At 63.2% G+C, this 140,303-nt stretch overlaps 1 protein-coding gene across 8 annotated transcripts; it reads right to left on the bottom strand.

Moving 5' to 3' along the window:
• Positions 1 to 31,726: 31,726 nt before the first annotated feature.
• On the bottom strand, positions 31,727 to 121,879 carry TSNARE1 (t-SNARE domain containing 1). Of its 8 annotated transcripts, none has more exons than XM_080803057.1 (15): positions 121,656 to 121,879; positions 91,981 to 94,195; positions 91,203 to 91,328; positions 84,946 to 85,095; positions 83,424 to 83,918; positions 73,992 to 74,069; positions 73,201 to 73,270; positions 62,719 to 62,809; positions 60,426 to 60,500; positions 59,932 to 59,991; positions 51,463 to 51,618; positions 40,823 to 40,895; positions 39,068 to 39,526; positions 35,468 to 35,550; positions 31,727 to 32,875 (listed from the first exon to the last, which is right to left on the bottom strand). In XM_080803057.1, exons 3-15 carry the CDS (start codon positions 91,288 to 91,290, stop codon positions 32,540 to 32,542), a joined length of 2,214 nt encoding a protein of 737 aa, XP_080659183.1. In that variant the 5' UTR covers positions 91,291 to 91,328; positions 91,981 to 94,195; positions 121,656 to 121,879; the 3' UTR covers positions 31,727 to 32,539. The 8 variants fall into 8 exon arrangements, with proteins under 8 accessions (XP_080659183.1, XP_080659176.1, XP_080659177.1 ...); XM_080803050.1 differs by lacking the exon at positions 35,468 to 35,550 and having other exon boundaries at positions 91,981 to 93,865; positions 94,095 to 94,195; XM_080803051.1 differs by lacking the exon at positions 35,468 to 35,550 and having other exon boundaries at positions 91,981 to 92,208; positions 94,095 to 94,195.
• Positions 121,880 to 140,303: the final 18,424 nt, after the last annotated feature.

Below are 140,303 nucleotides of genomic sequence, written 5' to 3'. Positions count from 1 at the left end.
AGCCTGCCTCTCTCTACCCCGGCAGCAAGCCGCCCCTGGGCCTCTCCACGGACGTCAAGAGGAAGAGACAGGTGGGCTGACAGGCAGGGCCCAGGAGCCAGCAGACGCACAGGCTAGGACATACGGTGGAGGCGGAGGCAGTCTTTGATGGGGAGCTCTGCGGACCCAGCCTGTGGCTCCCCTCCTGGCCCAAGGCATAGCCCCACCCCTACCACCCCTGCTCCAGCCGCCCAGCACCTGCTGCCTCCCCAGCACTGAGGGAGCCAATGCAGAGATACAGGCTCCTGCCGGTGGCCGGGGGCCGGCTGTCCAGGAGCAGCAGACCTCACTCAGTTCAGCATCCAGAGGGTAGGTCCAGAGTCACCTGAGGGGCTGGCTCTCGGCTCCCCAGGGACCTTCTGGTAAAGCCCAGACAGACTTCCTTAAGGAGAGGAGATGGTTCTCCCACTGGGCATCACTCCCTCTGAGAAGGGAGGGGGCTGCCAAGGCCACACAAGTTGCAAAGAGCAATGGAATGGGGCGATCTGGAAAGGCAGGAGGGCCCAGGACCCAGGCGGGGCTGGCAGGTGGGTAGATGGTTGGGGCCTCAAGAGCAGCCCCCCACGAGCCCCCCACGGCCTATGCAGGGGAGGCGCCCTTGTCCACATCAAGCCCTCATGACCCACACGGTGATCACCGCCCTGTTCCAGTGGTCAGAGGGCAAGTGCCGATGGGGAGGCCACAGCATTGACCTGGGAAACGCGGTGGCATGGGCTGAATTGTGTCCCCTAAATTCACACGCTGAGGTCCTAGCCCCCAGGACCCCGGGATGGAGCCTTCGCGGAGGAGATGGTGTTGGTGAGCTCGCACGGGTGAGCGCGAAACCACCATGACTGGCATCCTCGGAAGACGGGAAGTGTGGACGCAGATATGCAGGGAGAATGCCGTGCGGACGTGGGGACGGCTGTCTGTCCACTAGCCAAGGAGAGGAGCAGGTGCCCCCTCACGGCCCTCAGAGTGAGCCAGCGGGGCCCGCACCTTGACCTCGGGCTTCCGGCCTCCAGACGGTGGAACAGTAAACAGTGGGCGTTGTGGCCGCCCCGTCTGTGGTGGTCAACAGAGCCTGGGCCGGGCCCATCTCCTCGCTGACCCCGGAGCGTGGCCTCCTGAGGGAGAGCTCAGCGGCTGAGCAGAGCTGTCCCTTCCTCCTCTCCCCAGCCTGCCCTGCAGCCCTCACTGTCCTGGAAACCCGCGGGCCCCACCCCTGCTCTCCTGGGCCTCCCAAGGCTCCCAGGACCGGAGGGGCTGAGGTCCTGCAGCACAGGGCCACAGGGCGGTCTCTGGAAGCGAGGCTGGAGTCCCCCAGCCCTCTACCCAGGTCCCGTTCCCAAGACACAGAGTCGCTCCATCCCGATGGCTGCCCCCCTCGGTCCTGCCGGGGCCGGTGCTGGGCACTAGGCACCGACCGTGACCCTCAGGACAGCCCGCGTCGGAGAGCAAATCCCGAGGCCGGGCAATCCCAGCCGCTCTACCAGACCCAGTGTGGCGCTGGGACAAAGCGGCCTGGGGACCAGGCAGGAAGGAAAGGGCAGGGACCCCAGCCCCACCTCCCCCCGAGGTGTGGTCTCCGGCCAGCCTCCACCGGCTCCCCCACGCTCTGGGTGCTCTGGGCACCTCCGCCCCTCCAGACAGCCGCTGGGATTAATCACTCTTAAATGACAGCCGCGCACTGAAGGAGCTGCCCGGGCTGGCGGCGGGGGGCCAATTAACCCGAATTACGCTCTTGACTGGGGCCCAATTACTGTGGGCTGTACGGGTCAGCAGCATCCCGGGCTGTAATTGTGGAATTAATTCATGGGCCGGGGAGGAGCTCCACCTTCCCGTCCCCCCGCCGGGCTCACTTCCCGCCACGTCGCAGCGGCCCCTCCCAGGCTGCTCCTGGGTCCAGTGCAGGAGGGGCGGCTGCGGAGCCAAGTCTGAGTCACAGTCACCGTCTGGGAAGGGGACTTGCTGCCAACGTGCCCTTCCGTTAGAGAACGCCCGCTCGCTCTCCAGAGCCGGGCTCCGGCACTGCCACCGCCTCCGGGAGGCCCTCCCCAGCCCATGCTTCCTTCCGCACAGAGCCTGGGCCGCTGCTCCCAGTGGGACCCTGGAGGGGGTGTGGCCAACTGCTGCCCGAACGAGGCGAGGCTTCGTGGAAACGAGAGGACCAAGGGCTTGGAAACCGCTGTGTCCGCGTTGGGTCCTGCGACCCTCAGGCCTCCACAGGTCCCGTGTCCACCGTGAAAAAGGACGGGTGCTGGGCCATCGGTCCAGTGGGCACGCACCCAGGTGCCACCCTCTGCCGGCTCCTCCTTCCACTAAAACGAGGGTAATGGGTGGACGGTCAGCACAGCCTGCAGGTGGATCAGTGGCCTGGCTGAGCAGAGCGGGGGATCCCCCCAGCCCGGCCGTACAGGTGGTGCTCAGGTGAGAAGTGAGGCCCCAGCTCCTCCCAGCCTGGGCGGGGGGACGGCAGGAGGGAGGGCGCTTTAGGCTCCCACCCCCACCCCTGTAGTTCTCTGGGACTGGAGGGCAGCTGAAGCTGGGGTCAGAGCAGGGGCGGGGTGGCCAGGAATAGGGTGCCCCACGGCAGGCCCGGAACCTGGGAGGGCTCTCTTCAAAGACAGGCCGGCCCCGGGGGGGACACTGTGCCCCCCCCCCGCTGCGTGCCCCAGTGGTTCACACCTGGGGATGCCCCCAACACGCGCCCACATCCTTCCAGACAGCATTTTGGTGCCGCAGCGTCAGATGCAGCGCGACACGGGGACCCCACACAGTCGGGTGCGCCTTCCCCACAACAGACAGAAACCAAAGCAAACCAACAGAACCAGAGCCAGTGCGGGAGAAGAAGGAAACTCACGACTAACGCCGTCCTCGGAGAGCAGAGATGCCGCCCCCGGGGACCGTCTGTAGGGGCAAGGCCTGGGCAGCAGAGGGCAGCCAGGGGTGGTGACCCCCAGAGCCCTCCGGGCCCCGCCCCAGCCCTCCAGCCCCGCCCTGAGCCCTCTGGGCCCCGCCCTTTGCACCTGCCTGCAGCTCACAAGGTGGGTGCTGGCCCCGCGGAGCAGGCAGGGCTGCTGCCGGCAGGATCTTGTCCCTGAGCCCCACCTGAGCGCGCCCCCGGCTCAGGCCCAGCCCGGTGGGAGTGTGGGGTGCCCAGAGCAGCTTGGGCAGGAAGGCCGGGGTGGGCCTGGTGCTTTGCCCACTTCCCAGCAGCCTGACCACACCAGGGGCCGGGCCTGGGGGCCAGAACGGTCACAGGTCCAGCAGGCAGGGGCGGGCAGTGAGCCAGTGACAGTGAGGCCCCGCAGGGCATGCTGCACACCCTCGCCTGGACGCCCACCGAGGGACGGAGGGGCTTGCCCACGGAGCTGCGCACTAAGTGTGGTATTAGGCCTCGAGCCCGAGGCCAGGGCTTCCGGCCTCCCTCCTGGGCCTGTGCACGGGGCGGGCACCTTGTCTCCCTCCAAGGGACGGGGCCTGGGTGGAGCCCCAGGTCGCTGGCTCTTCTGTCCCCGCCTGCGGCTGAAAGCTGTCTGGGGCAGCCACTCCCCACCTCCTGAGCCTCAGCACCCTCCTGCGACAGTTGGGGGTGTCCCCGCCCCGCACGGCTTCTCTGAAGGGGGTGCCCGCCCTGACCCAGAGGGCACGCTTATCCCCTCGGCCTCGGGCTGCGGGGGACCTGGTGTCCCAGGCCAGCAGCGCCTGCAGACAGTGGTGCTCCCTGAAGCCAGAGCCTTCTCAGGGGGCCTGGGCAGCTGGAGGCCTCTGTGGGCCCCCACCCCTGGGCCCCCTCTGTGCGCCCCCACCCCTGGGCCCCCTCTGTGCGCCCCCACCCCTGGGCCCCCTCTGTGCGCCCCCACCCCTGGGCTCTGCTGTCCCGTGGTGCAGGGGTCCGGAGGAGCGGGGGGGGGGGGGGCGTGTCCTGGCTCCTGCAGCCAGAGACTCATCAGGGAAACTGTAGCAAAGGGAAGGGAGGGAGGGAAAAGGGAGGGAGGGTCGGCAGGGGCGAAGGGGTGACGGGCATTTGGGCATCAAGGGCTAGCTTTGGACTCAGTGGGCCAAGGGCACCCCCCCTCGTCTGCAGGGATCTGTCCCGGTGCGGTCCCGGTGGTCTTGGAGAGGACGCCCAGGTGTTCCTGGCCAGGGGGCTGGGCCGGCACCTGCACGCGGGACTCCTGGGCCGGCCTCCATGCCCACGGCTACGCAGCTCTGTGCCCGCTCTCAGCCCGGTGCTCAGTCCCTCTGCCCCCTGGGCCCCTTCCCTCTGACCCACCGGCCCCCTCATTCTGTACCCCCACCCCCGAGGCTGCCCAGCCCCCACCCCTCTCCTCAGAAGCCGCTTCCCATGCAAATGTGTTCAGAATACATGACATTTCAGAAACATCTATTTGTATATATTTAGACTCCATTTCAAAAGAATTATTCAAAATCGGAGCCATTTGGATAGATGGGTGTGGAACGGATTGTTTCTTAAGTGTTCACGTTAAAAATACCATGTTTTCTAAGTGGATCACAAATGCTGTAATTATTGAAATGGGCACATTCTGCTGGGGGAAAATTACCGAATCATGACTTGATTTATGGATTCTGTGTCCCGAGGACACGGCACGGGGGGCACCCGCCCCAGGCAGCGCTCCGGGGCTGGGGACAGTGCCCCGGGGGCAACCACGCTAAAGGGGCGTGGGGAGCCACTGAGAGCCCGTGGCTTTGCCAGCGGCTCCACTGAGACCTCGAGCACCTGCTCCGAGCTGGGGCCTGCCCTGGGGGACGGAGAAGTCCAGGTGTGAGGAGACAGGTGGAGGCCAGTGTCTGAGGCCAAAGTGGGAGCTGGAGGTTCTGAGGTTGGGCAAGGGCCTCACTCACCAGGGGCCTGGGACTTGGAGGGGCTGGAGTTGGGGTGACCTGGGCTCCAGCCCGGCCCTAACACGCGTGTGCTTCCTCACCTGCAGACTGGCCGCAGTGAACCCACTCTCACAAGGAAGGAGTGGGGAAGGGTCTGGAACGGCACCTGGAATGCCCCGTGATTGCTGTGAGGCTCAGCTGCAGGGGGGCGGGCCTCGGCCAGGCCTCATCCTCGCTCTCCTGGCCCCCTCACCCCAACCCCTCCCACCCCCACAAAAAGCTCCGCCCGCACGCCTGCTTCTCCCAGCCTCATGCAAGGCCTCACCAGACTGCGTCCTCTTCCCTAAATAGGGAGCACAGCCCTGGCCCCAGGGCCTTTGCATAGGCTACTCCAGAGGTCTGAACCACCCCAGCCCCCTCTCCGTCTGGGCATGTCCCGCACTTTGGGGGATGGCCCCCCACCCCCTGCTGTTGCCCTCTGGGGTCAGGACAGGTGGGGCTAGTCTTGGCTCCCCTCTGAGCCCCCGACTTCTGGTGGGTAGGGCTCAGTCATGCCAGGCAGTGTCACTGGTGGGGACAGACGCGGACCAGGGAGCCAGACTCCACATACTGCAGACCTCACTCAACTGGCTGCAGAAAGCCGGCTGGGGGCCACCCTCCGTGCGTGCATACAGGAGTGAGGCCAGCGTCCCTCTGAGGGGTGCCCGAGGCTGCCGGCGGGCAGAGTGTGTGCCACATGCCATACCCAAAGCAGGTGCCCTATCAGGGCCGGTCCCTCCAGCGGAAGGTCTTGCTGGTGAACGAAACCCAGCCCGTGTTCTCACGCCACCCACTGGCTTTGTCTGGACCCGGCATGTCGGGGGGAGGGTCTACTGGTGGGACCTCCTCTGGCCTCAGGGGAGCGGGGGTAGAAGGCTCCAAACAGACTCCCCCCGGCCCCGCACCACTTGGGGGTCACTCTGGGGACAGACACGCCCAGCCTGTCCCCAAGGCCCCTCCAGGCTTCCGAAGGCCACCGACTGGGTGCCATGAGTAGGTAAGGACGTGCAGGCCCGGTCACACAGGGAGCCTCCTGTGGCATCAGAAGGGCCCGGCTGAGGGCGCCGCGGGGAGACACGCGAGTGGGAAGGTGACCGCAAGACGGGCCCCCGGGAAGCCGGCCGGGCCACACCCGCAGGATGATCGTTGCCTGGAGACACAACACCATTTTGCCGTTATCAGCACCGTGTCTCTCCAGGGGTGGGATTATGGGGAGCTCACATTTTGTTTGATTTTTGTTTTTGTGTTTTGGCTACAAGGAGCTTCTGTAATGAAGACAAAAGTCTGGGCAGGGGAGGCTTTCGGGACTCACTGCTGCTCTTCCCAGCTGCCCCGGGAGAGCGGGGCAGGGAGTGTCCAGGGCTGGGACCCGTGCCCGCCAGGAGGTCATGGAGGGGACCAGCCCCCAGGCCCCGCCCTGACCCCATTCCCTCACGTCTGCCCTGAGTCTCCTGGGGCAGCCTTCTGCCTGCACTAGGCAACCTCTGAGTGTGTCAGACATGGAGACCCACCGATTAGCCCCCTGCCCCTGCCCTATCCCTGTGACTCAGTCCCCAGGCCCCCTCCTGCTGGAGGCTCCAGGACAGCCTTGGGAACAAATGAAGATCCCCACAGACATCCAGCTCCCTAGCCCCCAGCCTCCACACCGGTGTCCCCTGTGTCCCCAGATGAACCACCACCCCTCCCCAGAGAGCTCCAGACGACCCCCCACTCTGGGCAGAGTCGCACCGACACCAGATTGCCCCAAGCTCCTCCCTCATTTCCAGAGTTAGTAACAAATACACACTGCCCGAGTGCCAGACGGTCAGTGCGGAAGCCACAGCCCTAGTAGACGGACCCAGGTGAAAAGTGGACTCTCAGGGAAAATCCACAGGGTACCGCGCTGTGATGGAGACTAGGAGAGGAGGCAGTGGTCAGGGTTGGTCAGCAAAGGCATCACTATGAAGGTGACTTTTCCGTCCAGACCAGAAGACAGGGTTGGTCAGCAAAGGCATCACTATGAAGGTGACTTTTCCGTCCAGACCAGAAGACAGGGTTGGTCAGCAAAAGCATCACTATGAAGGTGACTTTTCCGTCCAGACCAGAAGACAGAAGGGGAGGGAGCCAGCAGATTTGTGAGAACAGTCCAAGCAGGAGGGCAGCACGTGCAAAGGTCCTGAGGCACAGGGCACCTGGGCATCCCTGAAATGAGGGGGCAGCACTGGCATGGTCTGAGCAATGGAGAGCAGGGGGGAGGCCTCGGGGCCTCAGGACCTTTGCATGTACTGTCCACACCACCTGGGGCGCTCGTCCCCAGATACCAGCCCAGCCCACCCTCACCTCCCATAGGTCTTCACTCACTTGGCAGCGAGGGTCTTGCTGCCCGTCCTCGGGGGGCGCGTCCCTTTTCATGCCCACTGGCCATGCCCTCCCTACCTCATCCCTCTCCGCTCGGTCATCTGTGTGCAGTGCTAGTGTCTCGGGCACTCCTGCTCACGTGCAGCTCCCCCGACTGGACCGTCCACTCTGCGAGGGCGGGACAGTGGCTCAGAGAGGGGCTTGTGTTTTGGGTGGTTGCCCGGGTAACCGTCACCCTGTCAGGGGTCCACAGCCTTCCACGACCTACTCCAGCTAAAGGGCCCATAGGAAGGCGGCTCCCACGGCACGTGCAGGTCTCCCAGCTCTGCCCTGCCGCTCGAGCCGGTACCTGACCCCCGGATTCTCGGTGTCCTTATCTACAAAACACGGTAATGCCGGGTCTCACGGACTCGAGGGAGGTGGCACATGTGGTCCCTGGTGACTTCAGGCCATAGACATGCACACTCTCCTCCTTGCTAAGAACCTCCTGGACGCGGATCCTTCGGCATCCTGGGGAGCCCCCCGTGTGACCCCAAGTAGCAGCGGGAGGAGACGCCGCCTCTTGGCCGAGCGTTGGCCTCTCCCCCGGCAGCGTGTGCGCAATGATACCCACGGGGGCAGCCGGCGGTGCTCACCGCGTCTTCCCGGGCAAGGGTCAGAATCGGGGTACAGGCGGGTCTGAGACGATCAGCTGTTGCTCGTCCTTGCCTCCCATCTTGCGCCGCGGGCCTGGGTCTGTGCATCCTCACTCGGGGCGGCGGCCAGCCCGACCCATCAGAGGGAGCGAAGCCACTTTATCCAAAGAGGGGGTTCTAGATCCACCTTGCTCACTGCGTGAGGACCCCTGCCCCCCACCAGCCTCTTCTCCGGGAGGAGGGCCCCAGAACCTGTGCCTCCATTACCCCGGCCCCTTCCAGGCTTCACGGGAAGTGCTCAGCTCCCCTAGACCCTGCGCCCCCCATTACCACCAGCGGCTCCGCTCCCTCTGCTGCCCTCCTCCCTTCCGCTCCACTGGCTGAGCTCGGCCCTGAGGCGCGTCCAGCTGGGCTACGGAGGACAGAGAGAGGGTCCCACCTGCTGCTCAGCCCACCGGCCGCCGGCACTCCCCAGAAGCCCGCTCTCCAGCAGAGGCCTGTGTGGGACACAGCCCTCCCCAGCCCCCCAGGGCCGCCCCCCACTCCTCCCGCCTCCTGCAGACCCCACCCAAGCTGGAGCATGAAGACACAGATTCACCAGGCACTAGCAGGGCCTGGGGACTGGAGGAGAGGTGCGGGTCAGGGCAAGGCTCCCAGGGGAGGTCCTGGGGGTGAGGGCAGGTGGAAAGAGAGAAGATCCACACTCAGAGGTCAAGGTCAGGCTGAGTGCCCTTGCCAGCCCAGCCATAGCTCTCAGCAGCCACTCACCTGCCACATCCCCCTGCCAGCCCCGAGCCTTTAAGGACAGGGGCTCCTGGGGGCACCGGGAGCCCCTGCCTGAACACTAGAGGCCACACCGGCTGCCCAGGAGCCGACGGGGGGCAGGGGTCAGACGAGGACAGTCAACACAGTACACAGTTCCACCAGACGGAAAACAGGCGAAACCACCATGGGGGGCAGACCACGAGCCATGGGGCAGGGGCGAGGCGTGGGCAAGCAGGGAAGTCAAAGACCTCAGGGTGGGGCTCACCAGGGGTACTTGAGTCGAGCGGGGCTGCAGAGGAGTGCATCTGGGCAGAGGGGACAGCCAGAGCAAAGGCCCCGAGGCAGGAACGAGCCGGCGTGGGTGAGGAACTGCGTGGCTCGTCCCAGTCCACGCCCACACCACGCGCCCAGTTCTCAGAGACCCGGCAGCCCGGGCCTCGGGACCCCTGCCCACGGCAGAACCCAAAAACATAAGCAGGAGAGACGCTTGGGGAAGCCACGTGGGGTGGGTAGTGAGCTTGCTGCCCCTAGTGCCTCCTCCAGGGTGACCCCCTGGGATTCCCCTCTCCTGTGCAGGGACAGGTCTGCTGGTGGGGACACCCCCGACTTACGCCCCGACCTTACCCCTGACTGGCTCTCACAAGCCATTAACGTGTCGGCGCCTCGGGGTCCTCTTCTAGAACGGCCGAGCCCACCTTCCTGGGCTGGAGGGGGAGGGGCAAGGTCACCCGTGGCGCGTGCGGAGCTTGGAGCGTAAGACAGGGCCCCTGAGCAGGAATGACAAGTGTCCGGCTGTCGCAGAGGCTGCGACCACATCATCATCGCCCCAGACGAGAGGCCAGAGAGGAGGGGAGGAGCAGCGGCCTGGAGGGGGTCACCTGTCCTGTCAGCCCTGGGCCCTCCCCGCCGTCCCCCACGTAAGGCAGTGCTGGGAGGAGGCTCCCAACCCCAGAGACTGCCGTCCCCACCCCAAGCCTGCGTCTCAGAATTAGAAGGACACCGTTTGACATTGTTTCCTTTGGTTTCAGGTGAAAAGACCCAGACCCCATTTGAACAGCCAGAGTGTACGGGGAAGACGTGACACGCCTAACATTCCCAAACACAGTGTCACTCCTGGTGCCCCGCTCTGGGGAGGGGTGCCTACAGGCCACGCCAGCACACCTGTCCCGTGCAGGCAGACCCTGCCAAAGGGCTCCAGCTCCGCGGCCGACCCCATGATCCGGAGAATCCTGCCGCCCCGAGACCCCACAAGGAGAGCTCTCCGGGGTGTGGCTAGTCCCGTTCGAGGTGGGCATGGTCCCGGGGACACCCCTGCCTCAGAGGGCAATCCCGGAGAGCTGGCCGGGGACTCTGGGGAGCAGGCTGGGCTGGAGCCGGCCGGAGGGCAGCCTGCTGGGCAGGGGGGACGCCAGAGTCACAGCCAGCTGGACGGTGACTGCCACCTCCCGCAGGGGCTGGGAAGCCAGACCCCAAGGCCATGGCCCCGGAGGCTGGGAGAGCAGAATTCAACGCTCTCCGGAAGAGAGAGTCCCGATTCCAGCGGAAGCCGAGCCACGGACTTGTCGTCCAAGGTCATCAAGCAAAGTGGGAGAGCAGCCCAGAGAGAACAGGGCAGACGACCAAGGAGTGCGAACACGAGCAAGATGGGCCGGTGTCCGGAGAACAAAGGATGCGGCGTCGGAAGGCAGCAAGAGGCCGCTAAGAATGAACAGACATATCTAAAAAAGAAATTAGCTTTTAGAAATGAAAACCACAATTTTTGAAGACTCAGCTGACAGGTGAGGCCGATTTCGCCCGCTGTAAAGGGAAGACGGACCCAAGTGGGTTCGCTGGGACTCCACAGGCCCGACAGGCTGGAAGCCACAGAGCCAAGGTCAAGGTCATGCGTTGGCGGGGGGCGGGGGGTTGGAGGGAGGGTCTGACAGGGGTGCGGTCAGCGCCTGCAGAGGGACCACGGGAACCACGGGCGGAGACGGCGTGTGAGGAAGGACAGCCGGTGCTGGTGGAACCAACGAGGCCGGGAGTGCACCGGCCTGAAAAGCACAAACGCAGAAGTTCGGAAAATCCACACCCGGGAGCCTGGGGGCTCAGTCAGTTGAGCGTCCCACTCTTGACCTCAGGTCTTGATCTCGGGGTTGTGAGATCGAGCTCCGCGTTGGGCTCCACACCCCGTGCGGAGTCTGCTTAAAAAAAAAAAAAAATCCTGACCCGGAAACATTATGGAAACATCGCAGAACCTAAATGCGGAGACAAGATGTTAAATTAGCCAAAGGAAGACAGATCCCGAAGCAATCAAGGCGGACAGACTGCAGGCCCCACGGCGATGGGGCCCGGCAGGCCCTGGGTTAAATCACGCTCCAACTAGAAGTGCTCCCTGAGCCACACTCTGTGGCCTCACAGACACCAGCCGTCAGAGGGGTCAGCAGGGAACCGCGCGCTGGAGACACCAGGATGGAGGAGAAGATCCCCGAAGACTTGAGATAAAGGAGCATCCCGCGAGCGTCCACGCGACTCCCAGCTGTGCAAGCCCTGAGGGGCGCCGGCCACGCGAGCACCAGGGCCCGGGACACGGGGGCAGGAAGTCAGCAGGACCGAGGGAGGCAGAGGCGCTCGTTCGCTTGGCTGGAGGGAGGCCCCCGGGCCCGCGGCCCCCCAGGCGCAAGCCTTGCTCAGGAAGGGGCCACGGCCTAACCTGAGACTCGGTCGCAGTGGGGACACCTGGCAAAAGTTCAAGGAAAACAAAGAACAACTGAAACATGAAGTAGACACGGAACACTTTTTAAATAAAAGAAAAAAATGAACTTTTTTGAAAATGCAGCTGATTATAGACACGTGACAACAACGTAAGATTGGGTGAGATTAGGGGTTCGATCCTGGACTTCTGGACACGGTGCTGGGACCCCCCACCCCCACCCCCGCAGGGTCCGTGCTCCGCCGGGAGCTCCATAAGCGCGGGTTTGCGGCGGCCGCTGACGACGGAGGGTCCAGCACCGAGCACCGCGCCCCGAGGGTGACAGTGTAACAGGCGTCGAGGAATGGATCCGCGGGCGGCCAAGGGGCAGCGACAGCCGGGAGTGTGGCCGGAAGCCTGCAGTCCCTCCGCATTCTTTCCCAAAACGTTTATGTACATCTGCACTGGTTTTCAAAATAACAGTTAAAAGCTCCAATTCTAAGAAAGGAGCGTCGGCAAAGACAAACACAATCCAACCAAGCGGGAGAAACTCGAGCTGATGCGCCAAGAACGGATCGAACCCACCGGCGGAGAGACAGGGTCACGGCCCAGTTCTTAACTCCAGCCAGAACAGACGTGTCCGAGGCCTCGAGGCTCGGAAACCCTGACGCCGAGAGGACAGAAAACCGTGAAGACCCGAATCCCGAGAAAGCTGCCACGGACGCCACGTGGGACAGAAAGGCCGCATCGTAGGTGGAAAGCTCCCCTGGGCCAAGACGAGACAGCAGTCCCTCCTCGTACGGAGCCTGACACTTCCTGCCGCGACACACGGAACCCCGGCCTTCACAGAGCCACGGCGCGATGGCCCCGATCCCACACCCTGCACAAGCGTTCAGCTGGTCATGGATCGGGTGGACCACGGAGGCCACGGACACGGAGATCTCAATTAGCAAGTGACGAGCTCCCCGCGCCCTCTTCTCACATACACGTGGGGCTCGCGCGAGTGGATTCTCTAAGCCGTAAAGCAAGCTCACGAATCTCGAGGAACCAGCATTGCAAAGGAGACATCCCCCAAACAAGATGCAACGCTTGGAAGGTCACGTAGGAGGAGCGCATTTCAAACGCCCCTGCATCCCCACGTTTCACAATTCGCTTCCTACTAACCCACGGGGCACGGCAAACGCCCTGCAGACAGCGCGCGTTAAGCTGAGCCAAGAGGACTGTCCGGGGCGTCCCATGTGGGGCGCAGGGAGTGCAGCCCACAGTCGGGGGGATAGAAGGAGCGGGGTGGGAGCGTCGGGCCGTGGCAACAAGAAAGAGGGGTGCAGGACACACCCGAGGGGGGGGGAGGGGAGCGGCGACAGAGAAAGTGCAGCCCACAAGCCGGAATCAGCACAGAACACAGAGGCCGCTGACACGAGTGACGGAGACCAGCTCCAGGGAGGCTGATGAGGGCGAGACGATTGTGGATGAACCAGGCCGGCAGAGCAGGTGCAGGGTAGGCACAGGGCTGAGGGTGCACAGGGACAGCAGGGACACTCGGAGGCCAGTGTAGGGGCACAAATCCTAAAGGAAGCACAGGCACGTGACAGCCTTCCATGACACCGTGACAGTGGATTATTGTCATGGCTACTTGCTGCGGCCACTTTGGAGATGCCCCAGAGATGCAGGAGGGTTCGGTCCAGACATCTGCTTCCGCCACCCCGGCCAGGCTCACCCAGCGGCGGAGGAGGCTGAGGACCCATCTCACAGGACACGAGCATGTTAGACGCCGTGAAGCACCCATCGCCCCTCCAGGACTTGAAGCCAGCGACCACCCCACACCCTCCTCCAGCCCTTCGTGAACGTCCTCGGTCTGACGACGAACGTGCCCCATTCCCGACAGGGCGGTGCCGGGTATGTCCCTGTCCCAGCCGGCCCAGACACCACCAGGGCTGCCCGCCCCCAGCACCTGCGGGGAAGCCGGTGTCGGAGGGACACCCGGGAGGGACACCCAGGAGGCAAAGCCGAAGGCTGAGCGGAGTCAGCGGACCCCGGCGCTCGGCAGACACGCGTCCGCTCACGGGATTGCACGCGTGTGCATGCCAGCAACAGTCTGGCCCGTGCACCATTCCCACGAGCAGACAAAAACACGTGTTTAGGAACAAACCTCTGAAAAGATAAAGCTACACGCAGAGGAAATCATGGTTTTAATGTATCGGCAGCATCGACGTCGGCAGAAACACGGAGAGCGACACGGCGTTCGCAGACGGGAGGACCCGGCGTCTTGAAGACCAGCTCTTCCCAAACGATCTCGAGCCCGTCCATCTGCCAGCAGGGCCCTGACGGAACCTGGAGACGGGATTGTGGGACGCATGGGAGAGCCGGGAAGGAGCCGTGTGGCGAGGCCAGCAGGTGTCCCTGAGCAGAGCTGCAGGCCGCACTTGGGGAGGCAGGGAAGGGACTCGGGGAGGCGGACAGAGAGCGCGGTCGCGGAGCCCGGCACGCCCCGGGCGGTGGGGCAGGTGGCCCGCACCGTGGGGCGACTGCGTGCGGCGAGGAGGAGTGAGTGTGAGCTGCAAATGACCGGCAGCATCTTTCAGACGAGTGTGCACGGCGCCCGGGAGTCACCGAGAGGCCCCACGGGGACGGGCAGGAAAAGCCGCAGCCTGGCGGGGTGTCTGGTGCGGACCCGCAGAGCACCAGCGTCTATGCGGGAAACACGCACCCATATGTGTGTGTATACATTCCAGAAACCATTAGGAAGGGAAAAAACAAACAATCCAATTTTTAAAATGGGCAAAAGGCATGAACAGACTTTTCGCAGCACTGGAAACACAAACATAAACATATGAAAAATTCCAGCCTCGTTAGTAATCAGGGAAATGCAAATGAAGACCACAATTAGATACTATTTTACACCCACCACATTGGCAAAAATCAAAGAATCTGACACTGTCAAATAGCGGGTAGGCAGTGCTCTCCCACGGCCACGGAGAACGTGGCGGCTGGCAGCGCGTGGCAAAGCGGGACCGGCCCCGCGCTCCCCCACGAGGCCGACGCGGTGTCGGAGCGGGGCTGTGCCTGCGACCCGAGAGCTGGAAGCACGCGATGTCCCGCTGGGAGGAGAGGAGGGAACGGCGTCGCGGTCTCGCCACTCTAGGTGGCTCTGCGCCCCCGTGAGACCCTCACGGCCCAGCCCCACACAGGCCCGTGGACGAGTGTTGGGAACGAAGCTGAACGAAACGGGCAAAGCCCTGGGAGGACGCAAACGGCCTCATCGTTACGCAGCTAAAACTAAGCAAAACTAGCGAAGCCATGGTCTGGCCGTCAACACCTTTTACCAACACCGTCTGTTTAAGATAACATGAAACTGAGGTAGGTAAGGGCCGGGGGGTCACAAACAGGAACTTTAGAGCTTCTGGGGGCCAAGCGGAGGGCAGGGGCCGAGCCCGCGGACGCGCAGGTGTGATGTGGGGCGTGGGACCGCAGGTGCCGCCCGCAGGCTCCCACGGTTACCCTGTGATGTGCGCGACGTCGTGGATCAAGCCGCGGACTCGGAAAAGACCACGAACGACGACAGGGACGGCTGCATGACCGTCGACCGCACAGCAACCCTCCCTGTCTGGGAACACGGGTCAGGGTCCCCGGCCCCACGATCCTGACATGCCAGGTTCATGATCCTCGCCGTCCGGTGGTGCCGCCCGCGAGCCCGGCGTCAGGATCCTGACATCCCAGCATGAGACTCCCCGACTCTCACGTCCTAAAGACCCACCCCATAAAGGTCCCGGAAGGCATGTCACTTGCCAAGGCCACGTGGGGCCGCGCTCGCTGGCCGGGCCTCCCTCCCCCACAGCCCCCACCCCACACTCCCCGCCAAAGCGGCCCCCAAGACAGCGGGCCCTGGTCCCCACGAGAGGCCCTCCCCGCGCAGATCGCTCAGGGTCCCTTTCTCTCGGACCGAGCCCAAGACTCCCCAGCTGCCGGGTCCCCCTGCCCAGCCCCAGCCCACCCCCAGAGCAGGGGCCAAGAGCCGGTTTCCAAACCCCTGCCCAGTCCCTGGCCCGCAGGCCACTTCCTGCCCTCTACCTCCCCCCGACGCCCTGGGCATGGCCCCGGCTTCTGCCAGAGGAGGGAGGCAGGCGGACCAGGCCCTCAGCCTGGAGTCTGGCAGACAGATTCCAAGCACGTGCGATTTGGGGGAGGCCCTGAGCCTGCTTAGGATTGGCCCTGTCCCCACCCAGACTGGGACATCTTGGGGCGCCCCGAGCACCCAGTGGGAAGTGTCCGCACGAGGCAGAAGCTGGTCGGTGGTGAACCCTCCCCCGCTACCCGCCGGCACAGCCTGGGCTCTGCACACAGGGCGAGCCAGGAGGGCACAGGCCGCTGCCCAAGGCGGCCGCACCGCACCCTCTTCCCTCCGCCCATGGAGCCCGCGGGATCTCCACAGTCGCACACCTGTGTGTGCAGATGCTAGCGGCAGCCAAACGGCACGTTGCCCCTGCGGCTCTCTGCGCCTCAGCCAGCAGGGACATCAGTCCTGGCCCCGGTGCATCCACGGAGCCCGGAGCCTGGGCGCCCAAGGGGCCGGAGGGAGGGACAGGCAGGAGGTGAGGGCTCGTCCGGGGGCCTGAGGATGCGGGGATGGCGTTGACACCTTCCCAGGGGTGGGGGACAGAGTACAAGGAGGGCACAGGAGAAGTCCTGGGAAAGAAGATCCTGGAGACCTAGGACTGGGGGCAGTGGGCCGAGCCCCGTCGGGGCGGACTGAGCTGCCAGGGAGAGCTGGGACGGCAGGCCCCGCAGGGGTGTCTGAACCTGAAGGGTCACCGAGGCTGGCAGGGGGCAGGGCGGGACTGCGGCCCCTCCCCGGATCGGGAAAGGCCTTCTCCCCCCAACAGCACCGAGTCCAGGGAACGGCGGCACGGCCTGGCGACTTCTCAGACCCCCCAAGACGGGCAGGGCCCGGAAGAGGCCAGGAGACGAGGGGAAGATGAGAGCCGGGGTGGGCGGTCACGGTGGACGCAGGGGAGCGGCCGTGGGGGTGTGGGTGTTACACACTGTGCAAGACGCCCGCTGCCCTCCTGCTCCCGCCCCCTGGAGCGGGTCTGGCTTCTGGATCGCCTCATCCCGACAGGAGAGCGGGAGTGTCTCAGCACTTCCACCCAGACCCTGGCAAAGCTCGCGTGAGTGTCGTCGGCCTCCCACTCCCCCTGCCCGGAGCCCGGCGGTGTCTGGGGTGCTGCCCGGCCGGTCTGCGCCCCGGAGTCGGAGCACAGGGGCAAAGCCACTACTATCCCGCCATGGACACAAACACAGACCCAGCCTTGAGCCGGCGGGCTGGGGGGTGGTTCTGTCCCTACAGCCACACAGCCTGACAGACAGACGCAGGGAGGCACGGGACGAGCTCCGATTCACAGAACGGAGGCCAGCAAGTCCGGCCACCGACCCGCTGTATGGGGTTCTCGGGATCCCGGCTCCCTCGTTCAGAGCGGACAAGCAAGGCTCTGGTCCGTGGGGACCACGGGGGCTGAGGATGGGGGGGACGGGGGGGGCAGGGGCCCGTCACAGATGCAGGTGGCCCTGGGCTCCCAGAAGCCATGGCTCCACTCTCACTCACAGCCCAGCGCCTCCCTCGGAGTTTCACATCTGTCCTCGCCGCACTGTGGAAAGCGCATTCGGAAGGGAGGTGCACGCTGGGGGCTCACTGGGGCTCCTCCCCAGGCCAGCAACGGGGGCTGTGGCACCTCTACTCCCTGCAGAGCAGAAGCCAGGCAAGCCCCAGCTGGTGGGTGCCACGTGGCAATCCCGGCCGACGCCAGATCCCAGGCCCCTCCCGGAGCGGGCAGCCGGCGGGCTGGGCCAGAGCAAAGGGGCGCAGCCGTCCGTCCCCGCCTGGTCGGCCAGCCCGCAGCGCCGCTCCCCCGGCAAAGGCCTGTGGGCTGCTCCAGCTGTCCTGGGAACACAGGCATCCCTGGGCTTTGGTTTTCCCTTGAGAACCTTTCCGCCTGTCCTGCTGACAGCATCATTAATGAGCCCTCGTTGGCGTCCCGGAGGCAGCTAAGAACCAGGTGGAGAACACAGTCGATGTCGTGCAGGAACACACAGACGTGAGCTGGGCAGAGCCGGACGGGACGGCCACCTGGCGCTCCCGACTTCCCCACGGGAACGGGGTCACTCGGGAAAGGGCAGGCCCCACACAGACAGCCTCACGGACTGTCCTTCCCGCCTGTGCCCCTCGCAGAGGGCGAGGGTGAACCGCTGCTCCCCCAGGCCCGGGGTCTGCACCCGGCCAAAGAGGTCACAGGGACCCTGGAGGGTGACTCGGTGCCTCTGGAGGGAAGGCGGGCTGTCCGGAAACCCCTTCCCTGGACCAGAGCGCATTTCCGGGATGGGAATACTGAGCCCCGCGAACACACAGAAGACGAGGACTGGGGGGAGGAGCCCGCGTCAGGGTCATCAGAGTCAGGCCCCCCAAACCCCGCCTTTGGGCAGGTCTGAGCCCCTTGTTCTCAGGGACCTCATCCCACGGCACCTGCTCTGGGGGCTTCTCTCTCTGTGGTTCCAGCACCTGGGGCTGAAGGGGGGCACCGGACCCCCAAAAGGCCACCATCACAAATCGAGAGCTCATCCTCCCTGACTGAGGGATCAGGAGTCAGCACACTATGGGCTCTCCCGCCCACGTCCCTGCCCTGTCCACGTCCCCACGCGCCCCACGACGGGGCCCACGAGCAGCTTCAGCACCCACGGTTCGTTCACTTAGGGCGCACCACACTCCTGCCCGTCCCATGGCGACGCCGCAGCCCTGCTCTCCAGGGAGTCAGGCAGGCCCGGGAGCGCTCCCGCCCTGGAGACGTGCCCCTGGCTCGTTCGGGGAGCAGGTCACATCCCCCGCGGTCCGCACACGCCTTCTGTCTGCAGAGAACGCGCTGGGAGAGACGGCTTGTTTGACGTCTGGGCCGCGTGCTTGGCTCAAGTCTGTTGTTCTCCGTTCCTGCTGTCGAGAGGTAAACAGACACCGCTCCGGCTTCCCAAGGAGGCCAGATTAATGACACATCAGAACAGGTGGGAGGAAGGGCCGGGCTGTGCCTCCAACCAGCTGTGTGACCCAGGCCAAGTGGCTGTGCCTCTCTGGGCCTCTGCTCCTCGGGTGTCTTTGGGGCTGCGATCCTGCCCCACCCGGAACCCGAGGAGGTGCTGGCGGCAGCTGTGTTCGGGGCAAGAGAGGGCACCCCCGTGCGCTCGGCCCCCGACTGGCTGCTGCCTGCCGGTGTCACCTCACGGCCGGAACCCGGGAGGGAGGTGTTTCCAGATGGGGCAGGACGGCTCAGAGACGGGACTTAGTTTCATCAAAGTCTGGGAGCGGGCAAGCAGCAGAGCCAGGACGCAGGCCAGGCCATTTCCAAGCTTTGCTCCTTCTCTGGCCGCGAGCTCGCGGGGACACTGCGGCGCGCTGGCTTCCCGATGGTCGTCACTGCCCTCGTCACTCCTGTATGCAGTGGTTTGGAGGCAGGCCTGGGGGTCCACGGCAGCGAGTGCCCACCCTGGCTCCTCCTTGCACCGGGCGGGTCTCCTGCCCTCCCTGCCCCTTGGCTGCTTTATCTGCAGGATGGACGCGTCACTTCTGCCCTGCGTCCCTCCCAGGACAGGTGTGAGGCTCGGCTGAGCCACACAGGGACAGGCTTGCTCTCAGTCAGGTCCTGCCCTGGTACGAGGACCACGAGGACGTGCAGAATTGCACACCAGGCCCCCTCCTCCCTGGCCCACGCCCTTCCCACCCGAAGCACGGCACTCCGTGGCTCACGCCGACCGGCCTCAGACCTGGCGCAGCTCCCCCCAGTGCGGGTGGCGTATTAGGGAGCTGGACTGGGCCGGCGTGGCTGGTCAGAAGAAGCAGCCTCCGTCGCGGGGGGGGGGCGCTCTGGAGCCGCACACCCGGGCAGCCTCCCAGCCAGGGCTGGGTGTCACCTTGCACGGGGACGCAGTGGGGACGCAGCAGGCACACTCACAGCGGGGCGGGTGGGAGGCCGGGACGTGGCCTGCTCCTCCTTCCTGCCGCCTCCAGCCCCTTTAGACCCAGGGCTGCCCTGGGAAGAGCCCAGCCTTTTCCAGAAGACAGGAATGATTTCACGCCGATGTTCCTGGCTTTTTGCTGAGCGAGCAACACAGTTCTGTGTCTCCTTTCCCTTGGCAGAAAGAACAGCAGAGCCGTGGGCCCTGGTCCCGTAGGCCTGGCAGCGCTGAGGTGTTTCAATGAAACCCAACCTGCGTCTGTCTGCAGACGGCAGGGCTCAGCCAGCTGGACCGAGAGGCTCCCCACCCCAAGGCGCTGGCTTCCCCTTCTCTTCCGTCCCACCCCTTGGCCTAGCTGACCAGCCAAGCCCCGTCGGCCCCAGAGCAAGCTGCCACGCCCCGCCGGGCCCACCGCCCCTCTCCAGCCTGCCTCTACCAGCTTGAGGCGGCAAGCAGCCCGAATGCTCCCCGGGCTTCCGGAAAGCTCCAAATCCCCATCTGTGCACAGTGGGTGGGAGTGGGGCTGCCCCGCGGGGCTGTCTGCACCACTGCTCCCTGGCCGTCTTCTCTGGCTCTTCCCAGCTGCTTGTGGCACGCCCGCCGATTCCTGACCATCTGGCTCCCTGGGAAATTCAGAGAGCTCGGGGGGGGGGGGGGGGGGGGCTTGGCCTTCAGAGACCTGGGCTCAGAGTCTGCTCCACCACTAGCCAGGCCCGTGATTTCAGGCAAACGCAAGGCTTTCCCGAGTCTGAGTCCCACATCTACAAACGGGTAGACAGCAACACATCGTGAGGGGCACGTTGGCCCAAGAGTGTGGTAAGGGACTGGGCCACACTCCCGGAGCTCCTGGTGCCGTGCTCGGTGCCCCGTGCCCTCCATCGCCGGGCACTGCCCCATGGGAAGCTCTGAGGAGGCCGCGCAGGGCCCTCTGGCGGGTCCCCCACCCTCCCTCTGTGCTCAGCCCTCACCGACCCCCAGAATGGCCGGGAGGAGCAGGACTGCGTCTTCCCTCAGGGAGCTGGAGGCCAGCGGGGAGGGGTGGGGCTCTGACGCCCAGAGGAAGCCACTGGACATCATCCAAGGGGAGAACAGGACAGGGTGTGGTTCTGCATGCGAGGCCACGTGGCCAAGAAGGGTGGCACTTTCAGAGTCAGGACCGCATCTCAGCCTCCCCTGTGTTGCCCACCTGCCTGGGGTGGCCTTCTTGGCCAGGCAGGAGCTCTGGAAAAGGCAGCCACTGACCCACTGACAGGAGAGCTGACCGTGGAGGGAGGCTGAACAATGGAGCCCTTCCAACCAAGCCCTCTAGCGCTTGCAGGGGAGGGACACGGGTTGGGACAATGGCCTCACACTGAGGGGGCCTCTGAATAAGGTGTGAACATCTCAGCATGGAGATTTTTTTCCCATTTTTCCAGTGCTTTTCACCATGCCTGGTATAGAAGCCTCATCGTCACCACCATCATCGCCACCATCATGACCACCATCACCACCATCACCGTCACCGTCACCATCACCAACATCACCATCACCATCATCACCACCGTCACCACCATCATCACCACCTCCGTCACCACCATCACCACCATCACCACCTCCGTCACCATCACCACCATCACCATCACCATCATCACCATCAGCGCCATCATTACCATCACCATCACCACCATCACCACCATCATCACCATCATCATCACCACCATCCTCACCATCCCCATCACCACCACCATCACCATCATCGTCACCATCACCATCACCACCACCATCACCACCACCTCCATTAGAATGAGTCATGGTGCCATGTGCTTCGCATGCAACCCTGTGAGCCGTTACTGATACATATTTTACAGAAAAGGAGAATGAGACGCAGAGAGCTTATGCGATGTGCTCAAGGTCACACACAAGGAGTCATTCACAGAATTGGGATTGGAACTGTCTGTCTGACCCAAGGGACCGTCTTCATTTGCTTAATAAGTAGCAGCAGATGCCCCTACTCAGCACAGCTCCTGGAGAAGGGGGTACTTGCTGTGAAGGAGACAAGATGCCGGGCCGACTCTGGGCCTCTAGAACATGGTTGCTCTGGGCCACAGGTACTGGAAGGAAAATTGGCTCATTTGCATGTAATTTGCATACAGCTGCTGAAAATAAGCCCAGATTCCCCATCACTTAAAAACTGCATTGTTTCTGTCTTGAATGGGACCTTCCCACGCGCACACCACCCCCAGTCACCCTGCTGTGGGGTTATGTCCCCTTGTCACCCCTCCGGAGGAGGCAATTCCCCACTCGGGGGTGACCGTAGACAGGGAACCTCCTCTCTCTCTCGGAGCTAAGTCTTCCCACGGCCCTCCCGGCTGAAGCATGCAAAGTTGGACTGGGGCAGGGTGGGAGGCTGCGTTCTCCTGCAGGGGAGAGGCTGAGGGGGACCACCTTGGGACGGGGCCCCTGGAGGCTGCCCCCCGGGGTGAGATTCCAGGAACGCTTGTGAACAGGATCTGGGTCTCTCTGGAGATCCACCTGGGACCAGGGTCTGTCTGGGAGATTGGGAAGTGCGGCCACGCCCCTCCCTTTATGGCGCCCGGGTGGGGACAGCTCAGAGGCTGCAGGTCGGGCCCTGGGCATACTGCTCTTCTGTCCCCGTGCCCAGCTCCCTCCATCCCTCCCAGCCCTCATCTGCTCATGGCAGAGCCAGCCACCTCCCGGAGCGGCCCTTCTGGCCACTTGGCTGGTGCCACGCCCAGAAAATGGACCAGTTCCACCTCCGTGCTCCCCACGCTGCCCCAGGAGGCAGGCAGGTGCTCAGGGGCACACACAGGCACGCACACACCATGCACCCACACAGGACACGTGCACCGTGCCTGGACGTGCACACCCGCCCCCGCACAGACAGGCATGGGCACCCCCCCCCGGCACAGACAGGCGTGCACACCCACCCCCCCGCACAGACAGGCGTGCAAAGGCTCACTGACACCCCCAGGGCGTGCCCATGCCTCCAGGCTGGGCACAGGTGCTCCTGGTACCTTGGGCAAGTCTCTCCCTCACTGTGCAGGGGTCGCAGGCGTCTCAGCTCCCGGGGCTGCTCTAAGGACCCCACAGGGAGGCTCCCCCACCCTAGGGGGCAGACCTTTCCTGCTCTAAGATCCCTCCTTGGGGAGGCTTTTCCAAATCAATCTAAGCCGTGCTGATTTATCCGCTGTCCTTGTCTGGCTCACGTGGCATTTAATTAGCCACTCTCTCTGGCCGCTTCTTCCGGGCCTCAAGGGCACCCCCTGACCCTGGCCCATGGGACAGGAACACAGTGGCCAGGCCAGCTGGCCGCCCCAAGCCGCCCCTCCCAAAGCCCGGTTGCCAGCACCCTGCTGGCCCTCCCAGAGCCCAAGGTGGGCGCCGTTTGCTGGAAGAGCACAGCAAGTCCACGGGGAGGGGCAGCACCCGGGGCTCGCGAGGTCCAGTCCTTCTGAGCAGAACTTCTTCGTGGATCAAGAAAGGGTGACGCAGCCTGAGCCTGGGGGGGCCGGAGGGCCACACACCTATCGCTGCCTCCCTCCATCAGCCTTGGGGGCACCCCCTGCGGGAGCTCACTCCCACCTGGAGCGGCCCGAAGCCTGGCCCCAAGGCCCGCACACGCCTTCCTGCAGGCTCCCCAGGTCCCGACCTGAGGACGCTCGCACTGCCGGCCCAGAGACCAGGCGTGTCACCCCAGGTCCCTGACATCCTGGACGCAGCACGGCAGACTCAGAGCACCGGGCCACCCCGAAATGGTGATGAGCCCAGGCCTCAGGCGGTTCCGAGTAGCCAAGGACACTGTGGGGTAGGTAGGCAGGGGGTTGCGTGGGGCGCGGGGGCTGGGCCGCATCCCCCCTCCTTCGCCGGGAGGACGCCGGTGGCTCTGGCCCGAAGATGCTGTGTGCAGGGTGTTATTAAACACTAAACGGATAGATTTTAATCTCCGCCTAGGGTTATTTTTCTGCCCGGCGCTCTTTGGGAGCAGGGCTGGGGGGGGGGGCGGTAATGTTGCGGACGGGAAAGGGCAAGGCTCTGGGGCCTGAGGCCCACGTGCACGCGGGGTCACCCCTCCCCACCCCCACGTCCCGCCAGCTGTCCCCCACGGCGCCCAGAACACAGCTCACATCTACATCGCTCCGCAGACGGAGGAGAGAATCTGTAACAATCTGATCACGAGAATGAGATTGTCCCGTGTTCTCTGCGCCCGGGGACATCACACACTCTCAGGCCTCCGCGAAATCCAATTGCTGCTTATTTAACCTGCTCAGCCTCCAAATGAAAAGGCAGCCTCCCCTCCCGGCCCCCTGCCCCCAACTCTCCCCTCCCCCCGCAGCAGGCTTCAAGGGGCCCACTGGGCTGCCGTGGTTCACCCCGTCCCCGCGAATGCCAGGAAGAGGACCCCCACAGCCTCCCCTGGGGCACCGTGGAGCTGAGTCACGGGGATGGCAGAGGCAGCCCGGCCTTCGGGGACAGGGAGAACGACTCCAAGCCGGCCAGACCCCGCGGGCCTTGGAAGGCCGGCTGACTCTCCCTCCTCCCTGCACCAGGGCCCGGGGATGGCTCCTGGGCCCTGACAGCCGGCAGGTACCCAGCAAACGTATCTGCGATTGTAACCAGATCCAAACCCCGAATTTTACCGAGAAAATGGGGAAGGTCAAGGCATGGTCCTGGGAAAACCAGCCCAGAGCCTGAGCCCCTGGGAAGCACAACGGACTTCCGAAGGGAGGGGAGGGGAGGAGAGGGGAGGGAGGAGGGGAGGGAGGAGGGGAGGGGAGGGAGGGAAAAATTAAGGGGCAGCTGAGCAAGCAGGAGCCAGCGGGGGCTGGGCGGCCCTCCCTGGACGGGGTCCCCGCCCCTCCCTGGAGGCGCACGAGCAGGGGCTGGGCCAGGGTGGCCCGAGGGGTCCTGGGCCAGGCCTGCCCTTTGCTGGCTGTGGATGAGCTCGGGAACCCCGGGTCGGGTCCGCAGGCTGTGTTAGTTATGCGGCTCCTGACGTCACCTGGCGCCTCCCAAAGCCTGCAAACTCCCGCCCTCCCCACTGTCGGGACAAAGTACGGGAGCACTTTTCTTGAGCACCGACTGCATGCTGAGCTCTGTCCCAGGCGCCAGGCGGGGACACAGCCAGAACCCTGCTCCGTGGAGCCTGCGTCCTACTTGGGAGAGACCGCGCCCCTGGAGACAAGTCCCCAAGGGGGCGTCAGCCGCAGGGGGCACGCATCAGGGCATCCTCTCTGTAAAGGGCAGCGGGGGCAGGACAAGGGCTGGGCGGGAGGGGAAGGCGGCCGCACTGACAGAGGGCCCCATGCTGGGCTCGTGGGGAGGGGCCGGGCAAGGGGCCGCCGCCGAGTTCGTGTTCCATGACACGGTTCCTGTTATCAGTCGGGTCCTCGTGGCAAACACGAGGCTCCGGAAAGGCAGGTCCCCTGGCGCATCATGGCTAAGGCTCTACCCGGGATTACTGCCTCTGCGGTCCTGGGACAGGTGCTCGGTCCCCGGACAGGCGCGTCCCTCGTGCCTCTTTGCCACGGGGCCATCTCTGAGGATCAGGAATCTGGGGACTCCCCTCTTTTTCTGGTCTCTAGAAGAGTCCGTAGAGGCCGGACCTCTTCCTTGAAGGTCGGGGAATGGGGGGCACCTGAGAGTGTGCATGGGCTGCCCGTGCCCCGCGACCCGCATGCCTCTCCAGGAATCTGTGTGTTTTCTACGTTTCAGCTGTGTTGGCATCAAATCAATCATAGAATTCTCGTATTTCGGAATTTCGGCTCTTCCTTCTTGGGTCCGTCCTATGAGTGGCTTGTCTACGGCCCCGGTCTTCCCAAAGAACCAGCTTCTGGCTTCAAGGAGACTCTGCCGTCACTCCCTCGACGTGCCCTCGTCGCCCGCGTCCTCCCCTCCGGCTCTCCGGGTTTGCGCGTCCTCCTTCCTCCAGCACTAACCTCTGCCTCCTGTCTTCATGCAGTCGTCCTCCGCCTGCCTGGTTTGTGGCAGAAGCATCTAAGGCCACAGATTTCTTCCGAAGGTCCCCAGAGGTCACCGCGCTGTGTGGCACCATCACTCACTCGCGTCTTTCTCACACGCGCAGTGACGGCGCGCCATTAACGAGCCCTTCTTCGACCTCTGAGTTACGTAGAAGACTTTTTAAACTTCCCAACATACAAAAAAACGTATTTTTCTTTGACTGCTTACACCGTCAGTTGTAACTCTAACTGCGTGTTCTAAGCCTTGCCGTGTGTTTTGTTCTTTACTGACGCCCGACACCTGGCATCAGACGGTGAGCAGGTCCCGGGCAGACTGGGTGAGGGGGAGCGAGCTGCTCCGTGGCCGTCCGGGCTCTGTGGGTCAGGGGAGCCCCGTGCCGGCTCACGCACCCCGCTGTCCCGGAGCCCCCTGCAGAGCCTCCCCCACGACGCGGGGCTCCCCCTGGCGGAGGGAGAATCCGGAACTTTCTTACCAGAGGCTCAGAACCGCAGGCAGAGCTGTCTTTCCGGGCGTGATTCCCCCCTCCCGTTTGCCGTCTGCTTTTCCCCCCACGTTTCTCTTTTTTATTTAATCTTTTCCTCTTTTGCTCAGTAAGAACTTGCGCTGGCTCCCTTGTGGTCTCATCCCATCTTCTCTGGTGTGGAAGCCCAACCCCCGATACTCCCGGTTCCGAGGGGACCCCCTGCCTCAGATCTCACTGTGCTTTTCACTGATCCCGTGATCTCGCCACGCACACTCCAGCCAGCGCCGCCAAGACCCGCGCACCACGGCCCCGTGGTCCCCCTGCAGCTGCGTCCCGGCCGCTAGGGCGCTCATCCTGCCACCATCGCCACAGGGCCGCTGCTCTGACCACGTTCCACGTGGGGACTCACACGGCAGGGACCCCGAGCCCGGCCGGTCTGCCCAGAGCCCTCTCGCCGCACCACACCGCGGGGAGACACTGTGCTTCCACGGCTAACCGCGAAGGACATCCGGCGCTTGTCGGGGACTCCTACAAACACAGATGCTGCGGACGTCCGAGTGCAGGTTTTTGGTGAACGGGACTCTTTCCTTCCCTCGCATAAATGCCCAGGAGTGCGGTGGCTGGGCGGTGTATTTAAGAAACTACCGAACCGGCTTTCAGAGTGGCCTCCCCGCAGGCAGTGCACGGACAGCCCAGGCTCCCCGTGTCCCCACGTCTCGCCTCTGCCTCTGGGACAGGCGCGCAGCAGGACCCCATTACAGTTTTACGTCACGTTTCTCTAACAGCTAGTGGAGCTGGACGTCTTCTCGGGTGCTCATGGGGCCATCAAAAATCTTCTTTGGTAAATATCTGCTCAAATCCTTTGCCATTTTCTCACTGAATTGTTTGTTTTCTTACTGTTGAATTTAGAGAACTCTTTACATATACAGGATACGAGCCCTCTGCTTCTCTCCCTGAATAGCTTGTCTTCCCAGCATCTTCACGGAGCGTAAATTTTTCATTTTGATGAAGGAGTTTTTACCATGTGTAATTATTAACAGAAGCCAAAATTAATCCGTATTTAACTTCCCTACAAACAATATGAGATGAGAATACTTCAGCAGCCCTTCCCAGCTGTTACTCTACCTGTCTGGGTGTCGGTCTGAGCTCTCCAAAGATGTCACCCCACGAATTAGACACCACTATGATCATCATTACTACTTCATTACCAAGTAACTTCATTATTTCACAGTCGTTTGTTGGCTCTGCCTACACATTTACCAACTTCTCGGCCCCCTTCCTTGTGTCACAGGTGGTCCTTCCAGGGTCGCCTCCGTCCTTCGGATGTCCCGCTGGGGAGCGCCGCCTCCTGGTGAGCCCGCCGGGCTTTCACCTGCGCGGACGCTCCTGCATTCATCTTCGTCCTCGACGGGCATTGTTGCGGTGACAGGAGTAACGCTCACGGTTATTTTCGGAACACTTCACAGACACGGCCGTGCCACGCTCCGGTTTCCCCGGTTGTGGCCGTGATGTGGGCGGCAAGTACACTTGTCGCTCTCCTCCTTTCCACCCGGAGGGGATCCCCTGCTGTGGTGCTCCGCGCCTTCTCCCCACGCGGCTGGGAGAGCAGTTGCCACATTTCTGCAGTGGGGTGTCCTGTGCCCACACTGCTCCTGCCTGGCCCGCGCCTGACTCCGGCCTTTTGGGCCCCAGTGACCACACTCTGCCGGGCTCCACGCTCTGCAACATGCCAGCCGCTCCAGGTGTCCCTCTGGTCGCCGTTTGTCACTTCCTCTGCCAGCAGATGCCCAGGCTCGTGGCCGTCCATGGAGCTCTTCATTCTAGAAGTTGGAGGTGATCTTTTTCAGACACACATGGTCACTTTTGATAATCTCTTATTGCCCATTGTTGTAATTTCATCTTATTTTAAAGTATTTCGTAGCAACTACCCGCAGCACATCTAGCTAATTCCCGCAGCTGCACTGCTCAGCGTCGGCCGGCGCGGCACCCCAGCGAACACAGGCCGGGCACCCGGGACAGCGGGAACAGCTCTCCTCCCGGCTCCGGCGGCTGCAAGTCTGAGCCCGGGACCCAGGCACGGGCGGGGCTGGTGCCCGAGGCCCCTCTGCCGGCGTGTGGACGGCGTCCCCTCCCCGTGTCCTCACATGTTCATCCCCTGGTGCATGTCTGTGTCCTGCTCTCCCCTCGTAAGGACACTGGTCAGTGTGGATAAGGGCCATCACCCTCTGAGGGCCCAGGGTGAGGACTCAGCACATGCATTTGGGGACAGAGCTGGACCCATAATGGGGCCTGTTTTGTTATCTCTGCAACTGGTCCTGCCTGCCCGGCTTTCCGCTCCATTGCCCCGTCACATACAGTGTGGCCTCCAGCCGTGGGGTCACATGGGCCCCTCATTCTGTGGGCCTCCCACAGGCCTCACTGGCCGCTTCTGCCCATGAAGGGCTTTGCAGCTCTGGGGTCTCAGATCAGCCCTGAACTTGCTTCCCACACAGCGCTTCCCATTAGGGCTGCAGGGGAGGTGATGGGGGGGGTGGATTTCCAGGTTAGACTGTTCTAGAGCAGGAGGGCCGCTGGGATGGTTAGCCCCGTCGTCCGAGGGCAGATCTGCCCAGCTGCCCGCACGCCCCGCAGCAGCTCCATGAGTGAGACGCCGAGGCTCCCTCACCTGGGAAGGCCGCACGGCGAGGGGACAGGGTGAGAGCCTGCGGTCCTGAGACGGGCTCCAGGCGTCACCCCTGTACCCCGGACTCCTGTACGAGGGGTGCACAGAGGTGACCTGCAGCGTCTTCCAGATCCCGGCCTATCCGGCCTCTGTGCAGCCAAGCCACAGACCGTCTCCTGTCACGGCCACTGACACCTTCTAGATGCCCCACATTGGGACCGTTCCTTCTCTGCCCCACCGGCCCTTCTGGATCCCTCCCCTGGCATCTGTCACGGCAGCCTTCCCGCTCTCCTCCTCCGCGGGACTGCTCCTGCCTTCTCTCGCTGCCCTGTCCCCCTCCTCCCACACAGGGTCCTCAGAGCCCTGTCCCCTCTATGTCCCTTCCCTCCTCAGGCCCCACAGCGCCAGTGACCCCTGTACTGGGACAGCCCGCTCATGCACCTGCTCCCGAGCACCCACTGCTGGGCCCAGGGGCACCTGGGACGGGACCCCAACCCTGGCTTCACCCCCAATCTGCTCACTTCCATCCTGAGTCTGTGCTGCGAGGGAGTGTGTGAGCAGGACAGGCTCGAGGCCGGTGGTCGAGCTGAGCCTGCCGCAGTCCCGCCTGGGGGGGTGGCCGTCCTGTCACTGCCTCCTTCCCACGCTCCCCAAAATTTCTCTTCCCAGGACACTCTGACGGCTCCTAACCCGAGACCACAGCTTTTTCCGAGAGGCCCCTCAGGTTCCCCTGATGCATCCCTGAGAGGAGGTTCCAGAGCCCCAGGGATGAGGGCGGCACCCCAGAGCCACCTGGACTCCCCTCCATGCACGGCCAGCCGGGGCTCTATTCTCCCCAGGGCATGGTCTGGCCTCCTGTGTGCCCCGACCCGTGGCCTGCTGACAGGCCCCCGCTGTCCCCGTCGTGCTCCTCCCCAGGCTGTCTGCAGCACGGGGGTCTGGCCACAGAGGCTGAGGGGGCCCCGGGGCCTCAGAGGCAGACGGACCCGGGGGCATAAGCTCTCAGGCCACGACTCCGGAGCCCACAGCAGGGGTGGAGGCTGCTTTTCCCCAAGTTCAGCCCTGACTCTGCCAGCCCCTCCCCTCCCACCTGCTCTCCGGGGCTCACTGACATCTACCTTCACCAGGAAGGCCACCCACTGCCTTCGGGGGCACGAGGTCCTACGGCGGACCCCCGGGCCAGGGCGGCCAGCTGCCCATTTTAACTGCCAGCTGACGGATGGGACGCGAGCAGAGACGTCCTTCAAGGAGTGGACGTGCTTTCTTAATCCTTCCTCTTCCTCCTGCCGCCTGGAACCTGTGTGCGGGGGGCGGGGGGGCGGGGGGGGTGTCCTGCAGCCAGCCTGGGCCACGGGCACACGACGGAGCAGCGCCCGCAGGCCGCGTGAGCCCGAGGACCGCAGAGCCGCCTGCTGCGTCGGCTCACCAAGCACGGACTGCTTCTAAGTAAAAGTCATCCCGCCCGTCTTCTCCAAAACATGCCATCTGGGCTTTCTGTCAGATACAGCCAAATCTAGTTCTAACTTAAACACAGGAAACACTTACCCAGTATGTATTTACCTCTTAGTATTGTTTTCTACAGCCGACCATGAGCTCTGCGAGGACAGGCTTCCGGTCTGCCTTGGTCACTCGTGCATCTTCAGCACGTAGTACGGGGCCAGGGCCAGAGGAGGGGCTCGTGGTAGGTATTACAGAAGTAATAGGGTCAGGGCTCAGGGTAACCCAGGTTAGGGCCCAGAATATAACCAGGATGAAGGCTCAGAGTAGGACTAGAGTCAGGGCCCAGAGTGTGACCAGGGTCACGGCTCAGAGTGTGACCAGGATCAGGGCCCAGAGTATGACCAGGGTCAGAGCTCAGAGTGTGACCGGGATCAGGACTCAGAGTGGGACCAGGATCAGTGTGTGACCAGGGTCAGAGCTCAGAGTGGGACCAGGGTCAGGGCTCAGAGTGTGACCAGGATCAGGGCTCAGTGTGTGACCAGGGTCAGAGCTCAGAGTGGGACCAGGGTCAGGACTCAGAATAAGACCAGGATCAGGGCTCAGTGTGTGACCGGGATCAGGGCCCAGAGTATGACCAGGGTCAGAGCTCAGAGTGTGACCGGGATCAGGACTCAGAGTGGGACCAGGATCAGTGTGTGACCAGGGTCACGGCTCAGAGTGTGACCAGGATCAGGGCCCAGAGTATGACCAGGGTCAGAGCTCAGAGTGTGACTGGGATCAGGACTCAGAGTGGGACCAGGATCAGTGTGTGACCAGGGTCAAGGCTCAGAGTGTGACCGGGATCAGGGCTCAGAGTGGGACCAGGATCAGTGTGTGACCAGGGTCAAGGCTCAGTGTGACCGGGATCAGGGCTCAGAGTGGGACCAGGGTCAGGGCTCAGAGTGTGACCGGGACCAGGGCTCAGAGTGGGACCAGGGTCAGGATCCAGAGGGTGACCAGGCATAGGGCTCAGCGAGTGACCAGGATCAGAGCTCAGTCTGAGACTGGAGGTGTCAGCCTGCATCGCAGAGAAGCAGTGCTCGCAGCCAGTAGGGAGGTGAAGGACAACCCAGGGCATCTTTTAGTGGACAGGAACCATCCATCCCCTCCGCCCAGAACGAAGATTAACAAGGCTTAAGAGCCGGCGTGAAGACGGGCCTGAGGTTTTAGTGGAAAGAAGGCTTCCCGGGGAGGGGCCGTCAGAGTGAGGCTGCCATGGGCAGCAAATGGCATCCTATGCCCCCGCAGGAGGAGGGGAGGCCGGGATGGCAGCCGGGCCACGTCGCAGGGAGCAGCTGGACGACTGGCTGAAGAGCTCAGGCTCTCTTCCACAGACGAAGTTACTGGCACGCTGCTGGGCCACGGCGAACACAGAAAACCAGAGGAGGGTCTCGCCCGACGTGCCGGTGACACTAGTCTTGGCCCTCCTCGCTGCTGGGGCCCGGGAACCAGCACACCGTCCCGCCCACGCCAACACTTGAGGCTCCCACTTCTGGAGAAGGCTTTTATCCACAGCGGTGAGGAGAAGGAAGCCGAGGGGAGACGGACAAAGGGCACGCGGCCCAGGACCAGCGAGGACCTGGGGTTCAGGGAGCCCTGCCCTCTCCTGCTGGCCCCTGCGGAGCTGTGTGGCTGCAGCTGCGTGACAGGGCCAGGGGTGGACACCGGCTCCGAGGGACCGCGGGTATGGAGCGGTCTGAACACCCAGCCAGTGCTCGGGGCTCCCTGCCGGGGCTGAGCACAGCAGCCCGTCCGCGAGGACAGCACTGGGTTCCGTCTCATGTGTTGGCGGGCATCATCATTACGGTTACTGCCTTTTTTTTTTTTTTGTTATTTTATGCTTATATAAGAAAAATAACTTCTTTGCGAGAAAATCAGTAGGTACAAAACAGCATCCCACCCCATACAGTACCAAGTCACACATACGTGTCCGTGTGTCTATCACACCACAGATCTAAAACCGGGAGAAATGACAGCAGGCCCGCAAGACGTGGTTCCCTTGGCAGGATTGTGGAAAGTGTCGGAGCCCAGCCCACAGAGCCCGCACAACCAGGAGGCGGCGGCTTGCAGGGGGGCTATCCAGGTCTGGGGACGCTGTACCCCCTGCGGCTGTCCTCCAAGGCACGCAGCCCAGCCGGTGAGAACGCGGGATGGGAGTGGGGGCTGGGCTCGGCCCGGGCCCTCTGCCTCCTCCAGCCATAAGGTCCCTGAGGAGACGTCTGCCCCGGACCCACGGGCCGGCCCGAGCCTTTCCCTGCACGTCGCTGAGCCCCGCAGACAAGGCCCACGAAGGTGTCCTTCGTCCTCGCTGGCTCCGTGGAGGCCCAGCTGCCCCCGACCCCACCTCCCAGAAAGGCTGGAGTCCCTGCTGTGTGCCGCCCTCAGCGGTCAGACCCCCTCCTCCACCTTCAGGATCATCCCCGAGAAGACCTCCAGGCCCGGGTGGGGGCGCTGGGGGCTGCCCCGGGAGCCTCTGCTGGGCCCGCGGGCCGCTCCGCCGGCAGGGGTGCCATCCACGACGGGGGGCGAGGCTCCCGGCACCGGGCAGGCCTCCACCAGCTTCTCGAGGGTGCGGTTGAGGGCCTCCATGCCGTCGGCCAGCCGCTGGCTCTGCTCCGCCAGCCTCTGCAGCAGCCGGTTCTGCTGGGCCATCAGCACGCTCTGCTGCTGGGACCAGTGGGACAGCAGGGCCCCCTGTCGCCGCTGCGAGTCCAGCAGCCGCTGCTCAAACTCGGAGGCCTCCCCCGCGGGCCTGCCGGGGGGTGGGGGTGGCGCGGTGGGGGGTGGGGAGGGCCCGAGGGCCCCTGGGAACGCAGCCGCGGGGGGCACAGAGGCTGGGGAGGCCGGAGAGGCCGGCGGGGAGGGCGAGGATGTAGGCGCGGGGATAGTCCCTCGTAGGTCCGAGGGCTCAGGTTCCGGCAGGCACGGCCCCTCCAGGGTCCGCAGGGGTAGCCATAGGCTGCTGGGGGCGTCATCGTCCTCGTCCGCTGGTGGAGGGAGACAGGAGACGTCAGCTGCCAGCAGCCATGATGGGGCGACACATCGGAGGAGCAGAGAAGTGACCAAAGGGGCCCTCTGCACACACAGCTACTTGGGTCTCCCAGTGCCCTTCTGTGGTGGGCAGCAGCACCCACGCGAGGAGACCAGGAGGACTCACGGGTGAGTCTTCACCCAGTAACACTGAGGTCCTAACCTCAGCCTGGAAGTGCAAAGCCTCGGTGCTGTGCTACTTGACCTACTTGACCATACGTCCAGCCAGCTGGCCGCTGTCTGTCCAGCACCCCGTCTGTCCATCTGTTCCACCACAATACCACCCACTCGTCCACCTGCCCGTCCATCTCTTCATCCAACATCCATCCTTCTTCTTCCTTTCTTCACTCCTCCTTCCTCATACTTACCTGTCCGCCTGCCCGCCCATTAGCCATCCGCCGCCCACCCACCCATCCTCCGCCCACCCATCACCCACCCATCACCCACCCATCACCCACACAACCCTCCATCCTTCCACCCATCCAGGCCCCCACCCATCCATCTCCAGGTCCTCCAACGAGCGGGCGTGCCGGGAGGAGGGGAGGGTGCACCAGGACTTCCCCAGGGCAGCAGGACCAGTCCCGGACAGGAAGTCCAAGAGCCCCGGCTGCACAACGGCTCTGCCTCTCGACAGCCGCGCCGCTGTAGGAAGCCCTGCTCCTCCCTGGACCGCCAACCCCCAACGCCTGGATGTAGGGACGTCACCCTCTCTCTCGTCGGGGTGTGGCGGGGGTGGGGACACGTTCCCGTGCGGCAGCCGTGTGGCCGCGCCTCCCGTCTGGGCCTGCCTCGCCTCACCTGTGGCACAGGCGTCACTGCTCTGCAGCGGAAATGGGGTAGGGATCGGGTCACCAGAGGGCAGGGTCCAGTGAGCTCCCCGGGAACGGGACGGGGGTGGGGCTCTGGGCCCGATGAGGAGGCCCCCCGCGCCGCCTCCACATCCTCCTGCCGCTCCTCCTCCTCACGCCCCGTCTTCGCGTGTGGTCCTGGCACCCGCCGATCCCGCTGATGGGCCGGCCCCGGCGGTTCCCAGAGGCAGCCACCGGCCGGCTCAGTGCTTCCCTCTCAAGCCGCCACGGTAGGGAGGGCGCCCGCAGGCCCTGCCGTCGGAAGAGCTCCCATCCGAGGGACGCTGGGCCCTGAGCTTCGGGCAAGTCCGCCCTGCACGTCATTTGCGACCTGTACCTTCCACTCCGGGAGGGCCCCGGAAGGACCAGGCCTGGCGGAGAGGCCCCAGCTGGAGGGCCTGGCTGCCCTCCGTGTGCTGCAAGCTGCGGGGGCCGTGGGCCAGGCATGAGCCCCGAGCCGACGTCAGCCTCCACTCCCACCCTCGGACGAGACTTTGGCCCAGCCTGGTTCTTCGCCCGCTCTCCCGGGCCGCTGACTGTCCGTCAGCCCGACTTCTCATTCCGAGGGCCGCCGGTGCAGGAGACAGGAAGGCAACACCAGCTGTGACTTCCCGGAGACCCCAGGGAATGAGGGCATCATCGGCCTCGCTCTCCCCAAAGTGTGGTGCCCTGCTCCCACCCACCGCGGCCCCCGCACGGGGCTCACACTCCAGCCCCCGGGTCCTGAGCCGGCCTGGGTGTCTCCCCCTTCCGCCTCTGAGCGCGCCGTCCCCTCCACCAGGACAACCGCTACTTGGCCTTCAAGATGGAGCGCGCGCCCTCCAGGAAAGTCTGCCTGCCCCAGCGGCCCAGGGCCCTCCTCTCACTGGACTGGACCGTCCACCCCACCCTCCCTCCGGGATGCCTCCTCGCGGAGAGGCAGGATCTAGTGTCCATCCCTGAGTGTCAGAACCCAGCGCGGAGCAAAGAGCCAGTGAGTGAGTGAGGAGGGAGTGGGGGACGGCCGCCCGGCCCTCCTCCCATCTGCATCAAGGCCGAAGCCTGCCAGGCCCCATCAGGCGCTCACACGGCAGCGGCGGGTCACACAGAGGCCCGGCCGTCAGTCCCCGGGGCTGCTCGAAGCCCCAACGCTAGATGAAGGCCTGGTGTTTGCTCTCACTCCCTCTGAGCAGCCAACCTGCCCCAAGCCAGGCTCTGATGGCTCCTAGAAGGGGCAGCCCATCCCAGCCTCCAGACCAGAGCCTGGCCAGAGGCAGCCCCGAGCTGCACAGGGGCCTGGGCAGCTGGTGCACGCAGGAGGATCAGAGGAGGGTCAGAGGAAGGGGACAGACCCCACCGACCCAGCTGGCCCAACTGGGCACAAGAGACGCCACGGAGCTTTCTGGAGAGGCAGCCTGGCGATCACACTCCTGGGCACCCACAGCAGTGAGATCCCCGGCACGGGCCCTGTTCACACTCACGACCGGTTCCCTGCCCTCCACCTTCCACTATGCCAGCTGGGCTAAGGCCGGGCCCCCCTGCCTCGGCAGGGGTGCAGACCCCGCAGCCCTACCTTTCCCCTCCGCTGCACCAGTCCCCCTTGGCTCTGAGAAGATCCTGTGGGCGCGCCCTCCCAAGTACAGGGCGGGGCCTGGGCCTCCCGGGGAGACGGGACGGAGGGAGCCACGGGCCAGCCGGGCCCGTCCCTTCATACTGACTTACTTGGTGCCGGCTGGCTCCAGCCAGGAGCTCGCTGGCCGCCTCTGTGTGCGAGGACACAGCCTCAAGGCTGGCTTCAATACTATCTGCAAATCAAGACAACAGAAGGAATTACAGACTGTGACCCTGAGGACACCCCAAGGGCAAGCCCCGGGGAGCCCAGGCCCAGAGACGGGGGTAGGGTGGAGGGCTGCTGCCCCACCCTGGGCTCACGGAGGCCCCATGCTGGCGTTACTGGAGGCCAGGCGAGGAGGCCAGCCTCCAGAAAGGCAGAGGCCACAGGGATGGAGAGCCAGGCCACCTGGCTGGCGTAGGCACTGGCCACCAGAGCCATCAGGAGGCGCCCCTCGGGGCAGGGGCAGCTCACTCGGGAGAGGACGGAGGCCAGCCCAGACAGCGGCCTGGCCCTGTTACTCCTTTGTGCCCTGGGCCAGTCCTCCTGCTCCTGACCACGGCCCCTTCCTTGAAGAAAGGAGCAGGGGACCTGTCTCTGCGGGTCCCGTGGAGCCACGGGGAGGACCCCCTGCCTGGGCTGGGAGCGAAGGCGCAAGGGGCCGGCAGCACTGCGCCGGCCCAAGGTCTCCAGACCGCGGCCGACTGGCTCGGTCTTCAGTGTGGGGCCTCAGGCACGCGTGGATAGGGGTGTTGACGCGGCGCTGAGCAGTCCCACCGGCGGCACAGTCGAGCCACCCCCACGCACCCCAGAGCAGCCCCAGGAGACCGGAGCACTCCATGCCACGATGCCAGTGGTGAAAACATGCACCAAATTCATAACTGGGCCCGCTCGGAGCTCAAGGCCAGGCCACGGAGACACGCAGAGCAATGGTGAGTGAAGACGGTGACATCCGTCCACAGCAGGAGCTGGGGGTGAATCCCGATGAAGGACAGGTCTACACCGTGCCCTCCTCTACCCCCAGGGATCCCGGTAGTGCGAGACGGAGCAAGAAGGTGGCCGCAGCACAAGGCACTCTCCTCGCAGACCAGCGGCCGTGACGCCGGCTGCCGCGAACACGCAGCTCCTTCTCCAAGGAGAAGGAGACAGGACTCCAAGCTCAAAGGACTTCGGGGGCAGAAACAGCTCGATTGCTCTCTTCTATCTCCCCTGGAACGTGACACGCCCGGCCCGGAGCGGAGCTCGGTGGCAGGGAGGCCCAGGTGAATGCAGGCACCGGCAGCACACAGCATGCCCTCTGCCCAGCGATGGCTCTGAGGAGCCGGCTGTCTCCTCCTCGGTTCCCTCCCCCAACCCCTCCAGGCTGAGCCCACTGGGAGAAGAGGAAGGAGGGCTTTACCCCTTCCCGTGCTGGGGCACCCCTGCTTCTCCCCCACCTGCAGCACTGAATGCCCAGTGGCCACCCAGGCCCCTGGTCCTGCCTCAGCCCCGCTGAGGTGCCAAGGAGCCACCTTGCACCCCGAGGCCTTGGGCAGAGGCAGCCCTGCCCTTCTCCTGCGGAGGTTAGAGACGGACACCCAAGACAGGAGTGACTACCTCCACGCACAGACAGACGGCAGCGTCAGGGACAGAGCCTGGGCTGCCCTGCACCCTGCTCTCAGGCTCCAAGAAAGCCTGAGTCTGGTCGGCCTTCAGCACAGGCCCTGGGGACACTGGGAACCAGCTCTGATGGCAAGGGACGGCCTGGAGACATGAGCAAGCCCACGGCCAAGCCCACCTCAGACCAAGAACGAACGTGCCCAGTCCACAGAGCGCTCCCCAGATCGGACCCGGCTCTGCCCTGGGCTGCCGTACAAGCAGATCCGTGCCCCACGGCCGGCTCCCTCCCTGAGGGGCTACTGGGCAGCCCCCCACCACCTGGCCTGCTCGCTCTGATGCTTCACCTACCCTGAACCACTTCTGCTCCGTCCTGAAGACCCCGGGTTGGTCAGGGCAGATCTACAGGCGCCCCCTGCTCACCCCCACTCCCGCGCAGGGGCTCTGCTCTGGAGACCACAGGGCGCCCAGACTCTGGGCCAGGCCTGCGGGGGAGAGGACCCCCTGCCAGAACCACTCCCCAAACATTCAGAGATAGCAAGGGTGCACCCCAAGGCACAGAGAGCTGCCCGCTCAGCCCCCCACGGAGGCCCCCAACTCTGCCAACGGGCTATCCACAGCCCCTGTGGCTGCGAGGGGCCCCCGCAGGCCTCCCCCGGCCCAGGCACCAGGCCACCGCTGACCCAGATAGAAGAACTGGTGTGACACGCCGCAGTCGTCTCTGCCATTGCCTCCCACCCCAAATCAGGGTCTGCAACCACCTCCCCGACCCACACTCAGCCCTGCCAGGGAGGTCCGGCCCCAGGCCACTCCCTCGCCCTCGGTCACTCGGCAACAGTTAGCCCAGGACGCACAACCCCAGGATGGGCTCCCAGCACTAAGGGACCAGTCAGCCGCCCCTGTGACGCAGGCGAGCCCGGGGCCTGCAGGGTCTAGGGAAGGGGGCTCCCGGCCCAGCCGCGCAGGCAGGGATGTCTGTGCTGGACTGGACCCCACCATGAGCCAGCTTGCTGAGCCAGCACCAGCGACCTTCAGGAGCAACACGGTCACTAAGTTCCTGCCGGGCTGCAGGGCGGGGGACTCGTGGGGTGGGCCCAGGCACCCGGGTGCACCCCAAAACCGGGTCTGGCTCTGTCTCTAGCAGAATGTGGCGGCCTCCCCTGGCCTGAGAGGCTGGCCCCACCCTGCGCCGTCTCCCGGGCCCACGAGCAAGGCCAGAGCCGGGGAACGGCGTGTCCGCACACGTCGTCCGCCGGGAGCCGCGCCGTGGCCTCCCGCTGGGGTGTCTGCGTGCGGGCTGAGTCCTGTGCTCCACTGTGTGGCCTTCAGGAGAGCTGGTCCTGCTCCGGGCTTCGTCCCCAAGGTGCTTCCAGCAGCTCCTCAGGAAGTAGAGTCCGTGTGGGCCGAGAGCAGGGGTGCAGCCGCCGCGAGCAGCCTGACTGGGACATTCCGACGCGTCTCGAGGAGGAGGAGCGGCAGGAGGCATGGAAGGAGGTGGCGAGCAAAAGTCCAAGCCAGCACCCCTGGGGGCCGGAGGGGGCTGTGCGTGGCAGGGAAGACCCCATCACGCCCCCTAGGCCTTCCTCACCAGATACAGAAACTTCGAGCAAAGGTGGGGCCCTACAGGCGGGCACATGGGCCCAGGGTCGGGGGGTCAGTGTACCCTGGGAAGTGGGGAGCCACTGGAGACTGCCCTGGTCTAGGGCTGAGTGACCCCAGGGAGAAGAGCCCCCATAATGAGAGCATGGGAAGGGGCGGTCCCCTCCCCTACATCGGGAAAGTGGCACCAGGTGGGGACAGGGAGGGAAGCGTGGCCCCTTGTCCTCCGCTCCCTGAGCCCCTGGAGGCCCTCGGCTGTGCTAGGTCATGGTGGGGGGACCCCCAGCAGGGCTCCTAGCTTGGGGCCAGGAGGAGCCTGGCTCTGATCCCCAGCTCCTCTGCTGCCCAGACAGACGGGCCCCTGACCCCAGGCTCAGTTCCCCATCTGGAAGCAGAGAGCTACCACGTGCGCAGTGGACAGACCCACTGGCCCCCAGCCCTCCCCTGAGGGTCCCGCTCCCTGGGGCCCTTCAGTGGACCCCCAGCACGGGGGCAGGCCCAGGGGGTTCACTTACTTGGCAGGGGCTCGGCGGCCTGGCCCTCGCCTAGGGGGGCTGGGGCGGAAAAGGTCTCAGCCACCATGCGCTCGACAGGGGTGAGCAGGAGGCCGGGGGCCCGCGGGCGCTCGGCCAGCTTCTTGCGCACGGCCCCGCGCAGGTCCCGCCACTTGTGCTTCAGGTCGCCCAGGTCGCGCCGGCAGTGGCCCAGCGCGTTCACCGCCTGCAGGATCTTGTTCCAAGTGCGGTGCTTCCGGGAGGGCGGGCCCCGCAGCGCCCCGAACAGCAGCGGGTAGTGGCGCGTCACCCTCCGTACCAGCACCTCCGTCTCCTGGGGGCTGAAGTTGGGCTTGCGCGTCTTGGTGCGGGAGTGGGGGCCCTGCGGCGGGGGCGCACAGCCCAGCCCAGGCAGCGGAGCCGCCACGGCGGGCTCAGGGCTGGAGCTCTGCCGGCACGTGGCCTTGCTGCTGCCGGACCCTGGAAAGGCACCAGAGGCTGAAGGGGCAGGCAGAGGCCAGTGGCCAGCCAGGGGGGCGGGGGGCAAGCGGGCTGGGGCCGGGCCCAGCCGAGCGACACCAAGCTCATGGCCTCCACTGTCCCTGCAGAGGGGCACACGGGCCCCTGCCCGTCGTCCAGCACAGTAAGACCCACCCACAGCAGCACACGGTGGGGTCCTCAGGTCTTAGCCGCTCTCGGCCCTGGTGCTCCACTCCAGGTGCCCCAGGGTCCCCAGGCCCTGACCACGGTGGCCGAGACTCAGCCCTTGCCTGCCCCTCCTCCCCTCTGCGCCTGCCCCTCCCAACTAGTCTGTCCCTGGGATTGAATGACCACCTGGGTGACATCTGGAGTGGACAGAACACTCAGCACACCCCGCCCAGAGACAGCTGGCGAGCAGCGCGAGGCCTGCCGGGGCACCCACTGCACACCACCGAGCTCGGCCCTGCACACAGCCCAGGCTCGGAGGAAGAGTGAAAGGCAGGCGTGCTGGGCAGCAGGCCCCGCGCTCCCGTCCCCTCCTCTCCTGGCGGTGTGGCAGGGGGATGGCTGGGCTGCCCATGGGGAGCAGGACATACACAGACCTCAGAACCTGGGAACGGAGCGGGTGACAGAGGCTGGCTGGGAGCTGGCGGTGCCGGCCAGTGGCTCTAGTGCCGGGAGCCGGCCCCACGCTTCTGGGCCAGAGACCCACGGTTCCTATTACCTGCCCTCCACCCCCCAGGGCCTCCCAGGCACTCCGGGCTGTAGCCGAAGAACCACGTGGCCACCCGGGGTGGAGAGGACAGGCTAGGTGGGGCCGACGTCCTTCCACGGAGGGAACAGAGACCAGGGACGGGGGCCCACTCCTGATGCTGCCCCGCCCCCACCACACCCATTTCCCGAGACATGGAACCCCCAAGGCGGCTCTGGGCTCCGCGTGTCCAGCGCTCTCTGCGGGGACACAAGCTGCAGCCCTGACCCCTCCCCCGGCCAGCGCGGTCTGTCCTCACTCTGGAGAGTCCTCGGGTGGGAGGAAGGCCCAGGGCGGGAGGCACGGAGGCCCAGACTCCTCGATGAGCAGAAAGGGCGGGCCACCCTCTGGCAAGAGCCTCCCCAAACCCGACCTTCCTGAGGGGATGGGGACACCTGGGGACACAGAGAGGGAGGGCAGCAGAGGCTCAGACCTCCAGAACCGCCGTGGCTCTCGTTCGTCTGGGAGGCAGCCCTGCCTACACCTGGGGGGAAGGGCACATGGCCATGGGGGGCAGGTGCTCAGAGGGTAGCACGGGTACCCACCGATGGCATCTCCTTGCCCTGACACCATGGAGGCCAAGTCCTTGATGATCTGGTTGACATCCAACAAGTCACTCTGTGGAAACAAGAGGATGGCCATTAGGTGCAGTGGTCAAGGGCACAGTCGTCAGGGAGTGCTGGATGAAAGTCAAGAACCAGGAGCAAGCCTGGGCCACCCACCCCCCAGCCAAGGCAGAGATAGATCTGGGATCTGAATATTCTTTCCTGGTCTCAAGACCAAACCCCAAGGTCCCTGGGTATCCCCGGGCTGCAAGGCACCTCACTGGGTAGAGACGACCAGGGCTGGCCCCTGGGGCTATAATCAAGTGCAGAGCAGTGCTGCCAAGACCGTCTGCAGCTCCTATAGGCCTGTCAGCCCTGTGGACACCTCGCTCCCCGTACTTGCTCTCGGGCTCCTCGAGTAAAGGAGAGTATCTCTCCCTCTCCACACACACAGCCCCTAGCATAAGCCAGCACACAAGTGCTGCTCGATACATCCTGGAGGAGTGGGGTGGACGGTGGGTGGACAGGGGAACGGATGGAGAATGGATGGGTGGAGAGATGATGGATGGACACATGGATGGATGAGTGGGTGGGTGGTGGACGGATGGATATGTGGATGGATGGTGGGTGGATGGGTGGGTGGGTGGATGGTGGATGGAGAGTGGATGGGTGGATAGATGATGGATGGATGGATATGTGGATGGATGATAGGTGGATGGGTGGGTGGGTGGGTGGATGGAGGGATGGAGGGATGGAGGGATGGATGGGTGGATGGATGGTGGGTGGTAGACAGATGGCAGATGGATGGATGGATGGGTGGGTGGATGGTGGATAGACAACGGACGTATGGATGGATAAACAGTGAATTAATGGGTGGGCAGGTAGATACACAGATGGAAGGTGGATGGTGGATGGTGGATGGTGGATCGATGCCAGTCCCATGGAAAGACTGAGGGGCTTCATGGAGCCAGAGAACATGGTAAGGAGTAGAGATCTGGACCAGGAGGATTTGGGGCATCCCACATAAGCATGTCTCACGTCCTCCGTGTGGCCCAACTGTCTTATCTCCATTTGCCAGCAAAGTAGCAGGGCCGCTTGTGAGGGATGTGGCCACACACCCGGAGCAGTGTTGGGGGCACGTCACACAACACCGTCGTACTCGGCAGCACTCCTCAGGCCAGGTCACAATGGCCATCTGACAGTAAAGGCTGTGGACACTCAAGGGGGTCCATGCCCTGCAGGGCCTCTGGGAGAGAGGGATGGCTGGGACTGGCACCTGTGCCCGCTGGCTCCAAGGCCCCCCTTTCCCTGAAGGCCACTTGGCAGGGCACAGCTCCCCCACCCGCCGGCCAGGTGACTGTGGACAAGACCATTCACCTCAGGGCCAGATTCCCTCATCTCTCACGTAAGCAAAACCAAAGCTTCCTCCCCAGGAGCCCGGCCCATGGCCAGGGCCGAGCCCAACTCAGGGAAGATTCCTTCAGGCCAGTGAGAGGGGCAGGGGAGGCGGGAGTGGGAACCCTACCCCAGGCCCACCCACTCTGCAGCTCATTCTGGAACCTGGATCGATTTCCACAAGGGTCATTTCACCACTGCAAAACAGGACGGGGAAATTCATTTCTTTTTAGGAGTGTTCTGGGAAATGAAGCAATGAGTACGATCTTAACCCTATGTGTACTGTCAATCACAATTCAATTAGCCACAGTGCAGGCAGACGGACACTCGGTAGAAACAGCCCATGGCTGGGAAGGGGGCGGCCCACTAGCAAGCCTGTGGGTCTGGGCTCTGCAGGATGGCAGCATCCATCCACGCATCCATCCAGCCATCCATCTACCATCGGAGGGTGCTGGGTGGCCCCGAGCCTGGGCCCTCTTCTAAGCTTCCCGTCATCACAGCCTTCCGAGCGAGGCCATCAGCCGGGGAGCCCAAGCCTAGGCTCTACCCTAAAGCCGAGACGTCAAGGTCACAAAACAAAGGCTGCAGGCTCCAAAGGCCTCGGTCACACTGCTTCCCTGCCCAGATTTCCAGGTTTCCGCCCCAGCCCCGTCAGTGGCCCGGCACAGGCCATCCAGCTTGGTCACCAAGGCATCCCTCATAAGAGGTTTGTCGGGGAGGGCCTGAGCCTGGCCCTGGGTGCACCTGGACTCTGGGACTCATAGGAGCCTTTCTAAGGTGACTCAGTCTCCCCACGCTGTATGTGAGCACACCTGCCGGTAACCCCACTTTGAGGACTGGGGAGACGGGAGGCCAAGTCACCAAAAGGTCAAGGATCTCTCCTGAGGACACGTGACCAATCAACGTTAGCGCCAGTAATCACGCCCGAGTCTGGGCTGGCCTGCCCCAGGCCACTACCCAGCCAGACCTCGCCGCCGTGGGGCACTCTGGCAGTCACGACACCCGGGAGTCTGTACATGGGGGTGTCACCCACATGGGCAGGACTCGCGGACATGCACTCCATCACTCGATCTCTTCCCACGCGGGGCCACGGCTGGCCTAGGGACCCAGTCTCCCTCAGCAAAGGAGCGCACACGGAGGGGTGCCGTGATGCAGACCCGAGCCCAGGACCCTCCCAGGGGCCTGGCACTCTCAGGCCACCTGCCTGGGGAGAAGCCACCATGCCACAGGGCGGCTGAGCTGGCCCGTCCCTGTCTGGCGAACCGCTGACCCCAATAAACCAGGACGACCAGGATGGAACAGTGTCTCCAGCCCGGCTCACGCTCTGGACTTTGGTGGGGGGGCTCCCTAAAAGATGCAGCGGCCAAGGCAGCTTCCCAGCTCACCGCTGACACGGGGCCCTGGCTGCTGGCCGGTTTTACAAATGCTCCCCGCCAGGGCCGGACCCTCTCCCACCCCAGGCAGGAAGCCGTCCTCAGAACACCGCCAGGAGCCGTCGCAGGCCCGGCCGCCTCAAGCTGGGGGTGCCTGGCCCAGGTCCCTGCCGTCGCCCCCAACCACACTGGGATACCTGCCAGGCCCGCACATGGGACCTGCCCAGAGTGGGACACAAGGAGCCAGGTAGGCCACGCCCCGGGCTTCCTGTCCACGCCCAGCTGGCCCGGCACACAGGCCACCTGGCGCAGGGACAGCCTGGTCATCTGGCGGGAGCAGAGACGTGCAGGGCGACCACTCGCGCTCTGACTCCCGGAGCCCTTCCGCGCATGGGAAACAGCGGCGTGGGGGTGCCTCACGCGGGGTGACCCAGCCTGGACCGTGCCTCAGGGGAGCCCACATCTCGGGGCTGTGCACCTGGGGGATTCCCACTCCCTGGCCTCAGGGCAGCCCAGGTCACCCAGGTCACCCGTCACACATACCCCCTCCCTTCTTCCAGGCCTCCCTCTTTTCAGAATGCCCGACAGACCCCTGACCTTCGCCCACCTCCGAGCGGACACGGCAATGGCCAGGCCGGCCCTCGTCCCCAGCAGACCGCCCTGAGGCCCTGCTTCACCCCCGAGACCCACAACCCCTGACCCCCTCAGTCAGCGACACGTAAACGTCATCCGTCTTGAACAGCTCAGGCTAGATTCCTAGGAACAGCGACACGAAGATCCACCCCCCCCCCAGTGTTCTGGAAAATGCTTCTCCACGGGACTCTTCCCCCACGCATGATGAACTCAGGGCCACTCCGTTGTCCACCCAGGTCAGGGCCCGTCGCTCCCATTCTGCCTCCTCCAAGGCAGGCGGAATGCTCATTCCCCTGACCGGTCAGGACGCGAGGCCTGGTGACCCACTTGGAGCTGAGTTCCTTTCCTCCCCGGGCCCGAACAGCCCCTGACCCAGACCTCTGCCCTATACCAGAGAACCCCTATCTCCCAGCTCTTGGGGTGCTCACACACCCCACCTTCCCAGTATTCTCCGTCTTGCAAAACATCCCCCATCATATCCATCTGTTGGAATAAAGACTCTCCATACTCAAAAGTCGGGAAGCTGTGTTGGGGAGGAATGAGAGGGTGTCCCACGGCCCCACGTGCTTCTCCTGGTCTCTGCCAGGTCCGGGGGCTACAGGAACCCGGCGGGACGAGAGGGATGCCGTGAGGGGCTGCCCTCAGGAGGGAAACAGACTATGGGGAGGGGCTGGTGAGCCTGGGGGTGCAGACCCCTCCCGGACCCCCAGGCAGCAGCCCCCTGCAAGCCCCCACCTACGGCCCCAGCCACAGCGCCAAGGACGAGTGGGGAGGTGGGGCCCTTTGGAGAGCTCTCCGCCCAGCGTGCCTGGCTCTGGGGTGTGTGCCTCCTGCAAGACGCTCCCGGGCGCTGGGGCCTCCTGGGATGTCTGCACCGTCTGCAGCATCGATGGGGCAATGAGACAAGGCCGGCTCTGGGGACAGAGCTGCCAATTTGCCGGGTGAGGGAGGGCCCGAGAGAAGAGGTGGATGGGCGGCCTCAAGCCAGAGAGAGCACGCAGAATGGGAGCATCTAGGCACAGGCCACTGGCAGGGACGGTGTCCCTCTGGTCACTGTGCCCAGATCCCTGGGCACGCCTTGGCTCCCCTGGAGGCTACGCCAGACATGTGGGGCCCCCCAGGAGCCCCGGTGGGAGCCACGTTCCAGCAGAAGCCCGGTCCTTGTTCTGGGGTGGGGGGCCAGGAGCCAGGCTGGTCACGGGCCTGAGGGAAGGTGGGCCCGCACTGGGGGCCCAAAAGTCCCCCGGAGCTGCCCCAGGACAGCGCCCTCCAGGGACGGCAGGCGGCGCCGGCGGTGGCCCGGGAGAGCGGGAGAGCGGGCGACAGGGAAAAACTCAAAACACCTTCACTTAGTAAACGTTTAAATCGTGCAGATATTTTCCTGATTGCTTCTAAAACTAGAGCTCGTCAAAAGCTCTCACACGATCTTCTTTCTCCTCTTCTCCTGGCGCCGCGGAGTAACAACCTTGCACGGGGCGCGGGAACACCGCGAGGCGTGTGTGCGTGTGCACCTGGGCGCTCCCCTCGCTGTCAGGAATGAGAAGCAAGAAAACACCGCAGCACTTTTTCCATTACACGAGCTCTTCTTATAATTAGGATCTTGGCAACCATCCGCCTATGAGCACGACTGTTCCAGTTAACGGAACGCCCAATTTCACTGATTTATTCACGGATTCATAGTCATCGGCGCCGTCAACCCCCCGCCCCCGCGTTCCGGCTGCACCGTGCCGACCTCCAGGAGGGCACCCCGGGGCTCTGCCCTGCGGAGGCCCTTCACCCCGAGCCTCCTCCCTCCTGGGCCTGCCATGTAGCCATGAGGACAGAGCAGCTCCCGGGCTGGGTCAGGTGACGCCGCCCCAGAGGGGAGTGGGCAGCGCCACCTGCACAGGTGAGATCAGGTGAGCGGGGCTCGGCAGGGGGAGCCCGGAGCACACCCGGTGGTCAGGCCCGGTGGGCTGCCCAGGCCAGGAGTGGATGGACACCCGACTCGAGTCCCAGCTCCATTAGCCAGACCCGTGCCCGGCAAGCATGCTAGGTGCTGGCCTTGGCTGGAGGCACGGCCCGTCCCGCCGGACCTCCACAGCCCTGCGAGGCGACACGCTGCCCCACCCTCCAGATGGAAGAGCGGGTCTCAGCCAGGATTAGGTAGCGGCCCCTGGGCCCTGCACACCTCGGGGACCGCTTGCACCCTTCCCCCACACCGGGGAAGCCCACAGAGGGGCGGGGCTTGGACTGTGCCCTGCACCGGCACAGCCCTGCGCCTGAGTCAGGCAGCCCGGCCTTGAGGCCCCGCCCTGCCACACTCCCGCTGCACCGCCGGCCCAAGTGACGCGGCTTCTCTCAGCCTCCGCATCGTCTCGGATAAAATTGGAACACAGGAGCGCTCACTCTCGCTGGGCTGTTGTGAGGGCTGAGAAAGCAGCGTATAAACAGCCAACGGAGCCTCCTCGTTAAGTCCCAGCCCTGCTCGGGAGGCCCAGCACGTAAACCTTGTTCATGCCTCCACCGGCCCCCGCGCAGCCGCCCGCGCGCCATCCATCCCTCCGTCCCCCGCCATCCGTCTCCCACCCACCTGTCCCTCAGCCTCCCACCCAGCCATTTGTCTGCACGACAGTCATCATGGCGTGCGTCCTCTGTGGTTAGGACACCGTGACGACCACGGGCTCCATTCTTGCAAAGAGAAAAATCACAAGACGGTCCGTGACATGGTACGTTTGACGACGACGCAGAGGGGAACCCGGAATTTCAGACGGACAACGCCTGCACCAAGACGGGAAGGTACAGAGCAGGAGGAAGGTGCTGGAGTGTCTAGAGGAACAAGGTCTGGGCAGGAAGGCGCCAGCCGGTTGAGAGAGCCAGGGCAGCTGGCGGAAAGGGCCGAGGGAAGTGTGTGTGCTCCCTGGGTCGGTGCCGGAGGGCCTGGGGGACCCCCAACCCACCTGCCGTGCTGTTCCTAGCGGCACCCCACACGTCTGCGCCGCCCTAACCGCCTCGACCACCAGAGCCCAGGTGAGGCCGCAGGCAGTCTGCTGCTGGGTCACAGAAGCACCCCCGAGCCTCCCGCTGGGGGTGAACACCTAGTCAGTTCACACCTGCCCCCAGGCCCAGCAGGGTGTGAACTGGGGTGTGAACTGGGGCACGGGCCTCCAGGAGCTCCCAGGGAGGGGTGAGGTAGGAGCTGGGGGGCAGCTGTGAGCTACACCCTGCCCACCCCGCCCCCCGCCAGATCTGGCTCTGCCCGGGTGAGACCCCTGAGGCAGTCCAGTTCTGCGGTGCATGGTCACCTGTGGGCTCACAGAGATCCTGTGGATTCCCTTAAGCCTTTCAATAGCCTCCAAGACCACGGTCCCATCTTACAGAGAAACCGAAGCTCCCAGGAGACCCCTTGGCGCTCCAAGGGCCAGGCAGCGGCATGGCTGGGGCTCGACCCTGGGCCAGAACTCCACTTCCCCTCTGCCACCACGAGCTGCCAGAGGCCAGCCGGCCCCTCCCTACACGGGGACAAGGAAGTTCCAGCCACCACCACAGCAGCCCCCCAGGCTCCGCGAGACTCCCCTTTTTGCCAGGACCAGCTGGCTGCCCTGGTGGTGGCAGGCCATGCTGGACCACGGGTGGGCTTGGCCACCGCTGTGAGGACACCGGACTAGCCACCCTCCCGGGCAGCCTCATTCCCGGGAGAAAGGAGTGAGGGGCCTCCTGGCCTGCGGCCTTGGAGCACGAGGCCCTGGACACGTACCTGCTGCTCTTCTGGACATGGGGCTCAGTCGAGGGTTTCAGAGACAGCTGCCCACAGCCCACTACCTGAGGATGTCCCCAGCGCTAGGAAATGGGCTCAGAGAGGGCACCTAAGGCTGGAAGGGATGTGAGAGGCTGTGGCCCGAGGGGCCAGCTCTGCCCAGACTGGCCACGGCCTTGCCGGACGCAATCCGCTGCAGAGAGCACAGGATGAGGGTCCACGGTCAGTGGGAATGGGAAGTAGGGACTCAGCGCCACAGGCCGGACTCCCAGGAGGCGAGCACCGAGGCCACAGAGAAGAAGGAGCTGGCCGCTGGCGGGGCTCCAGCACAGCTGTGGTGGACGGACAGACCACCAAGGGCTGGCACACAGGCCGGGGGGCAAAGCTACCCACTGCCGGTCACGGGCCAGCCCATGGTGCTGGCGGGGGCGGCAGCTCTGTACGCAGCTTAATGGGGAGTCTCTGCGGTCCTGCTTCCTCCCACCCACGCCCAGTCAAAGCCTGAGCTCCCCGTGGGATGGAAACTGCCCTTCCCGCTTACAGCAGCCCTGATACCGAGCCCCTCAGGGCCGTGGGAGGTCTGGGGTCACCCAGGTGACAGCCCACCTAGGACCAGTGTCAGGAAGGGGCCTAGGCTCAGAGTCTAGAGGCCAGCTGCTTCCAAAGCAGGGGCAAGGAGAAGCAGCCCCAGAGAGTCCCAGAACTAGCCTGGCAGAAGGGGGGCCGTGCCTCAAGCACCCCTACTCCTCGTCGGAGGGGCTCATCCTCTGACTCCTGCCCGTGACTGGACTCGCCCCTTCAGATGCACCTTGCCCAGGATGAGCCAGGGCTCAGGCCACGTGGGCCCCAGGAGTTGGCCTCCCCCACCAGGAAGGGGGGACGGTGTCCTGAGAGCCTGGCCTGGCCCCCTCCGCAGGAGCGCAGCCATTCCTGGGGCAGCCGCCAGGCACTGCTCTCCCCGGGGGGTGTCCCCAGAGCTCCCCCTGCACACGGGTGCTTTCCTTCCCAGCTCTCGTCACCAGCCCAAACTGCAGATAGTGTGGGATCCCGTCTAGGGCAGGGGTGTCTCCGGCTGGCTGCACAGCGTGGCCCTGCCACCCTCCTTCCCACCCTCTGCACGCTCAGGCAGCCCTCATGGGAGTGGGCCAGCACTTCCCACAGGAGGGAAGCTGAGACCCAGGGAGGGCCTGGGTCTGCCCTAGGCCACTCTGCTAGTACTTGGGGACGGGAGACTAAGCCTGCAGCATCCAGGCCCACGAAGCCAGGGATCAGGACAGAAGACAGCTGAGGCCAGGCCGGGGGGCAGCTGTGCCAATGCAGCCTGTAAGCGGCCGAGCCGCGCAGGTCAGAGCAGGGAGGAGCCGGGCTCAGTGGGGCTCAGTGGGGCTGAGGGGGGAGGAGCTGGTCTGAGCTGGTCTGAGCTGGGCTGGTCAGATGGAACTGGACAAGGCGGAGCTGAGTGGAGTGGGGCAGAGCTGGGGGGCGGAGGGTTAGTGGGGGGGGCAGGGGGCGGAGCCGGGCGGGGGTCGGGGGTGGAAACAAGCAGGGCGGAGCTAGGCTGAGCTGGGCAGGGTGAGGCTGAGCAGGGTCGGAGCAACAGAGCGGGGCGGAGCGGGGCGGGGCTGAGCTGGGTGGAGCTGAGCTGAGGGGGGCGGGGCGGGCCGGGGCGGGGCGGGGCAGGCCGGGGCGGGGCGGAGTCACCCGTCCGCAGGGCCCAGCGGCTCCGCAGGAGGAGCGCAAGCAGCAGAGCAGGATGGAAGCAAGGGGCGGAGGGACAGCGCGTCCTGCTTTGCGGGCCAGGGGTTTGGGCACGGGCACGGGCACGGAAACCCCGCGTGGGGGCCCTGTTCTGGCGGACAGACAGTAGCAGCCAGAGGAAGGGGGACGGCGCATGGAACCGGGAGGGACAAAGGGAAGGTGGTGGGGGCAGACTGGGCCGGTGCACAGGGAGGCCGTGTGAGCCGCTCACAGACGCCCTGAGGCTGCGGCCACACCCCTCCGCCGTCCTCTGTAGCTCTGGACAGACAGCCCCCGAGACCCGGAGCAGCTGGGCTCTGGGCCAGCCCTGTGGGGGCCTGGGGCAGCCCACCTGTCCCCCGGGGTCCAGCCTGTCCCTCCCTGTTTGCACTGTGCGCCTCCGTCACCAGGGCCAGCCATGCAGTCTGGGAGACAGACCCACAGACAAGGGCTGACCACGCTTCCACGTCCCCCTTGTACCACACGTGGAGACTCTAGCTCCCGCGAGCCTGGCCACAGTGGTCCCCCCTGCTGACCACCCCAAGGCTCTGAGGGCCACAAAGGGACTGGCTGAATTCAGGCAGCTCCCACACTACCCCAGGTCCTGGGGGGCCGGGCCCCCAGGCCCCTCCCTCTCAGCTAAGGTGGGCTGATCAGCCCTGGTAAAACCCACCCTCTGCCTATTGACCATACAGAGAACCAGAGCAGGGCCCAGGCCTGGGATGCCCAATGAGGGGGTACCCTACTCACACAGGGGCTCCTCAGAACCCCAGCCTGGAGGCCCCCCCTTCATGTTCACTCTCAGAGGTGGGCGCTCACCTGCTCAGGGGTTCCTGGCCTCTCCCAGGGGCAGCCCTCGCCCCGCCCATGTCTTTATGCCCAGGGCCCTGCCCTCAGCTCCCAGCACCCGGACAAGGCCCCCTCCTCAAGCACAGCATGGCCCCCTGCCCCCACCTGGCTGCCCAGCCTCCCAATCTCTGTCCTTTCTCCCCACTACCCACAGACAGTGCATCAGAGGGGCCGCTGGGCCCTTCCTACAGGGACCCGAGTTCTCAAGCCAAAGAGGAGGCAAGTAAGTCTCCCCACCTCTCAGGACCCCAGCACCCCATCTTCAGGGGCAATGATGCTCGGATCCCTTTCTCAGCGTCTGGTGCAAAGCCGGTCTTCTGTGCCAGCAGAGAGGGCTCCCCGTGTGTGTGCGCTTGGTCCTTCTCTGCATGTCTCAGCAGAGGGGAGCCCCTGTGTCCCCATGCCGCCTCCTGCCCAGGCCACAAGCCAGTGGACCTTCCCCTCCGGGAAGCAGGAGAGTGTGAAGGGACGGGTCCTCACGGAGGCAGTGGCTGAACTGGGGAGGGGGCCCCAGAAGTAAGGGGGCTGAGCTCCGCCTCCCTGGGGGGGCATCCACCTTCTCCCACGGTGGAGAGCGAACACAGCAACAGGTTCTGTGCCGCTGACTCAGTTTACCAACTTGCCCGGGTTCTTGTTTTCCTAGAAGAAGCTGCTTTCAGAGAATACGCGTCCAGAAACCGAGCTCCTGAACGCAGCTCCAACGTCGCAGGCAGATGCGGAGATGGAGGCCAGCGGGGGGAAAGAGAATGCACCCATATCTGCACACGGGGACTCGGGGGGCTCAGCCCCACTGTCCGTGGAGCCAGCATCCCTGCTGCGCTCCCAATGCACTTCCAGCACCCCGGGTCAAGAGGCCAGTGGCACCGTCACTCACACAATCCCACCCCCCATGCCCACTCCGCAGGCCAGGTCCTCACCTCGATCTGCAGGATGGCCTCCTCACGCAGCCGGATGGCCTCCAGGTCCTCCTCCGTGATCTCCGGAAGTAGCGCCTGCTCCTGGCCCTGCCACGTGCTGTCACTCCCGTTAAAGATCTTTTCATCAGGCAGCTCAGCAAAAGGGGCCCGGGGACTCTGCCAGCAACAGAGACAGACCAGTTAGTGCGGGTGCGCCGGGCTCAGGCCACAGCTGCTCCCCAGGCTCGCGGCTTTGGGCACCAGGGCCCTCCAGGGGTCTGCAGGGCCCCCAGCCCGCACCCTCGGAGGGGAGACGACCCACAGCCACGGGGCCTTGCCACGTGGGGCCACTACAGGGACGAGGGTCCAAGAGACGCCCCGAGCCCACCTCGGGCCACCCCAGGCCTGGCTTCGGGACGCACTCAGCAGCCCCCCGCCCCCCCCCAGCCCTGCTGGAATTCAGACTCCTCGCGTCCGCAGCTCCTGGTGACACCCAAGAAATACCCCTTTGCACATGGACACAAATGCAGCTCCTCACGGGGCTGTGAGCCCACCGCAAGTCCACTCTGGGGGCGGCCACAGGTGACGGTCAGGGTCTAGCTGTCAGGCAGGGGCTTTGGAAACGGAGGCGTGGCCACCCACACAGCAGGGTGCGCACGCCCCGGGGGACGGCGTGTCCCGCACACACCTTCATGGAGACTGGACCCCGGGGGGGGGGGGGGGGGGGGCGCAGTGCCAGGGGGCCTCTTACGTCTTTCCGGAAGTTCTGTGTGGACTGCTTTAATTTACCTGATCTTGGAATTCAATAAAATGTGGCTTTTTCCTTCAATTAACGATTTGCTCTCTGATAGGACTCTGAGTACAAGTGAGTGGACGTGCAGGGCCGCCTGTGGGGGGCTGTCTCCACACTGCGCACCCCACAGGGGTGAGGGAGGGTGGGAGACAGGACCGCGTCCCACTCCGGAGCCGTGGCTTCACACGGAAAACGTGCAACAGCAAAGACGACGGCCATGCCCGCCTCAGCCCCACCCCCATCAGAAAGCCAAGCCCCGGCTCACAGCCGCTCCCCACCCCCAGGTCAGCCAAGCTCGGCTTCACATCAGGGCTGGGGTGTGTGTGGGTGTGTAGCTACACGTGTGTACATGTGTGCGTGTGTGTGCGTCTGTAAGAGAAGGGGATCGGCATCACGAAAGGCTGGAGGATGGGTTGAGCCACCTGGCGACCCCAGGCTCCGTGCCTCCCAGTATGGCCCAGCTCCTCCCACCAGCTGTCTCTAACACCTCCGACCACCCTGCAAAGAGTCCTGAGCCCATTTTACAGATAAGGACATTGAGGCCAAGAGGCCAAGGAACCCAGAACAGGCAGGATGTGAAGCTGGGGCTCCAGGCTCCAATTCCAACACAGAGGAGCTCCAGGCAAGAAGCCACAAGGACACTGCGCCTGAGACCAGGGGCGTGGGAGGGGCTGCCCTGGCCCCCTGGTTGCAGCAGCTTCCTCCCCAGCTGACCCTGTCCCCCAGGCTGCACCCGGGCCTCCTCGGCAACTCTCCTGCCCTCACTCCGGCCCCAGGTGCTGGCTCTGAGCATAACACCCTTCCCCTGTCCAGAGATCACGCTGGCACAGGGACAGAGGGCAGGGTACAGCTGACCCCCGGTATCCCAACGCCAGCCCGAACCCTGGTCGAGCGCCCTCCGTGTGTCTGGGCAACAGGCCCGGACCGAAATGCAGGACTGAAACGCCTCCCTCTGCAGGGTCCGTGTCTCTAGGACACTCCGCACCGGGCAGTCCAAAAGGAGGCTCTGGAGACTACCACTGGCCTGTCCACTCTCTTCCCTTCGTGACAAGACCACCTTCCCATCCCCCCGCCATGCCACTCGGGGCCACAGGGCAGGGTACTGGCCAGGGCAAAGCCCAGCTTGGGCCCCTCGCCAGGCAGCCGTCACATGGCCTCGGCAGCGGGGAGAGCACCACCCCTCCCACACACTCTCCCGGCCCCTGCTGGCCCACCCCGCTCCAGCCCCCGGGTACACAGCCGGCAGACGGTGAGAGCCCCGCGTACCAACAGGCTTGGCTGGGCACAGAAACCAACAAGTCACAGAGACGATTTCAGCCCAGTTTGGACCAAGGCCTGCAGAAGGCCCTGTGCCCGTGCGAGGGCCCCAGGAGCCACGGCAGGGACGAGGCGGGAGGCCAGCGCTCCTCTCTCCAGTGGGGCTCACGACCTGTCAGGGGGGCATGCTCACGCTTGGGTAAAGAGGGGGCGGTGCGGGTGCCCCAGGGGCATAGAGAGGCCCCCGCTAACCCAGCTCTGCTTCCAAAGCCAACGTTCTGCCCCCACACCACGCTACGGCAGGCGGAACCTCTTCCCCAGCGTCGGCAGAGGCCTTTACAGAAATAAATACATGGAGAAATGAACATAAAATAAAAGATCTACAAAATCTGTTGACAAGCGCTACTGGTCCAAGGTGGCAATTACCGCCTCCCCTTCCCGGTGTGGGCGGACGGCAGCGGGAGGGGCTGGCACAGAGCCGAGCCATGGCTTCTGGCCCAGCGCAGCACGCTCGGGGCTTCAGTGTCCTGGGGACAAGGGCCCCACAGCCCCAGGTGCTCAGCACACCTCTGTGCCACTGGTCAGACCCGTCCCACGTCCCTTCTGGGCGCTGCCGGGCACCCTCGCTCCCGCCAAAAGGGACCGAGTGGGGGTCTCCTCGCTGAGCATTCACACCCCAGCCCAGAAGGCAAGGCCCAGGGCGCTCGCTGGCTGTGCCACCTGGCAGGTTCCCCAGCCTCCCCCAGCACCCCCCGGCACCCCCGCCCAGAGTCAGGGAAAGGAGCGAGAGGAGGAACCACCTCGCTGCGTCAGCAGAAGCCGGAGGGGAAGCCGAGGTACCGTGCTGCCCCCAGAGAGGGGCGTGAGTGCCACCTCCCCCAGGGGCCTGGCCCGGCCCATCGGCTCCAGTGGGAACGCTGCCTGGGCAGGGCATTCGGAAAGCCTCCCAGGTCTGCCCAACAGTCCCCGAGGGCCCCTCGTCTGTGCACCCGGGGCCCAAAATGCAGGAAGGCTCCCCACAAGCACGTACCCTGGGAGAAGGGGCTGGAAAAACCACCATGACGCCTACAGACCTACTGGCAGAAGCACTCAGTCACGGGGCAACAGCCGTGCCTGACACCACAGCCACCTTCCCTGGACTCAGGCCCACAGAGGTGGCCCAGCAGCTGGGGACAAAGGGGGCCTGCATGTCCTCACCTGCACAGGTACGGCCCGCCCCTCCCCCAGCAGCTCGTGGCAAGACAGAAGACAGGGCAGCAAGAAATGGCTGGGACACCTGATCTCCCAAGAGGACCAGAAAGTGCCCCTTTATTCTCTTCACAAAGGCCCAGTTTGGGGATTAGGGATTTGCTGGCAAGGCGCTGGGGCCGGTGCGGAGGAGACAGCCCTGTGATGGTTTTCCAGCACAAGAGGCCGCCAACAAAGACGGCTTTCTCCTCCCTCCAAGGCCGATGGTTTGGGTCCCACTCTGTAAGGAAGAAATGCACAAACCAACGTGACCGCTGGACCGCGGGGCTGAGAGCGCTTTCCCGTGAGAAGAGTGAGGCAGGAGGAGGCACACAGGCTCTCTGGGTTCTTGGGGACTCTGGGAAAGGGGCCCCTTTCCCGCGCACTCCGACCCAAGGCTCCGCACAGGAATGTCCATGACCCTGGTGGGAGGGCAGGGGTCAGGGCGCGAGCCAGTCACGGGCTTGGGAAAACTGCTTTTGTTCAGCGGCCCAAGGCTGGCCATCAATTTCTCCAAGTAATAAATGACGCCGTTTGTTAGCAGGTGGAAATGCCTGGAGACGTGTCAAAGCCCAGAATGTCAGAACTGGCATGACCACGGCAATCCTTCCCCCGACACCCACCTGAAATAGCAGCACTGGGGCCCAGAGGCCAGGGGCACCCCGCCCTGTGCAAGGACGATAGCATTTCCAGCCAACACACGGCGCTCTGGCAGAAAGGTACGCCGAGCCGGCTGACGGCAGCACAGACCGTGGACTGTCCCCAGCGAGGGCCAGGAACCGGCCCAGACACACCCAGCGCCACCCACTGGCTCGGCTTGACCAGGTCTGAGACGGACCGTGGACCCGACCCGGAGGGCGGATGCCAGACGGCTGACCTGCTCCCAGCCGCGGCCGGCACTTGGCTCAGACGGGAAAAGGTGGGCGGTGGGCACCCCTCTCTGCGGCCAGGACCGCCGGGCCTGCAGACGGCGCCCCGAAGTCTGCGAGATCAGTGTCGCAGCCACGCCCGTGTTAAATAGGGTAGTATGTCATCTCCCTGTTCACAGGGAGGTTTGCAGAATTCCTGGAAATAATCTCATCTCTCATAGTTTCTCAGAAACACTGCTGACCGTTCTCTTCCTTTTTTAAAAAAATGTGGCTGAAAGACAGCACATCTGCAGTCCAGAACTCAGACGCGCACGGTCTGAATCTTACAGAGGGAAGACCTCAGGCATGACACGGAGCATCGCCAGGACCCTGCCGCGCCCTCCAGCCCCCCGCCGTCACGCTGCCTCCAACCAAGGGGAATGGTCTGGCTTCTAATGTGCCCATCACCGTGGCCTGGTTCTGACCTCCCTCCGCTCTGGTTCCGGGCTTCTCTGGCTCGACACGCTGAGATCACACGGTGGGCCCCGCTGGCGACAGCTGGCTCTTCCTGGCGCTACAGCGGGAATCCAGCACACGGGATCTGGCCGCTGCCCCGTGGGCTGGCTGTCTTCCCAGCACTATGAGCCGCCTTCGGCGTGACTTCGGGTGAACACACAGGGGCCTCGCCACAGGCTGTGCACTTAGGGGAAGACTGCAAGGTCATGGGAAAAAGAACGCTTGAAACCGGGAAGCATTTCAGGGTCCGGAGGGGCAGCATCTGTCTGCCTCTGTCCGCACAGCCTCCCGGCTCTTGCGAGGCTGACCACGGGAGTGCTCTGGTGGGTGCGAGGGGAGGGGCCGGGATGGAGCTCCGTGGGCTCCCTCGGCCTGCTTCTGACGACGCCCGCTGAGCGCACGTCCGTGCACTCTGACCATGTGGACGTCCCCTTTTGTGACACGTCCGTGCGCTACCAGCCACGTGGATGTCCCCTTTTGTGACCTGCCTAAGGATTCTGCCCTTCCGTGATTTTGAAATGGGTTGTCTGCCTCTTTCTTATTGATTTCTCAGAGATCTTCATATATTACAGACATCAGGGCTTCCGAGATGCACGTACGTGAATACCGTCTCTTGCGCGGAAGGTTCCCCTTGCGCTCGCTGAAGGGTATGTTGATTTAAGGACGTCAAGTTGATCTGCTTTATACTTGGTACCTTTTCATCTGTGCCCGAAATGTTCGCTCACCATGAAGACGTGCAGACAGACTCCCATGGTGTCTTCTAGAAGCTTCACTGCTTTCTCTCTCACACGTAGGTCCGTGTTCTAACTCAAGTCCTTCTTGTGCAAGGGGGGCGGGTTTCGGGAAAGGATCTGCTGGCAAAGGCAGCCTTGTGCCTGCACCCTCCTGGCCCCTCTCAGCCACATAAGAACGGACCACGGCCTGGAGCACTTCCCCACCAAGAGACAGAGCCTTCCCAGCTGTGCCGCGCTTGCTGGCTCGTGAGACAACGTCTTTCCCTGTTTCAGAGGCGATGCAGACTCTTTTGTTCTGTGAAAGCACGTGCATCCTGTGGCACCTGGCCAAGCCCACTGCTGCGTCTGTCCCCTGCAGAGGGTGCGGGGGAGACGAGGTCCCTCTGTGGCCACATGGGGATGCGTGCAAGCCAGTCAACAGTCAGGAGGGGCCTGCTGGCCGCAGGGGACCACGTCCACCATGGAAGCTGACCCCGCTGGCTCCTCTCTGCACAGGCAATACCAAGACGCAAGGCGGGGGTGTCTGGACGTGGACTTGCCTGTTGCCCAACAGGATCCCCTTTCCCAGCTCAAAACCCCGGCAGCCCGGCATCGAACCCCGAACAGACCCCCGTTCCCTACCGCTCGGCAGCACCCCTGCTCCAACAGCTGGGGAAGGCCTCTCCCGGGTCCGGTGCTCTCACACGTGGGACCACTGTTTACATTTCTTCACGCCGTGCTGCTGGCACGGTGTCCCCTCGGATGCAGACCCTGTCACCATCGCTTCTCGGCTCTAAGTTCACCGCGGGCTCGCCCACCTTTCCCAGCAAAGCAGTCACGCTGTCTCTGCGGGGCCTACTTCTTCCCCGGTTCCTCTTATACCTGTCGCTTCTGCTTCACATCTCAGTGCAGCGGACGTGCTCTCCAGCGCAGGGGGGAGGAGAACAGGACCAGACCCTGTGTCTCGCCCTCGGTCTCAGGAGGGACGCTTTTCACCTCTCCGCAGCCAGTGTGGTACTAACCGCAGGGCTTTGGAAGACGCCCACCGTGAGATTAAAGGCTCTTCCGTTCCCCAGCCCGCTGAGAGCTCTGCCCCCGCCCGCGGGGGTGCACATGTTCACCAAGGGCTCATCCCTCCCCGCCGCAGTGATCCAGCGGACGGTCGTGCTCCGAGGACATGGCAGCCTACGTGGGTTATTCCCGAAAGTAAACCAACTCCACACCCCTGAATGAGCCCCGCTTTAGGACAATGTTATCACCTTTCTACATACTGTCAGACCAAGCCCGTTAGTGGTGTGGTTAGGGTCTTTGCTCCTGTGCTCATGAGAGAATGTTACCTTCCTTTTCGTGATGCCGTCATAGGAATCTGGAAGCATAGCTTGCCGCCTCGCCAAGCTGGGTGACACGTGTCCGCCTCTCTGCATTTTACTTAAGAGTCTATGCGAACCAGTAATATTTATTCCTCAAACATCTGGAAAAACTCATTAATAAAATCGCCGAGGTCTTGAATTTTCTTGGTAGCATTTTAACAATGGAAATTGCGGAACTGTTTATTTCATTTCTGTAACAAATACTGGACTTTTCAGACCTTCGATACATCTTGGTAACTTACATCTTTTTCTTAAAAAAAAAAAAAAAAATTGTAGGTGTCCCGCCTGAGCGGACAAGTTTATTGACATAAAGTCGTGCGTGGGGTCCACAATCTAGCTGTTGTCATTCCTGATGCCAGTAATTTGTATGCTCTGTTTCATGACTGATGTTGTGGGATTCACTATTAATCCTTCTACACAAAACAAACTCTGGCTCTGCCGGAGTTGTCCAAGATGCATCAATTTTATATTTCATGGATTTCTGCTTTTTCCGATATATTTTCTCAGAATTCAGTTTGGTGCTGCTTTTCCAGCTTCTTGAGACAAGGCCGACCCTGCGATTATCAGCTTCCTCTCCAGGGGGAGGCATCCCGAGCTCTGCTCCAGCCACACCCCAAGTCCGGGTGCGCCGCTGTCTCCGCTGTTCCCGTCAGGAGGGCTCCGGTCTCCACCGTGATTTCTTCCCCAGTTCGCGGGTTCCTTTGAATCGTGTTCTCACTCCCACACTGGGAAACTGCCTCTTTGGTACCAAGTGGGAGCTGACCTGCGCTGACCCGAGAACTTACTGGGGATCGCACCCACCCTCTGGAGCCCACGGAGGCCGGCGTCCGCGTCTGGCGCGCACTGCACCCCAGTGGGGACGCCCGCTTTCCCGTGGCTGCTCACTGCGTCGCGAGTCGCCGTCGGGCAAGAGCGCGTTCATCAGTCACACCGGCCGAGTCTCTCGGATCCTCCCGCACTTTCCGGTTTCCTTCCTCCGCCATCTCCATGGGTGTGTCACCATCTCCGGCGGCGGATTTGCCGTTTCTCTTTTTATTACGGTCGGTTTTGTCCCGCATCGTTTGAGGCTCCGTGGTCAGCACGCAGGCAGCCCTGCATCTCGCGTCCGGACGACTGCGCTGTCCTGTGAGCGGGGATGGCCTCCACGCGGACTTGTGCGCTCTGGCACGGCCGTGGGCACCAGTCTTCCTCGCGGGTGGCTTCACGGCATGTCTCTGTCCAACCTCTAACTCCCGGCACGTTTCTGGATTTCTATTTAACCGAGTCTGACGGTCTGTGCCTTTCCGTCGGAGGGGTCAGGCCGTGCTCATGGAGTCACACACGATCTGGTATAAATCTGCCCTCTTACAACTTGTTTCCCGTTTTCTGTCCTTTCATTTTTCCTTTTATTTGGGGGGGGGGGGCTTTCTTTTAAATTACTCAGGTTTGTTTTATTATCTCATGTATGTATCAGCTTACTGTGTAACTGACATTCTCATGTCGTCCCCACCCCCCCCCCAACCGTTTCTATCACTTTCCGCTCCCAGGAAGGCCGGTTGGGTCCAAGTCAGTCCGTGGGGCACACGGTACCGTCCGCACTCAGGACTATCTTGGCCCATGCTAGGGAACGAAGGTGAAAATGCCGGTTTGGGGAAAGGTTCTTCATCGAGTAAGAGACCCTTGGATGGGGTCCTCCGTGCGTCCCACTCCCCCACAGGCACAAAGGACCCCGGACACCGTGTCATCGTCTCCTTACGCCCGGACCACAGTGATCACTCGGCACCTACCTGCTGTTTGCTGCCCCGCTGTGCTGTGGGAAGCAGGGCTCGGGACTTCTCGGCGATTTTCTGTGAAAGAACGGAGGGAGACAGACAAACAGAGAAGGTGCGGAGGAGGGAAGGAGGAGTCAGATGAGCTCAAGGTCGGGGACAAGGCCTGGCAGCACAGCCCACCTTCAGCTCCGCGGCCGGTGGGCCCCTCCCCCACACGGAAGCCCTGGGTCTCAGTGTCCTCACCTGTCAGACAGGGGGTGCCTGCTCTCCCCACCTGCCAGGGGCCCCTGAGCAGCACCCACAGGTGAGTCCCCTTCCAGCACATGCCCTGAGGCTGTGGCAACTGGCGACGACGGGCGGCCGTCTGCAGGCCCTGCCCGCCCTCTGCTCTCGAGGACAGGACCCCCACCAGGCCAACCCAGGCCAACCCAGGGGCGAGACGGTTGGAGAGGGAACCGCAGTGCCCGAGGCGCCCCGGCCGGCCCACACGCCCGCCTGGGCAGCCGCACCTTCTGCACCCCGCCGTAGCGCTGCACGGCATCGGACAGCTGAGTCTTCAGACGGTCCAGCTGGAGACACTCCTGCTGCAAAGACAGAACGTGGGCTGTGTAGACAGCCGAGGCCCCGTCCCACCCCATGGCCTCCCCCCCTCCCTGGCGCACTCCAGTCCCCCACACTCCCCATCCTCCCCAGCCTCCAGGGGACGCCCCTCTCCTCTCCTGTTTACGGCCACATGGGGGTGGAGGCAGGCCACAAAGCCAGGCCGCTGACTCCAGGGCCCTATAGCCAATCTAGCACCGGGCTGGGTCTCACCCCCGGGGTCAGAACCACACTCATCAAACCTCCCTCCTACCGCCAGGCGCTCTGCAGCGCACACGGCCCCACCCTGCACGTCTTGCTCACCAACACACCCCGGTGCCCCAGATCACACCAGGCACAGACCTGCCACGCAAGGGGATGGACGAACGAGCCACGAAACCCAGTGCTGCCTGCTTGGGTTAGTGTGAGCACCACCAGGCTGCCGGGACCCGACACTCCTGTGTCTCCACGCCGTACCGGCACACACAAAGACACGCCAAAGCCCTGTGGCCTTGCACGAGGACCACGACGTGGACTCCTGGCCCCTCCTGCCTCATCAGCCCCCAGGAGAGGCAGACCCTGCATCCCAAGTCACAGACAGCCGCCCCTGCCGGGGGCTCCTCTCGACCTCCAACCAGAACCTGGCCCTAAGCTTGGTGCCTGCCCTGCCATCACCACCACGTAGCATGGGAGCCCGCGCAGGAGAGTAGGCTGGCCACGGTTTGGGGGTCCCAGCTTTCTGATGTGCACTTTTCGGAGGGACTCGACGTGGTCCCTGTCAGACTGTAGGTCTGAGGAGCCCATTTTAGTGTCCGGGGCAGACTCATGAGGGGCACCCTGTGTGTGTCCCGGGACAGAGCCAAGAGCCCACAGACTCCTCAGTGCTCTCCGGCTGTGCGATCCAGCATCGGCCCCGTGTTGACGGGCACAGCCTTTCTTCTGAGGAAACACGGAGCAATGCCAGCCCCTCCCGGCCAGGCTGTCCGACCACGGAACCATGAGAGCCTCGTCCGTGTCCTTCTCCCAGCATCTGGCACACAGTAGGTGTTCAGTGTTTGCTGGGTTCTTAAATGGGTGATGGATGGGCAGGTAGGTGGCCCCATAGGCAGGTGGACAGACAAAAGGACACATTAGGCTAAAAGTGACCCTAACTGTCAGGATCTCAAGATCAGGGTCAGCCTTCGTGGTGTACACAGGTGACAACATGGACTGTGGACCCAGAGGAACCAGAGCGGCCATCTAGCTGAGACCCCTGCCTGGAGCAGAGGCTTGGCACGGGACACTCTCCGGGCCTCAGCGTCCCTCCAGCCAAAGGCCCGAGGACACCCACAGGCAGGACGCCCCCAGGCAGGACGGCCAGGAGCCCCCAGCGTGAACAACGTGCACAGGGCTGCCCGCGGGATGTGCCTGACACGCGCTCTGGGACGAGTCAGCACACGCATGGTGTGACGCCCATGGAGCCCAAGAGCGCAGAACACGGCCGCACGAGAAGGCAGCATGCCCGTGCCAACCCCGCCGAGCAGTGTGGACGCCGGTGCGGGGAGCCACCGCGATTTCCAGCAGCATCCACGACCAGGGCCTGGCGTGTCGTCCCGAACCACGGGGGGGCCGTGCCTAAGTCGTGCTGAGCAGAGCGCCGCACGCCCTGCAGCCAGAGATGGCTGGCACACGCTGCCCACCCCGCCACGGACGGCGGACCCTCGCTCCCCAAACGCGCCTCTGGTACCGAAGCCCAGCTCACCCTTTGCCTCTGGGCCTCCGTTTCTGTGAGAGGCTGACTTAACTCTCGTAAGGAGAACGCGCTCATTTTAACTCAAAGCTCCGTAACTGCTCGTTGTGCCGTGACCACCAGCTGGTTTTGGAACATGTCCACCGCCCCGAAAAGCTTGTCGGGACCCCCTGCAGCCCACTCCAGCGCCCCCCATCAGCCACACAAGCCTCGGCCCCGCCATCGGCATAGGCCCGCGTTTCCTAGACACCCCAGACGTACGGGACCACACGGCATGTGGCGTCAGCAGCAGCCTCTCGCCCAGTGGACTGCCGTGGTCACTGGGTGGCAGCCGTGGCAGCTTCCCAGGCCCATCACGGAGGCTGTCGTGCACCCTCCACACCACGGCCGGGCCGCTGTCCGCATCCCAGGCATCTGCATCCCCCGATCTCCCTAGGGGCCCCCCAGCCCCAGGCCTCTCCCCCCAGCCCCCCACAGCCTCCAGGGCCACGTACCCGGGAGCAGCCCCGCAGGAGCTCCGTCATCTGCCTCACGGCGCCGGCGCCGGCCGCGATGCTCTCGTTCGCCTCCTGCTGCGTCACGTGCCTGAGGCCGGCGAGGGGGGAGCCAGAGAAGACAGCGTGGACGGAGAGGGCAGAGCGGGCGGCCGCGAGGTGACCGGACAGACGACAGCAGGCGCAGGGCATCAGGTGAGGCCGCACATGGCGGCGGAAGACACAGGAGCAGGGGAACCGGCGCAGAGAGCAGAGCCGGAGACACGGGAGGGGACGAAGGCCAGAGGCCCAGACCCGGAGGAGGCAGCGACAGGGGCAAGGAAGGAGGGAGAGAATGACAGGGGTGAGCTCGGATCGGGGGGGATGGCCCGCCGCGCCCGTCACACCCGAGCCACCGTGGGCAGGACCCCCACCCCGCACACAAACCGTGTGTGCGCCGCCACGGCCTGGGCCCTCTGGTCTGGGGGTCAGCGCGGCACCTCCTCGGGAGCCCGGACCCCCAGCATCAGCAAGCAACCCGGGCACCACAGCCTCCGAGGGCCGGAAGAACGGTCCCATCTCCAGACCCAAGAGCCCCAGGGGCTGCGCCCACGTGTGCAGTCTGTGGTTCTGCGCGTGACCTCGAAGGGACTGAAAAGACCAGATCCTCACCTGCTTGGGAGTGACCACAGCCCGCCTGGACGGAGCGACACCGGAAGCAAACCCTGCCCTCGGGCCTTAGAAGAGCAGTCGGATGCCCCCTTTGCTCCCTGAAGGGCCCCCGGTGGCAGGAGCAGGGGCACCGTCTGACCCGGGCCTGGGTCCCTGACACCTGCCTGGGCCACACAGAGCGTGCAGCATGGAGCCGGGGCTAGGGGGGCGCGGGGGTGGCAGGATGGAAAGGACCCCCCAAGCCAGCCGGGGAAAGCACCCCTGAGGACAGCAGCACGAACGACCTTCCCAGCAGGCCGCCAACAGATTCCGGGAGCCCGCGGAACATGGCTTCTCCCCTCAGACTCACTCACCTCGTTGCACACCACCGAGCCCCCTCTTCTCCCTGCTGCAACCTCCCACCCCCTGGCCCACAGTCTGCCCTCCTGGTGTCTCCACCCCCGGCTTGGGGCCACACTGCTCAGGGGGCTTTGCGGGATCCTTGCCTCCCTGACCTGCTCTGTCTGTGCCTGGAGCTCAGGCCCTGGAACCCCCCTGCCGCACCCCATGCTCACCTCCTGGGTGCTCTCCTTTAGTCCCGTGGCCTTAAGTCACCTGTGTGCCACCATCCCCCACACACGTCCACAGCTGGGCCTGAATGGGGGCCCAGTCCCACCAGCAGCCCACTAGGACACCTCTGGATGTCCGGGGGCCTCTCCAACTCCACATGCCCAGGCCACCTGCCCCTCTGTGGTTCAGTCCCTCTAGTCCCTCCAGATAAAGCCCCGTGGGCACCCCTCCCACAGGCTCTCTCCTTTCATCCTTGAGAGCAGCGCAATTCTCAGGTGCTGACCTAGACTCAGGCTGCCTTTCCCCCATTGCTCCCATGTGCCCCCAACCAAGCCCCCGCTGGCCGCCCCATGCCCTGTGCGGCATCACACCCCACAGTACCCTGCAGCCGAGAGGTCCTGTTCTAGGACCTCTATGCTGCGTGGGTGCCGTGGAAGCACAGCCCCCACCTGTCACCTCGTCCCCCTGTCCTCACTGTGCTGGACAGACCCCTGCCTCACTGCCCGCATCCCTCCCCCACCACCTCTGCAGCCACCCAGAAGGACAGCGGGTACAGGCAGACACAGCCAGGGCTGGTGACCAGCAGCAGCCACCCACAGAGGTGTCCACAGTGTCCGCAGAAGACATTGGATGGACGGTGGGGGGGCAGCAGGCCAAGTGCCTCCAGTTTGCACAGGCCACCTCCCTGGGGTCAGGCTCACCCCCACCCCACACTCGTCCTTCTCCACTTCTGCTCTGATGCCACCCAACTCCCAGCAGGGAATGCGTCACAGAGGGCTCGCACTGCCACCCACTGTGCCCATGGCTTAGCACAGCCTGTAGGCAGAACGCAGAAGCAGCGTGCGGACGCAGCCCCTTTCACAGGCCGGGAGAGCCGCCATCTCACGTCTTGCTGGGGCCCCCGCTGCTGTGTCTACGAGTGACGTGTAGCGCTTTTCCTTCTGGAGTCCTTGCCTCACGGCGGCATGGGCACAGCAGCAGGAAGGTGAGTGCCCTGTCCGCGTCCGGGGTCATGCGGTGTTGCTCCACGCTCTGCTCTGGGTGTCTGCTCTGGGTGTCGGTGGGAATGTTCTTAAGGTCACACCTACGTCCTCCAAGAGATGCGGAGCTATTTAGGCTTTCCCTTTCTTCCCGAGTCAGTTCTGAAAATTCATGTCTTTAGAAAAATTTTTCTGACTCATCTTGGTTATAAAATCTCAATTTATTGTCTTAAGAGCCACGATATTTCCTGATTAGCGTTTTCCTGTTGTATCTGGAGGCCTGGTCTCTCTCTCTTTTTCCTTTTTTGTTTCTATTACTAGTTCATGTTTTATTAATGAATGAATTTCATCTTCTCTGTATGTTCTCTCTCTCCTTCCTCCGTGGCTGGCTTCTTAGGCACCTGTAAGATGCTGTGAGGTGGGCCCTGCTTCCTCCTCCAGGGCCGCTCACACTGTATCTGCGGCTCTCCTTCTCGTTTCATTTTCTGCTGGTCCCTCCTGTTTATGGCGGCACAGGCGGTCTACGCCAGATTCCCCGTTATGCTGTGAGTGGGTCTCTCCGTGAGGTTCTTGATCGCAAGGAGCGGTGTGGAGATGGCCTTTCTCCAGACGTCTGTGTGGCCCTGACCGCCTTGCCCTGACCAATGGGCACCCCACGGCCCCCCCCAAAAAAGGGATAATAGATCACGACCAAGAGGATTTCATCCCAGGAGCACAGGGTGGCCTAACACTCAAAAAACAATGAATGAAATTCTTGTATTAACAGAATAAATTTTAAAAGGTGAAAACCCTCTCCATAAACTTCCAGAAAAAGCATTTAATAAAATTCGACAGGTATTCACCATAAAAACTGCAGGAAAACCAGAACAAAGAAAGGAACATGTTCAGCTGGACAGAGACTCTAATGGACCCCCAGGACTCAAGGCAGAGTCACGGGTGTCTCTGCATCCTCACAGCCAACACCCGCAAAGTGAAATGTGAACGATGATACTTGGTATAACTGTACAAACGCACGGGACGGGTAATGATAAATTGAGTACAACACACACAAGATCTGCACACCAAGCGCATGAGAACTATGGGGAGAAACAGAAGAACGTATAAACCAGAGAAATCCTGACCATATTCACGGGTTGGAAAACTCAAGATTGTCAAGAGGTCAGTTCTCCTTAAGTTGGTCTACAAAGTCACTGCAACCTCAATTCAAGTTAAACCAGATGTGAAAACTGCAGAAATCGACAAGCTATTCTAAAATTGATACTGAGATGCACAGCAGCAGAAGTCTGCAAAACAACTTCGCAGAAAGATGGAAAAAGCCGGAGGCGTCCATAGCGGAGGTCAGGACTTACTGCAGAACATCAGTGATCAAGAAAACCGGGGAGGGGGGGTGCCGGGGTGCTGTCAGGAAGACAGGCACACCGGCTGTGAAACAGTAACCCAGAAGGCAGCCACACACACATGATCAGGTAATTTCTGGAGGAGGTGCCAAGGTACTCACAACAGGGAAAGGATAATCCTTCCGACAGTGGTGGAGTTAAGTGGATAATCATGCCAAAATCAAAAGAATTAGCCTGGACTCCTGCGCCACGCTGCATTTCCAGGGGCTCAGGGGGGACACATGGCAGGCGGCCAGCAAGACCCAGGCGGCCCCCAGCCCCCGGTGCTCAGGCAAGCCCGCGGAAGGAGGGGACCTGCTCGGGCAGGCAGGGGCCAGGAGGCCAAGTGAGGGGCAGCGTCGCACACGTGTGACCAGGGCGGGCAGTCTGTGGTCCAAGGAGGGCCAGGAGGCTCAGGCCCAAGAACGAGGAGGAGACATGTTTGGGCAGGAAGGCCCAAGGTAAGGTAAGGTGAGGGGTGCCCACGGCCAGCAGCCGTGTCTCTGTGGGGGACAATGGACCACGGGAACCCCACGGATGTGAGCTCCCCCAACGTGGGAGGGAAGCTAGAGAAGGAAAGAGGCTGGAACAAGCAGGAGTCAGCAAAGCAGAGTGACTCATGAGCCACACCAGGGAAGACAAAAGCCCGAGAGAACCCGGTCTGCACAGGCCAGAAGCTTCTAGAAGGAGGGAGTATCTCGACGATAAAAAGACAAAAAGCCCAATTCAAAAATGGGCAAAGGGTCTGAACAGACACACCTCTGAAGAGACAGAAACAGTCAACATGACGGTGAAAAGACACTCACTCAACATCGTTACCGGGAAACACAAGTCAGCTTCCCTGCGAGACGGCACCTTGTCCCCACCAGCCCTACGGTCACAGCCGGGTAACAAGTGTCGTGGGGCCTGGAGCACTCGGAGCCTCACGCACTGCTGGGGGGAAGGCGGGGCGGTGCAGCCACCGCGGAAGACAGCCTGGCGGTGTCCCAGCGCCAGACGCAGCTAAGGCAACCCCACGTCCAGGCACCCGTGCACGAATGCCATCCACGCACGAGCTCCCAGCAGCCTTCCTCAGGACGACCGAGAAGGGACAATGAAGGGACAATGCCAAGGCCATCCGTGACGAACAGCGCGTCTTCGCCCGCTCGGGCTGCCGTGACAAACACTGCAAGCTGGACGCCTTGGAGACAGCAGACGCACCTGCTTCCAGGCGGGAGTCTGGGCATCCGGGATCGGGGTGCTGGCGGCTTCCACGTGTGACGAGGGCCACCTTCCAGTCCAGAGACGGCACCTCCCCACGGCTGCCTCGCAGGAAGGGGTCACGGAGCTCTCTGGGTCTTTCCACAAGAGCGCTCGCCCCACCCGCAGGACCTGCCCCCTTCCTGAGGCCCCGCCTTCAGCCCTGTCCCCCAGGGGTTAGGTCTCCACCCACGGATTTGGAGGAACATCCACACAGGGAGACTACTCAGCCGTACAAGGAGTGAAGGGCAGGTCCAGGCACGACAGGGAGCACCGCGATGGACCCAGTGTCCTCCCAGAGTCACTGCTCCCCTCCCTTCAGCCAGCACGTTGTAAAACAGCAGAAATCGGTCCCCTTCCACTCCTCCCACCTCCCCCTTGGTCCTTCTCAGATTCCTTCAAAGATCCCTGCCCTGCGCCTGCTCGCGGGAGGCAATCCCACAGCCTTAGAAGGCCCCGCTGGAAGAGGACCGGGCCAGAGGGGGCTCTGCCGCCCCAGAGCCGCACCCAGGGTAAGTTCCGGGAAACCAGGAGGCAACTGCTCGGTGCCCGCATGAGCTCACTGGCCCCTGAGCCCCAGGGGCAAGCACCCGGGCCGACCCTTTCCCAGTCCCACAGGCAGGGGCGAGGCTATCCCCCAGCCCAGCAGTGTGGTCCCTGGGGGTGCTCAGGAGTCTCCACTGCCTGCGGTCGGGGGGGTCCCAGTCAGGCAGGGGCTCAGCCCCCGACCCACTAGGCCAAGGGCACAGCTGTCCAGGCCCTGCACAGCCGTCCTCCCTGCCTCTCCTGCAGTTCCCTCCACCCACAGCGACAGCCCGCTCCTCCAACTTGTCTTCATGGCCACTGCGTTCTAGAACCTTCCACTGGCTTCCTACTGCTTTGGAAATAAAACCTGAGCCATGTGCCATGCCTAGAAGGCCCACAGTGCCGGGCCTGCACCCACTTTGCTGACACCCCTCCCCTCCGGGCTGCAGGCCCCTCCTCTGGGGGCTCCGCCAACACGCCCACTGCCGTGTGGAAGCTTAGAGCAGTCTTAAGGGTGGCCACAGTTTCTGACCGCTCCCCTGAGGGTGGAGTCGAGTCCCTTCTCCTTGAACCTGGACAGGCTCACGCCTCCCTCCTCCACTAGCACTTGCACCAGAGCCCTGAGCTGACCAAGGTCAGCACCGCGAGGCCGCCGTGCCCCAGGGAGCCCCGGCCGCAGGAGAGCCCGTGTGTGGGCGTCGCGAGGGACCTCCCAGCTGAGCTCCGCACAGTCTGCTGACCGTGAGTGGAGAAGAAGGCTCCAGGACCTCCAGCCGCAGCCGCAGAGGCTCCCCCAGCGCTGAGTGCTCCCAGCTGAGCCCCAGGCAATCCTGGAGCCAACGCAAACCTCCAGCGCCGGCCCAACGGCCCACCAGCTCCGTGCTTCAAGCCCACGGGCCTCCAGGCCTGCAGGCCGGCCCCAGGGCTGCTGTCAGCTTTCCCCTAGGGACGGAGCTGAGCATCACGTCCAAGTCCTGACGGCCTGCCCAGGTCACGATGACAGGTGCACAGCTCCTGCACTCCCCGGGTAGCAGTCCTCCTCGGCCCCGGGGAAGCCCTCCTTCCCCCGCCTGTTTTCTGGCAATGCTCGAGGAGGCCCCAGCTCCGGGGAGTCATCAGCCCAGGTGATGGGGCCGACGCCACTGCCGACAACCCCTAACAGTAGAGGACAGAGCGCACTGGACGTGCAACCGCCCCCGAGCCCCAGCTCTTGAGCAAGCCTTGCCCCATCTCCGCAGATGCGTGCACTCATGACTGTGACCATGACCAGGCTAGAAGGAGCGGCTCACGGGGCTCAGGGTCCTGCTGGGCTGAGCTCTGCGAGGAGGAAGACGGGGCCGGCCCAGGGCCCCTGCACCAGCCCTGGGCCACCCCCACTAAGCCCTGGCAGGAGCCCTGGACCCGTGCGGCACTGGATTAGCGGGACCCAGGCCTCCCTGATCCACTTGGAGCTGGTCCGGACACAGAAATCCTGCCAAGGCCGGGGGCTCCCCAGGGCCCCATCCCCCTGCCGGGGCCTCTGTCCTGTCCCCCTGCTGGGGCCTCTGCCCTGTCCTCCCACCGGCAGTGGGCAGATCTCAAGCAGACACCTCTTGCACACGCACCCACGTGGGGGCCCTCGACCACCATAGGGTCACGTGAGAGCACACGCACACACCGGCCCCCACAGACCTGAGATGACCAGTCAGGAGACTGTCCCCTCTGTCACACACGAGCAGTGGGACACCAGGAGGTCACCTCCCTCCCCCAGGCACACCTGCCCCATCCAGCCCAGTCCCCGGGCAGAGGCCCCACACACGCACCCGGTGAATCAGTAAGCGTCCCACAGAGGCGTCCAGTCGGAGCCCTGCTCCCTCTAACCCCCCGGCCAGGCCGACCACCAGCAACATGGGGTGGGGGGTTTCGGAGCTCTGGGGGCCCGGGTGGCCACCATACCCCCCAGGAAGCACTGCTACCCTCTGAGGCCATTCGCCATCCCCCTATGGCTCCCTGTACCCACACCCCTGCTCTAGGCCGTCCTCCCGCCGCAGCGAGGTCAGTCAGACTGGATCTCTGGGGGCTAAGCCCAGCACCAGGCACAGACGCCATCACTGCCTCCTTCCCAAAGAACACCCCCAGCAGGGTCTGGGTCCACACGTCAAAGACCAAGACAGCCAGGTCACCCCGAACGTCACACAGTAAGAGGGTGACAGGCTGGCCCCCGGGGCCCCACTGCTACAGCCTGTCAGCACGGGGCTCACCGGCTGAGCTGGCCCGGGGAACCAGGCTACAGACACGGCAGGGCGCCAGGGAGTGCAGTGGGGGATGGTGCAATGGGGGTGGAAACAGGGGAGGGCGGGCTCTGGAGGAGAAGAGGCAGGCCATGCTGGACCACTGGGGCCCTGGAGCTGGGGACTCACCCCATCCAGTCACACACCCGCTGGGAGGAGCTGGGACCGCTGGGGTCCCAGGGCTGGGGACACTCCCCGTCCAGTCACATACCCGCTCGGAGGAGCTGGGACCACCGGGGTCCCGGAGCTGGGGAGCCCTCCGCACCAGCTCAGACAGAGCCTCCCTGCCCGTTGTGAACACAAGCTAACCCCAGCCAGGTGTGGGCGGAGCCCCGTCACCCTGATGTTGTGCCCAGGGACCTACAGACTGGAACCAGGGCTGTCCCACCGCGTGCCCGCGAGGCTGCGGGGACAGGCCCCTTTCCGCAGCCACACTGCCCACACAGACTCCTGGAACACTCAACCGTCCCTCCGCAGCAGCCTGGGTGACACCCCCGCAAGACAGACAGACAGACAAGGTCCCCTGGCCACTGAGCTTCACTCCACGGGGGAGACAGATCTCCCTCCCGGCCACCTCAGCCGACTGAGGAGCCTACGGCAGTGTGCCCAAGGCGGGTCCCCTCACGGTCCTGACACAAGTGGCTAAGCCACACGTCTCATGCAAGGCGAGAAAGTCAAGGTCAACTCTGTGTGGTTCTCTGGTCACTAGATTTACTCTTCTCGAAGGAACGTCCCGTCCCGAGATCAGAGCCCACCATGTCGCACCGAAGCGTCCTCTCCTCTACCTTCTATAAAACACGGGCAATAATGGATGGTCGTGACCTTTTTTTCAGTCCTACTTCACAAGATAAAAACCCACTGACTGTCAACGTGGAGAAAACACAGAGCTGGAACTTACACCGGCCTCAGTCACCTCCAGATGCTACCAGTCCACCAGCGGCACCAGTTCCGCCACGAAAGGGGGCCTGGGAGGCTCCGGCCCGCAGCCGGTGAGGAGCTACCCTGCAGGCAGAGGGGCTCCGGGGGGATGGGGTTCTGGCTGGGGGGAGACAGGAAGGTGCTAAAGCCAGAGTTTCTGGGTCTAAAAGCTGAGGTCAACGGGGGAGGACAGGGGATGGCCCCGGCCACACTGTATCACTCGGGCAGGGGAAGGAGCAGGAGCCGGCTGTCCTCTCCAACCCACACCGGTGACATCGGCCTTCGGCCAGCTGGGCAAGGCAGCCCAGGAAACACACTCAAGGGCCCGGGCCCTGAAAATGCCCGCCGCTCAACCCCGGGGACACGGCTCCAGGGACCGACCCTGGAAACAGGAGTGAACGGAAGGAGCCAGCACAGCACGGCTCCTGGGAACTCCGGCCGCAGGACCGAGAAAGAGGAAGGACCAGACGAGCCGGCCCGGGTGTCGGCTCGCTAGTGATCCAGATCCGACTGCGCTCGCCGCGGCTCTGAAGAGCGCGTTCCCCGTGTGTAATCAGGGCACACGCGCTCCAGGTTCCTAACAGTAAAAACCGGGATCCGGAACATTATTCACTGAAATCCAATTCTGCAAAATGCGTAAGGACTCGAGAAGAGGCTGGCAGGAAATACCGAAATGTTAACTCAGACATCCTGCGTGGCCACGTTTCCCATAATGAACATATGCTACTTTCACAATCAGAAAACAATACGTTATTTTTAAAAAAGAAACAAAACGAATAATAAAAGACAGAATTGTACGTAAAATCTGCAAAGGGCCCCTGGTTGCCTTAAGCTCGGGACCCCCACCCTGGGCAGAAGTGGTCCCAGCTAGCCTGTGTGGACGGACAGAGGAAAGCCGGACGGACGGAGAGCTGGGTGAGACGGACGGGTGAACCAGTGCCTGGGTGGGCGGGTGCATGGATGGATGAGTGGGCATACAGGAAAGGGAATGAATGCACGGGTGGGTGGCTAGATGGGTGGACACACAGACGGACAGGGTGACAGACAAAGAGACAGAGAGGGGCTGTGGCCTCTCCAACAGACACCAATGCCAAGAAGAGACACGTGGTCTCGGCCACAGCCCACACCCCTCAGAGCACACGTGGTCCACCGGCCCATACTAGCATCCTTCCCAGGCGGGAGGCTCGGGCTCAACCAACCCAGGGTCCCCTAGCCAGGAGGTGGCACAGGGAAGGAGGGCGTACATGCTAGTCCCAGGCTCCCCCTCAGGGATCCCCACCCGGGCCGTGCTGGGATCACGTGGCATTATCATCACGTGTCACCAGGCCCTGGGTGACAGAGCCTAAACAGAGCGACCCCCCTGCCCCGTGCCGGCCAGGCCAGCCCCCCGGCAGAGATCTCCCTTCTCTCTCCCCAGAGACGCGGCCCCTGAGAAGCCTTCCTGCGGGGTGCGCAGCCTCACCCTGGGCTGGCCGGGCCCCTGGGCAAGCAGACAGGAAAGCCCGACAGGACGCCCACAGGGCAGAACCACAGCCACAAAAACGCAGGCCCAGCTGGGTGTCCACAGCGGGCGAGCTGCCTGTGCTCTGGCACGCCCATGGCAGCCGGCGTGCCCGCAGGTGTGCTCCCAAGGGTGCAGGCCCCGCCCGTGAGCTCTGCTGCGACACGCACGTCTGTGCACACAGGCGGAAGCTGGTTCACCACCTGAGTACATGCCGGCACGCAAGGGTGTGTCTGCACAGGTGTGGCAGGCTCAGCCGGGCCTCCACGCGCGTGGATGGAGGGGGACGCTGGCCGTGGGCTCGGCCTCCAGCTCCGAGCACGGGCTCGGCTGGTCCCCAGGCATGTGGGGTGGACGTGTGGTCCCAGCAGGTGTGTGGCTGGTCTGTGGACGGGCAGGCCTAGAAGCGGGTGTAGGGCACACCTGGGCACACCTGGGCACACCCACAGGCATGTCTGCGATCACACACTCACAGGCTCTCCCTCAGCTCCTGCGTGTCATTCGGAGTCCCCAGGGACCGGAGGCTCTGCTCCAAGGAGGTCACTGCCCAGAGAAAGGGACACGCATCAGGAGCAGAAGAACCCCCGCCCGGGGTGATCCCCAGACTCCAGGCTCCGTCCCCCACCCCCAGCAGAGGCAGGGCAAGGAGCCCCAGGACATGGGGGCCGAGGCCACGGAGACCATGCAGTGACAGTGGGCACAGAGCCAGGACAGCCAGTGCTACAGCCCAGCCCCAGCCCCACACTTGGCCAGTCATACCCCCGTGGGGTTCCCCAGGCACAGTCCTCTCCCGGCCTTTCAGGTATAGCCCATGGTCTCCAAGCTCTAGGCAACTGCCCCTGAGGGCCTCACCCCAGGTCTGGAGAGGGGCTTTCTCTCCTCTCCCGGTCAGCACTCCCCTGCTGACCTGCCGAGCTCGGGGTTCAGGGACAAACACCAGCCCTTGCCCACAGGGTGCAGCGAGCCACCCCCCGTCTCCCGGGTCTACAGGAACTGAGGACGGGGCGAGCTAGGACTCTCACTCCTGATCCCGGGGAGCCGTGAGGCGGCCCGTGCTACCAGGCAGAGGGAGGCTCTGAGGCACCCCCTCCGGGGTACGGAACGGGTCTACACTGCAGGGAGCAGTGGACACACGGGCCGCCCCACCCTTCCCTGAGACCACGGCGCTCTCCTGGGACCAACAACAGGGCCTGGGCTGTAGGGCGGCCGAGTCAGGGGACGGCCGGGTCAGCTGAGGGGGAGACGGGGCCCGGCACAGACTCACCGTGGCAGTTGATTCGGAAGACGCCGGCCGACGTCTGCTGGAACAGCTCCTGGAGGTCACCTGGGTCCACCTGGGTGGCTGGGAGAGAGCGGAGGGGGGCACGCGCATTCACGGGGCTGCCTGCTCCGGGCGGTCGCACCCGCCCAGCCTGGGGTCACCCAGAGCCTCAGGGATGGAATGCCGAGGCCACCCTGGGGCACACAAAGCCACAGCAAAGGGAGGAAAGCAGGGGGAGCCCCTCAGAGAGGCCCCGGCAACCCCGCGCCCCGGTGCCGGCGCACTGGAGAGAAACAGAAACCCAGGCCCCCGGGAGTTCCTGCATGCGCGTGAGGTCACTGCACACGTAGGACACCCAGGAGAGAAACAACCCAATGCCCGGCAACTGAGGGTGAAGCAGGGGCCGCGCTGACGACACACCACACAGCTGAACCTCTCACGCGCGCCGGGTCTCCTGGTTCCACGGAACCAAGCGTCCGGATCCACGGCAGCCGGGGGCTGGGCCGGGGATGGGATGAGGGCTAATGGCTATGCAGTTTCTTCGTGGATAAAAGAAGGTTCTGGATTATTCATGGTGACGGCTGCACACGCCGTTGGAGATACTAAAAACCACTGAAGTGCACATTTAAAGACGGGCAACACGGTGGATTCCACCTTGTGTGAATTTCACCTCGTGTAAGTTTTAACTCAATTTAAAAAACTCTATTGAATGTTATGTGGACACCGCCAAGTCCTGGGGGGACGGAAAGGCCACACATTGTGGCCACGACAGCAAGGTCTGCCTCCCTTAAAGGACAAGGCCCCGCCTGCCCCGTGGTCCGGCCATGGCCCCCTGGGATTCACGCAAAGAATCACTAACAGGCCCATAAGACGCTCATGGTGGCTTCATTCTCAGAACCTGGAAAGGGTGCCACTGGCCACCAACAGAACAGGCAGGGCCCTTCACAAGATGGAACCACAGAGAGGAAGGGCTCACATGGGTGTCTACACTGCCCACCTCCAGCCCCAGGGAAGCTGGGACCTTAGCCTGGATGGGGCAGACCTGGGCAGGTCTCCAAGCAATTGACAGAGACTTGTCCGTGATGACAAGGGTCGGCGGGAGAGGGGGCGGTGGTCTGGGTGGGAATGGGGCGCCGTGGCCTCTGGGCCCCCACCCCAGACTGAGCAGCCTCAAGGCCCTCGCCTATGCAGCGGGGAGGCTGGTGGGAGTTTTTCTACGGGACAGACACAAGCAGGGCCTCAGGCAACACTGGTTCCCTTGCCGCGGTATGAAATGAGAGGAGGAGGTATGTGGCTCTGAAAGTCTTTCCTGTCCTCCAAGTCTGCGTGGAGATGATTCCAGAAGCCATTACACCGGGGCAGAGGCCGCCCATCCCTCCTCTCGAAGCTGTCTTCCTCTGGACACCTCTTGAAGCCCATCCATGAGCTCGCCAGCCACCACCCAGCCCAGTCTACTCCCGACGCCGTGGGCTCTGTATCCCTCCAGATGACAGATGACACTGGCTTATCGGCTTTGAGACATTCTGTCTTGGACCCGGGGCCAAAGCAGCCGAGCTCAGAGAGGAGGAGGAAGTGGCCCAGGAACGAGCAGAGGCGGGCGGGGAGAGCACACCCCACGGGGGTGGCTGACGGGTCTCCGCAGGGGGACCCAGATGCAGCTCGCCAGCCCGGCTCCAGGCCCTCCCGGGGAGCAGGCCCCTTCCTGGCCGGGGTGCGGGGAGCTGGGGCCTGCGAGCGGCCTGGGAGGCCGCCCACACAGCGGCTGTGGGTGTGATAGCAGTCTCCGACGCCACCGCCACCAGCCCCAGGGGGTTTGGTGTGCACTGAAGATGCCGTGGGCACGCCTGGAAAGCGTGGCGGGATGGGGAGGGGTGCTGTCAGCGGGCTGCCTTGGGAACTACTGCAGACCCACTGGGCGTGGGGGAGTGCAAATGTCCCAGCCCAGCACCCTGACAGCCTTCCGCCCCCACGGAGGTCTGGGGGAGGCCTGGGGGCTTCTATCCCACCAGAGCACGCCCGGGAATGCCGGCTGAGGCCCACTCCTTAGAAGCCAGGCTCCCCTCGGTCCTCGCACCCGGCCACGCAGCTCGGACACTCCCTGGCAGCCAAGAGGGCCTGTGGGACAGTCCTCAGCCTGGAGTTAGAGCGTCCAAGAGCAGTTTCCCCTTGTGTTCTTACAAGGAAGCTGCTAGCCCGGGATGGCCTCTCACACCTCTTCCCCGCTGGGATCCCACGGAGCATGACCTCTGACCGGGGGACACCGGCCAAGGGCAGAGCCGCAGCTAGAGGGCTCCCCTGGTGGTGGCACGGGGAGACTGAGGCTTAACATCTTCCTTACTATGACACGGACACAGCAGCACAGGGGACAGAGGCCTACGGCCCCAAACACGCTGCTGGGGCTGCTGGGGGGTGGGGGTGGGGGGACAAGCACACAGGGACTGTGCACCCAGCCCCCACACCCAGGGGCCCACCCGTCAAGACAGGGCAGGCAGCGAGACGGTGACCGCGCGACAGCAGCAGGGCCGCCGCAGGCAGCCCAAGGGACTGACACAGGCCTAGGGTCCAGGCCAGGTGAGGGCAGGATGACGGAGTCCGGGCCTCAGGGAAGAGGCGGCAGGGCTGTGGGAGGCTGAACTTGCAGGAGCGGAGGGAGAGGAAGGACCCCTTGGGCCCAGACGTCCCATAGGCATGACTGGGGTGGGAAGGGGGCCAGCCACCAGCATGGGAAACACAGAGGAGAAACAGGCGAGGGAAGACGCAAAGAGGTCACTGTGATCAGCGTAGGTCAGCAACACGGGGCGACTCTCTGCTCAGAGGTACACGCCAGCCGATGGAATCCAGAAATTAAGACCCAAAAAAATCAGCCAGTTTCTCCCAGAATCACAATACAGGGCAGCTTCTGTCATAAGGGAATAGGGCCCAGGATCACCACCCCCTGAAAACAGCTAAAACTGCATGAAAGACGGGAAATGATGTTCTGATCCTGGACAAGCTCCAGCACAGCCCCAGGAGAGCACCGCCCCGCCCAACTCCCTGAGCAAGGCCAGACCACACGGCCTGAGGAGACAGAGGGGAGACTGTGAGGCAGACCCGGTCCCCTGGTTTCCAGCCAAAGCCATGTCTGTGCCTCCACAGGGAAGGACAGCCCTCGGGCGCAGGGCACAGGGGCTACGAGGGAGCTGCAGGCCGCCTCCTTCCCCAGCACGGTCGGTGTGCGTCAGGGAAGTCTCCCAGGAGAAGGACAGGAGTCCTGGGCCCCGCGGCATCCGGCAGTGACCGCCCAGGCCGCACCTCCGGAGCAGCGGGTAAAGTCAGTCTCAGCGTAACGGCTACTTCAGAAGTGCCCTGAGACAGCACAGTGACCCACAAGTCCACTGCCCCAGAACCAAAATCTAATCCTCCTCACATGAGACAACCAAACCCAGCACAAAAGCACTCAAAACTCACAATTAGAACTTCCAGGACACACGAAGCAGCAGGAGCACATACAGGGCCCTTAACCGTAAGAAAAATCAGCCAACAGAGAATCAGACCCAGAAACGACAGAGACGACACCAGTAGTGGAGAAAATCACTCCTCCCTGTTGCAACAGCGCTGAAGGACACGGGCGCGTCCACCCGGCAAGGAGGGACCAGAGACGCGGAAAAGCCACAGGGGCACTTGTGAAGACCCCGCGGAGGACACCGCCATGAGCCTCCCCTGCGTGGGGTCAGCAGCAGACAGTGTGCAGGGCACAGGGGAGTGGATTCGAGGACAGCACGGCGGCTGAGCCACAGGGGACCTCAGGGTGACACCCAGCAGCCAAGCACCCGTGGGGCCACAGAAGGGGAGCCACAGGCAGGCAACAAGCAAACAGGGAGAAGTTCAAGAAATATGGACCAAAAGTACCAAAATTTTATGCAATTAAAAACTGAGAGTTCCATGAAGAATTTCACAAAGCCCCAAGCAGAATAAATATTAAAAATTCAGAGCCCAAGGCACAGTAGTCAAAACCGTGGGAGACATCAAAACTGTGGTGACGAGGACACTTCCGAAGGGGCCGGAGGACCATGCACGCGCCACAGACCAAGACACGGGGAGCGCTTCGCCCAAACACGCCACGGCGACAGGGCAAAGTGCCAAAAGAAGGGGAAAAAATCTTTCAACCAGAATTTTATACCCAGAGGAAATATATTCCAAAAACAGAAGAAGAAAAAGACTTCTTTTAGACAAAAAGGCTGAGAGACTCCGTCCCAGCCAGATGTGCAGCCCAGGAAGCGTTAAACAAAATCCCTCGGGTCAAAAGAAATGGTAAAAGGAAACGGGGTCTACGTGGGAGGGCGGGCGTAAGGGCAACGAAGAAAAACACCTGGTCTCTTTGGGACGTATCTCAGAGAACACGGATTACTAAGGTGAGGGCAGGAACAAGACGCCGTCCCGAAGGGCGGCAGGGGTCGGCCGCGTGAGCCTCCCGCATCACACGCAAAGTGACCGAGCGGGACCTGAGGCACACGCAGGCAGCAGCTCAGGCGGACGCCAGACTCCGAAGCAGCCACTAAAACACAGAGCGGGCAGGTATCGCTGATGAGCCACGAGCGGGGGCCACACGGAATAGACACGCGGTTCCTCCAAAACGCTACCGGAGCAAGAAAGGAGAAGAAACGGGCGATCCGGAGAGCAAACACCAAGACAGCGGCACACTGGCTTCATGCTCGCGATCGAGTGCAGTCCACGTGTGGCCGCTGGCGGCCACGCTGCAGGGTGCAGACCACGGAACCCATCATCAGCAAAGTCCCCGCGGACGGCACCGAGGCAGCGGCTCCGGTCGAGGCAGAGGTGGTGAGATGGGGTCAAGAGCAAACGCCACGGACACGGAGCACAGGAAAAGCACTTTATACGTACAACGAGACGTAAGCCGAAGTCGGAGGACTGGAAAATGCATTTTGTAAGACCGTAATCCTGAGAAAGCTGGAGCGGCAATGCCAGCATGGAGAATTCAGAACCACGTGCATGAGCAGAGACAAAGGAACGTTTTCACGGCGACAAAGGGGTCAGCTGATGAAGACGACACACCAGTCCCAGGCGGGCACGGTCCCAACACCGCAGCGTGAGAATGTCTGAACCAGAGTCGGACGGGACTGAACGGAGGAACAGACAAATCCGCAGTTCCAGTGACAGTCGTCACCCCTGCGGCCGCCAAGCGGGGTGGCAGACGGAAAATCCATGAGGAGACCAAGACTTGAGCAACACCGTCGATCGACTGGACCTGAGTGACATCTATAGGACGCTCCACCCAACAGAAGCCAGATACACTCTCGTCAAACGCGCGGTACGTACACCAGGATACGCTGTATTTCAGATAACACAGCGGCTGACATCACATGACAGAGTCTCCAAACACAACAGAATTAAACTAGAAGTCAGACAGACACACATCTGGGAACAGAAACACTTATTTGAAAACTTAACATGCGCCGAACAACCATTCGTTAGAGAAAAAATTACAAAGGAATCAGAAAATATTTTAAATGAATGAACGAAAACATAGTATGTGTAAAACCATTTAAGTAAAGCAACACGGAGAGGAAAACTTACAGCAAAAAACACTCACATTACGGAAGAAAAAGGGCTCCAGTCAGTGACCCAACAGAAGCACATTAACCCCAGAGTGAGGAAAAGGATGGAGATAACGAAGATGAGCAAAAATCAATTAACTCAACGTTGGACAAACAGAGAAGATTGACGGAATCGAAATCTGGTCCTTTGAAACAGTCAATACAATTGACAGACGTGCAGTCAAACCAGTCAAGTACGAAACAGAGAAAACACAATTAGAAATGTCAGCAGTGGGAGAGGCATCCTCCGTGCCGACCGGACAGGCACGCCGGCACCGCGCGGGGAGTCCCGCGGACGAGAGCTCGCGGCGAACGTCACGGTGATGCAGTGGGCAAGTTCCATGAAAACACCCATGAACAAAGGTCTTATCAGACGCAGCAGAAGGCCGGGCAGCACTCAACACGTAACACGCGACACTGTGACACATGACATGTGATGCGACACATAACACGTGATACGGTGACACTAACACACGACACTGTGACACATGACACATGATATTGTGACACATGACACGTGATATTGTGACACTGTAGCAATCACGTGATGCTGTGACACTGAAGAAACTAGTTTCTGAGCTTCCCACAATGAAAATACCGGCTCAGAGGCTTCCCTGGTGAATTCTGCCAAAGAGTTAAGGGGAGAATGTATCAATTCTACACAAATTCTCTCAGAAAACAGAGGCGGAGAAACGAATTCCCCGCCTGCCCCAAGACCTGCTCTGCGGTTACTGACAGGCAAGGCGGCCTGGCATTGCGAGAAGCAGGGACCCAGATCGCCAGGAACAGGTCGACCTCCCGGGGGCGTCATGAAGTGTCAAGGTGACTCGGTCTTTTCAAGCAACGGCGGCTGACAGCTGGATGTCCGCCGATCCCCAGTCCCAAAGCAACAAAACTCACAATCAACTCCGCACGCGTCAGTCAGACACAAAAGCTAAAACTTCAAAACACGGGGCGCCCGGGTGGCTCAGTCAGTCAAGCGTCTGCCTTCAGCTCGGCCTGTGACCTCAGGGTCCCGGGAGCGAGCCCCGAGTCGGGCTCCCTGCTCGGCCGGAGTCTGCTTCTTCATCGGCCCCGCCCCCCACCCGTGCTCTCCCCCACCGTCAAAAGAATAAATAAAGTCTCCAAAAGAAAAAAAACCTTCAAAAAACAATACTTCTGTGGACTTTGTAGCAGGCAAGAACTTTGTATGTGCGGTACAAAGAGCAGAAAGCCCAAAAGAAAACATTGATAACATCAAAACCTGAAGAGCTTCAAAAAGACCATCAAGGGAAGCCAAGGCAGCACAGAGCCCGCCAGACGGTCTTTAACGCAGCTGCTGTCCCGCGACCCCGGAACCCAGGAGCCAGGACGGGGCGGGAGCAGGCCCGAGCCCGGGGCGAGCGCCGACCACCGCAGGGGAGACGCACGCGCAGCCCACGAGCGCACGGGCGTCCCCACCAGGGACAGGCGGGCTGCGGCCACAGGGACACCCCCACCCGCACCGCTGGGCACCGGCCGAAGTCACACCCACGCAAGAGCATGTGGGGCTGCCGTGGGGACAGAGCAAGACAGCCGCTCCAGAAACCAGTCTGATGATTTCGGAGACAGTGAAGCACTGTCTGCCCAAGCCCCTGAGAGTGACAGCGTCTGCCGCGGCAGAGATGAGCGATCGCAGACCTTCACTCAGCCAAAAGCCGCCAACCACGGAACTGTGCGTCGAGGCGACCGGACACAAACTGGGAGATGCCCAATCCTGAGCGACGAGAGGACACGCCGCCGGACCCCGACACTGGAGTCCACGTGCCCGCGGGGCCACAGAGGCCCACCCTGTGGCGGCACAAAACAAGCCAGCAGCTGCCCTGGGCCGGGGCAGGCAAGGCGAGGGGGTCCCTCGCTAAACTCCACCCCGAGGGGACCGGTGGGGGGGGACCGGTGGGGATGCGTCCCGGGCACGCCTCACACGTGGACGCGCCGCATGCTCTCGAGCTCCTCTCCATGAAGCCAGGTCCCAGGCCCCACCTGCGGTGTGGATAAAGTAAAATAGAAAAAGTAAAATCGGCAGAACTTATCCGGCTTTTCTCCAGGAGTCCTCTTCCCTGCCCTCTGCTTCTACTGTGAGCAGAGATGACGGGATGCGGCTGAACCACCAAATCAGGGTTCCTGGCCCACGGGCATCTCTGGGCAGGTGCGCAGCACCATCTGCCCGCGGCAGGAAGGGGACCTGAGGCCGCCGGCGCACACTTGCCAAAGCCTTCCATGGGCCAAGGGGCCCGGCTCCGCGGCAGCTCCAGCCCCCCGCCCTCCCTCTCCCAGGCCCCCAGGCAGCTGCCGCAGCAGCCCCCCCAGTGATGCCGGAGGAGGGGGTAGGAGCTCAGAGACCCCCTGGGAACCCAACACTGCCCCCACCTGCCCTGCCGCATGCACCGAGCGGACAGCAGGCTCTGCCCCACTGCGGCGGCTCCCAGGTGTGACAAACGGCTGGCGGAAGGGCTGGGCGTCGGCTCGGGCTGGGCAGGAGAAGGCCGAGTGCGATACAGAGCCCCAGACATGGGATGAGCAAGGGAAGTCGGGGGACCTCTCAGCTGCGGAGCAGACAGGCCTGGGCGAAACCCAGCACCCCAGCGCCCCAGCACCCCAGTGCACGGGCGCTGTTGCCTGGGGAGTGTAGGGCCCGATCCACGTGAGGGCAGGCTGCAGGGGGTCCCCAGTGAGCAGCAGCACAAGTGCCAGGGCCCATAAGAGGGAGCACCCCATGGCGCTCAACAGCTCCCGAAACGACAGTCGACGGCCGCTCCCCTGCGAGGGCAGGCTGACCCTCCAGGACCTCTAGGAAGAGGAAACGTCTGGAAAGCAATCGCAAAGCCATGGGAGCCAGGAGCTGGGGACTTGCTCCTGCTTTGTTCTTGACGCTCCGGGTGTATTTTCCAGCCCTGGTTCAAAGTCAAAGACAAGGTGAGGAGGGAGAAAGGGTCCTCAGAACCTACCGCCGCACCCACTTACGACTGAGGAAGCACGCACAAAAGACAGGCCCACCTCCCTCCCCGGCCCTAACTGCCAGATCTGGGCTCAGCCTCCATCCTCCCCCCTCCCTGCCCGTGGCTGCAGCCACCCCCACGCATCTCTGTGCCCCGTGGGCCCCAAAGGGACTGCGCACGTCCGTGCGGCAGGCACCCGTCGGGACCCGGCCCGCTGGGCAATCAGACGCCGGGCTAACGTCCGCCGACCCCCCTGACCCACCGTGCCGGACTAAGAGAAGTCACGGCCCGCAGAGCAACTCTCCCTGGAAAACAGCCACCGAAGGACCTCACGGGCTCCAGGTGACCTGCCCCCAGCCACCCACATGCCCGTCCTGACACCGCAGGGCCGGCCCAGCCTGGGCAGAGGCGCGTCCCGCAGGTTAAGCCAGCAACAGAGCCCGGCCCTCCAGACCACAGCTCTGCCACCTGGTCACTCACGGCGCGGACAGGGCAGGAGCCGGGCTGGGGCGGGGCGTGGAGGACGCGGCGGGGGCCGCGGCCTTGGAAAGCTCGTGTCTCAGGTGTGAGTGCGTAGCGGGACCGCACGAGAAAACGCGTTTCTTTCCGCAGGTGCCGGTCCAGAGGCAGGAAACAGACATCCGCGTCTTGTGGGCGCCCGAGTCCCCACCCCACAGCCGGGCGCAAGCGGGCAGAGGCAAAGCCCGGGGGAGGCAAGCGCAGCCGCCGCGCCTCTGTGTCCCCGCGCGGCCACGCCAGTGTGGGCGCGAAGGAGCAGGAACCGCCCCAGGAGCGGCGGCGGAAAGCCCCTGGGCGGGGGGACGTGGGCAGCCCCGGCGGGTCTCTGCTTCCTGCCCGCCGGCCGGCGCGGGCGAGGGACTCACCTCGGGGCGTCTCCAGGCCGAAGTCCTCGGGGCACAGGGCCTGGCAGGAGAAGGTCTTGGCCACCGCCTGCTCCACGGGCGTGAGGGCCAGGGCCTGGGGCCCCCCAGGGCCGACGGCCGCGCGCCGGAGCTCAGCCAGTTTGCGCCGCACGACGGCGCGCAGGTCCCGCCACTTGTGTTTGAGGTCCACGAGGTCGCGGCGGCAGTAGCCCAGCGCGTTCACGGCCTGCAGGATGCGGCTCCACACGCGGTACCGACGGGCCGGCTCGGCCTTCAGCAGCCCCGTGCCGAACAGCAGCTGGTGGTGCTTGCTGACCTTGGACACCAGGACCTCCGTCTCCTGCGGGCAGAAGTTGGGCTTCCTCTTCTTGGCCCGCGTGGCACTGGGCCCCGCCAGCCGGCTGTGGACGCCGCCGGCGGAGTCCTTCCTCGGGCCGCCGGCGGGTGGCGAGGGAGGCTCCGGCGTCCCACTGCCCTCAGGGGTGACCCCTGGCCCTGGAAAGGCACCAAAAGGTGGGTGTTTAAGGCCAGGGGCTGGTGGGGGTGGCAGCCGTGGCTCCCAGGGCGCCGCCTCCTCCTCTGTGGCTTCGGCTTCAGGCATGGCTGCCTGCACCCAGTACCACCCCCTCCCTGCGGGGTGTCCAGAGGCCCGCGTCCGAGTCCCAGCCCTGACACTGCCTCGGGCACGATCCACCTTCCTGCCAAGCCGTGAGCGCACAGCAAGTGGACGACAGGAGCAGGAGGGCAGGCAGGTCGCCGTGGCCGTGGCCTCCACTCCCTCTGTGCCCCCACAGCCCCCCTCTCCTGCGCTCCTGGGGGTCCCTGGGCTGGGCAGGCACACAGTGCCCAGCCTGCAGGCCTGTGCCCACTGGGGGGCCTCTTCAGCAGCCAGCCTGTGCCTACCAGGGGGCAGAGGGACCCTCTATAAGGGCAGAAGAGGCAGCCCCCATGAGACCATGGGTCTCCCAGATGCAAGGAAAGAGCGAGTCCCTGACACTGAGAGCCCCTGAGGGCAGAGGGACGTGTGAGTCCCTGGGGAGCACTCAGAGGGCAGCCTGTCTCCCCCAGGCCCCTATCAAAGTGAAAGGCCACCTCCTCAGAGGCCCACACGCCCTCCCCTCCCTAATGCACATGTCAAGGACCCTGACGCTCCCTTACCCCGTCCCCCTGCGAGCAGCAGCCGGGCTCTGGAGTGAAGGGGCCACGTGAACTCGCCCCACAGGCTGAGCCTCCTCCCTGGAGCCCAGGGGGCCCTTACAAGCACCAGCCGTCACACGACAGCCCTCCCACCTCCGGCCCAGCCACATCACGCTGTCTGCCACCCTTGGGGGAGGGGAAGGTGAGTGGGGGTGAGGGGCGGGCCACCCAGAATCCGTGCTGCAGCCTGCCCTCTGCTCCACATGCCTGCACCCCCCCCACCTGACACACCCAGCTCCCGCCGGCCAGCCCTGCCCCCAGCACCTGGCATCTCCAGGTGGCCTTTCCCAGGTCCCCCCCAGATCCAGCACCCAAGTGGAAGTACCTCGCTTCCTGGCCCTTGGGCCTCTGGGTGTGCCCGCCGACCCCAGATCACCTTCCCCGTCCTTGCCCACGCAGGGGTCCTGCGGGCTGCTCTCTGGCGACGGGCAGGGGAAATGGCGGATTCCGTACTCAGTCCAACATGTGGCGCACTCTACGGACAGCAAGGGACATCACAGTTACACCCCGCCTGCCCACAGAGCAGCTCAGGGTGCTGGGGGCAAAGCAAGGCCCCACCCAGGACAGCAGGTGCCCTGAGCCCTCCAAGTATCCATGCTGAGAAGCTCCACTCAGGCCAACCTCTTCCAAGAAACCCTCCCAGATGGCCACACCTTATGCAACAGCCACTTTGTCTGAAGACCAGCGGCAAATCCAGGACTTTAAATGTTCCCCGTCTGTAAACCGTGATCATTCTGAAAGGCCAGACAAGGACAAAACCACCGAGAGCAGGTCTGTAGGTGTGGCCCGCAGGCCAGACCAAGCCTTCCACGGGCGTCACCCATCAGTGACAAAGACATACAAAACCCGGGGGTGAGGACGTTGGGATTTTGGTGACGATGTGAAATCACCGCGCACCATCCTGTTCATAAAACATCGTTCCAGGGCACAAGGAGAGTGAAAGTACAAACAAAAACTCGTCCTTCCTGGCTGCAGGGCTGAGGGGCAGTGGGGCCGGCACCAGTTGGCCTCCTCCCCACGCGCACCCCCGAACAGCCCACACAGGGTCGGACCCCAAGGACATTCTCACTGATTCAGAAACACGTCCTAAACCCGTTTTGCCAAAATTTGTCAACCATAAGACACACCTCTCACCACCTGGAAAGACGGGCCTTTCAGCCTGTGGCCCCGGGCCATCTGTGCGACCTTGTTTGCTCTGGAGCTCTCTGAAGGGCAGTTTCCACGAAGCAAGCTCTAGGAGGTCACGGCTGAGCTGTCCGAGCACGCCCACAGCTGCCCTGAAGCCCAGGGGACACGGCCTGTCCCGGCCGGCCCCAGCACCCAGCTCCCGAGGCAGCTCCTTCTCGGAAAAAACCTTGGACTCGCATCTCCCAAGAGAATGGAGAGCAACGGACACCCATCCAGCTCATGCACTGCACAACAGGGACAGAAGGGCTGCCGTGAGTGATCCCCCCTGGACCCCACCTCTGGTGGGAGAGGCCTCAAAAGGCCATCTCGGCCATCCTCTGCCTGCAGACAGCAGGGACCCAAAGTGCACAGGCAGCCCACGGGGCTCCCGGCCAAACCTGGGGGAGAAGGAAGGGCTGGGCGGCGGCCAGCTTATTGGGGAGGGAGGTCCCCACGCCACAGCCAACTACAGCACAGTGGGTTTCTGACTCCGACAACAAGAGCTCTCCTAGACATCCGGGGAGGCAGGCACGGACCTGGACAGTCACAGCCCGTGAGAGAGAGGCCATGGCCGAGGCCCTCCGTCCAGATGTCTCTGTGGGTCTGAGGGTCTGACCATGAGCCTCCAGGACAGGGACCATCTCCCAACAGGGCAAATCAGGGCAAATCCTGTCACTTGTCCCTCTTCCCAAAGGGCTTGGCGGGGAGCCTGTGGGATGGGTCCTTTCCCCAGACAGCCGCCGCCAGGCTCTCCTACAGGCCCAGGAACTTGCCTAGACCAGTGAGAAGAGGCACAGCTGTCCAGGCACGTGGTGACCAGGGTCACCATCTGCTTCGGAGCCCCCAGAGCCCCTCCTGTGGGGAGCAGAGAGAAAGGGGACCAGCTGGCGGTGGCCCATGTCACTGCCCACATCACCACGCGACGACCTCCCCATGCTGGCATCCGGTCACGGAAGCCCAGGCCCTGACCACCTCCTCCTGGTTACTCCATGTGGTCCAGACACCTGTGAAGGGGCCGGTCCGGTCCACCCTCCAGAATCACATGACCCTTAAACTTTGGGGTGGGGAGCCTAAGGCAACATTTCTGATTATTAGAATACGCACAGTTACGGGAGAAAGTTCAAACACAGACAATTAGAAAGAAACGATAAAGACCGTTTGCAGAGGTGGACACTGTGACCACGGCAGCGGGGGGGTCTCGCACAATCAGACACTGCAGACACTGCTTCACTTTCCTTCATTCCGCGCACCTGTCACCGTGTCCGGACGTGTGCACAAGGCACCCAGCCACCTTCTACAGCTCTAGCTGACGCCCACGTCACAGCCGCCTCCCTCAGCACAGTGGTGACCGCACTCCCGCGTTCTCGGCCCACGCCGCCTTGATGACATCCTAGTGGCACAGGAGGAAGCAGGGCCCGGCCAGGGGAGGGGCGGCGGCAGGGTCTGGGAGCAGCCGACCCCCGCGCCCTCTCCTCTGGAGCGAACCGGCTCCACGGGCACAAGGCCACCTTCAAGTCTGTGTGTCTGGGCCGCGGGCAGGCTCGGCTGGGTTTCCTATCTCTTCACAGGGCTGGCCCATTTGGAGAAAGATTTTTAGGGTTTCCTTTGATTCATGTGAGTTCTTTGTGTGTTAGTAATCTGCCAGTTGGCTTTTTGCCATGCTTTTGCCATGATCCTACTCCGAGGGATCACCCCAAGCTCCGCGTAATCACCTGCAGGCTCGCGTGTACCGCGCGGTGCTTGGTACGCAGCAGGTCCTGGGTGAGGGCAGCAGCGCCTGCACAGACAGGGGTCTCCGCCTGGCCCCAGCGTCCTGCCTAGAGCACCAGCCCAACCATGAGAGCCTTCCCGCAGCCCCCCGCAGAGGAGAGGGTGGGGTGCCAGCAACAGCCAGGCTTCGACGACGGTCAACAAGTCAGGACCACGTAGGTCCTTTCCTGACGAAAATGCAATTAAGTAGACCTCGTTTTAAGAAACAACTAGAAAAAATTACACACGGTTGGAAACAATGAACTACCGTTCTAAATAAATCTGAGGGGGGAGAAATAGTAAAATAAATAAATAAAAAACAAACAATTGCTGAGTCAAAGAACAGATCATAGTGGAAATAAGAAAACACAACCAAATTTTATCTTAAAAATACTGCTCGCTTCTGAACGTCTAACAGCTAACACAGTGATGCACACTTACATCCTCAAGAGTTTCTACTACAAAAGAACAAAAACTGAAGATGAATGACGTAAAATAAACATCCAACTTAAGAATCAGAAAAATAAAACAGCATCAACTCAAAGACAGAAGGAAGACGTGGTACAAGTGCGAGCAGAGAGCGACCACACAGTGGAAGAACCCCGAAGTCAGTCCTTCGGGGAGACTCAGGAAACGGCCAAGCCTCAATCAACGCTGATTATAAAAAAAAGGAAATAGGTAAAGTACAAATGAGCCCTTTGAGAAATAAAACAGAGGATGTGATGCGGATACTGGGACCGTTAACAGAACAGCGGCACCACAATGGTGGGCCGTGTGCAGCCCTCGACCCTCGTGACCACCCGTGCTGAGGCAGGAGCAGCAGAGCGGGGCAGGCAGAGCCCGGCCGTGCCCGTGACCACACCACAGTGCTGCCCCGTCGACACCAGCAGCTACTGTCCACAGTCAATTTCAATAAATCCAAGCATTTTAGCAAAGCAGACATGTGTCTCAGAAAACACAGTTTAGCAAAACTGACCCAAGAAGAAACAGAGAGCCGGACGGTGTTGACGACGGGAGAAGTGCTAGTCAAACAGCACTCCGCGAGGAAAACAGTTTTAGAAGCCTGGACAGTTTCAGAGCAAAACCCCAGAAACGCTTCAGGAACGTGCAGTCCCATTCTTCCAGACGCCACATGGGACAGGAACACCATGCCGCCTAGCGTCACAGAGGCTCCAGGCAGCTTAGAAAGGCGGGAAGAAGAACGGACACATTGGGGGAGGAAAGAAATGCTGCTACTTACACACGACCCCGTCCAAACACAATACCTGAGAGTCCCCAAATTCTTACAGTTGACAGGAGCTCAGCAAAACGGCACGACATAAAGCCAGCACACAAAAACCAATAACAGTCGCCAGGAAAACTGTGGTTCCTTCCAGAAATAAACTTCTATGGAGAGAGAAACAAACGTCAAAACGCTGGAGGGGAATCTCGAGCGTCAGAGAGACTTGAAAGGCCGGTCAGTCGACTGCTGCACGCGGTCTTCCATGGCCCTACCACGCGCCACGGAGCCACCAAGCCCTCAGAGATGCCCAGGCGCATGGGACGCTCCGGTTATGCACACACGGAGCCCCTCCCCTGCAGAGGCAAGGGCACGGGTCGATGGGAGGCGTGCTGCATCTGGGACTTGCCACCGAATGACACGACGGCAGCCCAAGGTCACAGCAGCCGAACCGGCCACAACGGACTCCGGATGAGGTACAGAGGGCAGCACTGGGGACCGTTGCCTCATCATATCTGCTTCCCCATGTTGGAAACTGTCCATATTTAGGAAGTTTAAAAACAAGGCACTTAAAAATCAAAATCTCTGGACTATGCTTTTTTCAAAAAAACCAATTGTCGCATACGTGTACCAGCCACGAAGATTTGGAACGTGTAATGCTCAGAGTGGTACCTCTTCTAATAGCAAAAAATGTGGCTTTTTTTGGTTAAACTTAATAAAGGATATATAAGGTCTTTATAATGAAAGTTATAAAACTTTACTGAAGACCATGACAGAAGATTTGAGAAAGAGACACGCGTGCTCGTGGACCGGGAGCCCACGAGCAGTTTGGACGCCGGGCCTCGCCACGCTCACGCCGCGGACGCACGGCAGCTGCAGCCCAAACTCCAAGCCTGATGAGGGGATTCTGAAATGTGTGTTCTGAGCAAAGGGCCAAACACCCAAGACGTGTCCGAGGGAAACAAGTAGAGCCACTTGCTGTGAAAAACATCAGAAACCCTACCTCTGAGAATGAAGGCGGAATTTTGCACAGGAAGGGAAAAACTGACCAGGAGAACCTACACGGAAACGCCCTTCATCGCAGAGCTCCGACTCTGCGGGTCTGTAGAAAGGGGACGGCACTTTGAATAAACAGTCCCAGGACCACGTGTGGTTGAGAGAGAGAAATATGGGGTCATGGTTCCGCCCTCCCCGCACGCCACCCCACAAACAAAGATCAAAGCCCGGTGACGGTGAGGACAGACCCACAGACGGACAGCAGCCCCATCAGCGTCCGAGGAGAGTACACAAGACACCAGGGTCATCTCGTGTAGGATTCATCACACCGGACAGAGTCGCAGACCAGTCAGAAGAGATGGGCGCGCTCGAGCGAGCCACGAAGGAGAACTCTGCTCCCCAGGAACGCACACTCCCCAGCAGATGCCACACCGAGAAGCCAACTGAAGAGGCACAGAGCGAGCGGACAAGGGTTTCTCTTCCAGAGCACGTAAGGAAACCTGGCAAGTCAGTAAGATGATGGCAAATGAGAGTCCGCTGGAGGACAAATGGGTCCACGCCAGCGGTCGCCACAGAAATGTAGATGAAAGCCCGAGGAGACCACGCCGGCCCTCGGGCTGCACACATTCACCCTCCAACACTGGCCCCCACTCCGCAGGTGAGCCCGGGGCGCCAAGGGCAGCCCAGGCAATGCCAACAGCCCCCCACACTGCCACGGGCCACACACGCTCAGTGGCCCTCACACGTGGACCAGAACGGGTGCCACGCAGCCAGGGAGCAGGAAAACAGAAGGGAACAGCGACTCAGGCATCGGGGACTCGGGAGCCAAACCAGCGAACGGCCAGTAAGACAAATCCTGGGGGTCCATAAACAAAGTTCTGAGACGTGCAAAGCCAGCGAGATGTGGTGTCGGGACACAGACCCGAGTGACAGCAAGGAAGCCCCCAACACGGCCCTCGGGGCAAGGGCATCTGGGGAGAGCGCAGGCAACTTAGTGCTGCTCTGCCCTGTGCCAGAGCGTGGTGCCTCCCCAGCCCCACGAGCCTCGGTTTCCTCCTCCGTATTTGCAAAATTAAGGCCTGCACCGCACGGTCATTAGGGAGACCAGGCCAGGCCGTCCATCCGCTCTGCCAGCGGCCAAGCCCCCGGGCACCTCTAGAGCAGCTCGGTGCCCCCAAGGAGTGCCGGCTTGGTGCCGGGAGGACCGCAGACACCAGGTCTGCCCCCTCGGCAGGGCAGCCGCACCCAGAAAAGCCTCCCATGCTGCTGACCTAGCCCAACACTCACAACCCCGTCCCAGCCAAGGCTGGGGTCACGCACCCCTAGCCACAGGCAACGTGAGTGAGAAAGAATGCACCTGCCCCTGCTGCCATCACGACAGCAGAGACCCGCCTACTGCCACCTGCCCCCCCCCCCCGCCCGCCGCCAGCACTGCGAGCCACTGTCATTACCTAGGGGTTGACAGCCTTGTCTGGAGGGTCCCCCGAAAGGGCCATGGCTCCCCGGGCCACCACTGCCAGCGACGGATCCGTAGGACATCTTCTCACGGAGAGCAGGGCCGGTGCCTTCCCGCAGAGCTGGAGGAGACAAAACCCGGGTCGGGAGGGAGGAGAGGAGTTAGTGCTCAGGTTCAGGGTGCGCTCGGGCCCCTGCCTGCCCTGCCCACCAGCCCGCTCCACTTCCTCCTCACCCCAGGCGGCCCCAGGCCCACATCTCAGCTCAGCTGGGCTCCTCCCGGGCCCAGGCAGTGGCCCCACGGAGCCCCTTCAAGGTGCCCCCTTGTCCCACTGTCCCATGTGGGGACAGGCGCTGGGAATAACCTCTCAAAGACTGTGGTGGTCCCAAGCAGAGCCCCAGGGCCCCGTGCTCTCCCCTACAGAAGCCCACCCCCCACCGAGCTGAGAACCCAGGGGCTTGAGCCACCTGCCCCCTCCAGCTCCAGCTCAGTCCTTCTGAGCCACACAAGACAGCAGGACGGCCAGGGACAGGCTGCCGGGGCTGAAACCACCTTGACACTTGGTCCCTACGGAGCTGGGACGAGACACTGACCGTCCCCAGCCTCAGGGTCCTCATCCACAAAGCCAGGGTAATGAGAGGACCTGCCCCCAGGCCGGCCGTACAGAGCAGGTGACGCACACTGATGGCGGGCACTCAGAAACCACCGCCTGTCTCCGCGCCTGAGCACGACTCCAGCCGTCCCTGCCGGAGATGGCTCAGCATCCCACTCACCGGATCGCCTCCGCCGGGGAACCGCGGCTCCGGGATGGCGGGGAGGGGGGACGTCTCCAGCCTGACAAGGGCCCCTGGGGCCCTCCAGGGTCACTGGTTTTCTGGGTGTCTGCACGGGGGCCACTGGGAGCACACGGACTCGCCCAGCGTCTGCCTGATAGACCACACGTTCCCGACGCCACGCAGCTCACACAGCGCTCCCAGCGGGCCGGCCGGGGCTCTCCGCACCTGCAAGCCGCAGTTCCACTCAGCCGGACCCAGGTGAGCTCCGGGGTGGCGAGAAGCAGGCCCAAGTCCCTGGGGTCGGTGGGAGTGTGCACCCCCCACAGCTAGGACTCACCCAGAACCCCAAAGAGCTATGGCTTACGTGGGTAACATCTGCCAATATTTACTGCGTGAGAAATTAAAAAGAAATTTTTAAGATATATTTATTACTCTGCTTCAAAGTGACAAGAAGCCCATTACACGTTAAGCTGACGTCTTTACAGAACAGAGCCGTGTTCTCCCAGATAAAACCATTCGGTGAGAAGAGCCAGAGTGTCTGATTCTTGGTGACTCTCTCGGCGGCTCGACAGACGCGCTGGTTCTCACGCCTGCTTCCGGTCAGCTGTGACGCGACACTGCTCCGAGCATAGGACAGAATCTGGCCACACACAGGGGAGCTGTCTGCAGGGGCTGCTGCGGACCCAACAGGGACTCGGGGACCCTCAGGGATGCCCAGAGTCTGCACACTCTGGGGACCCCTGGGGAAAGCATGTGGTTTTCCTTCCCACGGGTCCCAGGCACCCACCTGCTCACCAGCACCTGACAGCCTGGGCCACACCTGAGAACACGTCAGATGTGGAGACGGAGCCCGGGACTCGTGGGGACGCAACATGGAGAAAGCAGTCCCGGGAAGGACAGCGTAAAGGGGTAAGCATGCAGCGGGCACCCGGAGCCCCGCACACCCCCACACGCCTTACACAGGCTCACACTCCATCCGCACAAAGACTGAAAGGAGGCCCCACTGCTTCCTCACGTGCAGACGAGGACACTGAGGCACGAGGGATAGGCACCCAAGGCCATGCGGCTTGCGGCCGGCAGAGAAGGGCTTGGGATCCAGCAGGGCGACCCCGGTGCCCGTGATCTCACTGCATGGCCCCTCCGAGGACGAGTCCAGGTCACCCAGCCCCTCGCCCCCATCCCGAGAGACAGGAGACGCTGTCCCAACACCCATCAGGCCGCTGTCGGCGCCCAGAAAACAAACACCCAGGCTCCGAGCGAGGGCATGGCAGGTGCAGAAGTGCAGAGCTCAGAGGGAAGGGGCCGGGACGGCGTGGGGGACGCCACCGAGGGAGCGGAAGGAAAGACGAACAGCCCAGGACCAACTGTGCTCCCACATCCGGAGGACAGCAACCGTGGGGACACAAACACGCCCAGGGAAGGGGACGCAAGACCCAGAGCTCATGGCCACGGAGCGGAGCGCTGGGAGGGGCCTGCCCTGCAGGGCACACGGCCCACAAAGACAGCACCCAAAACCACGGCAGCCCCAAGCAGCACAGAAGACGCTTCCAGACAGAGATCGGGCCCTTCCCTGTCCTTCCGGGAGAGGACGCAGGCCGTGCTCCACCCAGCACAGATGATCCAGGAAGCAGTCAGGTGGGACCGCCTGCAGCAGAAGCAAGACGAGGTCCCGGGGCAGACGCTGTGCCGGAGCTGGGAGAGTGACCGGCTGGCGGGGTGGCAGAAGGTTCCAGAGAGACTCCCTCGGGGAGAGAGGGAGGACGGTGGCATCGGGACACAACCAGGCTCCAGGGAAACGCAGTGAGCGGGACGGGAGGGCGATCCGGGTTTACCACGAGGGCCGGCCCCCAGCAGCTACGTAGTTAGGAAAGGCCTCCTCTTCCTGCCACGGGACGGTGCAGCCCGGAGGGGCCCCGGGGGGAGCGAGGGGCAGCGGATGAGCGTGTGTGCGCTCAGGTGTGCGTGTGTGTGTGCATGTGCTCCAGCATGTGGGTACACGTGGGCTCAGCTGTTGTGTGTGTGCACGTTTGCACATGCATGTGTGTGCATGAGCACGTGTGTGCAAGCGCGTGTGTGCGAGCACGTGCATGAACGCTCACGTCAGTCCTCACCCTGCACGTCGACACACCAGGTGGGCAGCAGCAGTGACGAAGCACGGGACCGAGGGCAGCACCTGCCATCCAGAGATCCGCCGGCTCAGACGCGGCTGACTCTGGGGAAGGAAAAAGGAACGGCTGCTTTGTGTCAAACGACATTTTTCCTCCAAACTTTAGACGTGATTCATCTTGACACACCAAAGCTTCATTCTAAGATTCCAATGAGACCGTCATCCAGAAAGAGGAGTCTGGAAACAGAGCAGCGGGCTGCGGGGGCGTCTGCCTTGACCGGCTCGCCCAGGCGGGGACCCAGCACCCTCCTCAGACGTCTGCAGGGCGGCCCCAGAGTGGCCGTGTTGTCCTGGAGGGGCTACGAGGAGCCCAGGCGGGCTCCTGGGAGGCCGGGGCACAACTCGGCAGACAGACCCTGTGTCCACCGTGTCCAATGTGAATGAGGTGGCCTGGTCCTGGCCTTGGGGACATGAATGTTAGTTGGGAGTCAGCCAGAGTGTCCCGTGATGAGGCCTCCGACAGGAGGGCGCAGGGACCTGGGGGGCATGGCAGGAACCCGGACGGGGCGGGTCTGGTAGCCCCCTGAGGAAGCAGCTCAAGCCACGTCCGCGCAGAAGCAGGAAGGAGCCGGCCACCCGGCTTTGAAGGGAGACGCGCGGCACGGCTCTGGGAGGACGGGAGGACAGCACGCACACCGCAGTGACCAGGACCGACAGCAGGAAATGACGGAGGCCAGGTGCGTAGCTCTAGGGACTCTCGCAGCCCAAGAGGTCTCCGGCACAGGAGGGCAGAAGAAAAGGGACAAAGGGGCCGAGGCGGCTGCCCTCAGCGGCATCCGGGCACGGGAAGGACAACGAATGGCTGGTCTATGGAGGAAGGAAGGAGAAAAGACCTCCCAGCCACTGCCCGTCTGACTTGCGATCCATTTTGCTGTGCCCGGAGCACATGTCCACGCTGTGTGGGAGATGGAGGTGGCCCACGGCCCGAGCCACGGAGAGGCACCCCAACTTGGGGAACAGAAACACGAAATGCCAGCGCCCAGCCTCTGCCTGCCGCCTTGCGCCCGGCCCAGCCGGCCACTCGGCGCCCCGAGCCCCTGGGGCGCCCGGCACCAGCAGACAGCGAGGGGCCACAGGCTCGCCCCCAGGCTCCCCAGGTGCCCCGTGCCTGGGCTGTGCCAGCCGCTTCCTCCACGCCGCTCCCGCCCACCCAACCACAGCCAGTTCACGTCCCGGCTCCCCCATGGGCGAGGGCGGGCAGCAGGCAGAGCCAGATGAGAAGGGAGGGGGCAGCTGGACAAAGGAAGCTGGGGCCACTGGTGGCCGGCTGGGCGGAAGCTGCATCAGGGCCCGGCCGGAGGGCGGGACAGATGCCGCCAGGCTGCAGTGCCCAGGAATAGCCCTGGACCTCCCCAGAGCGGTGGGCCGGAGGCCGCAGGAACAAGGTCGGCTCCCAAGGAAGCCTCCCACTGCGCAGCTTCCTTGAGCCAGGCCTGCCAGCCTCCTCCGGCCCTGTGCCCCCAGGGCTGGCGCCAGGCTCTTCCCCAGCCCCCTCCCCGCGCCCCCCGCCAGCAGCAGCCTGGAGGGGGCCATCTGTCCCGGCGCAGCCCAAATCCTGCTCTTTGGGCAGCAGAGGAAGCGAAGGTGCCAGGGAACGCCCCAGCAACGCAGCCCTGCCCCCAGGACAAAGCCCCTCGGCCCAGGAGAAGGTCAGATGGACAGCAGGACGCCACTGGACCCTGGTCAGGAGGGAGCACCCGGATACAGCTCTAGGCTGGGCTCCAGTGACCTGGACTCCGGGGCCAGCGCTAAGACAGGGCTCCCAAGCAGGACACGCTCCTGCCTGCAGCTTTCCCCCATCGGCCTGGGGCACTTGGAGGCAGTGAATTCCGGAGACTACGGCTGAGCCTCCTGGCAGCAGACACGGAACGGTACTTTCTAGACTGGGGTGCCCTAGAACAGGCCCTGCTCTCTGCAAGCTGAAGGGGACCCCAAAGATGGAAAGCAGGTCCTCCCCGGGGAGGTCCGCGTCTCATCCGTAACACGGGCGCTGCCCGGCCCTCAGGGGACCAGAGTCAGGAATGAATCAGTTCATCTCGGTCTTGGTCCAGTGGACCTGACCTGCACCGTGAAGGAGACACAGCAAAATCAGCATCACACAGTGCCCTCGGGGGCCTCCTGCTCCAGCTGGGCACAGACAAGGAGGGGTGACACGCCATCATGCAGACCTTCACCCCAACCACCCTGCCTCAGTCCCACCCAGACCTCACCCTGCCAGCAGCCCTGGGGACCCGGCCCTCGGGCCTGCGCTCTGGCCTGGGGTGCTGTCCTTCACCCGAGTCCTCCCTCCTCTCTGTCCTGCACCAACCCCAGGGCTCCCCCTGCTCCCCCTCCCCTGCCTTTCCTCCCCACCCTTGCACAACCGCAACCCTGGTTACCCCTGCTTTCTCGGCAAGACCTCGCCAGCTCCCCTCCCGCCATCCCAGCCAGCCCTAGACACACGGTGAGCCCCCTCGGGCCACACTGCCAGGCCACGGCCCCGACCACGGGCTTGTCCTGCCGCTCTGAAGCTCGGAGTCCCTTCTGCCCCACCCACTGAACCAGAGCGAGCAGAGCCAGCTCGGAGCAGAGTCACAGGACGCAGCCCACACCCAGAGAAGCGCCAACACGGACAGCGGCGAACAGACACCTGCGCTCCTCGGCGCCTCCCGTGTGCGGAGTGTCAGCGGGGCGCAGACCAGGAGACGCGCGCGGCACTCCAGAAGGAAAGCTGGCCACCCCCCACCCCCGCCCACCGTCTGGATCCCCCTGCCAAGAACCACCATCTGCTCACCTGGGGGCCCGCTGGGAGGAGACCTGCAGCCCGCACCACCTGGCGCTGCTCCCCCGGGGCCCGGCCGCCAACCCCGGGAGGCCCAGTGCTGCGTTGCTTAGAGACCACAGCGCTGCCCCAAGGAGGGCAAGGAGCCCACGGGGATGCCCGGTCCCGCCCCCACAGCTCCAGGCGGCTGAGCGGCCCAGGCTGCCTGATGATGGGAGGGCTGGGCGGACACCACGAGTCAGCCTTGCGAGAGCCACTGGGGGACTGTCGCCATCTGGACCCACCCCTCCCTCCAAGGGCTGCTGCCCACAGGCCCAGGGACATGCTTCACCCATGTGGGGTGCTTGAAAGCCAAACCAGCCTGAGAGTCTGGATGAAGGCCTCGACGTCACCAGACCTGGGGCGGGGGCCGGTCGCACCGGGCAACAAGACAGAACTGGCACGTGGAGGACATCTGGGCTGTGTGTGTGGTCGCGGGGGCTGCGGAGAAGACCGGACGGCTATCACGGGCTCGTGGGAGGGGTGGAATCATCCGGGCCGCGGACACCCGGATCTAATCAAACCCAAATCTTTAATATAAGAAAACCAAACTCAGAAAGAGAAAGTGACTTCTTCCAAATCACAGGCACAGGCAGGATCTCGGAGCGGCCACCCGCCCATCGATCCGCCGTCGCGGCAGCGGCTCCAGCCCACCCCTCCCCAGCCCTTTCTCGGCATTAGGCACTGGGCCCAGGTCCACCTCACGGGGGTCTTCGCTGCTGGACCACGAGCCTCGTCCTCACCCCTCCCTCACCCCTCCCTCACCCCAGCATCACCTCTGCCCCGATGGGAGCCTGGAGGCGCCATGTGAACTCCGTTCTCAGTGTGCACACTGTCCAGACACGGACTGCGTGTGTGCAACATTCATGACCTGCCAGCTTGGCCCCCGCACGGCCGCTCACAAGCTCTGCCCCATGGACACGAACACGACCCTGAGACGAGAGTGTCGCATCCGCGTTACCTTCCCGACTGCATCCCTGTGCCGTGCTTGTGTAAGAGGCCACGGAGCCCAGGACCCAGGAGCATCGCAGCTGCAGCTCCCAGTCAAGCCATGCAGAAGGAAACACGCGAGTGTGCACACGGACACGCGGAAGGACGAGCCACTGTGGGGAAGGGGGCTGTGGCACACGCAGCGTGCCCGCTAATCTGGGGACTCTTGTTTAAATCTAAAATTACTGTGTCCAAAAATATTAAGTTAAAAATAAAATTAAAACTCACTGCAGACTTTTTTAAACTCTAGAAGTAAGTCTGTCAAAAAGGTACAGGATCTGAACACAGAGAACTGAGAGCATCTTGAACAAAAGGCGAGCGAAGACGCCCCGTGTCCACAGACGGGCGCTCGAGAAGCCGGGATGAAGGCTCCCGCGTCGGCACGGACACAATTTAAATGCTTCCTAAAACTAAGAAGTCCCTCCCGTTTTAAGCACAAGCCACTAAACAACTCTTAGGAAAAAAAAGAAAAAAGAAATACTAAAATTAAGAGATTTCTAAGAAAGTAAAAACCCCAAAAGTGAAAACCCTGCGTAAGAATGTTGATAAGGTACCTTTAAAGCAGCGATCAGAGAAATTAGTAACGCTACTTGTTTCGTTACAAAAGGTGAAAGCAAACTCACGTCTCAGCTGGAAGGTGTAGGAACAGGCACCGTCTTCTGAGGGAAGCTCGCTCAACGCCTGCGCCGCAGGGGCTCTGAGCGTGGAGGGCAGCGCCTGGGAACGGCGTCTGCTTGGGTGGCCGTCACCCGCGTGCCCTCGGCTGGGACCGGCCGCAGCCCTGCTGTCTGTCACCACAGTCCGTGAGCCCGAAGCAGCTCGAATGCCAGGAGGCCACGCCGAGGGGACTGTGCGGGAACACAGCCGTTCCCAAGACCCGCCGCATCCCCCCATCCCCTTTCCCACGAGCTCGGTCCGGTTTTCTGTTGCTCACAGCCCAAGATTCTTTAATGAATACACCTACCTTAAAAAAGGTTCAAGAGAAACAATACAATAATCCAAGGGCAACCAAAAAAAAGAAACAACACAAATAAACGTAGGCATTAATATGGCAGAAAACAGCAGCCCTAATTTACAAAGCAAAATCCAGTTTTCTAAAATACACTCACGAAGACGACGGCCCGGGAGCGAGCGCACTCACGCAGAGACAGCGGAAACACGCGTGTGCGACCTGGAACGTTCAAAGGGAAGAGTCGCCCGGAGCCAGAGCTCAGGTTAAGGCAGCCTAAGGCCCCACTTGCAAATCTCTGTGCAAATCAGTGGTAAAACCCCGAGGACAGGGGCTCCGTCTTAGGAAAGCGCAGTCTGCCGAAAGCGACCCACCGGAGGCAGCCCGCACAGACGAACCCGGAGAGAAGAAACAGAAACAGTTACGGCGAAGCCTCCCACTGCAACACCAGGGCCAGACGGCGGTGCGGGGGTCCCGCCACGTCCCCAGCGCTCCGACAAGCGTTCCGGGGCACCGGCGGTGAGGGAGGCGTCCTGACGCTTTGTAACGAAGCGTGTGCGGCGCCGGTCCCCGAGCCTGAGAAGCGCCGTGCAAACACAAAATGGCAAACAGCTTCGGCATGGACGCAAGAGCGCCAAACAGAACCCTAAAGACAAAACTCAGAACCCCGCTCCTTGTTGTCCCAGGAACGCGAGGCATGTCCGCTGTCCGGAAGTCCACCAGCCCAACAGACCACACAACTAACGGACCAAAGGCAAAGGCTTACAAGGCCCCAACAGGTGCCAACCACATTCCCGATGCGAGCGCTGAAGAACTTTCTAGAAACGATGAAATAAATACCCGTTAGATAAAGGTCTGGGAGGGGGCCTGGGTACCTCCACACCCAGCACCACCCAACTCTGCTCTGGAGGCAGCGGCCAGGGCCACTGGACAGCAGGGGTCATCACGAGACGACAGAGGGCTGGAAGCAACGGTCCCTCGTGGCCACTGGCTCAACGGCACATTCGCCAAACGCACGTGGGACGCCGTGAGTCCGAGCTGCGGGCAGAGCAGCCGGCGAGGGGCTCACAGACAGCAGCAGCCTCCGCGCACGCAGACACCCAGCGAGAGGCCGGGCCGGCGGAGAAACCCCATCTGCAGTGGCAACGACGAAGCCCGCACACGTGGGAACCGACTTCCACGCACGTGGAGGCCAACGGGAAGCACCGGCCACGGGAAACCTTAGCACGGCCTCGACGACAGAGAGTCGGCTCTCAGCCCGGACGACCCAACCTCATGAAGACGTGCCTTCTCCACCTCACCAACACCAGCAAGCATCCTTCCAGGGCTCGGCAGGCTGGCGGGGAGGTCCCGTGGGAGACCGCAGGACAAACGAGAGCCAGGACAAGGGCAAACAGACCCGCAGAAGGGACCACTCTCCCCGGACCGGCGACGTCCCAGGGAAGGGAGCGCTGGCCCAGGCTGCGACACGCGTGGGTGTCTGGAGCACATCCTGCGGACCAAGGGCGTCCGACACGGAAACGACGCGCGTGCGATTCCGCTTTCCAGGAACGTCCGAAGAAGCAGATCCACGCGAAGAGAAAGCAGACAGGACGCTGCCAGAGGCTGGGGCAGAGGGGCCTGGGGACGGCCCACTCGGGGGGGTGCCGTTTCTTTCAGGCTGGAGGAAATGTTCTGGCACTGGAGAGTGACGGTGGACCCACAACTCGGTGCACAGACCGAAAACCACGGAACGGTTCGTTCCAAACGGCGAACTTCCGGGCATGCGAATTCTCTCTCCACAACCACCGGAAAGCTGCTACGATTGAAGCTCCGTGCACGAAAACATAAACCAGTGGAATGAGGACGCCTGGAAACAGAGCGGCTAGGTAACGAATGGGGCATCTCAAACCAAAGCAGGACCGTCTGGTAAGCGGCGCTGGGACATCTCGTCGCCGCGGGGGGACGACAGAGCGGTCCAGGCCCACCCCAGTAAAAAGAACACGTTCCTAATGGCTCGTGGCTATCTGGGTCCAAGATCAAAGGGTCTGAGGAAATGGAAAGGTGGGCTCCTATAACCACGGGCGGAGAGTTTCCCAAGCAGGACACAACCTCCAGAGGCTGCGAAAGGAAAGGCCACCCACAGGATGGCCCCCAGCCCCCTCCTCATCCAGGCCTCCGAGAGCAGGCACTGCCCAGGGCCCCGCCTCTCAGGGACACTCAGGGAGGACACTGGTTCCGCAGAATGTCCTCTAACTGTAGTGAGGCCGCCTCCCCACTCACCAAGGCCAGACAGCTTGTCCTGTGGGCTTGTCAGGGCCCAGCCGCACCCCTGCGTCCCGTCCGCACCCCGCACCCGTCCCCCCTCCTCTGCTCCTTCAGGCCACCCAGCCACTCGGACCCGCACCTTCTTCCTGGCACTTTCCCCCCTTCCCAGCCGCGGTGCGGTGCCACGAGAAGAAAAGAGAGTGGAGGGCAGGCCCAGGACCGGGTCCCTGGGAGGAGCACCCTCTGGTCTTTGAAGCGGCCACAGGGCACAGACCCAGCTGGAACCACGGGGGCTGCTCGGCTGCCACAGCCCGTCACGGCACAGCACCCTGTCTTAAGGGCCCTGGGAGCCCAAGGCCCGGCTCGGCCAGGCTCACACAAGCAGGAGGTGGAGCCAACACCCAACCCAGAGGGGAGGCAGGGGGATGGCAGTGACACCAGGACTCTCCCTCCGACACTCCACCCGACCCCCAACTTGCCCAAGACACCAGGACACCGTGAAGACAATGCAGTCACGGTTGCCCTCCAGGAGGAGGCCAGGGCGGGCTTCAGAGCTCCTGCCAGGGCTGCCCCTTGGCCACGGTCCCCCAGGTCCTGCTCCCGGCTGCTGCAGGAGCCTGGGCTGGCGACAGGTGGGAACCGTGACGGCAGGAGACCCCGAGACCACCACACAGCAGAGGAGTGCTGGCCCCAGTGTTCCGAGAGTCACCACATCACCAGCCCCTCTGCCGAGCGCACCCACGGGGGTCTGCCCTGGCACAGGGACACCAGGGAGACGGGGCCGAGGGGGGGCCTGAGGGGGAGGTGTGTCAGGGGGCGGGGCCGAGAGGGCAGGGCCCAGGGAGGGCCGGGGGGGGGGGGGGGGGGGGGAGGTCGAGGAGGGCCAGCGGGGAAGGAGGGGTCGAGGGCAGCTTGGGGGGACACAACCCAGCCCCGCTGGCTGGGGCTCCAGAGACGGACAACCTGGGCTGAACCCACTGCTGAGGGAGCCCAGCAGGCACTGTGGCCCCAGCACGCAGAGACAGACAGACAGACGGCAGGGAGGGAGGGAGGAGTCGGCACGCGGGCAGAAGGCAACCGGCAGGATCAAACGTCAGGCGGCCCGGGCAGTCTGCAGTGAATGGAGCACAGCAAAGCAGGGCGTCAGCTCCAAATCCACGACGCGTTAGAGGACCACAGCCCGGCCGCCTGGAACCCGGCTTCTAAGCACAGCCCTTCAGGAGTGGGAAATCCCTGACCCGCAGGTCCCGCAATGAAAACGGCTTGAAACGGGAAAGATGCACGAGTGGGGCAGGGAGAGGCCAGACAGCGAGGGGACCAGCCGGGGCCTCAGCGTCCTGCCCTCAGGGGGGCCCGGGAAGGTGTCTTCCCCCACCAGACTGCTGCAACCCACAAATCCACGCCGGACAGAGCCTGCGGAACAGACACCAGGCGGGTGCCCCGACACCGGGAGCTCCCGGTCCCCTTGCCCCAGGGAGGCAGCAGCCTGGGTGGGAAGACAAGGCCGGGACTTGCCTCCACAGGCCCGAGCTGCGTGACCTCTCCCCAGAGCGGTGCTGTCAGCAGACGACACACCCAGAGCCACCAAGCACCAGGCCCTGTTCCAGGTGCTGCAACACACCATTTGGGGCTCCTGGGCACCCACAGGGGTCTCTGTATCCAGGGGCCCCGGGAAGACACGGGCAGTCTCCCCGCTGTGCCCTGAAGGGACCTGGCCTAGCCTGTGCCTGCGGGGACAGGGAGCAGGGGAGGGCCACCGCAGTGCTCGGCCGAGTGGGCGGCAGTAGGCCTGCCCCCCCCACCCCTCTGGGCCGCTAAGTGCCTGCGGGAAAGAGGAAGGCGGGCTGGCGGAGGAGGAGACGGGCACCCCGGCAGGACGGGCCCTGGGGTGGGCAGCAGCTTCCTCTGCCCCTCAGGATGTGCCAGGCAGGCCTGGTAGCTGCCGGCCACAGGGCCAGCCCACTGGGCCGTCCTGCCCATGCTTCCGGTTGAGCCCACTGCCCAGTCTGTGATGGCGCACTCGGCAGCCGCTCAAAGCCCTAGTCCTTAAAGGAACAAATCAAGTCATTCCCGCTAAAAACAGCATCACGCCTGCCCGTCCACGTCCCGGGACCAGCAGCAGGGCCTTAAAAGCAAGCGCCTGCTTCCCCCCACACCCGGGGTCCCGACGCGGGAGACGCGGCTCGGTCCCCCCAGGCCCGGGTGCAGACGGCAACTAGAGAACGACGTGGACAGAGGAAGGGAGGAGGAGGGGACGCCCAGCAGGAAGCTTGGGACCTGCTCCCCTCTATAGGATGGGGTGTGAGGAGATGGCGGGTGCCACCAGGTCTGAGTCCGCAGTCCCCAGTCTGCCCACAAGGAATGCCTGTTCTGTGCAGGGAGCCCTGAGAACCCCGTGGGTGGCCCAGGAGGAGGACAGGGTGAGGGGAGAAGCCCAGGACCGGGGGCTGCCCGACGCAGGACCCCCGGGGCCACAGCCTTGGGGCAACGAGCCTCCGGTCCAAAGGAAGGCTTACGAACCCACCCCCGACACCCACGGCAGAAAGCCCACCTCCCCACGGGAAGCAGCCGCTTCGGGCCGCCCCGTCGGGACCTGGGCTGGGCAGGAACGCAGCCGAAGATGGGGGTCAAGGACAAGCAGGCTTCAGGGAGCTCACCCCCGCGGCCACCGCACGGGGCCTCGCCCAAGTCACAGTCCTCGGCAAGGACCTGGCGCGCGAGGCGGGTGGAAGCCTCACCTGAGCTCACACAGGCTCCAGGGAAGGAGCCTCCCTGCCCAGAGGCCATCCCGTCCCTTCCAGGAGCCGGTGCTCGGACAGACCTACAAGCCAGTTCCTCAGCTCGCAGCCCAGACCAGAGCGTCCAGGCGGACAGAAGACCGAGGACTTGAAAAACAAGTCAGAAGTAAGACGACACAACGCCGCGCACACACAGACGAGAACGCACGGTTGGCAGCACATTAGACAAACAAACAAACAAAAAGCTTCAGTAAATTAAAACGCAACACAGGCAGAACCAGGAGACCACCAGCACGTAGCAACAGGCGCCACGGACGGGACAAAGGCTGCTCCCATTCGCATGCAACGCACTCGCACAAAATGAGTTTTAAACACATTCGAGGTGCCGTGAACGCGCAAGGACGGCTTCGTCGCTGCGAGGAAGACATGGGCACGGCCCGCCCGTGGGAGAAGCCGCCCGAGAGCCGCCCGGGGGCGCCCGGGCGCGGCGGGGACGCGGGGACAGCGCTCCGGGATGCTGGCGGTAGGACCGCAGCCCACGCAGCCTGCGCGCCCGCTGGCCGGACAAGAGCTGCTCAGAAACATGCAAAATAAACAACAAAACCCAGAAACAACCTTAACACCCCACGGCGAAGAGCCACGTTTGTACGGGCCCCCTAAGGCCGAGGACAACATCGTGACCCTCAACAGCCTTGAGTACACGTTCAGCCGCCGGGGAGACACACCAGCTGGAGAGAGAACCGAGCCAGACGTGCTCCCTTCAGTCACCGCGAGACGCAGGCAGAGCCCGGATTGCCTGTGGGAGCCCCCGCCGGGGACACCTGCCGCACGGTTCTGTGTAAAGACACCCCTGCTCCCGGTCGTCACTCCCACGCACAGAACAGCCCAGACACGGCCCAACAGAAAGGACAAACCCCTGCCCGTCGTCTCCTGAAGGGACACGGGGCCTGCCGAGACGCGACATACACGGGGACGCCGGGTCACGCACGGGAAGCCAGCCCATGAGGAGTTCGCGTTGGATGACACCACACACCCGAGAGTCTAGAACACATGACACGCGCGTCTGGTGCTGGGATTACTAGGGGGTGCAGGGAGCGGAAGGGGCAGGGAGACCTCCCGGGGACCCCATGTTCAATCTGGGTGGCAGTGGCCATCTCACGGGTGAACACGGCTGTCAAAAGGCACCAAGCTGAACCTGTGAGGTCTGTGCGTGCCGGGGCACCTTAGCTCCAGCACCCCCAAAACTCTGCCCATGTGCAGATGAGAGACTGGGAGGAACAGATCAACGTGCCGAGTGTCATCCTGAGAGACGCCCTGAGACGGGCCGTCAGTGCCACCGACAGAGACGGGCCCCCGCACAGGGCCACGCACGGCTGACTCCGTTTGCACGAAATGTCCACGACACACCCATCTATGCAGACAGGGCGCAAACTGGGGGCGGCCAAGTGGATGCAGGGTAGGGGTGGGGGGTGACGGCAGCGGCTGGGGTTCTACCTGAAGGATGATGTCCTGGGGCCACTGCGTGGTGACGGCTGCACAAGGCTGACCGTGCCAACACTGACCTGTCCGCGGGAACCGGGCCCTGTGGGGTGCGTAAGGACACGCCGAGGTGGTCACAGAACCAGTCTGGTCGCTACAGCTGAGGGACAGGGCAGAGGAGGCCATGGGCGGGTGAGCCGCACTCAGGACCCAGCACCCGCGAGTGCTCTCCCTGTGAGCCCCTCGCGCTTCCCAAGTTCTCTGCCAAGGACACATCACTTCTAATGACCTGGAGAATTACACCAAATACGTCACCTCCCCAGGCAACCACACGAGCGCTCCTGGGCTGGGTACGAAGGCGCGATGGCCCGGAAGAGGGGACAGACCACAGGGTGTGAGTGGCGGGGCGCGCAGGCTGGCAGGCAGCGATCTCCAGCCGGGGTGCGTGTTTCGGCCTCAGTCACCAACGTGTCCCCCAGGCTGGAGCGGCAGGCACGTGCGAGCGCTCGTGAGGCGTCTGCGGCTGGCGGGCCCATGGCACTCCCACGCTGCACACAGCCCGCCTGGCGCCCAGGGAGCTGCCCCCCGCGGCAACAACCCAGAGCAGCCCACGTCCGCAGAACAGGCGACCACGGGAGACGGACACATCGGTTCCTGCTCCTGCCCCACCAGCCTCCGCAAGTGGGCCCACCTGGTCCGTCTCTGCCTCCCTGGAGAGGAGACTAAAGTGCCGCCCCGGGTCACTGGGGAGCTGTCACCCCAGCCAGCCCCAGCCCGGCCCAGGAGGAGCCCCAGCTGACCGCGGATTCCGTCACCACATGAGCCTGGCCGGAGCACACGGTGAGCCCCGACCCTGCATTTCCTAACTCGGTTCTCAGGGACAGACCCACACGTCACAGGTCCATCCAACCCGGAATGCCCTTGTCCCCCAAGAGCCTCCAACACCCCCAGGGTACTACAGACAGAAGAGGGGCCACGGACAAATGGAAGCAACACCAAGGTCAGCAGCCCCGGGCCCCCCAGCCCGGGGTCCCCACAGAGGTCAGCAGCCGGGCTCCCCAGCCCAGGGTCCCCACCCAGCCTCCCCTCCAGGAGCAGACTGGCCTCTGCCGCCAGCCCTGGGGCTACAGGCCACTGTGGCTCCACAGGGCCAGAAGACCCTGGCCAGAGACCCAGCCTAGACCACCCACGCCTATTCAAGTCCCTGAAACACCCGACAAGGGCCAGCCGCTCAGATGGGGGAGGGGGTCCAGTCTTTCCTCCCTGTGTCTGAAGAGCCTCTTCTCTGTCCCACAGGAGGCACTGGAGCCAGAGGGAGGCACCCACAGACGCCCAGGGGACCCGGCCCAGCCCCAGCCCTCCCTCCCGGAGCGCTGGGCAAACACCCCAATCTACTGTCCCTGCCGCGCCCTGCAGCCACCGGCGGCCCAAGGCCGGCGCCCATCGCAGCCACCTCCGTGCCACCAGCCCCTGGCCCACTCAGGAAATGTCCAGATGAGTGACTGACCCACAGCCGCACACCGGGGCCGTGAGTTGTCAGCACGAGGCAGCCAACACGCGCCCAGGCCCAGGCCCCGAGACTTCTCCTTCCCACACCCTGTGAGGCCTCTGCTGTCCAGGCTGGCGACCCCCGAGGGGCTGAGGTGCAGGGCAGGGTGTCTGGAGGGCAGGGCGGTGGCCGTGGCAGGCGTGGCTCTCGCAGGCGGGAGGGAGGCGAAGGCAGGAGACTGAGGGCAGCAGCTCCGTTCCACTTCCTCCGCGTGGTTTTCCCCACAGTACAGCACGGACACAGCCACCCTGACGGGACGGGCCGGACCAGACTTTCCCAGACGTCCCCACGAGGTGGGCACAGCCATCTCCCAGGTCCTGGGCACATGCGCCCGTTTGTGCAGTTCAGGAGTAAGACTCGGCCAGGACCCCCACGGGACTGCGCAGAAGCAGGTCCCTCGGCCATCTGTCTGCCAAGGCGGCCCACGCGTGTGGCCAGAGACTGGCTGCTGGCGACAGACACGTGGACGCCGGGCATCCTCTCCCACAGCAGGCGGCTGCCCCAAGTGGGCCAGACCCCAGACCCCCTGCCAAGGGCGGGGCAGGAGAGAGGAGCGGCTCAGTCACAAACACTGACTTTCCCGTTTCCTTTGGGGGGGAGCTGGCCACAGGGGGAGTAGGTCCCCTCCCCCGCAGATGACCTAGGCACACACCCTCACCTCGCTAAGGGGCATATGGCCACGGAGACCCTGAGTCACAGAGCCCCAGGTCATGCCCGCAGGCATTCTCAGGCACTCTCAGCCCATCCCCCCAACCCACTTCTGCATCTCCCCAGGGCGCCCACCCAGGCCAGACGCTCAGCCCCACGCGCCCGTGTGCGCCACGGAGCCAGAGGCAGAGGCGGCCCAGCTGGGGGAGCAGCGGTGGCGCACCTCGGGGTGTTGCTATAGCAACCTGGACTCCACGTCACACCCGGCGCCAGCCAGGCACCCCAGCCTCCTCCTAGACCAGCGCCCAGGACGGGCCACGGCAAAGCAGGGCCGCTGATGGCACCAAGGGGCGGTCAGGACGGCAGCCACGGGACGGCAGCCACACATGCCCGTCCCTCTCTCTGCCTGCCATGCCGCCTCTGCCCCCAACCCCCCCCCCCCACTCTCTGGGGAGGCCTCAGGAGGCCAGTCTTCTAGGCCTGGATCTGCCCACACCACCCAGCTGTCTGCCCCACCCGCTGAGCCCCCTCCCAGGATGGTAGCAGCAAACAGGCAAGAAGACAGCCTGAGTCACGGGGTGGGGATGACGGCCACCCCCAGCTGCACGAGACCCACAAGCCACAGTCCCGCTCAGACTCGGAGACGTCTGCTGCGGGAGGGGGCAGGTAGTGGGGACAGGGCTGGGGGGCACCGTGGCCCCCTTTTGCTTGGGCACAGCCCACCTGGTCACCATCTAACCCTCAGACCCATGGGAAAGGAACCTTGACTGTCACACTTCAGATGGGAAACTGAGGCTCAGAGAGGCAGAAACTCGCCCAGGAAGCCCAGTCAGGGGCCAAGGGGGGATCGAGACCCGGGCCCACGTCCTGCCAGGGCCCGTGCTGCCCCGCCCACGAGGCCACAGCTATCGGGAGGGCCCATCAGGCTGGAGATCAACTGGGCCTGGGGGTCACATCCCAGCTCTCTGGACGGAGGCCAGTGAGGAAGGACGGCCACGGGCACCAGTGAGAATGTTCCACGGGACCATAGAGCCCCAGGTCCCCTCGTGTGGGGCCAGGCACGGAGGGGCTACCTGATGGCGATGCTGAGCCCCCAGTCGCAGGGAAAGAGGGCAAGGCACATACATGAAACCTCGATCCTGACAGTGCACCCTGGACGACCTCAGGCCCAGAACACCTTCTCCCTTAGGGAAGGAGGGTACGGGGTGCTGGGACACTCAGCCCCATGCAGGCGAGCGGAGGAGACGTGGGCCTGGGCGCTTCTCCTGGCAGGCACTGTCACAGCACCAACACCATCGACGTGGCAGGTGTCCGGGTGTGTGTCCCCCGTGTCTGCCGTGCTGGGAGCAGCACCAACAGCGGGGTGACCCTACCAAAGCTGCCACACATCCGACCAGCGGGAAGCCTCCCCCGGCCCTGCCACCTGCTGTCACCCCAGCCACAGGAACCTGTCCTCCAGGAGGAAGTCGCCGCCAGGCCACCACCCAGACCACAAACACCCCCTCCCCCCTCGCAGCAGGGGTGCGATGGCGCTCAGGGAGGGAGGCTGGGCGCAGCTGGAGCGACACGGGCAGGTCAGCAGCGTGGGGAAGAGGACCCTCACCACAGGACAGGGGCAAGAGCCGCAGCAGGAGCTCAGGGAAGGTGGTGGGGGACCAAAGCAGAGTTAAATCACAGAGAGGTGCCACCTGGCGGGGCGGCAGGGTGGCCGGGGCAGGCCAGAGCACAGGCCAGGGCCCCAAAACCTACTGTTCACCACAGCCCCGGGACATGCAGACCCACCGCAAAAGGGTCACCTGGTGGGAGAGCTCTCCCTCAGCCCTGCCCACAGCGGCACCCCTGACTGCACACCCCACCTGCCAGTGATGAGTGCCAGGACAGCCCTGGCCCCTGGGGTCTCCAGGGAGGAGACACCCCTGTGGGCAGACAGGCTGCCGGGGATGGAGGCCCCGTGAGGGTGAGGGGCTCCCCAGGGGGACACCCTGGAGCTGTCCGCGGTGCTGAACGCAACAGTCCCAGGCCATCCTCTGCCCCAGCCTGGGCTCGGCCCTGCAGGGCAGGAGGGAGCGGGGCCGTGGATGAGCCCTCACCAACACCAGTCCCAGAGCAGGCACAGGACCACACTGTCCTCTTGCCCTTCTCACAGTCCCACATTACAGAATACGTGCTTTTTCTATTTCCTTCTAGAAATCACATTAAGATGGTAAGAAGAATGACCCCCCAAAAGCAATCAAACAAAAAATTTAAAAGCCCAGACTTTGTATTCAGAGGAAGTAGGAAACGCGTACAGTCTGCAGGCCCCACCACACAGGCACAGGCTCCGGAGAGCAGGTGAAGCCGGCGGGGCCCTCGCAGAAGGAGGCACCGGTGTGCCAAGAGCACCGGCCGGTCTCAAAGAGCGCCTGCAAAATACATTCCCTGTGTGCTCCAGGCTGACCCTGCATCACTGAGGACAGAGCTGCACAAGCAGGGCTGGTGTCAGAAGCCCCGAGAGGTCAGTCAGGCTGCAGGAGAGGAGCCGCTGACAGAGAGCTGCCCAGACAGGCTCTCCCTCGGGACGGGCTCTCCCACAGGAAAGGCTCTTGGGAGGTTGGGCTCCCCCGTGGGACAGGCTCTCCGGGGACGGGCTCCCCCCTTGGGACAGGCTCTCGGGAGGAGAGGCTCTCAGGAGGACTGGTGACGGGCTCCCCTGTGGGACAGGCTCACCCACGGACAACCGTCTGCCTCTGTGGCAACAGCCGAGGAGGGAGTGCCCGAAGGCTGCTCCCTACTAGCTCCCCACACCCTGCATCTCTGAGAAGGGGGCAGGGAGGACCCTTACAAAGAGCTGATCCAGAAAAAAAAATTCATTCCAAAATGAACAATAAATTCTCAACTGCCAAAATAATACTGAAAAAACAGCAAAATTGGAGATAACACATTCCTGATTTTAAAACTTATGGGTAAAGCTACAGCCATCGAGATACTGTGGCGTTGGTGTAAAGACGGACACACGGACTGTGGGGCAGACAGAGAGCCCAGAGACAGCCCGTCACGTATGCGGCCAAATGATTCCAAGCAGTGCCCCAGGACCACGCAGCAGGGAAAGGAGAGCATCTCCAACAAGTGGTGCTGGGACCCCGGACATCCACGTGCAGAGAAACGAAGGTGACGCTTACCTAACACTAACACCACACGCAAAAATCAACGCAAAAAGAGATCGAGGACCTAACTGTAGGAGCTAGAACTATAAAACTCCAGACACAGACACAGAGCAACAGCTTCATGGCACTGGGTGTGGCCATGGTTGCTCAGGTCTGGCACCAAAAACAAGAGGAGAGGGACGCCCACCGCCCGACAAGAAGCAGGGCAGGAGAGTGTGCCCGGAAATGCAAACGTAGCAAACGTCCCCACACAGGAAGTCGTCCAAGCAGAGCTACGAGCCCTCGCTCAGAGAGGGAACCCTGAGCGGGCAGAACTCAGAGAACAAAGGAGAGAAGGAACACCGAGGGCAGAAATGAGAGCAATGCCGCCCGGAGGAAGAGCAGGTCTGGGGCTGCCGTGCAGCGACACCCCGAGTCAGGAGACAGTGGGGGGGCCGCTGCAGGACCCGCAGGAGTGGTGGTCAAGGATTCCTGCAACGGGCGCCCGGCCCCCCGCGCCCAGAACACGCAGGCCTCGGCCCAGAAGCCATTCTGAGAAAGCCTCGGCAGGGCACACCGCAGCCCGTTCAAGGGCAACAGGGGAACTGGATCCACCGGGCGAGAGCTCTTAGCACACGCCCCTGTGGGTGCAAGACAGACAGACAGACACAGGGCTGGACTGAACGAGCGGAGGTAACATGCTGACTCTGGAGAAGCAACTTGACTGGTGAACACGCAGGGAGGGGAGAGGAGGAACAGCCAGCCCAGCGCCCAGCGCCCAGCGCCCATCAGTGAGAACTCCGAAGCCCGTGATTGACAGCCGACATTTCCATAACAAAACAAGTATTAGCAGGACAAAGGTAAACAGGGAGAAAGGGAATGAACTACAGGGACTGCAGCTGAGTGAGGGGAAGAACGCAAAGCCAGAGCCCGGAAAGGTCATCAGCGCCCATAGAAGGAGCCTGTGTTTCTTCCAGCTGCCGAGCAGATGACCATGAATTTGGCAGCGAAAGCACACAGATCTGCCGTCACACAGTTTCTGTAGGTCAGGAGTTGGGCTGGGCTGCGGGGGTTCTGGGAGAATCCGAGAGCCCTAGCTGAACCAGGTCCCCATGGCCAGAGGGCTGAGGTCACGCCTCCCGTGCTGGCGGTCAGCTGGTCAGCTGGTCAGCCCGGGGCCAGAAGCTCCCCTCCGGTCGTCGCACACGGCCCTCTGCTCAAATCCTTCCCACTTGGAATCTCTCTCATGTCTCGCTGGAGAAAGTTCTCTGCTTCTAAGAGCTCAAATAGTCACTTTGAGCCCACCCAGATAATCCAAGATAAACTCTTTTAAGGACCACACAACCTTAACTACACCTGCAAATTCCCTTTTTGCCACGTACCAGAACGCGCTCACAGTTTTCAGGGGTGAGAGCAGTGACAGTGGCTCTGGGGGGCTTCGGGGGGACAAGGGCAGGGGAGATAATGTGCTGCCTGGCACAGAGGGTCCTTATCAGTGGTCCCCACAAACAGGGAGCTAAGGGCATTAATTGAGGGAGCCTGACTTAAGACAGATAGAAACTCTTCTAAACGTCAGGACCATAGAAACTCTTTTAAAAAGAGAAAAAAAAGAAAACGCACCAGAGAGTAAGAGATATTAAACACACACACACAATGGAACTAAAACCAAATACACATGACCTGCCAAGTCCTGTAAAGCACTTTAACGTCTCTAGCAAAATTTTAAAAATTGAAAGATTCTCAGGTGGGATCTCAAAGCTAAGCCTGGCTTCCAGCGGCAGATGAGACGTGGCTGAGGTCACTCAGAAGGGGCAGGAAGAGGAGGACGGGTGAAGGCGTGCCGAGCATGCGCGGACCAGAGTGAGCAGCACAAGTCGGGCCCAAAGCAGGCGACATAGAAACGAGACAACGGCGGGCGCAGGATGATACTAACAGACGCAATCCAGAATAAAAATAAAATAGTGTCAAACAGCTACGCATCAGGTCCCACAGCAGCCAACACTCACGGAAGACACGAGGAGAAAGAGACAGAAATGTACCCACGGCAGGGCACACAGCAGAGCACGTGGACAGAGACCAAAGACACACGTGACCCAAATGACAGCACTGAGGGGGCACAACCGACGGACGCCCACATCAACATCTCCACGTCCAAGTCAGGACCCAGACCGTCTTCTTAACCTCCCGGGACATGGTGATGAAAACCGGCTCCATATCAGGGCCACAAGGAAAACCGCATAAAACCCAGAAAGAGGACAGTCAGTGCCCTTCCCTAACAATGCAGTTACAACTACCAAAATAACAAAACCAATAAATCAAAACACACTTCGCTTGGAAATTTTAAAACTTGCTCCTAAGCAACTCTTGGACCAAACATGAAAACAGAAACCAAACTTACAAAACCTCCAGACCGCAGTGTTACGGAAAATACGCCAGACCCGAAAGCGAGGGAAAGCTCTCAAGTGCTAAACATGTTTTGGAAAAGAGCGAGAGCCAATGAACGAGGCACAAATCACACACCTAAGAAAAAGGGTAAACTGAGAAAAAGCAAAAGAAGTTAACTGTAAGCAAAATGTGATGAACTAAAAAGCAGAAAAACAGAGGCGCCTGGGTGGCTCATTTTGCTTAACAACAGAACAGGGAACCCGGGAGTAAACCCACACGCATTCGGGCAACCGATCTCCAACCAGGCGCCACGAACACACACGGGGAAGGACTGGCTCTTCTGCAAAGGACGATGCATATGAAAAAATGAAATCAGAGCCCAGCTTACACTGCGCACAAAATCAACTCAACTAAATCTCAAACATCTGCAAGACCCAAACTGTAAAACCCTAGAAGAACACCTCAGGGCGAAGCCTCTGACGCCGGTCTTGGCAATGACTTCCTGGAGCACACGGCAACAAAACCAGAAACAGAGAAGCGGGACGACATCAAACTAAAAAAAGTTTCTGCGCAGCCAAGGGAACCATCGCCAAAGCGAAAGGCACGTGAGGAACAGGAGGAAACGTACGGGAACCGCAGATCTGATAAGGGGTCAGCCTCCAAAACCCACAAGCCACTGTCACCACGTGATGGTAAAAATGTCAAAAAAACGAAAGCTACCAAGCGCTGGGAAGGACGTGGAGAGACTGGAACCTTCGCACACTCTGCACACAAAACAGCACGGCCACTACGCAGAACAGTATGGAGGCTCCTCAGAAAATTAAAAATAGAACTACTGTATGATCCAGCAACTCCACTTCTAAGTTTGTATCCAAAAAAATCGAAATCAGGATCTCAGACAGAAGCATTGCCACGTTCCCTGCAGCATCAGTCCCAAGAGCCGAGAGAGAGGAACGGGGTCATCGTCCATCAACAGACGGACGACGAGCACAGGGGGCACCTCCAACGGGGCACAGAGCATCCCTCAGCCTCAAAAAGGATGGAAACCCTGCAACACGCACCATCGCGGGTGAGCCCTGCAGACATGTGCTCCGTGACATAAGCCGGTCTCAGAAGGACACACATCGTGGATGCCACTGACCTGGTGCGTCTACAACAGCCAAACCCAGAGTCTGGACGGCCCATGCTGGCAGGGGCTCAGGCAACGGGGAGCTGCTGGTCAGTGGGCGCAAAGCTTCAGTCAACCAAGTCAAGGGACGTGCTCTGCCAGCCGCAGGGCACGCCGGAAGTGAAGACAGTAGACCTCACACTGAGTGTCCTCATCATAAACAAACACATCTATAAAAATCCGAATACAGTGGGAACTGAGAGCATGACTTGGCTAGAACGAAAACCACGGGGCAGAAACGGATCGCGTCAGCACCCGGCTGGGAGCGCAAGCAAACCAGGGGGAAAGAGACCCCTACCTCACACCGCTCACCACGAGGGAAGGGGAACGAGTGAGAACTCCAGAAGCGGCCGCAAACAGCAGAGGAAACGCGGGCCTTCTGAAAGGTGAGGGAAAGCAGCCCTTGCTAACTCCACCTTAAGCCCAGCCACCACCGAGGAGCAGAGCGGAGGACGCCACCGAGTGAGAGCCTGGACACGGCGGACCACAAACAGGAAGCAGAGCGAGGGCTGGAGACCGACTCGTCTGGCACCCAAAGAGCTAATCTCCACAACCCACGGGGAACAGATCAACACCATTTGTAAAATATGAACAAAGGCACGGAAAATTCCCAAGGAAAATACAAGAGTCTTTGATATTTGAAACGACACCAACTCATTCCTCATAAAAGGAACCTGACGTGTCCCTGTCAAAGCCCGACGGCTGCGGGCACAGCAGGCAGGGGCCCCCAGGGAGCACCAACCTGGAGGTGGCCGGCGAGCATGCCTCTCTGGGCCAGCACCTGCACACGTACGATCCACGTAAACGCGTACGAAGCGACATGGGAACAAGGCGGCTCCTTCTGTAATGGGCGGAGACTGGAAATCACGGCAGGTGCCGTCGACGAAGGATGGCGGGACCGATGCTGGCACCACCACACCTGAAGTAGTCTCAGCTGTCAAAGAGTAAAAGAGAAGCTCTCCATACCAAGAGAGAAAAATTTCTGGGCCGTTTCATTTAGCAGGGGAGAAATAAAAACCAGGGGCACAAGCCTGAGATCACACGCCTTGCGCGAGACCAAGGACAAATAAGAACGTGGACGTTTGCGTCCGGCTGACCCGGGGCTCACACAGAGCCGGGAGCACGTGTGAGACGGCAAGACCCGCGTTGCCTGCAGATGTGGGGCCAGGGCTCGCTGTCGGGGGGACTGCTCTCTTCCGGCTGCGTGCTCCCCACGTGGTTTCACTCTCAAACCACACAAACACTGCCAGCACGGCGTGGCAAGGACACAAGCGAGTCCCACTGCGCTCCATCCACCCCGCGCAACAGGGCTCAGCCTTAAAAAGCAGCAAGCTCCCGATCCGTGCGGCAACCTTGAGAAATCTCCAGGGAACCACGCCAGAGGACCAAGCCAGTCCCCAGACGTGACACGCTATAAGGTCCCATTTATGTAACCTTCTAGAAATGACATTAGAGCAGGGAGGACGGACGAGCAGGTCCCAGGAGCTAAGGGGTGAAAGGCAGCAGGCAGGGGGCACACGGGGTCCCCTCGTGATCGAATCTACTTGGACTGTGCCCACGCCTGCATCCTGGCTGTGACACCCCTGTCACCAGGAGGAAAACCGCGGAAGGGTCCCCAGGATGCTCGGAATCATTTCTTAGAACTGCGCGTGAACATACCATTGTCGTGAAATAAAAAAACTGAATGATGCAAAAGTGTCACCAGCCTGTCCATCTCCATGCACGAAGTCACTAAGTGCACAAAGCAGAGGCCGTACTCAACCTGATCTGCTCTCCCAAGCACCTGCCTCCCGGAGCCCGAGACCAGAAGGCAGGTGGGCAGCCACAGGGCTCAACCTCTCCGTGCACGGGACACTCCCCGGGGAAAGGGAGGAAGCCCCGGGATGAAGAGTGGTTTTCCGGACGCACAAGGTTGCCTGGCCCAGCAGCATGAGGGTCAGGAAAGCTGGCCAGCATCTCCAGTCCCCTCCCCCTGGAAGCAGGCCCACAGGGCACTCCTGGGTCTCTGGCGGGGGAGGGGGCAGGTCATGGGACTCCTTCTGGACAGTGAGTTGTGAACCAAAGCAACCCAGCTCCCTGCTGAGCCAAGCATTTCATCCCCAGGACAAGGCCCCACAGTTCTTTCCCTCGGCAGGGAGAACGCACAGTCCCAACGGCGGCTGCTCCGTCCGCCCAGGGCTCCAACTACCCTGAGCCAGTCCTGCCGATCCCTGGTGGACCCGCATCCCTCTGGCTTCAGGCAACTGACACTTGGGGAAGGACTGTTGCCGCACCAAGGCCTGGCCTGCACTGTCAGAACGTCTTCCCGCCCGGCCTCCAGCCGGATGCCAACCAGCCCTTCCCGCACCAAGGACAGACGCCTGCGTGCTGCCTGAGGAACCGTCTCCTACTACGGCCTCCAAACCCCTCCTACAGGGCGGCAAAGGCCCAGAAAATCAGCGGGCATTCTGCCCCAACATCCCATCAGACCAGAGGATGCAGGGCTGCAACCCCCCGTGGCCGACAGCTCTGGCCCCGGCCTGCCCACACGGCACAGGACAGCTGAACTGGCTTCAGGCAACGCCTCGTTAACAGAATCCCTTCTTCAAACACAACGGAACTCACAAGGTCCAGGGGACCCGTGACATCAGAGCTATCCTGGGGACAGGATCGGGGCACGCACAGCAGGGGTGATTAGAGCCCCCATCCCGTCCCGATGAGCAGCCGCAAGCCTGGTCCAGCAGCTCCCCACAGTCCAGCCTCCTCGGGGCTACAGGGCAGCACCGTCAAGCAGGGCCCAGGTCTCATGCTGGACACACTGGGTTCCAGCCCCAGCTCTGCTCAGCTCTCTGCTGGCCTTGGGAAAACCAAGTCCCTCTCGCAGTCCAAGAGAAAGGACCCACCCCCTGTCCTGCTCCGATCGGTGGCCCCGAGACCACCAAGCGGTCTCGCGGTCACCAGCACTGTCCCCCACCCCACACCTCCCACCTGCCAAATGGTCATCTGCTCACGGTGGCAGGGCTACCCACACCCTGGGAAGCAGCGAGCTACAGGGTGTGGACGACTCCGCCCCCGCAGCTGTGATCACGGCTCACCCCGCCCTGGCTCCAAGCGGGGCTCTCCTTTGGCTCTGGAGAGTGGACATCACGCCTGGGAAGCACCTGCTCACAGCTGGCCCACCCACACTCTTGGTGCCCCTCACCGCTTCCTCCCACCGGCGCTGCTGGCCAAGAAACAGCTCCCTCCAGTCAACAGCTCCCGCTTGCACAAGTGTTCACGGGGGGCCTGTCACGTGCGCTTCCCCGCCGGGCCACAGACACAGAGAAGACACAGGTAACCTGGGGGAGCGCACAGGGAGCCCAACACCACAGGCAGCGAGGAACCTGCCAGGCGGGACTGAGGGCCCGCGACCACCCAGTGCCCCGCCCTCCCGAGGGACTGCAGCAAACAGCAGGGGCACAGACCCGCCGCCTTCCAGAGACGACGCTGCACCGAGCCTTCGACACGTGGAGCAGGTCACCAGATGGGGCCGGCACCGGCCCTTCCAGGCAGACAGCCGCAGTGGCACACCCGAGGGCAGGCTCGGGAGGCCAAGGAGTCGGCCAGGCAGGCTGACCAGAGGCTAGAAGATCAGGTCAAACCGCGAGGGTCTGCAGAAGCCAGGGGAGGGAGGCCGCTGGCCCCTGCACAGACCAGCACCCCCAAGGCCTTCCGGCAGAAGAGGGCCACGCAGCACTGCTCCCAGCAAGGAGGGCCTCCACCCCAAGAGGGAACAAAGGTGGACCCGGCTGGAGGCTGCAGACCAGCGAGAAGGACCCCCCCTGCAACGGGAGATTCTCTGGGCCCCAGACCAGGAGGAACAAGACTGGACGCCCCTCCCCAGCCCCGGCGCCCACTCCTCACCCCCACCCCGGGCACACTCATTAGCACCTTCACTGGGGGGGACGCAGCGGGGGGAAGGAGGTCAGACCTGAGTCATGAGCCCGGGCCCTCGTTAGCGCTGCTTCTGAAAGCCCGTGCGGAGCGGGCGGCCGAGCCCAGGAAGGAGGCTGCTGTGCTGGGTGACTTCAGTGTAGGGGAAGCCGCAGTCTGGGCCACCGGGCTAAAAACACGTGCCTTTCGAAAGCCTTGGCGGGAATGGATTACGGATCCCAGGGGAGGGCAGCCAAAGAGGTAGCTGGGGCGGGAAAGAGAGGGGGTTGCACCCCTCAGGGTGTCTGACCCACCCCCACCCCGTCTTCCCCAGATGCCATCCCGCCCTCCTCCTTCACCGCCACCGCGTACCCCAAGGTCTGCACCGCGCAGCCCACACCCAGGGTCTGGCTCAGGTGACAGAAGAGCAGACGTGAAGCCGGATGCCTGGTGGCACCAGGCCCCCAAAGCCCTAAGAACGCTGACTCAGTCACAGGACACCCCTGCACGGGTCAGGGAAAGCCAGCCACCAGCGAGCTCATTCTACACACTTCCTTTCGGCCTCGCCGGTCACCCCGGCCTCCGGTCTCCACGTGCTGGTCTGCACTTGGATGCCCGGAGTCCCTAGAGCTCTCCGACCTTCGCCAAGCTCTCCTCTAGAATGAGCCCGACGGCAGCTCGATATGGGGGAGAAGGCCAGGAGTCGGTCTTCCTTAACACAACCACACGGTCCTCTAACCCACAGGCATCCTTCAGGACAGACGCGCCTGGCCATCAGGTCCCCTCGCAAAGCAGCAGGGCAGGAGTGCAGGGCAGGCGGGCCGGCTCAGGCTGAGAGGACTCTGCAGCCCGAGGGCTGGGTTCAAATCTGCCCGTGCCTCTGGATCAGCCTCCCAACCCTGGGGAGTCTCCTGATCGGAGGACATCAGGAACCCAGCAGGGGCTGGGCCGACACCAGCGGTCAGCAAGCGGGGCTGACCACTGCGGTGACCACGGGTGGCTGTCCTGTGTTCCCACTCAAAGGCAGCCCACACCGCGCCCTGGTCATGCAGCAGAGCGGGCGCTCCGAAGCAGGAGCCAGCCCAGAGGTCACTCGAGAGGAGGCTACAGCAGCCTCCTGGGCAGCCCCGGACCCCACGGCCCTCCTCCCTCCTGCCCTGGGCTTGCGTGCCCGCCCCTGCAATAGCACTGGTGCCCCGGTCCCCAGGGGGCTACAGGACCAGAAAGGGCAGGCGCGGGGACATGCTAATGAGGGGCATCAGTCAGGAGGCCAGAGCTGCGACATGGCACGGCCACGTCTGCAGGGCATCCCTGTTTCCGCACCAGGACGGAGCTCAGCCAGGCCTGGGCCCGGTCCCGCCCTCAGGGGAAATCAGAGGCGGAAAATACCACCACCTTCCGCTGATTCAGTCACAGAAAACGGTGACGGCTTGCGGGGCCAGCGCTCCAGGCTGGGGGCTTGCGGGGTCAGCGTGACCACCAGGCTTGCTCTCCCACGTCCGCCTCAGGGAGGGCTGCTCTCCCCACAAGAGCAGGAGCCCGGCACTGCAGGGACAGTAGCACCCTGCCACCCCCGTCCCACAGGGAGAGACGCGGCCGTCCCTAGCCACGAATCGCTCCCTGGCGGGGACCTATGGCCTAGCTGCCACCACCATGGACCCAGCCACAGGATCCTGAGCCCAGGCTCCCGGGCCTGGACCCCGTGGACGGGGGGGAAGGCACACGGCTGTCACTGCCGTGGCACCCTCCTACTGCAGGCCCCAGCTGCCATCTGTCCCAGACCCCCACCCCACCGCTCCCGGCTCAGGAACAAAATCCAGGCCTCGCCTGGCTCCCAGGCCCTGACACCCTGACCCTGGTCACATGGGCCCGTGGGAGACCAGCACCGCTGTGCCACCCCTCAGGCCTCCCGCTGCCGAGAACGCCCCCACCACCCCATTCCATCCGCCCCCCAGCTGCCACTCGGTTTTTAAGACTTAGCTCAGGACGGGTAAGGTCTCAGGACGTCGCAGTGAAGGGACTTGGGGCAAGTCCCCTTTTCTCGGCCTGGTTCTTCACCTGTTCAGGGCCGGGGGTGGCAGGGGGAGTCACAGGCCCTTGTCCTGGGCTCACTGGGAGGATGAGCTGATCCCCTGGGCTTCAGCTGCTGAGGTCCCGAGCCCGGCACCCGAGTGCCATGTGAGTGTGGCAGGGATGATGGGCACCTCCACCCCCAAGATGCCCGCCAACCAAACCTTGCCCTGCTGCCTGGCCCTGCTCAAATCCCACATCCTAGGAGGTCCTCCCTTCTCTGGGACCTTGCAGCACGCATCTAGCCCTTATCACTAACGCCTCGGGACAGGCTGGGTCACGGTGGCAGTCCTCTCCCCCAGCTGGAAGGTAAGTCCCACCTCCCTGCCTCAAGCTTCCCCACATGTTGAACAAACCCCCAGCCAGGGCTGCATTTCTCACCATGGTCTCCTTGCCGCCTTATACCGCCGGTCCAATCCCTCATCCAAACCTGCGGGCTGCCGGCAAGAGTCTGGGCTGGGCACCCCACATGCAAGGGCGACCGAGATGAAGGCCTCTGTGTGGTCACGTGCAGGACACACACAGACACAGGTAATCTCAGGGTGACACAGAAGAAAAGCTAACCACCGGGGGCTGTGGGCCACAGGTGTGGGGGTGGCCCTCCCCCAGGGGAGGCAGGGGACAGGGAGGTTCCAAAGGAGACATCCAGAACACAAGGGCCTCCCAAGAAGGAGACCGAGCTGTCACACTGGCAGAAGAGAGGTGAGACGTGCAGGAGACAGACCCTGACAGAGCTGGGGTACGTCGCAGAAGATGTGGCTGGAGCGACACGCAGGAGCCAGACCCCGACCTTCACCCTAAAGGCAGCAGGGAGCTGGGGAAGGGACGCAAGGATGCCTGCCTGCCCAGGAGCCTGTGAGCCCGCCCCAGACGGCAGTCCCTCTGCACAGGCACCCACGCCTCCGGCACCGGTTACTTGACCGGAGGCAGTCAGGGCAGCCAGGCCAACAGAGCACAGGTGTGGAGGGGACCCAGCTAAAGCTCCACTTCTGCCAGGAAGCCTCCTTGGACCTGCCCATCTCCCAGGGCTACCGCACCGCGACTTGGGTCCTGAAGGGGCACTGTCCTGGGCAGGCAGCTGCGGCACCAGATTTCTCCCGGGGACCCAGCACGCCCCAGGCTGAACCTTGAGCGTCCCCTTCCCACGGGCTGCAACACCCCCACACCGACCCGGTTCACCCGCATCCGTGTCCAAGTCTCTGTCCCCGGGGGGCTCCGTGAGCGCCGTCCCCACGCCGGGCTCCCGCGGGCCCCACCGAGCCGGAAAGCAAGCAGACGCGCGGCGGGGGCAGAGGACGGGGTGCCCAGGGCGGGAAGCAGCGGCGGGGCCGGGCCGTGGGCGGGCGCGCTGCAACAGGTGCGCGGCCAGGCCGCAGGGAGGGGCCGGCAGCGGGCGGCGCGGGGAGCCGGACGGCAGCACCCGCCCCGCGCGGGCACCAGAACTTTCTGCGCCGGGGCAGGGCTCCTACCTGAGCCACGCGCGGCCGCCGCGCCACGCCGGACGGCGCCCACGGAGCGCCGGGAGCAGGCCCCCGGGGGTCGCAGGGGCCAGCGCGGGGCGGGTCCCCCGCGAGCTCCGCGGCCGGGAGGCCCCAGCGCTCGGCACCGGGAGGGCCTCGCAGGCCGCACGCGGAGGGCGGCGGAAAGGCGCGGACGCGACGGCCTCGAGGGCGCGGGTCTGACGGTCGCCCCGTGCGCCCCACAAGTGGGACCCGAGGCCTCGGGGCGACCGCGCGCATGCGCCCTCAGGTGGGTCCCCGCGCACCGGCGCCCTGGGGGGCGGAGCCGCAGCGCCCCCGGCCCGCCCCACCCACCGTGGCCACGCCCTCCGGCGGCCCCGCCCCCTCGAGCCGACCCCGCCCGCGGAGGCCCCACCCCTCGCCCCGCCCCGCCGCGCGCTCCTCCCGGTCCCCGATCCCCGGCCCCGACCTCGGGCCGCGCGCCCTCCCTGCCGGACCGCTGTGGCCCCGCCGGCCGGACCCGGCCCGACCCCGCCGCCTCACCTGGGCCGGGGTGGCTCGCGGGCGCGCTCCGCCGGCTCTCGGCGGGAGGGGCGGTGCAGGGGGCGGAGCCGGGCCCTACACGTCACGTGACGGCCCCTCCCGCGTCGGGCGAACGCCGCGAGGCCGTCCCTCGCCCGTCCCGTCGGCCCCGGCGCCTCGAGCCAGCCAATGGCCTCCCGAGCCGCGCCGCGCCGCGGACGGCGTGCGCCCGAGGACTACAAGTCCCAGGACCGCCCCGCGCGGACGACCGGAAACGGCCGGAGACGGCGGCCGGCTGGGCCAGAATTGCTTTCTCAGCCTGGCGTACCAGAGTGGCGTCGAGGGTCCCCGGGGCCGCGCGGTCCGTTCCCTAGCCCTGTGAGATGGCCGGCCCGTTGTCACCCCGAGCCTCAGTCTCCATCCGTGGAACCGAGGCTGGCCGGGGAGAAGGGGGGACACGGTGACCGTGAAAGTGAATGAGACAAGACGTGCCCATGGCCCGGCCTCCGAGGCCTCCGCCTGGGACCGCGGCCCCGTGGAGCCTTTCCCGGGAGCAGCACCTGCCCCTCCAGAGGCCTTGCTGGGGGGGGGGGGGGACCGCCCGCCCCCGCCCGTCCCCGCCCGTCCCCGCCTCCCTTGCAGGCCGGCCGGCTGGTGGACGGACCGTGGCCCAGCGTGCCCGGTCTGAGCCTGCGGCCGCACGGGTGAGCCGCGCCAGGGCCGGGTCCTCCGCACCGCCTCCCCACACCAGCACCGTCCTCTCCTCGCGCGGGCGAAGGCGGCCTCCCGGTTCCTGCTGGTGGCCGGTGGTCGCAGGGGCATGTCCACGGCGGGTCCGGCAGGCGCGGCCTCCTGCAGCGGCGCTTCCGGGACAGGCGCTGCTTCCTGATGCTCGGGTGGTTCGCGGGTCTTAAGTTTGCGCGTGAGTGTGTGCGCCCAGAATTGAGTGAGAGCAAATCCGTGTGTGGGGGGGCACTGGGCACCTGGACGCTGAGCGGTGTGGACAGGACAGAGTGTGTGACCGAGTGTGTGAGGGTGAGCGTGCGTGTGTGCTTGGATGAGAGCCTAGGGCGGTCGCGGGTGCGCGGTATGCAGGTGCAGGGGGGAAGGAGGAGGGGGCACCAGCAGGCCCGCAGGCGTTAGCTCAGATCAGCCCGTGCCACGGCCCGTCGTCATCGTCACCATGGCTGTGGGCCAGTGACATGTGCCCATTTCACAGACAAGCCAGGATCTGGACGGGGCTTCTCGTCCTGCCCGCGGGACCGCTGGTGTGCAGAGGAAGCCTGTTCCGGTCCCGAGAGGCCGTGGCGGTGACTGCCGACCACAGCCTAGGGCTTCAGGGGAGAGGTCTCCCAAGACAGGCCCCTGCCTGAGAGCCAGACGCTCTGGCTCCACGGGAGCACCAGGCCCTTCCCCGGGCAGGTGTCCGCCGCCAGCAGAATGAGTGGCGGGCACTGGCTCCTGCTGGGAGGGTTCTTACCTGAGCACGGGGGTTGGCTTGTCCTTAGCGGGCAGTCCCCTAATTTGGATCTTCCCTTTAGACCTCAGCAGGGGTGCGAGCAACAAGGTTGGGGACGGGTCTTCAGAAGGAGCCTTGAGGCACCTCTCACTAAAGTTGTACCTGGAAATGCTTGTTGCCATGAGAAACAACGGAGGCTCCCCTGTGCTTATGCTGGGTCTCCGGGTCGGGCTCAGCGTGGGGTTTGCAGTGAGCCTCCCTTCCTCCCGTGCTCTCCATGCACTGGAGCCTGGCTCCCTCACCCCTGCCCAGACAGCATGGCTCGCACAGCCACACTGCTCCCATAGCCCTCATTTGCTCCCCATCAAGTCTCGTGAACCCGAGACTCATGGTGGCCTAGTCTCCCATTGTCCCTTGTCCGGGGCAGGAATGTGCCCAGCCTTACGGTCAGCAAGGGCTGGCTGTGTGACCGTCCTGGCAGGGGGATGGCCGTGGGAGGCACAGTAGTCTTCAGGCCCCTTCAGAAGGGAAGGGTGTGGCTGGCCGGCTGATCTGACTGTCCTGCTTTCCCTGTGTCCTTGTCCTTTCTCCGGAATGTGGGCAATGTTTGGAAGACAGCAGCCACGTGGGGAGCTAGGGAATGGACCCCAAGCTGGGGATGGGGAGCCTTTGCCCCAACTGCACCCCCGGCCTCACTGTCACGGAGGAAACAGGCCCCTGCTTCTTCCCTGCGGCTACGGATGCCATTCCAAGCAGGTGTGACCCCTGTGCACCTCGGGATGGACCTGCCGCCCTTTCGAGTGTGTGTCCAGCCAGGAGGGCTTTCGGAGGGCAGGCCTGGACATTCATGCTTGCACACAGGCATGCATGAGGCACACAGGCCTCCTTGAGGCCTCAAGGAGCAGGGACAAGCGTGTGAGTAAGCATGGTTTCACATGGTGCCCCCTTGTCACTGGTGAGGCAGGCCCAGGCACAAGCTGGGTAGAGCGAATCTGGGAGTGTGGGTGGGCCCGGGCACCTGCAAAGGGGGCACGTCGAGAGGGGCACGGGCTGGGACAGGGCTGGCAGGGGATAGCAGGTGGCCTGCGCCACCCCCCCCCATTCCTGACCATTGGAGACCGGGCTTGTCACCCCACGGGGCTCCTAGGGCATCAGCTCAGTCGTGAGACTTGTAACAGCCTCCCAGGTATTTGACGCCAAGCAGCAGTGGCGAAAAAAAAAAAGTAAAAAGTAAAAGCAAATCCATGAGTGTTATCTTTGCTAATCACCTCCTCGGTGAGGGGTAGGTCTGCCGCCCCTCCTGGGAACCCCAGCCCTGAGGGAGGCGGCATCCCCACACCCCAAGGATTGCCTTCCACACCCGCCACCCAGGCTTGCCACCTAGCAGCGTCCCCTCCCGTGTCTCACCAGATCTTGCCCTGTTCACCATCGTGTACTCATTCCACAATCCTGGCTTCTGCTGTCAGGCAACATGCTGGGCCCTGGGGATACCGAACAATCAGATTGGGTTGTTAAGGACAGAAAAGCCCGATAACATCAGCTTAGACAAGGTCAGAGTTTATTCACTTCTAACACTACAGCTTCAAGGCCAGCTGGGCGGTGGGGCTGCGGGGTGACCTCGCCGTCACCAGGACCCAGATTCCTTTACTCCGGGTAGGTCTTCTGCCGCGTGGAAACCTAAGGGAAGGAAGGTGGGACCGTGGGGAGGTTTACTGCTGCGCTCCAGCCCCAATCCTGCCTGCTTAAGGTCTCCTCCTAGATCCCCACCCCCTTGGCCAGAGCTGGATCCCTGGGCCCCTGACGTGGGCAGCTGGGGGCCAAGGAAGTGTCTTCCTTCTGGGAGCTAAGCTCCTAGCTGCCCGCTGGGTCCTCGGGCCTGATCCGCGGGGGATGGGCTCACCTAGCCATTGGCAGGATGCAGCCTGGACACACACGGTGCTCACGGTCAGGCAGACCTGAGTGGAGGCTGTGCAGGAGTGGGACGGGGGGCATAGGGGACCCAAGGGGGCTGGGGTCAGGGAAGCCCCCCAAACCCCCAATAAGGAGGCCAGCATGGGGAAGCCTTGAGCGGTAGCGATTCCTGGAGGGGGTGGTGGGTGTCCCTGCTGGGCTCTCCCACGCTCCTCGGGGGACATGTCCTGACCTCTGCAGCCACCACGGACTTCAGAACCCCTTCCGCTGCAACACGCCTTCTGCTCCTCATCCCACAGGTGGGACACCCGGCCAGGGTGGAGGGCCACACGCGGGGCCGCTGGGCACTCTCTGCAGGACGGGGTTGTGAGCCGAAGAGGCAGGGTCCCGCCACTCCCTCTCTTCACAGTCCGTGGCACACGGTTTGTGCGGCAGACCCCAGGGTGGTGAGCTGGGGGCCCTTGCTGGGCACACGGGCGGCCAGCGGTAGCTCGCGGTGAGAGCACGTGAGCGGGGAGCTAAGCTAAGGGACTGTGGCCGTGATGCGCGCTGCTTTCTGTCCCCCTGGATGTGGTCACAGTCCCGGCCGCCTCCCTGGCAATGCGGTGGCTCCAAGCAGCCCGCGCTGGCCCCAGCCACAGGGCTGTGAGCAGAGGCCGGTACCTCTTCCCACTGCCTGAGCCCGCCCTGCTGTCCTTCCAGCATCCACGGCAGAGGGGCTCAGCCTCTCCAGGCCTCCCGCTGATGCCCCAGGGCCAAAGGAGGGAGGACCAGGCAGGTAGGTGGCTTTCTTAGGAGGAGACTGAGGGCCAACGGACAAAGGTTGGGTGACAGGAAGTGGACAGAGGCAAAGGCGCGGCCCTCAGACCCGGGACTCCGTCTTCTTGAGCTGTAGGTGTTACCTGGGGGCTTGGGGACAGCGCGACAGGCTAGCACCCCTTCCCAGGGCTCAAGAAGGACAGGACTCCTCTCATCGCGGAGAGCGGGGGTGAGGGCTTGAAAATCAGGGGCAAGAGAAGTAGGTGGCAGGGGTGTGAAGGGCAGAGCCGGGCCCCCTCCACCTTGCATGGGGATGCCCTCACCCCACACTGTGCTTTGGGCTCCGCAGGAAGCACCCACAGAACGTGCCCTAAGGGCAAGGCTGGAAAGGCAGGCCTGGCAGTGGAACTTCCCACGAGGGAGGAGCAGAGCCGGGGCCCCCAGGGGCACCCGTTGGGGGGATCCTCACAGTGAATTCACCTAGCTACAGACTGCAGCCCACTTGGATTTCCTCCAAGGGGCTCTGCAAACGCGGCACATCCTTCTTTTGATAATGTTCAGGGACAGGCAGTCTCCATCTTCCCTCCCCTGCCTCTCATCTCCCTCGGGCTGAGCCGCCAGCCCCCTGGCCACAGCCAGCCAGCAGCCCCAGCCTCCTGCCGGCCCTGTGGCACCTTCCCCAGGGTGTGTGGCTTGAGCCCTGGCCCTACCATGTGCCTGCCGGGTGGCCCAGCAGGTCAGACGCCGGCCCTGAGCCTCAGCCTCTTCATGCATGTGGGTGGCACAGACCGTAATGCTTCCAGCTCTGCGGGGCTAACAGAAGGCTTGAGTGGGTCAGGCCAGAAACGCCTTTAGGGGCCCTCAGCCCAGGGCCTGGCCTCCTGGAAGCCTGGGGCACATGCTGAGCTCGTGGAGCGTCTTATTGGTCATTGATATCTTCGTGGGCACTGGGTACTGTTGCTGAGAACATACGGACAGGCCTGCAGAGTATCTCAGAGAAGTGGAGGGAAGGAACAGGACCAAAGAGTCACCTACTGAGCCATGAGTGTGTTGTTAGAAGGCCTGAGAAGACAGCACACGATCTGAATACCAGGGTGTTAGGTTTCCCAGGGAAGGAACATTCGGGCTGGGCGCTGAGGGATGAGTAGGAGTTTGTGAGGCGGGAACAGCATGAATCTACCATGGATGCTGAAGAAGGTTGCCCCATCCATTTCCTGTGTCAGTTTCTGCCCGAACATGGCGTGCAGGGCTTTGCCCCAGCCCCCACCTCCCTTTCCCCTTCCAGGCACCCATGCGCACAAACACAGTCCCACACACTCACACCGTCACAGGCCTTCTCACATTCACAGATGCTCCCCTCACCCCCGCCCCAGGAACCCAAGCCCCCACCCCCCTCGGCTGCTACAGGGAAACATGGTAATGAGATGCTAATGAGTGAAGGTAAAAGTCCCAGAGAACAGCATTTTGCAAAATCACAGCACTCTGTGCTTCCAGGGGCTCCCTCCCCACCCGCTCGCTCTGAGGCTCCCGACAGCGCTGTGTGTGGGCGGGAAGCACCCACCTGCCCCTCCTCCTGGGATTGTTGATGGGGTCCAAGGCGCAGCAAGGGGGGCACCTGGCTCCAGGCCCCGCCCGGGCAGTGCTCCTGTTCTCCCGACCTTAGCACCTTGTCTGATGGGGGGGGGCGACCGCCTGCCTGACACCCCTCCCGGGCCACCCATCACACCAGGATCACATCCAAGTGCCCGCCCGCCGGCATTCCAGGCCTCTCCAGATGCTGCCTCAGGCCCTTGGCCGCACCCGCCCACCTCGGCCTCTACCTTTGGTCTCTACCCTGCTTGGCTCCTCCGGGGCAAGGTGAAACCCTCCGTTCTTCTTCGAGGCCGCCCTTCCCACACACTTGCCCCTCCTCCAGGAAGCCTTCCTAACTCTCAGCCCCAGTGTGGGGCCTCCTCCAGCTTGCCCTGTTCACAGCACCGAAGGCACCGTCTGTCCCCCCAAACTGGGAGCTACTTATGGGCAGCAGCTGGCACGTGGCTGCTTTCCACTGTGTTTGTTGAGTGAGTGATGGGCTGGGAGTGGCTGAGCTGTGGGGTCTGGGAGATGGTCTGGACTATTACATGGGACTAGACCCCCAGGTGTCTCCCTTCACGGCGGGAGGTAACCCACAGGTATCCTTACAAAGACCAGGTGCGAGGGGCCCAGCACAGCCCCCACGACAAAGGACAAGGGCCCGGCTGGTGGGACTCCGCTGTGCCTGGTCCCAGGCCCCAGCAGTGTTGGTGGTCAGGGAGGGCCCCAGGAGAGGGAGCCCGAGGCCCAAGGTCCGGCCCCTGTGTCCGAAGCCACGTGGGCGTTTCCAGATCTGGACATTCCTTTCGCAACCGGAGAGGGAGGCCTCCGACCTCGGTTCCCAGCCTCACTTGGGCTCAGCCTCACCTTCGGGGCACAGCACGGCCACCTGGCTGGGGGTCTCTGGGCCCTGGGTATGCGGGGTGGGGCCTCGGGACAAAGTCCTTCTGAGCCTGTGACCCTCTGGTTGGAAGATCCCAGCCTTCGGTGAGTCCCCCCACAAGGGTGGCGGGGGCCCATCAGGGCAGGGGTGCGGCTGTGGAAGGACTTCGGACGGAGGGGCCTAGCGGGTAAGGCTCTGAGGGACACCCAGCGGTGGCAGCACTGTGACAGCAGCTGGGGGGTCCCAGCTCCCCTCAGCCCCTGGGCCCCACGCTGGTCCACGGCACAGCCACGCCCCGGGAGAGGTGACTTCCGGGACACCAGGAGCTTTGTCCCGGTTCAGACCTGGCTCTTGCTTGTCCTTGCTGTGTGACTCTGAGCAAATCACTCCACCTCTCTGGGCCTCAGTTCCTCCCGGGGAAATGGGACCTGAGACCGAGCCCAAGGACAGAAAGTATACAGAGCCTGGCCCACAGCCAGCCATCTGTACTTCACACCGTAACGGAGAAGAAAGCGGAGCGCCAGGCTCTCCGAGATGGGAGCGGAGAAGCGGTCTGTCCCCATGAGCCTCCTGCATCTGTGCCTCTGCCCTGGGTCCTGGGCCATGTGGGTGCACAGATCACCGGCCTCCTCTGGTGACCATGGGCCGGCGCTGGGGTGGGAGACGTCCAGTGCATTGCCCATGTTTGGTGATCACTGTTGTATTTATAGGGCTTGATGGGGATAAAAATAAAGTGAGGACGATCTCGGGAGTCACCACGGAGTGCAGTGCCGTGAGGACTCCGCCTCTCCTGCCTGGAGACGGGCCTGGAGGGGACAGGCAGGGGTGAGGACACAAGCACCCAGGATGCTACGTGGATCTGTTGGTGGGTGTCAGTGGGTCCACGGGCCCACCTGGAAGCAGAATTCCCACCACTACTGCCCTCTGCTTCTCCTACCCAGGCCTCCCCATGCCACAGCCTGTGTCAGCAGATGTCCAACGAGGTAGGGCCTCAGCCTGGGACCAGGGTCTGGGTCAGCGTATGACCAGGAGCAGGGCTCAGAGTGTGACCTGGGTCAGGACTCAGGATGTGACAGGGGTCAGGGCTCAGAGTGTGACCAGGATCAGGGCTTAGAGTGTGACTGGGATCAGGGCTCAGCATGTGACTGGGGTCAGGGTTCTGTGAGTGCCCAAGGTCAGGGCTCAGAGTGTGGCCAGGATCAGGGCTCAGCATGGGACCAGGATCAGGACTCAGAGTGTGACCAGGGTCACGGTCAGAGTGTGACCGGAATCAGGGCTCAGAGTGTGACCAGGGTCAGGGCTCACTGTGGCCGGTGAGTCAGGGTCAGCCTTGGCCCAGAGGTAGGAGGTGGCTTCCAGACCTGATCCCAGGCAGAACCAGTGCTCAGGTCCCATCTGGGAACCTAACCCATCAGGCATCCTGGGCTCTGGACCCTTGTGCATCAGGAGGTTGTCCTAAGCACTCCTCCAGCCGCTAAGTCATGCTTCACAGAAGCGGGAACCCTGCGGCCCCTCCCCACCTAAGGTCTCCCCACCCGAGTCCTCCAAAGAGGTCAGCTTCCTCCCCAGCTACCTCTTACCCTCCCACTGGAGCCTCCTCACCCGTGAGCCCTTGCCGGACGTGGGGGTGTCTCAGAAGCAGGTGCTTTGCCGTCAAGCCTACCGCCTTCCCTGACCATGGAGCCTGCAGTGGCCCCCAGACACCCCCCCAGACACCCCTTCAGGCCAGTGCAGCCTGCTCCCTGCCACTGAGGTGTGGCCAGACCAGCTCCTGCTTCCCTCTGTGGGACCCATCCCTTGCTCCCCATCCCCGGGGCAGCCCACACCCCAGGACTAGTTGACGTGCACTGCGGAGCCCCACAGCCTTGTCCCTGGCTGGGACAGCTCTTTGGGCCACCCCTGCTCCTGTGGGGTCAGCTGAGGCCTCCAGGACGGGGCACCCGGTTCAGGCTCTCCCTCCACCCAGCGTGCTGCGCTGACCCCTAACAAGAGACGTTCCCCTCAGCTTTGCCAGTAAGTTTCCGGCAGGCAAATCCCAGTCTCAGGGTCTGCATCTGGGCTGAATCCCTCTTTCCTGTGGGCCCCGGGGTGCCGGGAGCCCATTCCTGATGCTCCCCCTCCCAGCCTCTTCTGCTGGGGCCCTGCAGCAAATGCATGTTTTGAAGGCCCCCGTTTTTATGCCACAGGCAGGAGCTTGTCTGAGAGCTGAGGAGTGGGACAAGCTGCAGAGGGCACCACAGGAGCGCCTAGATCCCCCTAGGCCTGAAGCAGTCTCCTGCCGGGAACGGGTGGGTCTTACTGGGTTTCTTTGCTCTCTGCGTTAGGAGCCCCACCCGGCCCGGCTAGGAGGCACTCTGTGAAGGGAGAGACACCTTGTGTGGCCCCCCGTCAGCTGACCTGGGCCCCGGACGTGAGGCTGTCTGCACAAGCAGCGAGCAGAGCATGACCCCAGGGGAAGCCAGGTCAGCTCCGGGCAGGGGTTGAGTGCAGAGGGCAGGGGCACAGCCAGGCTCGGACATCCCTGGGGGAGCGCCCAGCCCCAGCACAAGGCGGCCGGCCACGGGAGGGACTCTCGTCCGCTTCGCTCCCAGGCAACCCCTCCCAGCTCCGCCCCTGCCACCCCCCCCTCCCCGGAAGCTGCCGGCCGACACAGACATCACTCTGTTGGCAGAAACCAGGGTGTCCAACGGCTGACCCCGAGATGTCCCTTCCTCCGATCCCGCAGCTGGCCTGGTTACCCTCCCTCAGCCCTGTGCACCCCCACCCCGTGGGCCAGCTGCTCTCTCTGCCTTGGGTCTCTGGGTGCCCTTCAGCCCAGCCTCCCAGGCGGAGTCATCTGGAACTTGCCGACCGTGAAGTGGCTATGAGACCCGCGGAGTCGGAGGCTCCGAGACGGTAGATGGTGCAGAGTCCCTGGTAGAGGGACGGACCCGTCCCCTGCCGCCCTGCTCTGGACTCGGACTGGGACGGCCGAGTGGCCACAGCCCACACCCCCCCGGTGCAGCGGGGGCCCAGGTGGGAGGGCTGCTGTAGGTAGCACAGACCCCCCCCCGCACCCCAGCCGCACAGAGGTGTGCCCGCAGCCTTGAGCCGTGCTGGCCACATCAGGGGTGAGAACGGGCTGTGAGGTGGAGAAGGAGCAGGCCACCCGAAACCGGGTCAAGGAGGGTGTTAGTGGGTCACAGGGCAGGTGGCCTCCCCATGCAGGGCGTCCTGGGGCAGAGAGGAGGGGGTAGCGGGCTGGCCACCGCCGGCCCTCCCCAGCACACCTCCATCCCTCTGCTCTCCCCGCCCCACCCCTCCTCCAGGGGGCTCAACTCACCTGCTTTCCGGGAGCTTCATGGGGCCTCTTTGGGTCACGTCTTGGGGCTACAGACCACATGCCACCATCCCCCAGGACTCTGGCCCCGCTCTCAGCGCCGCAGCGGGCCGTCAGAAGGGTCTCCTGGGAGTGGGCTGTCCTCTTCCCAGGGGCCCGGGAAGCAGCCTGGAGCCTTCCTCACACATCCTGAAATGCCCACGGCTCCGCAGAGTGGGTCCTCCGGGTCCTGGGCCTCCCCACGCCGTGACCCTCCCCAGACCTGCTGGGAGAGTCTCCGGGTCCTGACTGGGGCTCGTTTCCAACAGTGCTCCAAGCCGAGAGCGGAGGCTTCTTCCAGCCTGACATTCAAAGCGGGTCCTTTCAAGGGAGGGCAGGGAAGGTGCCCTGTGCCCCTCCCCGAACACAGCCCAGGGGCCCGCCCTGCCCCTGCTTCCGTAGCGCCTCCAAATTGCCCTCCCTGCCCCCAACCCCCTAGACCAGCTCCCCCTCCTTGTCCTCTAGCGTCCTTCTGTGACCTTGGCCTCTCCCCCTCTGCTCCCCACTCCACCCCCACCACCTCCGTCTTAGTGGCTGGGCTCCCTGTGAGGACCAAGGGCAGCCTGGCCTTTCTGGGGCCTTAGCCCTTGCCCCCAATTATCCTCTCCAGTGTGCTGCGTCCCCACAAACCCCCCCACAGGGGTACGCTCTTCCCACGGCAGACGGGATGGAGACCACGGCCTTGCCGGTGCCCAGACCCCTCCTCACACGGCTCCGGATCCTGGAGGGGCTTCAGCCCATCAGCTTCCCTCCCCTTCCCCCCGCCCTCCCACCCCACCTCTGGACCCAGGTCAGTGCGCCAGCCCCGGGCCCTCTCATGCCATTTCCCCAGGCCCCTGAGGACACGCAGGCCCACCACCCACAGACACAGCACCCCCGGGCGCTGCCCTGGGCTGGGGAGGAGCCCCGGCCCCTGAAGGAGGGTCCCAGAACATCCTTCCTGACTGCAGGGTTCAAGCCCCATCCCTAGCGGCCCGGGCCAGGGTGCTGAGGCTGCCCCCCACGGCTCCGCCCCTGCCCAGATCTGCGGGAATTACTGGGCTTCTCCGCCGCTGGGAAACGCCAGTAAGACACCGCTGCCTCCCGAGACGCTGAGGGGCGGAGGGAGTCCCAGCGAAAGTGCTCAAAGCGGGGGCGGCCCCAGCTCTGGGACCTTGGCCTCCCACTGTCATCTCCCGTCCCCACCCCCGCAGACTGGGAAGGGGTCTCACCGGGTGACCTGGGACCTGCGGGGCTGGGAGGAGTGTGAGGAGGACCCGCAGGGTGCAGAGGCGTGGGAGGCCCACGGTCACCAGCAGCCTGGCAGGTGTGAGGCTCGGCTCCTGGCCAGCTCCCCCTCGCTGGACTCGGCCGTGGCCGGGCGTCAGGAGGCGCCGGCGCACCAAGAGGCCTGCGGTGACCGTGGGGATCCCCGGGGCCGGGTGGGTCCGGATGTCCCTTCACCACCCGGCTGCCATTCCCACCGCCAACACGGGGTCACCAGGCCACCATCGTCACTGTCCCCACTGCTGCCCCAGCGCCGCCGCTTGTCCCATCGGCTGCCATCGCTGTGCCGGCCGCGCCCGCCAGGGGCCCCGTCATCTCACCCGCACCCTGTCCCGTGGAGGCTGCACCTGGGCTGTGGATGCTTGGCTCTCTCATCCGTCCGGTGACAGGAAAGAAGGGAAGCTTTGGCACAAACATTTAAGGCGCCACAGGCCGGCGTCCCAGGAGAACGTGAAGGTGTTGCTGAAGGATCAAGGAGGGAGGCCTCGTCTTCGTGGGGCGAGCACATTTCATCTTATCGGAGAATCTAGAACCTTCAGAAGGTCAGACAGGGACGCGCGCACTCACCTACCCCTCCAGTTCAGGACGGTGCAGGGGCCGGGAGCCGGGCCCAGGCGCGTGGTCAGTGATGGCGTTGGGGTTCGAAGGCCCAACTGTCGCTGCCCGATCACTGGGCCTGGCCGGCTTCACCCTGACCTTCTGCACGCGGGGTGATGCTTCGGCTTCAAGGGTCAAGCTGAGACCCTCCCGAGGGTCCCGGAAGAGGGTCAGGGATTCCCCGCTGTTGCAGAGACAGACAGTGACTTGGGGGCACCCTGACCCCTTTGCCTTCTCCTCCCGTGGGGAACCAGGGTGGGGTCGAGACCGGGCAGGGTCTGTGTTAAAGTTCCGGGCCTTGAGGTCCCCTGTGAGACAGAGCAAGATCCACTGCTTCCATCGAGTGGGGCTGTGAGACCCAGACCGGAGGCACGGAGCAGCCACGTGAGGACCCTGCAAAGTCCGCCCCAGCCCGCGACTGGGGAAGATGCTGGAATCCGGAGCAACCCTCAAGTCACTGATGTCTCCCCCCGGTTTCCCTCTGGCATCCTGGGGTCTGGGATGAGTGTTGGTGCCCACAGGAGAACTCAGAGAAAGTCCCTCTAGTTCCAGCGCAAAGAATGACAAAGAGGACTCCCAACGCGGGGAGTGGGAGAAACTCCCGCGGGATTTTCCTTCCCTCTGCTACCCCAGCCCCCAGCCCCGGATGCCCCTGGCCGTGGCTGGCACGGCAGCAGTGGGTCTGTGGGCACCTGCTGCCAACGCCAAAGGACAGAACTCCCTCTGCGGCCAGGAGCTGTGCTCTCGAGAAGGCTCCCCTACCTAGTGCCCCTTCTTCCTCACAAACGGAAGCCTGGGTGTCTTACTGGGTGAGATGTGGCCCAAATGAACACTTCACTTCCCAGCCTGCCTTGCAACTTGATCTAAATTCTGACCAACAGAGTATGTGAGAAGCTGGAGCCCTGATCACACTTGACCTGAAACCCATAAAATTTAGACTCTTTGTTTACATGAGCCAATCTATCCCCTTTATGGTTTAAGCCAGCGTGGGTTGCATTTTCTGTCACAGACCACTGAAGCTTCCCAAAAGATCCTACGGGAGGGACGTGCGCGGTGAGAGAGGCGTGTGGCTCAGTCTTCCCTTGTGAGGAGAGTCATGAAGAGGGAAAGGAGCCTGGGGAGCACGCGGAAGGCTTCCTGGAGTAGGAGGAGCCCTGGGGAGGAGGGAGAAGAGCGTCCCAAACGGTGGGGCCTGGGTTAGGGCACAGGAGCTGGCCAGGGTGCGGGCTACCACACAGACAGGGGGAAGCCGAGCACCCGGGGAACGGCAATCCTAGGACCAAGAAGCCGGCCAGCCCTGGTTGCCGAGTCCAGGACACTTTGCTGGTCTCCATTTGGCCCAATTTAAAACTCACAGGTAGCACCTCACACCTTCCTGGGAACTGTGAAAAGCACAGCATGACCTTCATACATCTGAGAGGTTTGTTTCTCACACCACCCAGATTTTTCAAGGCCAGAGGGATTTGCCACTCTGTTTTCCTCCACTAGCTGCATGGATTGGGTGTGCTTGCACACGTATAATGAACACTAGTGTGTGTGCACTCAGCCTCTGAGGTCCGCACGTACCTCGTGTGTTTGCACATGCCCCTGTGTGCAAACCAGGCCTGTCTGTGCTGTGCACCTGCACACATGTCCGTGCCCAAGCCTGGGTGGGGGGGTGCATGCGCTCGCACACAGGTGTGGTACACATGGGCGTGTGTGTGTTCGGGTGCACATATATGTACATGTGTGTGCAACCCAGATACACACACACACGCACACGAGTGTGGTGCACGTGGGCGTGGGCGTGTCTGCGTGCACATATATGTACATGTGTGCATGTGTGCACACCCAGACACACACGCACGCACATTCACACAGGCGTGGTGCACATATATGTAATGTGTGCGTGTGTGCACGCCCAGATACACATGCAACACATGCACACGGGTGTGGTGCACGTGGGCGTATACATGTCTACGTGCACATGTATGTACATGTGTGCATGTGCTCACACCCAGATACACACAAGCACATGCATGCACAGGGCATTGTGCACATGAGCATGGGTGTGTCTGTGTGCACATATACATACATGTCGCATGTGCGCACACTCAGATACACACATGTGCACACATGCACACGGGCATGGTCACCTGGGTGTGTGTGTGTGCATGCACATATACGTACATGTGTGCATGTGCACACACCTAGATACACACACGCACACACATGCACATGGCCGTGGTGGGCATGGGCGTGTCTGTGTGCACCTATATGTACATGTGTGCGTGTGCATGCAGCTAGATACATGCACACATGCACATGGATGTGGTGCACGTGGGCATGCATGTGGCTACATGCACTTCCTTGTACGCATGTATGTGCTCAGGTACACGTTTATACACACAGGCACACGTGGGGTACACACGGAGGCATCACCTCCCCCCCAGATTCAGCAGTGATGGAGGCACTCGAGTGGGGACCCGGGGTGAGCCAGGGCCCAGCCAGACCTGAGAGGCGCCCCAGCCCTGACCCTCCGGCCCCACCCATACCTGACGTGGACGCAGCTCTGGGCAACGGCCACAATCTGGGGCTCCAGCTCCCTGCTCCTCTGGCCTGTGGGCAGTCAGCGCCGAGCCAGAGCCTGAGGTACAAGCAGCTCGTCTGTAAAATGGATGTCCCCTTCCTCCTGGGACTCCTAGGAAGGCAGAGGGGGAAAAGGCTAGCGGGCTCACTGGAGGCCTTCTGTCAGGAGGGCTCCAGCCCCACCTTGCCTAATGCTGGGGAAATGTCTACCTCCCAGATTTCTAAGATGAGGCTCCGCAGGTGTGGTGGTTGGCCTGGCAAAGCCCGAGACACTCTGAGGAGGCTGCCCCATCCCCATCTTGGCTCTGGGGGAGAGCAGGTCCCGGGGACCACAGCAAGAGTACGCAGGGGTGGGGGTTGCCGCGAGCCAGGCCCCATCCCTTGCAGGAAGCCCAGACACTGCTCTCGCCGAGATGAGTCCAGACCCTGGGGGGAGCAAGCTGCGGGGCTGTGTGACTAAGGATAAGCACCTCCCCCCAGGCCTGGGAGGAGCCAGGGAGGAGGAGGGAGAAGGGAGAAGTCCTTGTGTCTTTCCTCCTTGATGTGTTGGGAAACAGCCTCCCCCACCTTCTCAGGGTTTGGGGAACAGCTGTTCACGCCATCTAAATATGGGGCTAGGAGGGCTCCGTGGCCATGGGCACTAAGGAGGTCAGCCTGGGGGGGACAAATTCCACAGCCATGACCCCATTTATGACCCACATGGCCTGCCTGTCCCACTCTGAGGACAGTGGGAATGCAAGATGCTGTGTGATCCTGGGGTGTGGGTGGGTTTGGATGTGTGCCAAAACCGTCACCTTAAGGCCACATCCCCCCAGTGAGATGTCTCTACGGACACCCTTGGGGGGCATGACCCAGGCCCCCTCCCTTCCTGCACCCCATTCAGGAACTGGGGCTCTGGGCATGGGCCTGGCTGGGGTGGGCGCTGGACGGACACCCCCTCCATGCCCGGCCCCGTGGGGACCCCGGCCCAGCCCAAGGCCTTCCCCGCTTCACTAACTCTGGCAGGTCAACCCCACCAGCCACACTACCCACCTCGGGCCCCCAGGAAATATTCTGTCGGCAAGACGTGACCCCAAGGAACACAGACATCAGAGCAGAGATGTAATGGGCCCAAGGCCCCAGGACTTTTAGGGACCAAGCTGGGGTCTGAACCTGCCCCGGTGCTCCCATCCCCGGCTGGATGCCAGCATCCTCCCGGCCCCGATGCCACCTTCCCACCACCACCACCCTCGCTGTCTCCTTCGTGCCGTGTCATCCTTCCCCTAACCCTAACCCTAACCCTAACCCTAACCTTGCCGGCCCCAGCACCACGAGCGACGTCCTCCGTGCTGTCACGTCACACATCAGGGCACGGGGAGACCGGCACCTAGTGGGCAGCAGCACGTCTCTCCAGCTGGCATCTGTGCGACACAGCTGCGGCCCGGCGCCAGCTGGCCCTCGACCTCCCGGGACCAGCGCGGGCTCTCCTCTGCACCATACACTAGGTGACCCTGACTCTGTGATGGGCCAGCGCTGCTGCTCGCCCCCCACCCGCCGCAGTGCCTGGCCGGGGGGTTCCACCCACTGCCCCCAGCCCCATGGGGCTCCTGGTCCCAGGCCACTCGCCGGCTACCCTTCCCTCCACTAATTCCCTGAATGAACATTAATGGAACCCTCTCGACCGGCTGGCTTTGGGTTTTGTTGCCTGTTTATTTATTTTTTGTCTCCGCGTCTCTCTTTTTTCTCGTCTAACTTGGCACGGCGTGGGGAATTCGCAATTCACCCTCCTGGTTCCCATTCCGGCGCGCTCTCCTCTCTGCTGCCTTAATTATCTAATTTGTAATATTTCATCCCCCCTCCCTTTCATCTCTCTCCGAACACCCCGACCGGTTAAAATAAATATGTATTTTTAATTTTGAGGCGCCTAATTTAATCCAGCAGGCAACGTTCTGCCACTCACTGGCACGCAGCTCTGGCTGAGTCACACTCCGGGCCATCAGACGCACCAGCCTCCCACCCGTCCCGCCAGCGGGCTGTGCGGGGAGAGCCCCAGGAGGCAGGCCCGGGGCGGGCAGGCGGGGTCACGGCCCCAGCAGCGTTCTTTCCTGGAGAGAGCCCACTTGACGCCACTACGGAATCCCACGGGAGGCTTTTGGCTCGGCAGCAGTCAGCCGGGGTCATGGTTCTCACACACTTTCCTCTCTCCAGGGCCCAGTCAGGTAGGAAGGGAGGGCCTGCCTTCAGGTCAAGGGATGCCCCCCCCCCCGGCAGGTGACAGCTGCCCCTTCCTGGGCTGCATGGTACTGATTTCCAGCCCCTCAGTCCCTTTGCTGGGCTCCTCTCAGACCACCCAGAGGCCGCTGTCAACTCCTTGGAGACCACCAGCTCTCCCAGCATTGGCATCCTTGCAACTGAACTGGGGCCCGCTTTCTCCCTTGCCCTCCGAGCTCCAGGCCCTGGCTAGGTGCTCCATGGGTGGGCCAGGGTCGAGAGGTGAGGGCTGCATCTGACCTGTCACCAGCTCTCGTCGGAGTAAGGGTGCCAGTGAGGACAGAGGAGCCAGAGCCCCACTCTGTCCCCGGCCAGGCGTCCGCTCTCCTGTAGCTTGCTGATTGGATGTGACTTGAACTTCCCTGAGTTACTGAGCACCTTGCCTCCTAATGAAGTCCACCTGCTCTGTCCACTCACTCGTCCATCCATCTGTCCACTCGGTCAGTGATCCAAGTGTGTCTGCCAGCAGGGAGAGGATTCGGAACCCGGGGGCTGAGAGAGGAGACAGCTGGGGGACGGGCTTCTGGCATCAGGAAGTCTCACTGTGCTTAGGGCTGGGGACAGCGGGAGTGAAGACAGGCCCCCAGGCCTCAGGGTGTCTCCTAGGGGCCTGGATGCACTCCCGCAGGTGCACATGGTGGAGACCCGAACCCAGGCTGTACCTAGACTGCGGCCCAGCCTCCACGGGCCAGCTGTCTCTGCCACTTCAGCAGCTCTGTGCAACGTGTCTGCCAGCCTCTCCGGGTTCTTTCCACTGACCTGTCCCAGCTGACCTGTCCCTGCCCCTGCCCCTCTTCCCCTCGGCCTCCAAGGCCATAGGAGTATCTGAGGAACAGAGGGAGACACCGGAAAACCACAAGCTGTTCATCCTCCCCCCCCCCCCAGGCCAGACCAGCTACAAGGTCAAGCACAATGACAGCTGGTACCCCTGATCATCCACATTGGACAGCAAGCTGTGCCTGCCCTTTGACCTGTGTACCTCTGCTTCCAGGCGCATACCCTAGAGGAGCCACCCCACACGCCTAAGAGGTCACAGGAGGTTGTTACCCGTGGCTTGGAATGGAGAGAGCATGCAAACTTTGCCTGCACATGCCAGCCATTGCTCTCAGTCGAGACAACATCTCCTCTAATGTAGGTGACACCTGGGGGCTTCAGGAATGGGGTCAGGACAGAAGAATGAATGAAGACATCGTTGCCTGTCCCTGATGTGGTATTATACAAAGTGAGGTCAACGACGCACACAGTGATGGCAAGGATGCACAGAGTGAGGGCAAGGACGCACACAGTGAGGGCAAGGACACACAGAGTGAGGGCAAGGACGCATGCAGTGAGGGCAAGGACGCACAGAGTGAGGGCTAGGATGCACGCAGTGAGGGCAAGGACGCACGCAGTGAGGGCAAGGACACACAGAGTGAGGGCAAGGACGCACGCAGTGAGGGCAAGGACGCACAGAGTGAGGGCAAGGACACACACAGAGAAGTGATGGCAAGGACGCACAGAGTGAGGGCAAGG

The sequence above is a fragment of the Martes martes genome, assembly GCF_963455335.1.
Source record: "Martes martes genome assembly, chromosome: 4".
In the NCBI taxonomy this organism is placed as follows: Eukaryota; Metazoa; Chordata; class Mammalia; order Carnivora; family Mustelidae; genus Martes; species Martes martes.
Note: the sequence above shows the minus strand (reverse complement) of the source record. Positions and strands in the feature narration are given on the sequence as shown.

Bases quoted from the DNA above. Each gene is read 5' to 3' on its own strand.
- TSNARE1 (XM_080803050.1), bottom strand. From the start codon at position 91,290: ATGTCCTACGGATCCGTCGCTGGCAGTGGTGGCCCGGGGAGCCATGGC. The intron at 73,271-73,991 runs GTGAGTCTGTGC...TTCTCTGGGCAG, and splicing joins CTTCCGAATCAACTGCCACG to TGACCTCCTTGGAGCAGAGC. The intron at 59,992-60,425 runs GTGCGGCTGCCC...GTTCTTTCACAG, and splicing joins GCTACGGCGGGGTGCAGAAG to AAAATCGCCGAGAAGTCCCG.